Genomic DNA, 104,695 nt, shown 5'->3' with positions numbered 1-104,695 from the left:
TTTTCTCCGGTCGACACTAATACAACCGAAAAAGCAAGTGTGCATGCGTTTCGGGCCTAATAGTTGATTCTTTTTATGCAAGCATTGAAGCTGACGGATTTCAGAATAATTAGATAATGAGTTATACGCTATTAATTTTTTTTACTGAAACTCGCACAAAACCACACATTGCTTCGTCTTCTTTCTTGAATGTAATAGTGAGCGTCTTGAAATGATGCCATGCGCATTTGACGCATTTGCAGACGTGCATCATAATTCGTGTCTGAAGGGGATGAATTTATTCACAAGACATTTACAGAAGTGTCATGAACAAGGTCTCTCAATGATCTAGTAGGAAGTGAAATGTCCGCCGTTTTCTAGCACCTTATTGATGCGTGTGGGCATCGACTCGTACAAAGATCAGTAATCCTCCGGTCGACCGCGCAGGCTTTCCCATTCTTGTGCGATCGCTTGCCACAGCGTATCGGCCGTGCGGCCGCGGTGGCTCGTGTGGACAGCCGTTTCTTCACATGCCCCCACCATTTTCTATGGGATTCAAGTCGGCGCCACATGAAGGCCACTCAAGCTGGCAACAGCATGTTTCTTCTAGCAATGACTGGACGATACGTGCTTTATGGATCGGGCTGCGGTTGTGTTGAAAAAAATAGCAGCCGTCGCTGAAGGGACCGTCCAGCGCATACGGAACGAGGTGTCTAGTGATGACGTCGCAGTACCGTGACGCAGTGAAGGGCCCTTCCAGACGCACAAGGGGACCAAGGCCATCTTTGCTGATTGCTCCCCACACGCTCACGGAACACCGTCCACTGGATAGAACACTCTGTGTGTAATTAGGCAGATATCTGCAAGAAAACAGCATACAATTGGGTTCCAGCGGCGCGTCTAAAAATGTGTGATTCCTCTTGCGTATGAACTTTATAATGCTGTTATAGAGTTGCAATAGAAAACGTGCAAACATCATTAGATAGTACTGAAAGACCCACTGGCAGCTTTTAATTAGCTTCAGAGTAAGTAGTACTATGAAACAATCGTTAATGTTTTCAACATAATACCACTACAGAAAAATCTCGTAATGTCCAAAAGCTCATTTTACGTGAAACATGTTGTGATGCAGAATTAGTTTCGTGAATTAACTGCCAATACACAGTAAACACACCTGCAGTTTAGTGGACGCCAAACCCGCTTCCGTTGGTCCCAGCGCGTGGAAAAAGTTGACTCGTTCGCTAAGATGACATCGCCCCATTTCTCTGTTGTCCAATCTTTCATTGCTGTAGCGAACATGATCGTCTTGTAGCTGGCTGTCTGAGAGGCAGGGCTTCTGTGCTGCTACGAAAGACTGCAGGCCAAGCTCACTCAGCCTTCTTCTTACAGTCTCAGACGATACCGTGAGCGAGAGCGCTTCTCGGATATCCTCTGCACTTTGAAAGGATCAGCCACGATGGCGGCCGTACTCAGGCGGTCCTCTTCCTCAGTCGTGGCCCTTGGACGCCCACTGCGCTCATATCTGTGAATCTGTCATCGTCGCGGAAAGCTGAATAATCCTATTCACGGCAGTCCGGCTCCTGTTGGTTCGGCGGCAGATTTCGCGCTGAGGTATTCCCTTTGTGAATAAACGCACAATGTGCCTTCTTTCGTCAAGTGGAACACGCAGCGGCATCTTTCCAAATAGGCAATCACCACGTGGCCTGAAGCAAGTCTACTACGTTTTTCAGCGACTGATGCGAAGATGCGCCTATGTGTGAAAGAAAATTTTCTATGCATCCGCTTTTTCTTTATTTTTGATGACAGTGAAACACCTCCCTACCCTTTCTCTCAAGACGCAGAAGCAGCAACACTCATTGGACCAAGATGCTGCCAACCAAAGTGCTCCAGTAAACGTCGCGTTAAAAAATCGTCGCAGCGCTTCGTGAAACTTATCTACCCACTGGCACACCAGTCGACAAAGGTTGCAATGATTGCTCCGATACTGCTATCAAGCCAGATATGTGGCGGTCTTATCGCAGACAGCGCTCTGCGTCAACGCAACGAACTAACAATGTCATGCACGGGAACAAAAAATTAACAGGCAGGCGAGTACCAAGAGGGCTCATATCCGGGAGAGCGCCCCTGTCGCCGCTAGGTGGCGTACCGCTAGGTGGCGCGGATAGGCAGTCTGGCACGCGCTCGCGTGGTCCGCAAACTTTTGTGGTTGACTGTACCCGCGGCGGCCGCATTTCGATGGAGGCGAAATGCAAAAACGCCCGTGTGCTTGCGTTGTAGTGCACGTTAAAGAACCCCAGGTGGTCAAAATTAATCCGGAGCCCTCCACTACGGCGTGCCTCATAATCAGAACTGGTTTTGGCACGTAAAACCCCAAAAAGAAGAAGAATGCAATGTATTAGCGTTCTCCAGAGGACCACGTGACGCTAAAAGAGGGTGAGCTGTTCCACTCTTGTGAAGTTCCTTCGCCGAGAAAGACAAACGTTTGCTCTGTTCTACTGCACATTGACACTACGAGCTTCTCAAAAGTGTTTCAATAACCAGCTCTACTTTGTAATGTTGCTGGGCTGTTTAGTCCGCATCATTTTTTTTTGTGTGTGCAATGTGATAGTGTCGTTTCACATGGTTTCAATGTTCTTGGTCACACTGATGGCTCGAGTGTTAAGCTGTGATATCATCGTGCGTGTATCCACTGCAACAAAATACTCAATTTCCTGGGGAGCCTATGTATATAAGTACAGATGAGTGTGCGTATATGTGTGGGTGTATAACACTTCGTGACGATGAGACAAGCTGTAGGCGGATCCGTATCAGCGCCATCCTCTGCTTATAATTAGCACCATCTTCTACTTTCCCTCCATATGAACACATGTTTCCCTAATTCATTTGGTCTCCTTCGCTCCCGTCGACACAGCGCCCCAAAATTTATTCTAGAATTCTTCGGCACGCTGCACGCACTAAGACGCAGCAATCGACCGAGCTTTACTAATCAGCTACCCTCATGCGAGCGTCATTTAGGACGAATCGAAGAAACGAAATAAAAAAAGGTTCCACTAGCAAAAAGCTATCAGGTCGACTCGCTTCTAATGTGCCGACCCGGAGCTGAAACGGTGATGATGCCTCCTCTAGTGGCTTTGAACCCAGCCTGTAACGCAAGAACGTGCCATTGTTATCCTCCCTTCGAGAAACAAAGGGGAGCTCTTGTAGAAGGATGGTCCCGAGGAACGAATCCTTTAGAGAAAACAAACAGCTGTCGTCGGAGCCGATCCTCTAAGAAAGGTCTCGTTCTATAAGACTGGGACAACGACAACATTCCAGGCATTTACGGCTCCATTGTGAACCGCGCGGGGCACTAATGACACGCTCGAAATAAAACCGACAATGCGGGTTTAAAACTGCGACAAAAAAAAAAAAAAAAAAAAGCAAGACAATCTAAGAACTAAAGCGGGGGTGGGGAGAGGTTTTCGTCGCTCGCGGCAAGCCGCCGGATAAGTGGAAGATGATGCAAGTGGAACGAGGGGGGCACACTGCCCATTACAAGGAGATCTGGCTATAGACAAACACAATGGGGTTTTGATTGAGGCTGCGTCGCAAACGGCGGCAAGTCAAGTTGGGCAAAGCTCGTTGTCTCCGTTCGCTCTGCGAGTGAATGGCGCGTTCGGAGACGGGGGGCAAAAGGAAAGTGGTGGTCGGGGCAAAGGACTCGAAAGACTAATGATCCGCTGTGTTTGCTAAGCTATGATCAAGATGGGACGATTTAAAGAGCGGATAATTAGGCTGGTGTATGGGGAAGGAAAGGATCCTTTATGGATGTGGCATTGCCTTATTACTGCTTCTTTAGTGCGTTCTTTGTTTGTTTGTTTTTTTCAACATTTTTTTTGTGTTTGGGTTAACAAGCATAAGGAAAGAGTCACGCGAACAGATACAAAGGACATAGCTCGGGGCACTGACTTCGTAGTGTCTTTCTTTCTTCAACACCGTTGCTGAGGAGCGCAAACTGTTGGACGTACACCCGTGGGCAAAAGTATACGGACCAGGGATTGCGTGATAAAGCTGATTTTCTCCTCTGCCTGGGAATGTAACTTGAAATTTAGGACTGCAGTTCTAACTTGGTATTGCGAAATTTCTGGTACACTCGTCAATTTCAGTTCATTGATGTTAGTGAGCAAGAAATTCAGTTTTTTCGGTGACCCTGTGGTTCGTATACTTTTGATCACGGGTGTACAAACATGCATACTCGAGCGCGAAGCACGAAGACGGGGCAAAGAACGAATCTCTTGTGCGGTTCACGCAGATTCTTCGCTCCCTCTTTTGTTAAGGTGATTGCGCAGTGATGCTTCAATCATGGAATTTCTATTTGCGCCATTTCAACAAGTCGCACTCACAAGGGCGAAACCGTGTTTTGAATTCCTGGGGAGTTTAGAAAAAAAAAACTTAGCAGTTATTTCACAACACTGCAGTTGGTGAATGAGCGCGCTGCAGCTCGCAGCCTTCGCAAAATTTAACGCGAACCAATTTTTGTTCCTGCTGTACACCAGGAACATTTGCTATATGTGACTTCAGGTGCATTTCATATTTCTCATGAGAAAAGAAGTATCCAGCGCCACCTCATGGTGCAACATCTCACTTGATCACGTCACTAAAACACACACACATACGCACGCTCAAAAAAAAGAAAAAAAGAAAGCGCGCTCGCGATACGCAGGAGCACTCATTACACTGCCGCTGCACCAATATGAACGAATTATGATGCATCGATTCCAAACGACACTAACTACAACACGAGTAGAGACGTCTACACCAGCATCCCTGTATCTCTGGTATACACCGGAGGTTATATGATTCCTATCTTAGTCTCCAACAACCCACAGACAGACACACAAACGCCTTTAGAGATACTGCAGACGTTGATATAGGTGGCTAGAGACGACTGGTCCGTACAAAAGTGTTCAATGAGACTAAGCGTCCAACGGGAAAGCTACTTGTCACATTGTTTAAGGTCAACGGACTTTTGGGTTGCGTGACAAAACCTAGCTTCAGACGGTGTGGTGCAGAGCAGGCTCCATGCAACATTTAACCTTTGAAATACCAGTGCATGAGTAGCGAAAAGTGCCCAAGAGTAGATGTTTTTGACACCGAAACTGTAATCAAGCGCTGACATTAGCACTTACCGGAAATGACGCCGGACGCAGAACGCTCCGAACCAGCGCGACTTTTCGGCCTGAGAGAGAGAGAAAGAGAGAAGACAGCGAGTTTAAGAATACTCACGTTTGGTTTGCTAACCTTAACTGAGAGAGAGGGGGTTAAGGGTCGAAAAGAGAGAAGGAATAGAAGAGGCAGAGAGAGTACCAGTCGCGCGCACACTTGAAGGAGCACACCAAGTCTACAAACGGTCGCCCGCCGAGATTGGAGGGGGGGGGGGGGGGTATTCTGCAAGTGTCCACCTAGTGGACATGTCAATTTTGTCCGCTGCTGAAGTTCTCACTGGCTGGGCTGGGGTACACGTCAGAAGGAAAGATTCACTCTCAGCCAATCAGTTATTCAGCAGCAGACGAAATGGACATGTCCAAAAGGTGGACACTTACTGAATGCCTACCCCTGTCGTCTTCAAGCACTGTAGAAATGCCTTCGTTGCTTTGCGCGCAAGACCATGGTGCAAGAATCTTGACTTCTGAAAACAGTATCCAGTCTAGTCGGCCTAATGCTGTCCGGAGGGGGCGGCGCTGGACGTCATATATCGAGAATAAAAAGCACAGGAGGTTGTTCAATATTTTCTTCGATGCCGCAGGAGTTGCACGTAAGCGTGTCAGACAATCCAACGCGGAAGGAGTATGCCTGACCTCCGAGATCGGGCGGCGCCCGACGCACGGTGAAAATCCCGGAGGCGACTGGGTGGGATTCGCTTCCGGCCCACGAACCAACAGGTGCACCCGTTGTCAGCCAAGCTGCCATTGAAAGGCTGGTAATATAGGAACACTACGTAAAGACCGGCCTTGAAGCTTTGTCCTGCTTGCTGAAATAATATTTACTACTAACTTATATACAATTATGTGGTTTTACGTGCCAAAACCACCATCCGATTATGAGGTACTGTGCAGTGGAGGACTCCGAATTAATTCTGACCCCTTGCAGTTTTTTAACGCAACTCAGTGCACGGTACTCGAGCGTTTTTTGCATCCGGGCCGCAACGGCCGGGATCGAACCCGCTATACTTCGTGACGCAGCGCAACGTCACACTCATTTCTAACCAATTTAGCCAATGTAAAGAAAGCTCGCACTGGACAGTAGTTTGCGCGCTTGCCCATCTCGCCGCTTCACATTCCGCGTGCTCACTTGATATTATTAACAATCAGGGAAGCAGTTCGTGCCAAATATACATGGTGTCTCACTTACCTTGGGCCAGACTTCAAAAATATACAATGGCCAAAAAATTATGGGGCTCTACGTGCCAAAACCACCATATTGACACCTGTACGTTATCTTTCGCCGGTGACCGCTTTTTTACCGGCTAACAGATGTTTAACATTATCGCTCCGCGCAGGACGCGCCTGCATGTATCGGAAGTTTCTCGAACGTTATCGATGTTTCTATCATTGTCTGTTGTCACCGACGCTTATGTAATCTGATAGCTTAAGCGACGCGAATTGACTAGTACTTTCTAGAAGACACGCGGGCACCAGGGGTTACTCTGGAACCTTCCATGACTCACGTATAAAAGCCGACGCGTTTCGCGGCTTATCAGATTTCGCCGTTATCGTTTTGTTTCGAGTGTAACTTGGTTTCGTGGGCACAGGTTCGCCCAATAAAGAATCAGTTTCCTCATTCACGGTTTTACGACTCTCTTCTTCACCGTCACTACGTACGTGACAATATGATTACGAGGCACGCCGTAGTGGGGGACTCCGGATTAATTTGGACCACCTGGCACCTGGACCACCTAAATCTAAGTACACCGGTGTTTTCTGCACTTCGCGCCCATCGAAATGCGGCCGCCGTGGCCGGAATTCGATTCCGCGACCTGGTGCTTAGCAGCCCGACACCATAATCACTGAGCAACCACAGCGGGGGTATGCAAATGACACGTAGCTGGACAGAACCAAGGTAATGTTGTTTGCCGTCGCTTGGAGATGGATGAATGAATGGAAAAACTTTATTAAGGTCAATTGAGTCGCGGATGCTCAGATTATTTTTTGCAAGCCGTCTAATTACATAATCAATCTTAATTAATCAACTTCTCAAATATTATAATTAGAAGAAAAGTGTCAATGAGAAAACTGTAGGGCAACACAAGAGACTCCCGATACAGCTTTCTGTTGCTCAATACGTGCTACATAAAAGTGCTTTTCCGAGCGTGAAAGAAGTCCGCGAATACACGCAAAGAGGTGTCGAGCGGCCAGTCGCGTGGCAATCTTGCGTGTATTCGCGAGCTTCTTTCACGCTCGGAAAAACACTTTTATGTCACACGTATTGAGCAACAGAGAGTTGTATCGGTAGTCTCTAGTGTTGCCCTACAATTTTCTCATTGACACTTTTAATTTAATTATGATATTTGAGAAGTTTATTGATTAATTATTAAGACTAATTGTGTAATTAGGCAGAATGCAAAAAAAATAATCTGCGCATCTCCAATCGAGAGCGAACAACATTGCCTTGGTTCTGTCCAGCTACGTGGCCATTTACATATCTTTAAAGTCTGGCCCAGGTTAACTGAAACACCTAAGTGTGCGAACTGCAACGGACCCCACACTGCATCATTTTCCGGATGCCCGCAGAATAAAGCAGCAGCTCTTCAACATCAACATGACATCATCTATTGTCGTACCCAACAGCGTGGTGCACCGGAACCAAACAAGAATACGATGAAGCCAGCGCAACCACCTCGGCCACAAGTGACTAAGCATCAGGACGCCTCTATGACATACGCGAAAGTCGCAAGGGGACCACAAAACCGAGGACAAAGTTTTGGGACATCACCAAGCCAACAGCAAGCTCGACAAGAACCTCAGGAAGGACCTCGTCAAAAGAACAACCCCGTGACTAACATACGACAGAATACCAACACACCGCAACCAGTAAGTGTAACGAAACAGGGAACCCCCTCAGCGTCTATTGCTGAACTTGTCATTCCAATGTTGTTTTCTGCTTTAAAAGCCATACTTGTCGCGATTCCACAGGCAAATAACCTACCGGAGGTTAAGGCCGTACTGTCGATGGAACAAGTGATATTACAAAACGCTACGTCAGCCACTGCGCAGACGGGGCATGAATAATTGTTATCAAAATGTCGCCATATTCCAGTGGAATGCGAATAGTCTTCGCTCTAAGTGTGCGGATTTTAGAAAACTGGTGGCTCAGTTCTCCTTTCCAGTGTTATGTATTACAGAGGCCGGTGTAGACAACGCTTTTCGGCTAGCTAACTACGTTGTTTATACATCCTCTCGATCTTCAGGATTGAGCAGAGCGATGATCTGTGTTCGAAGAGACCTGCCGTCAGCGCTATTAAGTGCTACAGCGTCAGACATCCCAGAATACGTAGCATGCGAAGTTCGGTTTGGCCGAGTAAATATCACTATTGTCAGCGTTTATCTACAGCCTTCTACAAATATTTCATTTTCCACATTGACGGGCCTCTTTCAGAAATATACAAAGAATGTAATATTTTGCGGAGATTTCAATGCACACCATGTCATGTGGGGAAGCGCCTACTGCGACCGTCGTGGAAATGAGCTAGAAAAGGCAATTCAGAAGAGTGGTCTGTGTTTGTTGAATGACGGCTCAGTGACCTTCCTACGGGGTTTAAATTACTCCAGCTGCCTCGATCTCACGATCTGCTCAAACGATATTGCATGTGGAGCAACATGGAGAACAGACATTGAAACAAGGGGCAGTGATCACTTTCCTATCCTAATACAGCATCCTAGACTACGATTTTTGACTTATCGGCGCTCTGCAAAAATAACAAATTGGCAGGCATTTCGATATCACATTACAAGTGAAGCTGATGCTGTCATTGATACAGACAGTCTATTATCGCTTATAACAGACAAATTAAATCTTTGTTCAAAATTTGTTAAGATTCCTGATGGTTACGCTGGTGTAGACTCTGAATACGAGAGGCTCAGAGCTATACGCCGCAGAGCTGAGAGAAAATATCGACGCACAGGCCTTCTTGAAAATTACCGAGAATGCCAAAAGGTGCATGATCGTATGGGTCGGCAGCAGGTATAAAGCGCTGGCAGGAATTCTGCACTTCACTCACTCCCTTTACACCTGAACCAAAATTATGGAATGTTCTGCGCTCTTTAAGTGGACCAGTAATGCACCGACAGCCATTCAGAGCACTAGCTTTAGTCCAGAAAGTACCGGAAACAACTATAGCTATGACAAAGAAGTCTGGCACAGCTGTGGACGACACGAAGGACGCTGACAGGAAGACACAACTGCGTAGGCTTAGCAAGGCGCACCAGGAACAGCGTCGAGCCCGAGCCCCACTTCAGTAGCGCTGGCAATCCGGCTGCGGAGCTCTGCACGGCGTACTTCTTCTTCCTTACATCTTCCCCCCTCGCTGAAGACGGAGCCGCACAGGAGGCCTAAGGCGTCGTAAGGACGAAGGGCTCGTGATACGGCTTGAGCCGATCGACATGGACAGTTTCGCGGCTGCGGCGACGCAGGTCCGTAGGGGGCGTCAGAGGTTCGATGACGTAGTTCACCGGAGAAGTTTGCTGTAGAACCCGGTAGGGTCCATGGTATCGGGATACAAACTTGGAGGAGACACCTGGTGTCGAAGTAGGAGGCACCCACAACCAAACGAGAGCGTCAGGCGAAAACTGGCTGTGGGGGCGCCCGTCGTCATGACGAAATTTCTGTAGCGCTTGTTCTTGCGTTGTTAGAGAGCGAGCTAGTTGCCGACATTCTTCTGCATACCGGGCGGCTTCGGAAACCGGTGTACCCTCTGATAAGTCGGGACGGTAAGGAAGAATAGTGTCAATCGGAAATGACGGTTCTCGGCCGTATAGAAGAAACAAGGGAGAAAAGCCCGTCGTTGCCTGGGGTGCCGTATTGTAGGCGTACGTGACATAGGAAAGGATGAGGTCCCAGTTTGTGTGGTTGGAGGCGACATACATCGAAAGCATGTCGCCAAGAGTTCGGTTAAACCGCTCTGTCAATCCATTTGTTTGCGGGTGATATGCGGTGGTACAGCGATGAATAATGCGGCATTCAGTGAGAAGTTCTTGAATGACATCGGCGAGAAAGACGCGACCTCGGTCGCTCAGGAGTTCGCGGGGGGCGCCGTGACGGAGAACGAAGCGTTGAAGCAGGAAGGAGGCAACGTCACGAGCTGTCGCGGCTGGTAGAGCGGCCGTTTCTGCATACCTCGTGAGGTGGTCTATGGCTACAATGACCCAGCGATTGCCAGCAGCTGTGTATGGCAGAGGCCCGTATAGGTCTATTCCAACGCGGTCAAAGGGTCGCGAAGGGCACGGTAAAGGTTGCATTGGTCCAGAAGAGCGGCAAGGATCAGGCTTGCGGCGTTGACATTCGGTGCAAGAGCGAATGTACTTTTGCACAAATGTGTACATACCGCGCCAATAAAACCTATGACGTAGTCTGGTGTAGGTCTTGAAGAGACCAGCGTGTGCACACTGAGGGTCGGCGTGGAAAGCGGCGCATACATCAGTGCGGAGCTGCCGGGGTATGACAAGCAGCCATTTGCGGCCGTCGGAACTGTAGTTACGGCGATAGACGATTCTGTCGCGGATGTCGAAGTGCGAAGCTTGTCGGCGGAGCGCTCGGGATGGTGGGCGTGCAGGTGAATCGGAGATGTAATCTATCAAAGATGAAATCCAGGAGTCCTTGCGCTGCTCCAGAGCCATGTCGACAGAAGCGAATGGGGGAACTGGGTCATCTAGAACGGAGACACTGACAATTTCGGCGTGGACAGGCGAGCGCGAAAGAGCATCGGCATCGGCGTGCTTCTTGCCGGAGCGGTAGACAACACGGATGTCGTACTCTTGGAGCCTCAGTGCCCACCGGGCAAGGCGGCCGCAGGGATCCTTGAGGGACGACAACCAGCAAAGTGCATGGTGATCGGTAACGACATCGAAGGACCGGCCGTACAGGTATGGGCGAAACTTTGTAATGGCCCAGATGATCGCTAGGCATTCTTTTTCAGTGACTGAATAATTCGCCTCAGCCTTGGTGAGAGTGCGGCTCGCGTAAGCAACAACATATTCCTGGTAGCCGGGCTTTCGCTGGGCGAGCACAGCGCCAAGACCAACGCCGCTAGCATCCGTATGGATTTCCGTGGGAGCAGTGGGATCGAAATGGCTGCAGTATCGGTGGTGTTGTAAGCAGGCGCCGTAGCGTCGCGAAGGCCTCGTCGCAAGGCGGTGACCATGCGGAAAGATTGGGGTCTCCCCGAAGAAGCTCTGTCAGTGGTGCCATAATCGAAGCGAAATTTCGAATGAAGCGGCGGAAGTACGAGCAGAGGCCAATGAAACTACGCAAGTCTTTTAGAGTCGTCGGCCTTGGGAATTCTTTAACAGCACGGAGCTTTGTGGCATCGGGGAGAACGCCATCCTTCGATACGACATGTCCGAGAATTGTCAGCTTTCGTGCCCCAAAGTGACATTTTTTCAGGTTGAGTTGGAGGCCAGCGTCACTGAGACAGCGTAAAACCTGCTCCAAGCGATGAAGGTGAGTAGGAAAATCTGGTGCAAACACTACTACATCATCCAAATAACACAAGCACGTGTTCCATTTGAGGCCTCGAAGAATAGTATCCATCATCCGCTCAAAAGTGGCGGGCGCGTTGCAAAGGCCGAATGGCATCACACGAAATTCGTATAAGCCATCTGGTGTGATGAAAGCAGTTTTAGGCTTATCGTCTGCAGCCATAGGCACTTGCCAATAACCAGAGCGTAGATCGAGGGAGGAAAAGAACTCTGCGCCTTGTAAGCAGTCTAAGGCGTCATCGATCCGCGGCAATGGATAAACATCCTTTCGAGTTATTTTGTTTAGGCGACGGTAATCCACGCAAAAGCGGATCGAGCCATCCTTCTTTTTAACCAAAACAACTGGCGATGCCCATGGACTGTCGGACGGTTCAATGACACCACGCTGCAGCATTTCACCTACTTGCTCATCAATGACGCGTCGTTCTGTCGACGATACGCGGTATGGTCGCTGCCGTAGCGGTGAGTGAGCACCAGTGTCAATCCGGTGACATACAGTCGTCGTTCGACCCAAAGAAGTGCTATGGCTGTCAAAAGCAGGGCGAAATTTCTCGAGGAGACGGAGAAGGTCATGGCGTTGCTTGGAGTTTAAGGCGCTGTCGATGACGTGGCTGAAAACGTCTTCAGGCGATGTGGCAGGTGCGGGACTACCGGAGAGGGTGTTGACCTCGGACGATCCAAAAAGTTCCAACGTGGTAATGGTGTCGTAAGGCTCCACAGTGCCGAGAGATTCACCGCGAAGCAACGTAATCGGGAATGGGAAGTGGTTGTATACAGGAAGGTGAGTCGCGCCTGCTTGAAGGCCAAGCAGCGCGGTTGGCAGTGGTGAGATGTGGCGACGAACGAAAGCAGTGGAAGGTGTGAAGAGTACGGTAGAGTCGCAGGCAGCGGAACAGGACACAGGTGCCAGAACGGATGCGTGTGGAGGTATCTGGAGGTCGTCAGTGAGGGACAACTTGGTGCGGGAAAGCGAAACGTCGTCAGATATGGCATTTCCAAGCGAAGAGAAGGCGACTTCTGCACGGGAGCAATCAATAACAGCTTGGTGACGGGAGAGAAAATCCCAACCTAAAATAATATCGTGGGAACAGTGGGGAAGAACGACGAACTCGACGAAGTAGAGCACTCCTTGAATTTCAAGTCTGGCGGTGCACGCAGCCACTGGCTGGACGTGCTGTGCTGTGGCCGTGCGGAGTAATGGACCGAAGAAAGGCGTCGTGACTTTTCGTATTGAGCGGCATAGTTTTTCGGCAATCACAGATATGGCGGCACCTGTGTCAATGAGGGCAAGCACAGAGACACCTTCAACAGCGACATCAATAACGTTGGGCGGCGAAAGAAGAGGGCTTGAGCGTTGCGACGATGACGCAGTTCTTGCCTCGGGAACTGCGCCACTTAGTTTTCCGTGTCAGCGGTAGAGGGACGTCGACGCATCGGGGAGAGCGAGCGACAACGAGGAGAAGGAGAACGGCGGTCAGAAACTGGGCGATGGCTTGGGCGGGGAAGGGGTAAATCGCGGTCTGGAGCGTAAGACAATGGATGGTCGTACGCTGCTGAGCGTGGGTCGTCACGTGGATGAAGTGGACGGCGGCGGCACAGGCGTGCAACGTGTCCGGCAATACCACACGAATAGCAGATGGGCCGATTGTCCGCTGTGCGCCAAGGATTTACTCGATGCACCGGAGGTCGTGAGGGCGTGGAGGTAAAAACAGGGCTAGGCATCGGAGGCGGAGCCCGGAACGTCGGTGGGCGTGGTCGTGCGACGGCGTCGGCGTAAGTCAACGGGGTGGTGAGTTGAGGCGCCCGCTCCAGAGGAAGAACTTCGGACACTTGTTCTTCTATAACGTGTCGTAGGGTCGGACTAAGGGACGAACTTGACTCCGGCGGGTTGTTGGAGATAAGGGAGAGCTGGCGAGCAACTTCTTCCCGGACGAATGCCTTGATCTGCGAGAGGAGGGTGGAATCTGGAAAAGGGGAGGTCAAGCCGGACAACGATTCCTGATGGGGATTAGGGCGGCGGGTGAGGAGGCGTTGACGGCGTAGCTCGTCATAGCTTTGGCATAGTTCAATGACTTGGGCAACAGTAGAGGGGCTCTTTGAAATGAGCATCTGAAACGCGTCCTCGTCGATGCCCTTCAGTATTTGTTTGATTTTATTGCCCTCAGGCATGGATGCATCGACGCGTTTGCAGAGATCGATGACATCTTCAATGTAGCTGGTAAAGGTCTCACCAGGCTGCTGAGCGCGCGACTGCAGACGCTGTTCGGCACGAAGCTTTTGAACAGCAGGACGGCCGAAGACCTCGCTGAACTTCGTCTTGAACACGGTCCAGCTTGAGACTTCGCTTTCGTGGTTTCGAAACCACAAGTGGGCAATTCCGGTGAGGTAAAATGGGACGGTGGTCAATTTCGTGATGTCATCCCATTTGTTGTTGCGACTCACGCGTTCGTATGATGACAGCCAGTCATCAACGTCGTGGTCATCACTGCCGCTAAAGAAGGGAGGGTCCCGCTGACGGAGTGTGCCGGGGCATACGGAGGACTGGGGAGCAGCTGGTGGTAAGCTCGTGGTGCTTGTGGAGGTCATGGTAGCAGGGAGAATCCGGCTGCGCAATTCCAGGATGACAGAAGACCCAGCAAACCTCCACCAAATATGACAAAGAAGTCTGGCACAGCTGTGGACGACACGAAGGACGCTGACAGGAAGACACAACTGCGTAGGCTTAGCAAGGCGCACCAGGAACAGCGTCGAGCCCGAGCCCCACTTCAGTAGCGCTGGCAATCCGGCTGCGGAGCTCTGCACGGCGTACTTCTTCTTCCTTACATAGCAAATGAGTTTTGTCAGCTTATTACTCGCCCAAGTGCAGCAGTAAACACATCTGAATACAGCAATTCTGTCGAAGAAGTCAAAGCACCGATCAATTTTTCTATTAGAAGCGATCATCATGACCTAGATCAACCGTTTTCACTAGAAGAATTAAAGAACGCACTTGTATCGTGTCGCCAGAGGACAGCAGCTGGACCTGACAGGGTCACATATGCTGCCCTGAAAAACTTGGGTCCTGTAGCTACAAATACTTTATTAAAATTACTGAATGATGCATGGATATCGGAATGTCTTCCTCCTTCTTGGAAAATTGCGCGAGTAGTTCCGATACTAAAACCGGGTAAAACTACTTTATCGTTAGATTCTTTCCGCCCTGTAAGCCTGACAAGTTGCGTTTGTAAACTTATGGAAAAGATGATTGATGCTAGGCTTCAATGGTGGACAGAATGCACCAACGCACTGCCCGAAAATATGGCAGGCTTCCGCAGGCGCCGGTGTACGATGGATGCAATTTTAGATCTTGTTACATACGTAGATCACGAGAGGAGCTGTGGAAGAATCACCATTGCAGTGTTTCTAGACATAAAGCGTGTATTTGACACAGCCAGCCACACTCACGTACTGCATGGGTTAATTCAGTTGGGCATAGTTGGCCGAACACTGAGATGGATTGCGGAATTCTTAAGAGACAGGAAAATCTATATTGAAACTGCTGATGGCAAAAGCACAGAGCATAAAGTGAATCAAGGTGTTCCACAAGGTAGTGTACTCAGTCCATTTTTATTTAACTGTGTTATGGCTGAATTACCCCATATCTTGCCTGCTACCTTGAATTATTCACTATATGCAGACGACTTGTGCATATGGACTTCTGACACGAGTACTCAAGCCGTTCAGCAAACGTTACAAGCTGGCCTAACAGTGATTAATGATTTTTTGAAAAGTAGAGGTATGATTATTTCACTTGAGAAAACTGCTGTACTTCCTTTTACAAGGAAATGCCTCAAGAGATTCCAACTTGTGCTAGACTCTCAGCGTTTGCAACTTGTGCGACAACACAAGTTCTTAGGTATTATTATAGACAGACGGTTATCATGGGCTCACCAAATAAAAGCATTAGAGGAGAAAGTCAACTCCCTAATCAACATTCTTCGTCGATTTGTTGGAGTGAGATGGAGTAGTTCAACCTCTTCTTTATTACGCATTCACTCGGCGATCATTAGACAAAGAATAGCATACTCTGCTCCTGTACTACATGGAATATCCCGTAATCTAGAGGAAACCATTCAAAGATTAATGGCCAGAAGCCTTCGCATATGTCTTGGTGTTCCACGTGCATCTGCCAGTGCTTTGGTAATTGCTGAGTCCCGCCAACCAACTTTTCATGCACTAAGATTTACGGAAACTTGTCGCCACTTTTTCCTTTAGCAACACAACACGCTAATCATCCATTATGCCAAAACCTTCAAGGTAGAACCGCTGCACGCATACATGATGAAATACGGCGGTGCAAAAACTTACTACCTGCTTACGAATACTGGCCTGCATGCGCAACTCATCCCCCATGGCGACTTACAATTCCAGAAATAGTCACTTCAATTCCTGGAGTAGGTCGTAAATGTGATATGCCCGTAGTTGCGATAAAGCAATTAACTTTATCACATCTTAACACTAACTACGTAGATCGCATTCACGTATATACCGATGGATCATGCTGGAAACAAAGCTCTACATCAGCGTTTTATATACCTACATACCAAGAGAAAAGATCTTATAAGCTTTGCCAATTTACAACGTCCACAACGGCAGAACTTTACGCAATACTTTCTGCTTTACGTTACATATGTCAGCATTCAGGACCTCTTCGATGGGTAATTCTGAGTGATTCGCAACCCTCATTGCTGAGCCTAAATGAAATCAGCTTAAGTAAAAGAAACAGCACATTGGCATATGAAATACAGAAGACATATGCCATAGCGAAAGATCTGCAACATGACATAGCTTTCCAGTGGATTCCAAGTCACTGTGAAATCATAGGAAATGTAACGGCTGATCAAATGGCACGTGAGGCTCATCAAAAGAATGAATTATCACTAGTTCCTCTAACAATGAGTGACGCGCGTTGTTTATTGAACAAACTAAGCGGTAAATTGTCCAAGGAAACTTGGTTCATAAATGATGCGCAGAACTCTCGATTATATAATATTGATCCTGGAATAGAATTCAATATTCCGTTTAAAATTAACCGATCGGTTGAAACAACAGTACATAGGCTTCGACTAGGCACTGCCTATACTAAAAGCTTCCTGTATAGGATAAGAAAAACTAATAGTGCTACATGCTCATGTGGAGAGGCTGAAGAAGACATAGAACACCTTCTTCTACGGTGTAAAAAACATGACGCTTCCCGTAAGAATCTTTCAGAAAAACTACGTGGCTTGGACAGACGACCACTATCCATAGGAAAAATTTTGGGTCCATGGCCTACAGAAAAACAACAAAACATCGCTGCGCGCGCCTTGGTACAATTTTTGCAGGAATCAAAAATATCACAAGAATACTGAGTCGGATATTAGTTATTGCTGGTATTGTTATTATTAGCAGGCACTCTTGATTACATGTTTACTGTGTCTTCGTGTTCATGTGGCATTTGTGTCTGCGCACAAGACTGTTGTATTTAGAGCACGGCATTCAAGAGGGACCTAATTCGCAAGTGCCCAACATCATCTTTGTGAACTTGGTTTTGAGAACATTTATGCTTTGTGAACTCATGTGTTGTGTGTGAACACTTCAGTTTTGTGAGTATTTATGTTAGGTGAACTCTTCTGTAATGCGAACATTTATTTATATTTCAGTTAGGATTTTCTACGTGAACGTTCGTACATGTGGTTATTAGTCCAGTTTTGTGAGTTGTGACAACATTCTGAGGACAACTATCATGCAAGAGAAGAGGAGTAGCCGGTGCTACATATAGGCACCAACCTCTCCTTAAATACATTTATTAAAAAAAACTGAAACACCCTGTATATTTATTATAGATACTCATGAGCGCGAACGCGCAAGCACACATCCACCGAAGCCCGAACGCGCCCGCGCGCACGAACGCGCAAACGCAGCAAGATAAACGTGCTCAGGGCGGACACACATACGACTTGAAATGCAAGCGCACAGAACACGGTGACCGGAAGTAATGAAGCAGTGGGAAGTTATATTTCTAGAATAAACCTCGGCATTCCATCGCCTCCGTTTCCCTCTCCATAACGCGGCGGGGTGGCTACGGATTGTTTCCGGTCTGCCACTTCCGCGCAGACGCGCGCATACCTCTGTGTGTACAGGGTGAGGGTCACGACGACAACACACGGTCTTTGTCTTCGAAGTCCCTTCCGCGGACCTTGAGGGGGGGGGGGGGAGGGGGGGGGACAAGCTGCGGCGACAATCGGCGGCGCGTTTGAGGGAAGAAAAGGCGCTGAAAACTGGGCGTACAAAGCAAATAGTGATCAGAGTATACGACGGCGTCGGGGGGCGAATTCGGAAAACGAAATGAAAATACAATCCGACGCGGATGCCTGGTAACATAGTCGCGTGGAGTTTTGTTCTTAGCTGAAAGTCACGGATCGCGCGGAACGCACAGAACGTGACGGAATTCCCATCTGCGGAGACAGCTTGGAGCGGCACGTAGTGTCGAGGATGGTTTTTTTTTTTTTTTTTTTTTTTTTTTTTTGCGCAGCTGCGCGTATGTGCCCGTGCGAACGGATCACTTCCACGATGCAAGCCGCGTATTTTTTATTATGTTTATTTTTCGTCGAAATGCTTCAGACCCTTTATTCGTCTAAACCTCTGGCCTGTTCTGCGAACATAAGGAACGTGCGTTGCCCATATGAATGTAATCCCCGTACGGCGATGGCTTTCAGACCCAAATCTTTAGAAAATTCTTGGATTCTGATGCTACGGCTCACGAAAATTTTAGGACGTGCGCTTGAGAAGCGGATCTTCAACATCCGTCAAGGAAATGGCGAAAAAAAATTACAAGCCAACAGACGGAGCTGCCGCTCGGGAGATGTTGTTCAAAGTAAAATTGATTTTGAAGAACGCCTGAGGAATATGAAAGAAAGTACATGGAGTGCGAGAGGTGTTCAGGTATTATTTGTACAGGCAAAACACTGACTCGCAGTGGAAGAAAAGAAGAAGGAAGCTTGCCAGCAGGTGTGTGACCGGTATTGTCACAGCATGGCAACAAAGAATGTCAAACACAAAGTGAGAGAGGCTGAAGCAATCTCATTGGTGGCGGCAATGGAAAAGAAACTTGCCATGAGTAACTACCTCAAAGGAAAAAACGAAATCAGGAAAGAAACAATTTATGATAACTCAAAGGAAAGCCCCTTAGTTTTCGAATTATTATTATTATTTGATTTGTAAACATATACACAGGAAAGAGAAAGTGAGGAGCAAGATAGATATATGCCTTAGAACGCGCACGCATGCGCTTGCGCATGCGTGCGCGTTCGCATGCGCATACAAGCGCATACGCATGCGCTTGTTGCCATGAAGCTAGGTAAACGACGGAACATGTTTTATTAGAATGGGAAGATATCTAACCAGATGCCGGTATAGGCTCCTCTGGCCTCCTTGAAGCCCTTTAGTTCAGGGATAGTAGGGGCAAAGTAAACATGCCCGCCATAGAGCTTAGTAAGAGGCGATTAGAGGTTTGGTGGCAGAAAAGTAGGGAGACCACAAAGAACGGAGGCATAGAAAGACACAGTTCCCAGTAATGCTTCAAAAAGTTTGATGCTTGAAATTCTTTGTATCTGAGTGTTTTTTTTTCAAAAATATAGCTAGGACATTAGGCAAAATAATAACACTAGCTTGGTGACGCAACCCACCACGCCGTTCCAAAGGAGACGCTCATAGCATCCGCCCATCCATCCGGCTACAGCTTGCTGGGTTAATTAACACGACTTGTTCTACTTTATTTATAGGTACACAAAATGTGAAAAGAAGACTACAGGAATGTTTCTGCATAGGAAAAAAAATTCCATGAACGCCCTCGTAGGAATGTGGCAGAAACGGGATGGAATCAAACTGGCGACCTGGCGCACTTATTTGGCACGTACTTCAGCGCCATAGAAAGAACTTTAGCATGAGTGGGTTACATAAAATAGAAAACGTTTGGTGGAAAAGGTACATAGGGCTAAGAACCCCACAGAAGAGGTTGTAAAGTAACGTTCAAGAAACACAAGTATCGGGAAAAGAACAAATGCGATGACGAGTGTGAACCAAAATTAGGTGGTGTTACATTCTCTGCCCGAATTCACTTGAAACTTCGTCTGCTGCCGGACCAGGCTGTGGCGGCAACATTACAATGGAAGTGGAACGTAAAAAAAGCATTCATGTTTAGGAACAATACGCTAATTTATTTGAACGAGTTGGTTCATCTTGACAGTTTTCATGAAAACGTGCGAAAGACGAAGAGGAAAGGAACACATACGACAGGACGGGCGCTGTCGTATGTGTTCCTTTCCTCTTCGTCTTTAGTGCGTTTTCATGAAAACTGTTCATTTTTAGGCATTCGTTTGCGCAGCAAGAATAATCCAGTTGCGCTCGCGGCGGCTTCTTCGAGACGAGCTGCTCATTCATTCTATGCGAATGATTGAAATAACTGTGCTGTTGGACATCTACGCGGCGGTGTAGTTGAATGTGCGCTGCTGTAACTTTGGAACCACCGTCGCTTCTTAGCCGAAGGAAGCATTAAACAGAGTCCAGCCGTCAGTATTGTGTTGTAATAACAGTATTAATAATTGGTAATGTAAAGACGAAGATAGTACAAGCGTCGGTGCGGCCGCATGGCTTCTGAAGTGAGGAAGACAATTAAAGACCAAAGGATCGGTGTCGCCGCTTTCCTCGCGCAAGCACTACCTATCATTCTGTCTCTGGGGGCGTTGGCACTAGGGCACTGCAATAGGAACGTATGTGACGCCATATTTAGTTTTGTAATGGAAACAAGGAGACTGCCATGCTAATTTTACTGTTTTACTTTCCACAACAATAAAACAAAAATATCAACTTCAAATTTTAAGACACTATAGCATGAAAATTAATAATAACTATTAGAATTCATTTATTATCTCATTGTTAAGTAAGAAAATCTTATTTAAGTAGCCATCCTTTTTCTACCCACTGCCGCCCGATTCATAGCCAATCCCACGTAGTGGGTTGTGCTATACCTATAGGCACCAAACAACCAAAGCTTGGAACTGCTCGGATGCTCTCTGCGCTGGACCTGATGTGACTGGGATTCCCGCTGAACGCCAATAAACCCCGTAGCAGTAATACGAATTCTGTCTATAAGATGCCGAAGGATTGCAAGCGACAGCGACGGTGGTGATTGTAAGCAGTATTTTATGCTATCACAACGCCAATGGCGACTGAGCAATATCGTTGTGTAGTGTGTATGCGGTTTCAACTGGGACAGTCATTTCATTATATTTGTGCACTGCTTTCTATAGAGGAACTCCTCTTTCACTTTCAGATGACCATCCGCGTTCAAAAGTTGGTTGGAGGAATTTATTAGGTGAAATAAAGAAATACCATACATTTCTATCTCCATTTTTTTTCTTCTACGAACTGAAACTTGACCTTTCCGGACAAGGGAGTGTGTGTTGCGTAAACTTAGAAGTATGCGACACGTCAGATGGCAAGACGAAAATTAAAAAAAAATACACACAAAGAAAGAACGAGAATGGATATGGTAAGTTCATGCCAAATGGGCGAACGTGACACAGCCTCATCTCCCGCCTGCATCTTCTCCGTCAGTGCTGGTCGTCCAGGGAAAGCTGCGTCCTCGTAAAACCATCTTCGCGGGTCGTAAAAAAGGAAAAGGCAGGCCGGCAAGATCAACAAACACAAGAACCGAATACAAAAGCTGAAAAAATGGAGTGGAGGGCGGGGTGGGGGAGGGAGGTAAAGGCATAACGCAAGCCACGGGGCCGATGCGGCAGTCCTTTTGATTGCGGCGTAGGGAGCCCACATGAACAGCGTTGCATGTAGGCTCCCTATTGCGGCGCTGCGAGGGGGCGCCACTGTATCACACACGGTGGACCACGTGACCCGTTATGTTGATCCTGCCGGAGGCGCATTTCGTTGACCTCGTCACAGCGGGCGCAAGGAAAGGCAATCTTTGCGGGTCACGCGCTGCTTGCATATCTGGCTTTGCGAACCGCGGGGCCTTTATGGGTGATGAGACGCGAGCGGACACGTCGGAAGGAGGTTTATTTCGGGCCTGTGTGGGGGGCTCCAAGGCTGTGTAATATACTTGCGAAAGTGTTCGAGAACGCCAACGCGTCAAGATTCAGAACTCGTGCTGGAGAGCCGAAGTTTCTGAGGTCCACGGCCCCCTCACCTATGACGAAACGTATGAACTAGGAGTAAAAACTTTAAGAAACCAAATCTATAGGTACGTCGCTCAGTTCGTCATCATTCAGAAGGTCATTGCGAAGCAAGTGAACAATATACGACACGCCCACTCAGGTGGAACAGGTCTCAAGTCCGCAGCTTGCGTGCCATCCAGAGCGTATGATGCCACGCCGCTCCGCCCACGCCCTGACACAGCGCCCGGGAAATGTTTATGCTAAACGATAGCAATCACAGACTAAGCCCAGATCACTTAAGGAGTTCAGAAGGAAGTCACGACACTTCCCTCTGAAATGTTCAGTGTCCTAGTGGAATCACAATGTCATCTACACTAGCGCGTGAAGCGCCTCGACACGCTGGAATGCCTCAACCGAAGACTTTCCACTACGCTGTCTCTCACAGCCCCCGTGCTGCTGGGAGGCCTTAAATTCTACGGATCAATGAATAAACATATTCATTTCCCAGTTGGAACAATGCTTCCTTGTAAGCTATACGGGGATAATATGGCAAGCACAGCCAGGCATCCAGAAAATATAGTAAAATATTATAAATAAAACACCAGAACAAGGAGCACAGGTAGACAGTAAGCCCCTCCTTCCTCCCTCCCCTCATTTTCCCCCACCACGCCTCATCCCATGTTCACAAGAAGAAGCGGCCATTGCCACTTCAGGACAGGCATCCGAATAAAAGGAGCAGGCTAGAGTCAGCAGCAGGAGCTTGATGTGGGCGAGTTCGTGTAACATACTTGAAGAAAAAAACAGCGCGAAAGAGACGAGGACGGAAAGAAGACAGGTACAACAGACAGCGTCTGTCCGTTGTACCTGTCTTCTTTTCGTGCTCGTCTCTTTCGCGCTGTTTTTTTCTTCGAGTAGAGTCAGCAATTAGGACACCTGTTTCATGCATGTCTGAATTGTTTTTCTCGCAGCCCCACACTTTGCTTTCTGCTTTCACCCGGCACCATTGGTGGGCCGCAGACGTTGAGGAACCAAAGCCACAGACCGCGGCTAAGACCGAAGAGGCGTGGGCCCTGGTAATTAGACTCTTAGAGCGCGGCACAAGGCGAGCTTTCGGTCACGGGTCGTGCTTCTTTTGTACTTCCGGTTTCCCTGCGTTTCTCGATTTTTTTTTTATTCTCCTGGTCATTTTCTACACAAAGGACCAGCTAACAGTTAAGATTCGGGAAAGCAATCGATTGTAAAGTCACGCCTGGTCCTTTGTCTGCCGCAAGTAATGAGCGGAAAGCGTGTCGTGTAGCAATTAGACTGCCAACGAGAAGCACGTTGGAGAGGACGGAGGGTTGAAGACTTTGCTGTTGTCTCCGCATTCTTTCGTTGCCCGTTAGTGCGGTAAGCTCTCGCCAGATGTCGCCATTTGCGGCCGGCATTCGTTAAATCCTACGCCCTATGCAGTCTTCTGTCTACTGCACGGAAAAAAAGAAAAAGAAAGAAAGAAAAGGTAAAAATAAGCAGTCTTCATCCACTCTTCGGGCTCCGCGCTCATTTACTGCCACAGTAACCCATTTTATTTATTTATTTCGATACACTAAGGGACCGGGGCTGGGCATTTTATAGGGGGATTAAAGCGAATACATAAATCTTATTTCAAATATTAAAGCTGTATGAAAATACAAATAATAAAGTATCGAAACACACAGAGAGAGAGAGAGAGAGACAGACAGACAAGATATGGTGTCAGAAAATCATAGTTTAGTGCGAAGACCAAAAATCTGTTCGATCGAATGCAATACTAATGGGTACAAACCATTCTTATAACGGCATTAAAACAATGCAATATTATAAGCATTGAAAATGACACTTCAAACATTTTCCTACAAGCACTGTAAACAAGACAAAAGCATAGGTAGAGATAAGTATGTCTTTTTCATTTTGTAAATAACTGGGTACTGTCGGGTCAAATAATGCTGGGTTTAATACCACAGCAATTTTAGACATAAGAGATTTCTATGCGGCTATGCACAGTGCCAAAGGCACGTGGGCAAACGTGAATGATTGAATTTTATCGTCCTAACAAAAATCGGGGTAAATTTGCCCGCGAGATCGAGACGGGCTGAAGTACGGCGGTGCTTGAAGAGTATCCTGGCAGTTAGGTTAGGTTCTTTTTAGTTAGGTTAGGTGTGAAGACATTTAGGCTCTCCCACTGGACGCTACCAGTTGCGATGCGATGCATACGCTACCAGTACATTGCGATGCGCACACCGTCATATTTCTCTGCTCCACTATGGCGTACCGTATCCTCCGAAATGCACGCGTAGGCGCCACTACTCTCAGAGTCTGTGCGGCGCGCAATACCCGACACTGTGTACGAACTGCGAGTGCTGAGGCGAATAATTTGCCTCATCATTTATTGCTGTTAATGGTAATGGATATGCTGCGGACAAGCCGCGCATGATCAACATACCCGTTGAGCCGCATCGCTCGACAAATCTGCCCACTACCGACAAATCTGCCGACAAATCTGCACCACTACACAATACAACCAGGGTGCGCATGACACAGAGTTTGTTTCATTTTTACCTCCCCCTCAAATAAACACATTTGTTTTCTCTGAAATAACAACAGCGGAAATCATAGATACTGTCAAGATTATGCCATCAAATAAGGCCACGGGTCACGATAATCTGCCTGTAAGCTTACTCAAAAACAACATTGACATCTTGGGTCCAGTGCTTGCAAACTTGTTCAATGAATCCGTACTATCGGGTACATATCCTGACCAGCTCAAGATCGGAAGAGTGGTAACAATATACAAAGCAGATAATCCAAATGATTTAGCGAATTATCGTCCAATAACTATTTTATCATGTATTAACACGCTCTTCGAAAAACTGATCGCGAAGCGCGTCACAAGATATCTTGAAAAATACCGCATACTTTCAAACGCACAACACGGTTTTCGAACCGGTTACTCTGTTACAACTGCCGTAAGCTCACTAACAGAAATAATAAACCAAGCACTTAACAAGAACTACTTCGCACTTGGCGTGTTCTTGGATATTAGAAAAGCGTTTGACTCGGTAGATCACAGTATACTACTACGAAAATTAGAACATTATGGCTTTAGAGGACAAGTAGTTGGCTTTTTTCGCAGCTATTTAACAAATCGTAAGCAATACGTAGATGTTAGAGGAAAAGAATCTTCACTAAAGACAGTAAAAACGGGCGTTCCGCAAGGGTCGGTACTGGGTCCAATACTCTTTTCTCTCTTCATAAACGATTATCCTAGATCACTCAGATTTTCTAATTCTATCTTATACGCGGATGATACAGCTCTAATAATTCCACGACAGTCACTACAGGAAGCAGAAGAAATCGCTCAAAGTGAGCTGCAGAATACTTTAGCATGGTTTGAAACTAACAAACTTATCTTAAACTCCAAAAAGACCAAGTATGTAGTATTTGCTTCTAACCGAAAAACTATTCCTACCAAGTGCAACTTGTACCTCGGAAACACACAAATTCAACAAATTAGCAGTTATAAATATCTAGGAATAACTCCCGACTTGTCGCTGCACTGGGCTCCACATATTGAACAAGTAACTAAAAAATTGTTTTTGGCTGTTACACTATATTAAAGGCGCGGAGACGCTTCCACCCCCAAACCATTACGGTTCATTTATTTCAGCATTTTTCACTGCCATTTAACATACTGCATAGAATCTTGGGGTTTAACCTACGCCTCGTACATTGATCCTTTAATCGAAATTCAGAAACGTGCGGTAAGAATAATTGCATCGGCCACTAAGGACGCGCCCTCTGCACAACTTTTTGCACAGTTAAATATTATGCCACTCATCCAAGCTCGGGACTGTAACACAGCTATACTAATACACCGAATACTAACCACGAACAAGCCAGATCTCTCATCAATATTTATCAGGCCTACAAGGGACACAAGACAAGCTGAGCATAATAAATTCAACTTGCCGAAAGCTCATAATGTATACGGTCAACGTTCCCTATCATTTGTCGGTGCAAAAATATGGAATGAAATACCCAGCTTAATAAGAAAACTTCCAAATGCTATTCCATCATTAAAACATCACTTCAAAGCGTGTATATAGGATTACCTACTTTTGCTTTTTGCTTTGGATTGCAATTTATGCTGACGTTTATGGTATGGATCCAAAACTAGCCACATAGGCTAAGGATCCAGATGATACTGTCAACCATTTTGTAGTACATTATGCTTGAATAAAGATTTTTCTCTTCTTCTTCCGATCAGTGTTGTACACGTTCCTCTAAAACAGGAAAGGAAGCTCGTTCCTCGTTTCTTCCCAATCTTGAAACGAGTTCCCGTTATAAGTTAATTTAATGCGAAAGGAACGCGTTCCAGTTACACTTCGAACATTGCAACGTGTTGTTACATTAAGGTTACATTTGATTTTTTAAATTAAAATCTAGTGTCGGATAATCCCGAGGCGAAATAAAGTGAGTAATTTGAAACTCACATCGAACTACGTATATTATACGAATTTCAACATCACCGGCACCAGATTCATCATCACCATTATCATCACCATCATCATCATCCTATATTTACGTACACTGCATGACGAAGGCCTCTCCCTGCGATCTCCAATTACCGCTGTGTTGTACTATAGCCGATTCCAATTTCCACCTGCAAATTTCCTAACTTCATCACCCCACCTAGTTTCCTGCCATCCTCGACTACGCTTCCCATCTCTTCGTATCCATTCTGTAACTCTAATGACCACCGGTTATCCAACCTACGCGCTACATGGCCTGCCCAGCTCCATCTTTTTCTCTTAATGTCAACTAGAATATCGGCTATTCCCGTTTGCTCTCTGATCCACACCGCTTTCTTTCTGTCTCTTAACGTTAGACCTAACATTTTTCGTTCCATAGCTCTTGTGCGGTCCTTAACTTGTTCTCGAGCTTCTTTGTTAACTTCCAAGTTTCTGCCCCATATGTTAGCACCGGTAGAATGCAATGATTGTACACTTTTCTTTTCAACGACAGTGGTAAGTACCCAGTCAGGATTTGGCAATGCTGCCGTATGCACTCCAACCCAATTTTATTCTTCTGTAAATTTCCTTCTCATGATCAGAGTCCCCTGTGAGTAATTGACCTAGATAAACGTACTCCTTCACAGAATCTAGAAGCTGACTGGGGATACTGAATTCTTTTTCCATTGCCAGGCTATTGAACATTATCTTTGTCTTCTGCATATTAATCTTTCACCCCACTCTTACACTTTCTCGGTTAAGGTCCTCAATCATTTGGTGTAATTCGCCCCAATCGTTGCTGAATATTATCAGTAGATGATCTGGTGATAAACAGAATCGAAGGAAATGCTCCTAGCTGAAGTTTTTCAGGGAGCACCGGACATACTCTAGACATGTCTAACTGCAACTTTGGTGATCGTTTATTACACGTGCAACACATATGGCACTTTGGACTTCGGTCTTCAAATGGGCAGTCAGGATGCTGCGCTTCAGATGTGCAAATAGAAAGTCACTCACATACACCAATGACTACAGCTACACAACTACAGGAGGGAGCATCACGTGACAGTCTTGAAGCCAAGTAATAAAGAAATATAACAGCGAATCCTCACGAAAACAAAATGCATCATAGTCACGTAACAGGCAAGCGGTAGTTCTTTGCGCCTCACACGGTCGCCCATCCGCCCTGCATGTTGTGCTGCGTACGTGCGTGCGTCCATTCAATGCAGTGGAACGTTTACAGAAGGAACGCCGTTCTCTCTGCCGTTCCTTCGTAAACCTAACGAGTTACCGTTACAGTTCCACGGACCGTTAACGGAACGGCGGCGTTCTTCCGCTCCTCCCAAAAGGAACTAGTTCCAGCAACGCCGTTCCTTGGAACGCCGTTTCGTACAACACTGCTTCCGATATGAGCCTTCTCAAGTGCCCGCCGTAGCGTTTCCACAACCTTCGAACCCGTTCTTGGGTGGGTACCTTTGCTAGACGCTTGTGTGTATTTTCCGAAATTGTGTTGTTTAGAGAGAAGGTTCTACTACGCCATGTCTCATAAGGTCATTCATCGCGTCGCAATGACCCTGAGCCGCCGGAGCGCCAGTGTGGCAGATGTGACGTCACGCCACGTGATCCACTGCGGAGCGGCGTCGCCAGCTGCGCTCACTCGGAGCCTCGCCGCTGCGGTACCACGTGACTAGGCGAGGGTTTAACGGCTGCTTCGCCGGCGCTTGGTCGCTCAGTCTCGCCATGGATGGCGCGCCGGCTGAGCCGTCTGTGTGTGCGCTTCACGACAGGCTCATTCCAATCATCCAGTAGAAATAGCTAGACGGCAGGCTGCGAAATCTCAAGCAAAGGCAAAGTTGGCTGCTGAAACACCGGAGCAAAGGGAGGCCGAATCACCAACGTTATAGAGAAGCTTACCAAGCGCGGAAGCGTGCATTAATGAAACGCTGCGTGTATAGCCTTTGCAAAACCAAGCCAAGCAGACCTTTCGCTCGTGATAACTAGGTTTACAAGAGTTAAAACTCGGCCAATCTTTTTTTTTTTTTTAAGCTAATCATTCTTAGACAGCCTTCTCGGACTCTGCTGGCCATGGCGCTGCCGCGCCGCCGTCATGCTGTTGGTGGCGCAGTGAAAGTCCTTGAAACTTGCCAACTATTTGGTTCTTTTAAAATACAAACGATAATAGATCGCGTGAGACATGCGCGGTGAGTTTGTTGAGAAACGAGAGCATATGCGAACAACTGATGAGTCCCGCAGCGTCATCTGGCAAAATAAATCGGTTGGCCATGCCTAATGCGTTTTTTTTTATATAACGTTCTCCTACTGTGCCGAAATAAATAATGCAAGAAAATCAATGATGACTCTCAGGGCGTCATGTGACTAAATAAATTGGTTGACCATGCCTAATGCAATCTTTAAAATGTAACGTTCCAATGCTGCGCCGAAATAAAAAAAAGACATTTAGTTACCTTAACAACAATTTTCCCATTTATTTCTAGCATTTTCAGAAAAGAATATTCCTTTTCTTTTTTCTTTGTTTTCGTTTCGCAAGTCGCTATAAGCATTGGCGTTCCAGTTACTTTCTTAACAAAACGTCCTTTTATGCAAGGAAGCACAAAAGTAACTGGAACGCCAATGCATTTCTTCGCAAAGTTTGGGAATTAATATCTCGAAACTGGTGTCATCCTGAGAATTCGTTACAAGTGGATCCGCCTCGCGAACTCCACGGCTAGAATTTGTTAATTGCAATACGGACCATGAATTAATTAGTTAGAAACTTAATTAGCGAATGTTTGTCAATCATCCATTTCATTCCTTCTGTTTTTTTGTTTCTTTTGCAAGTAATCTCCGCCTCTTCGAGTAGACCAGCGCATCAACTAGAATTGTGCTATCTGCCACAAGCAAACATTAAAAATTATTGAAAGTGATTGCTGAAGCACCCTGTATAAGGAAACTAAAGCTTGTCTAACACAAGCTTGACAACTGGTTTGAATGTAAAATGCTGCAAACAGTTCCCGCGAAGATTTTACCTTCACTTCTGCCAAGGATCCGCACGTCAGAAGAACGCGGTTCATAAAGGCAACATCTGCGATGCGCAGAATGATGCGTACTCAAACCCCTCTTTAAACAGTTTGCTCGTTCCCTCATTCGGTCGTTGACGCACCGGCCACTTCGCCCGATGCAGGTTCTTTCAGAGCTTAGCGGATTCTGATACCCACTCCCGTGTAACACTGCGCCTAGCGATTGGCGTGCATCGCACACTCTGGTACATCATGTCATATAGTAAAAATATTGTCATATTGTATTCGGCCTGGTCTCATAAATACGCACCGTGCTTTGTTTTCAAGCATCCCGTATTTTTTTTTGAATTTTTATCCGCTATCATCACCATGTCTGCTTTGTCTTCTTTTTTCCCACCACCCAATTATTGGGCGATCTCCGTAGCGGGTACCTGCCACAAACGGGGCGTCGCCTAACCAACCCAACGGATACCAACCGACTGCGGCCAGCAAATTGCGAGAATCCCCCGCTTTTTCTCGAAATGGCTGCTCAAAACCGCGCAGGGAGCAGCCGGACGTCGAACTACGACCAGGAAGCCGGACATCGTTCGGCCGCCAAGAGGCTGCAGCAGGAGCTCATGACTCTGATGACGTCCGGCGACAAGGGCATCTCGGCCTTCCCAGAGGGCGACAACCTCTTCCGCTGGAAAGCCACCATCGAGGGTCCGCCGGGAACGGTGTTCGAGAATTCGGTCTACAAGCTGAGGCTGGCGTTCCCCAGCAACTATCCGTACAGGGGCCCCCGGGTGTCCTTCGAGACGCAGTGCTTCCACCCGAACGTGGACGCCCAGGTACAGTGACGCGTCCCTGCTCTCCGCCCTTAAGTTATAAAAAAAAAATCACATCATCTCACCCTACGGGCAACCATGGTGGGATGCGAAAGCATCGCGGGGGGTGCTCATCGAGTTTCCGTTTCGTTTCACTTGGCAACACAACCCAATGAAAGTTAGAGTGAGAGAATGTATTGAGAAGAGAGGAGACGTTTGTACGGGGTTGTCGCGTCTTTATTTGGAGATCGTACGTGATTCCTAGCGTCGGTGCGCGCGGTATCTTGAAGACGATGGCTTTGTGGTCGGTGAAGTGTAGCGTCAATGGGTCTTGCTGCAGAGGGTCGAGTTTGAAATTTGCGAAGACGAGGTCTATGCATGTTCCCCTGATGGTGATGGTTGTGTTTACGTTCCGCTTCCCTGGCCCGAAGTTCGGGGTCCGCTTGCCGACGCTGACGTTTACGTTCGGCTTCCCGAGCCTTCCTCTGCTCCGCGGCGGTGGCGCTGCCGCTGCAACTAGCGCCGACGTTGACGTTGTTCATGGCGTTTCGAACATCGTTGCACAGAGAGAGAATGACGGAAGCACAGGGAACGCGCGCTTTATACTGCGCCGCGACACTTGCGCCGCCTACCGGCGTACCCTTAGAGAGAGAGGGAGAGAGTGAGACAGAGAGTTATATGCAATGATTTGCTGCGCCGCACCTGTGGCGGAGAGGGGAGGAGGAGAGCGCACACCTACGTAGGAGAGGAGAATAAGGGAGAGTTGCGCATGCGCAGTATGGGTGCGGACGCCGCAGAACGGACACTGCCCCGAGCATAAGATACTCTCGCATCTAAAACACGGTGGTCACAACGTCATTGCGGCTCCCGTAACCGCTTCCGGCGCAACCCGCCAGCAAAAAACGCGTAGCATCTGAGATCGGGTTCGGTTACTCGGAGGGATCGAGCCATCGATAGTGGGATGACAAAAGTAGAGTCTCGGGGTTTCGCCGTAAGATGGCGGCACGACCAAAGTACGGCAGCGCCTTCACCCTGAGTACAGTGTACTAGAATACTTTGCTTCGAGTTCACTGTACCCTGAGTCCAGCTTAAGCCTATTTACTGTGTTCTTTTCATGCAACATACGTGGGGCGGTGATTTTTAAGCTTTTCAGAATTTCTTTTTTAATTCGCGTGTGGCAGATAGAATAACTTTTGTCCTTGAGCTGGATTATTGGAAGAGGCGGACATTACTAGAACGAAATATTCATTCACATATTGAACTAATTAACAAAGATTTACTAATTAACTCCCTAATTACTTAATATACGGCACATATCGCAATTACCGAATTGTAGTCAGTGAGATTGCAAGACGTATACACTTGGAATGAACTTTCAGGATAATACCAGTTCCGAGATATTAATTCCCAATGGGTGGGACGAAATACATGGGTGTTCCAGTTACCCTTGTGCTTCAATGCATAAAAGAGAGTCTTATTAAAAATCCGGCAGATCCCACGCCCTGTGATAATTGATGTTATGCGAAGCAGAGGGTGGATAGCTTACCAAGTTAACGAAAGGACCATGAGAGCACGAAGACGTAGGCGGCGCTTTCATGAGCTACATGACACGCATGTCATGACACTCATGTCATGAGTCCTCAGGAGTTCCTTTAGCTACACCTAAGAGACTTTAAGGCGAAAGCCTTAGTCATGCTCATGACTATGACTTCGACCATCGTCCTTTATTGTTCCCTTCATTTAGTGCCCACGTTCGAACCCATTCCAGTGGCTTTTGAGCGTTAATATTTCTTCGCTGAGTCACTGTCATTTTTGCTGAGTCATGCTCATGACTATTACTTCTACCAGCATCCTGTAGTGTTTCCTTCACTCAGTACCCACGTCCGAAACCATTTGAGTTATTTTTATGTGTTAAACTTTTTCGCTGGGTCATTATCATGACCTACATGACACGCATGTCATGATATTTATGTCATGACATGTTATTTATGTTCGTCATATACTCTTGTCATAGTATGTCAATTTTGGTACATACCAAGTTAACGAAACGACCATGAGAGCACAAAGTCGTAGGTGTCTAGATAGATAGATACGGTCAAAGTAGCAAATGTTCGCCAAGAAATTCTTCGCATTTAAAACGTAGGTGGAACAACAGTGCATTTTCACGGCGAGTTTGATGGCACATTTCTGCAAACCGGTGTCATTCTGGATACTTTCTGGATACAGGTGCTCGTCCTGGCTACTTCATCTGTGTTAGTTTGTGACCCTCGTCCAATAGCTGTGTTGTAACAGTCATTAGTTCTGAACATCAATAAGTGACACCTATATTTCGCTTTCTCAGCCGAAAAATTGCTTTGGAATCATGTGAGCAGAGTCATTTGTCATTTGTCGCAAAATATTTTTCATCATATTACTATAGTCGGGTACAACTTTAGAAGACAGCGGTATTTGCCCCTCAAAGAGGGATACACACGAGCCTCCGCCAATGGGCGCGCAGTCTCGACTGATGTCATTAGCCGGACGGCCGGTGATCCCGCCGACGGAGAACATGGCAGCCCGCGCTTCGAACTGCGCTGAGTCGCGTCAGCGGGACTATTTCTTTAGTCGCGGAGGCAATCGGCTGTCGCGCTTCGATCATCTGGGCGGGGCCTCTCCTGCCTTCTTAAGTTGTACCTGACTATAGATTTGCAAGCTATCTACAGCACTATATATCGATGCCAAAAGTTATTCAACTAGCGCATCACTATCGTTGGTACTATAGGTATTATTGATAAGCTTTAGAGGGCTGCTCTTAAGCACCCTTTCCTTCGGGGAGCTCGTCGGCGTCGTAACCGAGCGCTCGAGCACAGCGAAAGATGAAAGCCAACGCGGAGACAGCGGGTGGATGAAAGACGCGAGGAGGAAAGCGGAGAGAGCGGAGGAAAGGGCGTAGCGCAACCAGGCAAACCAGGAGGCGGAAAGCGGAGGAGGGTATGGTGAAAAGGTGCCGGCGGCGACCATGCTACGGTAACCATGCATGCGGCCAGCGCGAAAACAAAGTGCTGGCTTGGGCTTCGGACCCACTGCGCATGCGCTACTTCGCCTGCGGCGCCGCCGCCCGCTAGAGAATGCGCTCCGCGCGAGCCACGCGTTCCCGTGTTCACGCTTTCTTTCTGAACAATGAGCGACGCAACCGGTGGAAATGCTTCGTCTGCCGCTGTTGCTAAACGATCTGCCCGAGCAGAGGCTTAGCGCCGCCGCCGAGAGCACCATGTCGTGCAGGATCGAATTCTTTGCCACGTTGTATCGCGAATTCAAAAACACGTAAACAGCGGCGCTCGCAATTCGCATTAGGGAGTACCGTAATCGTCGGTTAATTTTTTTCTTCTGGGAAAGAAAAGCTACCCTATAAACCGGAATATAGGTCGAGATTTTTTTTTCCCCGGAAAAGAATAGCTAAAGGGTCGCCCCTCGTCTGCAAGCTACAGCTTCAAGACCTACGGTGTTCGGTCACCAGACCTCTGAGTTCCAAACACGGTAGGCCTCATAATTGTATCTTGCACCGTGTTTTCTTATTCGTTTTTTTTTTTTCGTTTAACTGCTTGACTAGCTTAGCTTCTTAGCTGGGACACACGGTATAGCGGTCTTTAGCCCATTGTATACGTCGCGGTCTGGCCAAGTCAAGGTCAATGGCCGACCTATATAATCCGATATACGGGGTGTATTGTACTATCGATAGGAGATTTATCGGCAATCTCGCATCACTACCACCCAGGGCAACATCTGCGTCGACATCCTGCAGAAGCACTGGTCGGCGCTTCTGGACGTCCGCACGGTGCTACTCTCGATCCAGTCCCTGCTCGGCGAGCCCAACGTGGCCAGCCCGCTGAACCCCTATGCCGCGTCCATTTGGAACGACAAGGAAGAGTACCAGAAGGCGCGACAGCTGTTCGAGATGCCACCTGACGAAGAAAACAGGCCGCAGAAGTCGACGGCCAAAAAATAGCGTGCCGGTTGGTGGTCCTTGTGTGTGGGACGGAGCGAGCCACGAGGTCGCGCGAGTTCAGCTTATGTCCCTTTTTTTCCCCGTGAGGAAATGTTTATGGAAATGTTTTTTCCATAAACATTTCGGGCTTATATCGCGTTAGTTTGACAAATAATGGTTGCCGTATTCTGTCCTGCAGTATTCTGCACTGCAGTATTCTGTACTGTACCTCCTTCTAAAGCTGGCCTGCTGAAAACCCAAAACAACATCGAAAACCATTCCCGTCAGTCTATTCTCGTTAAGTAACAGGCTGTTTCCAGTGTTTAGAGATTAGGCTTCACGATACTGCAGCGTAGGCGCTTTCATGCAGCGGCACATTTAAGTATGTTTGCCGTCCCCACAGCATCCCTTTTAACCCCGCGTGGAACTGGCGTGTCTTCTATAAACTCCCAGGTCTAGCTATTGTCGTTGTTCTCAAATTATTATTATTGGCTCCGCGAGGGTAAACTCCGTGCGCAGGCAGGACGTAAGCTGAATTCGCGGACTCATCGCCCGGCCCATCCCATACAAGTGAACACCGAGTCAAGTCCCTGTGGCATCGTTTCATCTTTAGTGAATGTGTTTGTCCTGATTGAAGGAGAGTGACTTGGGAGTGTCTTCAGCATTGAAAAGTTAAAGGAGCGTTCAGACACGAAGATGTGGACAAACTGTGTGCTTTGCGCGGTTGCCTTGGTCAGAAAAGAGTGCTTGAAAAGCAGTTTCGACTAGCGTCCGAGAACTGACGTAATTTGCCAGCGTTCTCTTCAATCCAACTGCTTTGTTGTCACTTTGCCATTTCGTCACGTTAGGAAACCTCTGAGCGGCTGCGGAAATTGAAGTGACCGAACCATCACGTGTGCAAGCCGTTAACCCACACGCTATTTCATTGGATGGGAAAGTTTTCAAACAGAGCAGTTTATTACATAGCGCATGTGTTTCCTTCAAGGAACCCTTTTTTGCGGTCACTCATTGCAAAGCCTAACGGATTTGCAGAAGCAACATGCTTCGGATCTTAGCAACTGAACCGAAGTTCTACACACGCGCTGGAACAATCACAAAACGCTCACCAGTGTAAAATGAAAGAGGTGACTGTGTCTAGGAACGTGACTAACTCGGAAGTGTTCCATCCTTGCCGTTGAAGAACTGAGGACAGAGCCACACAGCATGTACACAGTGTCTCGGCGTGCATGCTTGCTAGCAATTAACATGTTGTTCGTGCACCCCTAAGAACCATCTTTGTTCCCGCGTCAGTAAACACAACTTTTCAATAAACGCTCCCGACATTTTCTGCCTTCCGATGTGTGCTCTTGTGTTACCTTTTCATCCTGGTTCGAAAGAAGAGGGACCACTACGATCGACAGCAGGGATGACAAATATTGGGGTAACTATTAGAAGTAGCTATAATCTAGCTGTTGAGTTATACTCACAGACGATTTTTTGTGGCAGTGAAGCGAGCGCTAAAGAGGCGGATCTTCTGCAGATGTGTTACGGCGTCAAGTAGTCCGGCAGAGAAGGACAGCAAGTTTCGTTTAGTGGAGCTGATAGTGAATCAGCGTAGCTTCCAATTTCGGCGGTTTCGCAATTGGGATAACACCGAAGAGAAGAGCGAGAGCATAAGTGAAACGCAACAAGGAGCGGTGTATTTTGTCTTACATCAACATAGGCGCTGACCTAAATAAGTTGTCTATATTTGCCGCTCCCTAGCTCAAACTAACACGAATGAGAATTTGAAACCATTTTTTAGGAGCACTGTTGTCCCCTAGGCGCGCTTTGCCTCCGTTGCTTTCCTTTCATTGCCGCAAGAAAATTGTCCACGAGTTTAATGTTTACACGATCATTGTCAATTGCCGACAGCGTCGAATTCAAAAGTTTCAATCTGCAGTATCTTTCACGCCCAACACATTGATCAATTAAATTGGAAGCACTTCGCTCTAACAGAGCAGAACTTCACATTTCTATTGGAAGCCGCAAACCGCAAATTTTTGTGGCGGACTGCGCATAATAGAGAGTTCTTGTCTCTCCGTAAACGTATTTACCTTCGCGGAATGGCGGGTTCCAGGAGACGTTCATGGCAGTGGCGACGCTGGTAGTGCCAGCTCGTGGCTCATAGTTTAACTACAGGGAGAGGACACGATGTTGTTCTCGCGGTGACCAACCCTACTTCACTTGGCGAGGAATAGTGTCGTAAACGGCATCATTGGTAACGCGCAGCCGTTTCTTAAATTTCATTTCTATGGGAACATCAGTGTAACGCAAAAACATTGTTTCTAACGCGTTATGGTTGGGGGAAAGCGTCACAAGACGTCGATATACTAGCATTGCTACTGCCTTGCGCGTGTCCGGCAACGCGGTGTTTCCCAAGGGACCAATACCCGTTTACGGACAAATCTAAAGCTCTCCGATATGCTACGCGTCGTTAGGTTGGTTGTTGCTGAACGGCCTCAGAAGGGCGGTACAGCGCTCATGTCCAGGAATTTTATACATTGCCCCTGCACCCACCTGCCGAACTTCACCGCCGCGCACCAGTGTAACTCAGGGGGGAGCATAGAAAAAAGAGAGAGAGAGAAAAAAAAGATACTTCAGAAAACCCACCGAACGTCAACAACCTTCAATTAGTAAGGTCAGAGTTTTGCGTTTTACTAACACAGTATCTATTAACATGCGTATTTACGGCACTTTGTCTTAACGTCCTATAGCAGTGTTTTGGTCAGGAATTAAACACGAACTGCCATAACGCAGCAGGAAATTTACGAATAAGTTCCCCAAGTGCGCTTTTTATAAGAAGACCGTACCCTCTCGACGTTTCCAACTGAAAGTTGTTGAAATTCGGGCGGCCTTTTGAAGTATCATTTTTTTAATGCTACCCATTGGGTTAAGCTGGTGCATTGCAGTTAGTTCTACAAATAGCCCCATGGGCAATGTCTGAAATTTCTGGGTATAAGCAGGGTCTTTCAACACTGACAAGTATTGAAGGACCGTGGCATAAGTGATGCCCATGCAATGTCTGTATTCGTCCAGCCACGCCATCTCACACTTATGAAAACGTAAACGTTGAGGGACATATAGTTTTATTTTTGCAATACATTTTTGAAGGGAATGTGCTGCGTAGTTTATGCGAGCTCATCCGTATTTCTTCGCAAAGACATTCTGGACCTCTTCTGAATACATTGCGGTAATTCCTTGGGACTTCGTGCAGCACAATCCACTGTAAGAGGCGATAACTGCTCCAGCGACCATAAGCTCTCCCAAAGCCGTAAGCTTTCTCTAATCCTTGACCTGGCTTTCACGCGGGGCCTAATTTTCTAGGGGAGCGCGCGGTGGTATAAAGCCAGTCCTTGAGAGGGATTGAAGCTAAGCTCCAATTATATCCGCGTTCCGCCAAACATGTGCGAATGATTTCTAACTCGAACGAGTGTAAGCCCTCTCATTTGCCGCGTGAGTAGATCGGAAAACGTGAACTTTAAAGGAACTGACAACTGGCAAGAATTTTTGTGAGACTTTGTTGGAAATGAAATGACCATAATTTACAGTAATAGGATCCGGCACGCTGTTCATGATTCAAGTAGGAATTATAATTTAGTTGGCAAGGAAAATCTCTAAAGTCAGTAAGCGGCGCGAACTGGCGGTGAAGCCTTGGCACCTGAGACGCAGTATACGAGATTACTGCACGTAGGTCACCTGATATTTAGGGTCTCATACTTATTGCTGAAAAATGCAGTTGGTATATTTTTAGGCCTTTGACGTTTATTGTAGGCGTATTACGAAGTATAAAAAAAATCCACGCTAACGAGCGGCGTAGGCGTCCCTCAATGCGTGGGAGCGCTTCATGATCGCTGTTGTAAGCGCGCGAAATTCCGAACCTGCGTGCGAGCTGAATAAAATCTTAAGGAAAAAAGGTACTGCGCTAAGCAGACGAGGACTAAGAGAGAAAAAACGACATACACGGGCGTCATTAACAAAACTTGTTGCTGAACTAGTTGGTGCATGACTGCACCAACTAGTTATAGCAACAAGTTTGGTTAAATGAAATCCTTCGGAAATCAAAAGCGAACGCGTGGCTACGGCAACACGCTGAACCGCGTATCACGTGTAAAAGCGTCATTTCACTTTAGAGAACTTAACTTGGCTTGGCTAAAAAAAACACCCCTGGCATGGAAATGACAATATCTGTGGGACAGGAAACCTAGAAGCCATTATCGTAGAAATAACTGAAACACTTCGGAAAACATGAATCGTATGAACATCAGATTCGTAAACGAAATAATACTTTCTCAAAGCTGCGAGCGCACCTGTCGTCTGCCTCTCACGAATTCCGACGTATAATCGCTATCGCGTTCAGATATCACTGTTTCCAGCATGCTTCCACTGAATGACTACAGACTCACTTCAGATGGAAAAATTCTGATAAGGAACGTTCCACGGCGTTTTCAGCGTTACCACTTCATGATTAGTCGCTATGACCGGTAAACTTTTCATTGCACAAAAAAAAAAGATACCACAAAAAATGGCTGTCAGTTCCTTTACACAACCAATTCTGACATTAATGCGAAAGGTCTGGCTGCTTCGACGCCAACGCGAATTTCAAGCGCAGGATCTTAAAGAAACTTGTGATCAAATATGACCACAAATCGACATCTACGGCTGCGGAACTGGCGGCAATACGGCAGGCTGTCCGTTTTATAAATTTCAGACATTTCATAAATGGACGGTGTTGTACGCGATGCCAAATGAGCCTTGCAGGCGCTAAAATGCTTTTTTAAAGAAAAGACCATATTACCTGCTCGTGCTGGAAATCGCCGAACTTCATAACAGTGCCAAGCGAGGTGGCCAGTTGATCGCTCTTCAATGGGTGTCTGGTCATTGTGGTGTGATTGGCAATGAACTCGCTGACAGTGAGGCAAGATCGGCTTTTTCTTCCTCTGATGAAGTACGGATTGCATGCTCGTGACCTGACGCCAACTCAGTGATCGAGGCACTCATGCAGAACCTTACGAAGGCGTACAGAGCGCACGCTGACAACATCCACAGACGGCTATATGTGATCGATCCAGACGATAAATTCTGTTTGCCCCCGAAGGTTACGCGGAGCAAGGCGTCATTGCTACGTAGGATTCGGTTGGGCGTTGCTTTCACCCGTCGCTACGCACACCTCATCGGCCAGTCGAACAGCCCTGATTGAGAACACTGTCCGCCGCCTGAAACGCTGCAGCACATATTATGCGACTAGCCGGCATATAGGCTGGAGCGAAGGACGTTGGATGATTCCCTAGCCAGCGTTGTCAGGCAACCACTGTCCGAAGACGCTGTTCTCGGCCCATGGCCTGACACTGCAACTTCAATTCGGACAACTAAAGCGCTGTCGCAGTTTCTTCATGATATGAAACTAGACGAGTGGTCCTAGTAGGGCCACCGTCTAAAGTGCATTAGCACTCACCACTTCTGTTATCATCATCCATCCCAGTACTGTCACACCTCTTCCCCAGTACAGAGTAGCAGTACTAGCTCAGGTCGAACTGTCTTTCCTGTCAATAAAATCTATCTTTCTGATCCTTATCAAATAGAATAATAATTCAGTTATGAGCAGTGATCTCGTGATTTTTGCTTTGCACTAATTCTAGTCCACCCGCCGTGGTTGCTCAGTGGCTATGGTGTTGGGCTGCTGAGCACGAGGTCGCGGGATCGAATCCCGGCCACGGCGGCCGCATTTCGATGGGGGCGAAATGCGAAAACACCCGTGTACTTAGATTTAGGTGCACGTTAAAGAACCCCAGGTGGTCCAAATTTCCGGAGTCCTCCACTACGGCGTGCCTCATAATCAGAACTGGTTTTGGCACGTAAAATCCCATAATTAATTTTTTTTTAATTCGGTGTCATGGCTTTTGTACCACTAAAAACTAGAAGCTAGACTAAAACTAAAACTAAGAGCTAGACCACTTAAAAGGGCAACCAATAAAAATAATTATTGTATTATGTTTCGTAGGGTATTCTTTTTGTACTTTTCGGATTTATAGGTTCATCTCACGCAGACAAAACGAAGGCCAAACTTTTTTTTTTCTTTTTCCAGTGACCTGCTAACAAGATTCCTTTTTTTTATGAGATCCCCGCGCATACGTCGATTCAAGAGAATTCTGTTTGACGTCATGGATTTTCGCTTACTTGAGTTGTTCTGCGAACGAAAAATTCGTCGGCCCTTCTACTCCCTTAAGATGAATGATAAGCGAAGCTTATCAGCATCACAACAAATAAAGAGTATACGTACACGTTCACAGTGCTGAACGCAGGCAGTTTTCCCTTGATTAAAGATTCCTTACACGTACCGCAAACTCTAAATTCACCAAGGTCTTCTCCACTAATAGCGCAATGTTCATTAAACACTTCCAAGGCATTGTATCGCTGTTCGTCGGAGCGGATCACACTGATGAGCGACAAGTTGTCGAACCACAAACGCCTGCGTTCAATGTCTCGACTTTGCTCTCGGCGGCGTGTTAGCACCATCCGCCCGCCATTGCCGCTTGCGAGTCTTCAAAATTAAATTGCTTCAAAATTAACTCTGTCAGTCACGTAAGACAATGAATGACTCACACCCCCGTAAACGCGGGCTCCCCATTACAACGACAGAAGTGAAATTATACGCTGGAATGATGAGCGGCAACGGAGCCAGCTGTGGAAGAAGACGACCACGCTCAGGGGATTGCTGATGATGATAGTTTCTGCGAACAGACACGGACGTTGAGGCTAGACACAAACAAGCTTCGCTTGTAAAAAGTTCCGAGAATTTGCGATTCTGTGCATTAATTCGCTTACTTTCGGATTAAGTTCGCCTTTCGTTATTCTGAATTCACTACCCGTGCCATTGGTTAATGAATTAATTAATTTATATCCGTCCTAGCTTGCCGAAGGTGTATTACGTGAGGGTGGGAGAAAAGAAATTAAAAAAATGGAGGGAAAAGAAATTACATATTCAAGCAGGTAAAGAACGCAACGAAGGAACCAATTAAAACGCGTGCAACTTCGCCAGAGATAACTCATATGCGCAGCAATTTAATCAACGAAAGGTTCATTAGAGGATTTCTGTTAATGAAGTACCAGTTAGTTATTGGTTATCGGGCGTTTTCTAACGTCACATGCGCACAAACACTATAGTTAGATACACGAGAAAAATAACCTGGTTATCGGCGCGCTCTCATTAAATGGACGCCGAAGGAGCATATTGAATTAGGCAGCCTTGGAAAGTTACGCTGGCGCCATAGCAAAACGGCCGCTGTTACCGTGAGAGGTGGTTTCTTTAAGCCGGAAGTGACGCAATAGGTGGAGTACCAAATCCACGCCTCAGCGACGGTTGCCTTTGAGCGACGGAAATAGATCTCGAAGGCTATTTTTTCGAGGGCTGCATGCAACAGGGGCAATTGCGGAGCCGGAAACACGTCATGATTGCCATGCGTCTTGGACGGCACCTATAACGAAAGACGAAGGCCGACGCCGGCCTAAGACTACCGCGTCAGCTATATCCGTGAGGTCACTGTCTTTTGCCGCCTCTGCTGTAGTACAGTTGATTGCTTGTCGGTAACGAAGTGCTATATGTGTACTATGGAGTCTAATTAAACCAGACTCAACCTAGCAACCTTCAAGAGCCTTTCCAGCGCCAAATTGACACCAAGTACGCGAAAATACTTCGAAATCCGAGAAGTAACAAAGACGCGAAGGTGCTGAGGTTCAGGCGCTAACATAATGACAGAAAGTTTAGTTTTGATTTTCGCCAGCAATAACCAACACCATTCATTCATTCATTCATTCATTCATTCATTCATTCATTCATTCATTCATTCATTCATTCATTCATTCATTCATTCATTCATTCATTCATTCATTCATTCATTCGGGTACTCACAGCGCCTGTGTGGCCTTAGATCGTAGTAAGTAATAGACAAAAGGCAAGGAAACAAAAAGCATGTACGTACACATGTGCATGCACGCCAAACAGTGAACCAAAACTATTTAACGCGTAATAGATAAGACGCTGCACTTAGAAAATATTGCACGCCTGTAACACAAGAATAAAATTTTGAACACAAGAACACAATGTAACACAATTGCAGTTAAACATAACGATCACTTTTCCCTGTGCTTTATCTTGGCTTATTTGTCTCCCTGCTTCATACGTTTTAACATTGCCCGGTAGTACCCATATTCGACGACTCTGCAGTGAAGCTTCGTGTGGAGCTCCAAAGCACCGCGAATGCACTTTTCATCTAGTGAATTATGAATAAGTTAATTGAGCGCGGTTCACGATAATAGAGACAGTTGGCTACCGTATCAGTCTCGTTCACATTTATGGAAACTCGCAGACGACTGCAGGCCTGCGAGAAACAGACGAAAACGCCGCCGGAAAAGCGACACGAAAGGGCGCCCACGTTCAAAGTACGACAGAAAGAAATAAAGAAAAAAGAAGTAGCTGGAATTCCAGTCTACCCGAGCGCCAGTGCGCCCAGAACACAGACATCATCACTAACCGCGCACATTCTGTTCCTCCGAAGACTTACTCAGGTTTGTCCGAGATTATAGAAAAGTAGCTCGTAATAAACCGCGATTTCAATCTCCGAGGAAGCAGACGACAGTCTCGTTCGGAATCGCCGCCGTCGTCTGCAACCCCCCCAGTTACGCGAAGAACGCAGGAAATCGTCCCCTCCCCTTCTTTCACGTCCGCGTAGAATCATTTTTCAGTCCTACAAACGGTTTCTTTTCACTCTTGTTTTTTTTCGAGGAGTGGATAGGGGGGAGGCGTCATCGCTTCCTTCGTGAATTCGTGAAGACTCTCTTACACGACAGCTATACCACAACGACGACGAGATTATGCGTTCGCATACCCACGCAACCACCCTACACTGCCCCAGCGCTGCAGTCTTTGGCTATAACGGCTCTTTTTAAGGCTCCAAAGAGCGGAAACGAGTAAAAAAGGGACGCGAGCCGAGTTCAAAGGCGGCTTTAAAAGTGCGCGCGCGCCGTCTGCGGAGAGAGAGATGAAGACGCGAGATTGCCGTAATCACGGGAGGAGTGGGCGGGGTATTATGTGACGTAGGGTGAGGGAGGGAGGGAGGGAGGTTCAATTCGCTCGCCAAACGCGGTTTCCTTCCTGGGAACTTCCTCTTTCTCTATACGGTGTAATGTCTCCGACTGGCCGTTTTAGAAGGTTCTGCGGAAATGGCGACGATGTGGTAGAGTTATGCGGCCTAAGGCCTAAATGTGGCCAACGAGCTTCATGCAAGTGGTGATCAGTTGTAGATGACCAAAGAATTGCGTGGGATATAGATGTAACGTGGCTATAAAGAGACATAAAATATGTCGCTGTATAAGCGCGCGAAGTATATTAGCATTAAGAATATGACAATGACTGTAGTGAGGTGTGCTGTGACCATAAAAGGTATATTACAGAGTTGCGACAGATTGAAACGTAGCGCAGGAAACTCTAGAGTCTAACGGAGCGTCTAAGATGTAATTGGGAGACTAACGGGCGCTGTAACACTTAAACCTAGGGTCTGTCTGTACGGCGCCGTCATCGGTTTCTTAAGACGAACATAAAGGCTAAGGGCCAACCCAGATTTCGCTGTTGAAATTACGACTTGGAATGCGGAAAGTATAGGCTCCCATTCGAAATGCGCTGAACCGACTGATTTGAATACAAGCTGGGGAATTCGAAAGAAAATACTAAATTCTACCGGCTTTAGCGAGCTGTGCATGGTCAGCTGTAACCAGTTTACAAATTTCTATCGAATATGGCTTGAACGGTATAGGGGAATGCGAGTGCAGAAGGGAATGCTTTAAATCATGCGCAGTTGTACAATTCGCATACTTTTCGAACAGTATTTATTTGAACACAAATTTGGGCTGTTTTATTGCTGGCTGCTGAGTGGTCTGCGAAGTGGCGCCCGTCCAGCTGCTCAAGTGGCAATTTTTTTTTCCTTTCCTGCATATCCTAATTTCTACAAGGCGCATTTTCAGTGAAATAAATTGAAACTGAAAGTGCACGAAATCTGATTTCTTTCTTTGATGCTATTTCATTCACTGTCCCCAGTGTAACGGATATTCGAACGCAACCGAAATAATGTAATTTCACTGGGTCACTTCTGTTAACCCAAGATTCAGATCAGACAGACCGGTTTTTCGTAGTCCTCAGCTTGAGTTGGTCCTAATATGAAGTTTAAGATACGTGCTACTTTTAATACAAATATATATCAACAAAAGATGCGGCAAATGTTTCGTGAACCATTCGTACGACCATAACATCAATGAACTTGTTTAAAATAAAGGTGCGCGAAGTGTCCGATTAAATGAACATACCTTTCTCGACGAGGCGGTAATTTGGCGTTGTCTTCAAACAAACACCTTACCTCATCTTAGTGTCTATCACGCAATACCTCCTACACTCTACCCAAAAAGATGTCCGCGGTGCAATGAATACGACTCTTCGTAGCATACAGTCTGGGCATGTATTAACACTCTCAACCAACAAACCCTTGCTTATATACTATACCCTATAGACCACTAGGAAGCCACACTGTACAGCTCGAGCTTCGAAGACTAGCTACGGCTGGTAGAAGATTGGGGAGTATGCTCGTCGGAGGGTTAAGAAGAAAGACCAGCTTTCTACACCTGATTCTTACACCGTTGAGGCGGTTAATGAAGTTTATACTACCGCTACTTCTAACTACTACTACTACTACTACTACTACTACTACTACTACTACTACTACTACTACTACTACTACTACTACTACTAAAACTACTACTACTACTATTAAATTAACTAGTGCTACCTTACACGAAGAGTATAAGAAAGAGCGAAACATTGTGCTAACAGCTTGTTTCGTTCTTGGTGAAATTTCAGAGAAAGATCAAATTTTACGGTCCGGTTCACTTGTGTGAACGTCTGTGACTATTAGTGGAACAACACACGCGTCAGCGAACTCACCACTGATTTCCCTTCTTTCTTTCCCTCCTCTCTCTCCCTGTCATCTTTGTATTCCCCTTTCCCATTCCCCCAGTGTAGGGTAGCCAACCGGACGTTATTCTGTTTAACCTCCCTGCCTTCTGCCTTTCTCTTTCCTCCTCCTAGCACTGCTCCTTGCCTTGTATGACAATAAAAAATGCGACGACGACTTTACTTGGGCTCCTCACAGTGGGCGATATCCAAAACATGGCGGCTATGACGTTACCTGGTCCCTTCAACAGCTTCCAACAAAAAAGAAGGAAAGAACGTTCTGCGGTTTTGGATGCCAAAACCACAATATGATTATGAGGTACGCTGTAGACGGAGACTCCGGGTTAACTTCGGCCACCTGGGCTTTTCTTTAATGTGCGCCTAAATCTAAGCACACTGGCGTTTCTTGCATTGCGCACCCATTGAAGTTTGGCCAGAGCAGCTGGGATTGAACCCGCGACCTCGAGCTCACCAGCGCTACGCCATAGCCACTTAGCCGCTGCGGTGGGTCTTGGTTCTTTCCTGTGTCTGCAGTAAGGCAAAGCCTGACCTTCGAGATACGTTTCTTATGATCAATGGAGATGCGATGTGGACTCCAAGAGGGGCGCATACGACATCAACCTTGATTTTTTTTTTCATTGGCAGACAACGCACGTAACATTGACAAATGTTATACTCAACTATCGGGGCCATAAATTGTAAACTTTCTGCCAAATTCGCTCAATAACAAAGTATACGTGGCAAAGGTAAGCGCGAAATCATTTTCCTTTTTAACTTACAAAGAAACAAACGGAGGGTAATTAAGCAGCGGAGTTCGTGTATTTTGCTACCTGAATCCACAGTCCTGCTGAAGCAACACGCAGCTCTATCCAGGCGAAGAGGACTGGCGGGCAGGTTAAGCAGACGCAAGTCTCCAGTTGGCCACCCTGCGCGGGGGCTGGAAAAAAGGAAATACATAGATGGGTGAGTGAGAGAGAGAGAAAAAAATAAGGCCAATAACTACGAGTAGGCGCTCACTGAGTTAAAATGGCCAAGCAATCTGCAGGGATGCTTGCCTGCATGTAAACGATTACTGAATAGGGCAAACGTGAATAAAATAAAATAAAGAAAACACGCTTGAAAAAGGAAGAAACGTAGTCATTTGGACTCGCTGAACGCCTTCTCGAACGTTCGCTCTCTCTCCAGTACTATGCATTTCAACCTGCGATCATGCGATATTCAAACAATCGATCGTTGCTCTTACTTGCTTGTGGTGTAGTCATGACAACCACTTACGGAAATTCTAGGCTGAAATTACGTTTGAAAAAAAGAAAAGAAAAACTCGAATGTAGTGAGGTTTTAGGAAGGGCACGTTCATCAGGTCTACGTAAATTTTGAACACATTTCTTGTGTATTTTGGGGGAGAAGGAAAGAAAGATTCCTATACAAGGAAAATTTACAGTGATCGCTGGCCTCATAATTTACCGTGCCCTTAAGAAAATGTATCGTCATGAGGCTTCTTTACTGAATTTCACTGTAGTCACGATCTGTACGCCAGAAGAAACGCTCCTCCTGTCCTGTCGAAGAGAACTCGACCTCACAGATCAGGCTTTCGAAAGGACTTCTTCTTGGGCAAGTTGGTGCTTAGATTTCCTAGGTATACTTGATTGTGCCCCGCGAAATACATTTCGTGAAAAGGGGAAAGAAGGAAAGGAGACAGGATAGCAGTTCGCTGCCCCTTTCTTCTGTCCCCTTTTCACGAAATGTATTTCGCGTCATTCAGGCTTTATTCACGGAGCTTGCGCCTGTAACGACTGGTAAGGCCACTCATGTACCAACTGCCTAGCCCCGTTGAAAAAAGTGCTGTCGCTACGTACGTACGCACTCCTCTCTCTTACCCCCTTTCCCCTTCCTCCCGGCCCGTTCTGCGCTCAATACTTTTTCTTGCTCGTGCCATAACGCTTGCTACAGGAGCCAGTTTCTAAGGGCTCCCTGCGCCAGCACATTCCGAGAAAAGAAAGGATTCCTCTACACGGAGTCGAAAGAGCTCGTCCTTCCGTTGCAGAAGCAGTTCATCCGCCTCCCGCGCCCACGCGCCGGGCGCGCAACATCGCTCTCCTTTCATTGCGCTTGTCGCACGAGCACCCCCCATTTAACGAGGGCAACGCTGACAACGCCCGCAAGTCAAGGAACACAGCGCGCGTTCAGGAGTGTGTACACGCTCGTGCACGCCATGCTTCGCGCAGTACTATAGTAGCAAGCAGTAGTAGTAGTAGTAGACGTAGAAGCAGCTTGCGCTACTAAGCCCGAGGGCGCCGGATCCAATCCCGGCCGCGGCACGCTCGCATTTCAATCGGGGTGAAATGCAAAAATGCCCGTGTACCGCGCATTATCTGCACGTTAAGGAACCCCCATGGTGGTCACAACCAATCCGGAGTCCCTCACTTCGGCGTGCCTCGTAATTAAATCATGGTTTCGGAACGTAAGACTCCAAAATGCAATTTTTAATGTAGTGCCAGCATCAGTAGTAGTACCACCATTAGTAGTCCTAGAAATGCTACACAGCAACGGCAGTAGTAGCAGCAGTAGTAGCAGCAGCAGTAGCTGTAGTAGTCCTAGAAATGCTACACAGCAACGGCAGTAGTAGTAGTAGTAGTAGTAGTAGTAGTAGCAGTAGTAGTAGTAGTAGTAGCAGCAGCAGCAGCAGTAGCAGTAGTAGTAGTAGCAGCCGCAGCAGCAGCAGCAGCAGCAGCAGCAGCAGCGCCAGCAACCAGTTGTTAAGCTACATACGTGTACCTCTTGCGTACGCATGACACGTGCGCGCATGCTGCGTCCGGTTGCATGTGTGTTTGTGCGTGTTCGCGCGCACGCTTCCGTCTGCGCATGCGCGCGCCTCGCGTTTGTGCGATGTTCAGCGACTAGCCTTCTCCAAGCGTTAGAATCTTCGCTTGGCGCTCCTGAGAAGCTACCCCTTTCATGAAACTTTCGCGTCGAGACAAACAACATCGCGTCACGTCGAGCTTTGTGCAACTCTTGTCTAGGGCTCGCCGAAAGAAAACAACGACGAAGTAGGGTGGAAACGAAAAGACCAGAAGAGGGCGGACTTGGAGGTGGGGACGCCTGGGGATGGTGCGTGTGCGTGTGTGTGTGTTTGTGTTAGGGGGAGAGGGGGGGGTGTTGAACTAGAAGGGCGTCTTGCTGTGCATGCGCTGCTACCTCGGGCAGTGACGGATGGCCGTGGCTGCGATGTATACACGTCCAGTGAGCCCTAAAATTGTAACCTCTTCGCCGTTGAAGCTCGTTTTAACTCGTGCACTCGCTGCTCCTAAGGGGCAGGGCGCCAGGCCGTAGTGCGGGCCATCACTCTCCCACCACAGCCTCTCTCTCCCCCTCCTTCGTTTTAAGTTATATTTGCTCAGCCCTATGCTTCGTATACCGCAAATTTTCGCATATAATAAGATGTCTCCTTTTTATTTTTTTTTTCTAAAATTATTTGCTTGTCAAACTTGCTGCAGTTGCAGAGACGTCATTAGGGACTAATTTCCTTTCTGTCTCACGAGTCTCAAATGTACCGATGGTATTATAAAGCGGAGGCTAAAAAACAGCGGTCGAACAAGCAATGTTGCATGCTGCGGATGTTTCGACAATTGTCTTCGTCAGGGAGACAATAAGTGTTTGTGTCAAAACATCCCTATTCGAAAAGACCCGCATTCCCGTGCCACAATTCTACATGATTGTATGGGTTTATATAGTATCACGCCGGGAACTTTTCACGCAGGGCCCTATACGTTCATATGGGTTTCTATGGGACCATACAGATTTTCTTACAACATCCTATACGATCTCGTATATGACTATGGATGCAGGGCAGATGGGGAGTAGGGGGTGTTCAAACAGGGAGCGTCTCCAGAGTAAGGAATAGTTTGTTAGAGCCCTGTCGATAGCTTCAAGTTTCGGTCTTGCTGTGAACCTACCACTTCTTTATATTACGGGCCGACTTATACGCGGGATATTGCGGTATGTATCCGTCGCCCTAGGCGAGTGAAGACTCGTGTTTCAGACTCCTTTGAGAGAGAAGAAAGACAGCTTTGATATTAGAGAATCTTGACGGACTATAGTAACGTCAAGAGAAAAACAATCTCTTCTCCGATCTAAAATTGAAACAAAGTTGGTTCTTTCATTTTAACAAATATTTCTTCGCTTTCCGGGGGCGCCAGTTTTGTTCGAAAATTTATTCACTCTTCTCGAAACAGTGTTTATTCGTTGTAGAGGAGTCATGTGGTGAGTCTTCGTAGACGAGAGCCATCAATCCTTGCTTCTTGTTTTGCCTGTTTTGCGTACTTTCTTTCTCCGCGTTAAGCCTGGGCTTTTGACAATAACGTCGTATCCTCATGACTTTGCTGTTAGTACGCACTTGATGCGATGTAGACCCCTTCAGGAACGTTTCTTCGGGACTTACTGGCTGCAATAACTCATACACCGGCGCAACGCTTTATTCAATTTTGAAGTAGTGACGTGCCGAACGAGAGCTGCTGTTGCTGTCATGTGTGCTACCCGTAACATCTGCGTCCTTCGCGAAACCCCTGTTAGCAATATCCACGAAGGGAGAGGAGGAGAGTTTCAATTTACGAAGCGCACGTGTTGAATATCGACCTAGAAGGCATATCAAAATTTCCGTACTGTACACACGAGACAGAAATGCAGTTATGTATATTTCAGTCAGACTATCCGTGAAACGCGACGTGTGCTTTCGAAACCTCCTTCTCTTTTTATAAGAAATCGCCCTTTCCCTAAAGAAGCTGTATTATAATCTAAGTATAGTCGCACGCCCATATGTAGACCAACTCCATGATAAGAAAAACTGGAGATCTTTTTCGATAACGCCACGTGTTGGGAACTTGGCATATATGGCTTGCTTGCCTCACACTCTTCATTTATTCTTTTTTGAGGCTTACTTTGACTTCTTCTGGAGTACGGACGTTTTAATTGGATTTCGGTGCGCCATATAGAAGAGGTTGCAGTTTCGTGTCTCATATCACTGACGAGCCCCGGATAGTATTTTTAGAAAATGTATTGCAGGTAAGATAGCCGTACTGTCTCCGCACCATTGGTATCGATATTAAATATATATGTTGGTTATATCTAAACATGACATACTTTGTCCGTGTCTTGTTTCTTCTTCTCCTTAAGCCGTGCTAGATACACATTTATACACACATTGTGTGCGTGCATATTATTTATTGTGATAGCGTTTGTATTTCTTTTTCTTTCCTTTTTTTTGGCTTACATTACTACATCTTTGTAGAAATTTTGTATTTTGTGCACCACGCTGTATTGTATATGTATATACTTCGCATCATTTTCCTTCTTTATGTTTTCGTAACCTTTCGACGTTACTGCTCGTCGCCAATGGCGCCTGCTTTAGCAATTCAGGAACCGCAAACTGATTTCAACTTGTTCCCTGGTTTGCTTACACGTGTGTTTCCATCCGATAGACGCGCGCACACACACACACACGCACACACACACACACACACACACACACACACACACACACACACACACACACACACACACACACACAAACGAGAAAAAAAAACAATTAAAGCTCTCTGCGCTTGTTTGACTCGCTTGTTCCCCCAGGCTTCTCGGCTTGGCAAGTCGCTTGTTTGATTTATTTGTTTGCTACAGATTGCATACGTCGCTACCAAGCCAAACGTGTCATCGGCATCTACATAACGTCTAACTGTTAGATGAACGAAAGATGACGCTAGATGAAGCGAAACACGTTTTAGCGATATCGCGGTTCGCTGCCAAACGCAGGGCCGTCACTCGCAAATAAATAACTGACAGGCAAATAAAGAATAATGAGACACATCCCTCTTCAGATAATCTCAGAGCGTAGAAAGCATTCTCCTACCGTTCACTGGCGTTTCGCGGAAGCTCCACGGATAGCCACTTTCAACAAGAAAAAAAAATGATGTTTCACACAACATCAGCACCTTTTTCAAGCGAAACAAAACATGAGATGTCATCAGAGCCCCCAAATGCGCACACAAATACAAAAGCTCACCTCAATACCCTACAAAAACGAAGGAAACTACAAAGTAAGAAGATAGTGAGAAGCGAGAGAGAAGACTGCTGAAGTTTACCGGCATCAGCGATATGTCGGGTGTCGCGCTCGCTAACGAAGCAGCCGCCACGCGATGAAATTCCTCGCGTTTGCAACAACTTCGCATTGATCCGTTTGCCTCCCTCGGGCGTTGTGTGCGACGGCGAACACGCCAGAGGGAACGAAGCATCTTCATCAGTCGGCGGAATCGCGGAAACCGTGTTGCCGGTGGCGCACAATTACCTGGGCTTTACAAAAGCCGCTGATGAAGCAGTGTGCGGAAAATAATCAAAAGAAGATAAAAAGTACCGTATTTTCCGGACTATAGTGCACTGATTGTACAGGAAATATTAAAAATTATAGGCACGATAAAAAAGAAAGGGGAAAATGGAGAATACAGGAGACTGACCCTGAAAGTTTCTATCCTGCTAAATCACACAGTGATATCAGCCAATGAAGCTAATGATGTTTATTAAATAGCTGCAAGCTGTCTTGGCCTTTACAAATGTGACGGGCAGACTGTATTGAAAACAAATAAATAAACGTAAATCAAGAACCCAGGGTAATACTGTTTCAGACAATCTAAAAGTTTAAAAAGTGCGGGTGCGGATTGTATAACAAATACGAGTATCTTTTTTTTTTTTAACCGAAAGTTGACCGCGCGGATATACATTCTGTGCGGATTGTAATGCAGAATATGCGGCAGCTGTAAATAAAGGCGGGCGGGGGAGGAGCCGCGGCTACATGAGCGATCGACCTCGGGCGAGCTGACTTGCAGATATCGTGATTATACGGTCCCATCGTTGCTACGTAACTGCGGCTTCTCACACGAGAACGTTGTTTTATATTTGAGCTCGTTTTCGGCAGCACCGCTCGCGTCGTGTATCCTCGGGGTACGGTGCAGTCACAGGCAGGAAAGCAAGTCGTAACGAAGCACCGAGTGAGTGGAAGGGATTCGCTATTCGGTAATGTTGGTTAACCTTCACACCTCTGGTTTGCGTTATCGGAATAAAAAAAAATATGCAGACCCAATGAGTATGTTGGAAGACTATATGTGAAGTGGTGAAATGAATGCCGTGCAACTAACGGCGATGCGCACACAATCGTGTCTACTTTCATCCTATATGCAACGTTTGATCACAGACAACGGTTTACGTTTATGCGCCACAAAGGTTACAAACAGGTTAATACGTTTAAGGGTTCTATAACCCTTGTGTCACGGAGACACGCACCCATTCTGGCAAATCAGTCTTACGGAATCCCCGCAAGCTGCATGGACTAAGGTTCACGAAAGGAAAAATTGTCATCGACCCGACTGTAGCACGAAGCTATGGAGAGAGAGAGAAAAGAAGTCATAAGGGAAAGGCACAGTGGTTAACCAGGCTGGGCCCGCTAGGCTACCCTGCACTAGGGAAAAGCTACAAAGGAAACCCACGCAAGTTTCTCACTAAGAAAACTTCACAGCTGAAGAAAAATTCCTCCCGGTTCGGTGATGAAACCAGGGAGAAACGTGCGAAACTACTTTGACATCTGTGACGTGTCACCAAGGTACCGGCATTGCGGCTTGGTTGCCGATATTCGAAAAAGGGAGACGTTTTATCGTGATAGCAATTGTATGGACACTCCAGGCTAATTTGCGTCGCCGTCGGCGTCGCCGTGATGTTCCGTATAAATCCCCAGTGCGAAAACGTCGCGACCACGCCCCGTATGCTGTATGTATACGAGGGATAAGTGAACAAGTATGGTGGCTTGATACGGGGCCATGCTCTCGCACGTGCAAGAGGTAGAGAGAGGAGGCGTGCGCACGCTAGGAGGGGATTGTGGAAAGGGTGCAGACTAGTGCGCATCTCCTCTTTTACTCCGACAGCGGCGGCAGAGTGCGACAAATCGCGCGATACCCTGGACGTAATCTGCGATGGGTTCGAAGGCTACAGGCGGCCCGAGATAGGTGATGGCTTCGCGTGAGCTGTGTTCTCGCGTTCCTAGTTCACACTGAAGCGAGAGGCAGCACGAAAGGGAGTTCAATCGCCACGCCACTGCTGGCGCTGTTCACCAAGCCAGCGTTCTCACAGCGAGTGTGCGCCGTCGTCGAGTGTTCGGGTTCGCCTGTGCGCGCGTGACAACGTTTGATTTAGTTATCACCCAAGTATTATTTATTGATTTAGTTAGGACACAAATCAGGGCGGAGTACTGAGCCCGACGCTCTGCAATCTAACAATCACTGGACTCGCCGACCTCCTTCCATGCGCCGTTAGGCTCTCCTTCTATGCCGACGACATTTGTATTTGGACGTCGGGTGTGACACGACTTCAGCTTCGCGCGCGGCTTCAGAAGGCAGGCACTTCAACATCATCCTACGTTCGAGAACGAGGACTTCAAGTATCACGTGAAAAGTGTGCAGTGGTGGCATTTACCAGGGAACAAATGTCTGCATCTCGTACCGCACAAGTCACAGATATTTGGGGGTGGTTATTGACAGAAATCTCTGCTGCACCCCTCATATGTGAATTATGCGAGAAGACGTCTGACGGGAATTCGCCATATGTTTAAGTTCCTAGCAGGAAAGACCTGGGGAGTGTCAGTACAGTCTATGCTGCAATTGTACGGGGTGCTATTTATTGTATTTCTTGGGTACAGCATATACCGGTCATCTCCAACCCCTGCAGAACTAACCTGAATATGATCTAAGGCATGCAAACGCAAGCCATCGAGATATGCGTTGGTCTACCGCGGAGCGCCTCAACGACAGAAGTTATTGCAGTCGCTCAAGATTACAGTCTTAGAACGCACATTGCCATTGAAACAATGCGTGTGCACATACGACACTTCACCCGGACACCTACCCACCACCTCGCAGGCCTCCTTGTAGAAAGGCCCCACACGACATTCAGTGCAACTGTCTTACGTCAGGGTACTGTCGGGGTACTGTCAGGGTACTGTCAGGGTAAGACAGGCACTGTCTTACGTCAGGGTACGCACCTGCGGCAAGACCTTCAATTTTTCCATGGTGTGTGAGCCGCACTCAAGTGAACCTCACAATCCCAGGACTTCCGAAAAAGTCGGACTTACCGTATATCCGCACTCAAGCTACTTTGTTTATTCCTTTTGTACGAGAAATAGAGCGACTGCACACACGTTAATACTGACGCCTCAACTACACGAACCAGTTCCGGTGGTGCTGTAGTTATCCCAACAATGGGAATAACTCCACGGTTCAAGACTTCCCATATCACAATATACGTCTACAGGTGCAGTCTCGCGCCTCTTCGCGGTGCGCTTCTTGTGATAAATACAAATAGTTCTGGGAAATGGACAGTCTTCTGCGATTCAAGGCCGACCTTACAATGTGTACAGTCGTATCTCCGACATGGAAGTCACGATCAGCTGACTTGGGAAATCGTGGAACTTATTCATCACCGTGAGGGAAAAAGGCCGTGATATCTCTTTTCAGTGGTTACCAAGCCATTGCGGTATCAGTAGAAATCATGAAGCAGATAAGGCAGCTCGGACGTCAAACCAAGAAGACCGCCGCGTCCCTATTCCTCTCTCAAGGACGAAGTGGACATGTCCACTAGGCGGACTTTTACACAATACCTCCCCAGGATCGGCTTATTAGTCATGGGACAAACGCGCCCCCTATAGAGTGAAATACACTTTATTGAGTACTGTGTGTGCAGCAGATGCTTGTGTCTGCCATACATACGTGATTGGTGCAAGAGTTACAGCAAGAATCAAATAACGACTCCTGTACTTTGAGCGAAGGGTGTCGACTCGCATGTTTCGAATGGAAGCGAAACAAACTCCACACCCTTCCCTATTGCGCAACGCAGAAAGGACGTTTCCGGTTTCGAGATAAGTGTTTTCACGTTGCAAGGGGATTGGTCGTTCGCCTCCGCGCTCCCGCTAATGAGCGCGTGCAGCAAGCCGTAATTAATCCGCGCACCGTGTTTGCCGAAGTAAGCGTGTTCGTGCCGCCATTGTACTCGGTTCGGCCACCGATGCACGAACAGAATGCTGCCGAACTGTTTATCCGACCCAGTTGTCACACTTCCGCCTTTACTGTATAGTTAGAAAGGTGAAGGTTTGAGCTAGATGGCTTTTCCACGACAGTATGTGGTACGGTATGTGGTATTTAGAACGCACCTCGCGTTATATTCCGTTATATTCGGGTTCGTGACACGAATATAACTCAGTTTTTTTTTTCTGTGCTTGTTCTTGCGCTCGAAACTGCAGTGAGCTAAAGCCTATAAGCGTCCCGGGTGTAATGGTTACAGTATCGGGCTTCTTTGCTAGAGGCCGTCTGCTCCAATCCAGCCGTAGAACAAGTTTAACAGTGAAGCTGTTTAAGCCAGCTGTATTTGTGGTTTGTATGAGGAAACTACCAAGAAAGAAAATAAAATAAACTTTCTTGACGAGGCGGGATTCGAGCCCGCTTACCCCCGGTCCCAAAGCGAGCATCGTAACCACTAGGCTATACAGCCACTTTTTTTTTTTTCTTTAATGCATGGAAAACAAATCTGAAGGTATATTACAGTACGGACATAGCTACACACTTAAAACTCGAGCAAACACACATGCGTCCAACAAGAGCACCCAGTCAGGCGGAGGTTCCTGCGCAGCATACACACTTCTTACATAAGCTGCACATTCTTTGATCTTCTAGATCGCGGACTTTCGGCATGGCGATCACACATTCTAGCTCTCCATAGGCTATACAAACCCAGTACTATGAACATGTCATAGGGAAGACCGCCAGTAATCTTAAACGGTAGGAACCTAATAGCCACGCTTGCAGAACATGCATTTATGCGATACATAGGGAGAGACGCATTCACGAAGCGGGTCTCCTGGAACGCGGTGTCGGCATAGGAACGCGGTGTCGGTGTTGCAAGGTGTGCTATGCAATGCGTAGTGACGGCCGTAAGTCCTGGACACGTGAAAAGAAATTATCATCATCATGAGCACTAAGATGAAAAGTTCGCGCGCACTTCCGGAAAATGCTGGGCTACGATCGCCCAGCTTCGCTGTTTCAAGCGTTGCGCGGCCGAGTGCAAGGTTGAGCGTTTTTTTATTTATACATTTCTTTATTATACAGGGTGTCCCAGCTATCATGCAGCACGATTTAAAAAAAAAAAGAGGAACAGCGTTACGCGAAGCAAACCTAGTGCGTATTGTTTTCAGTACAGTGGAGTAGCCGCCAGTTATTTTTTCGTTACTGAGATTTAATGAGGTAATTGTAATTAATTATTTAACTCGAGAAGTACTATCCTAATTATCAAAGTGTCAATGAGAAAATTGTAGAGCAACATTCCCGATATAGCTTTCTATATATATATATATATATATATATATGTTGCGGCGAAATATATATATATATATATATATATATATATATATATATATACAGAGTGTTTCAGCGAACCTTTTAAAACTTTATTTAAGGTTGCCTGTGGCAGATAGGTCAATTCTAGTTAATGAGCTGGTCTACTCCAAGAGACGGACATTACTTGCACAAAAAATTGAAATGCATAATCGACTAATCAACAAAAGTTACTAATTAAGTTTTTCACTAATTACCTCATGGCCCATATTGCAATTTACAAATTGCAGCCGTGGAGTCCGCAAGGCGGATCCACTTGGAACTAATTCTCAGGAAGACACCAGTTTCGAGATATTAGTTACCGAACTTTGCGGAGAAATGCATTGGCGTTCCAGTTAATTTTGTGCTTCAATGCATAAAACGACGTTTTGGTAAGAAACTTCTTCGCGCGAAATGCATTGTGGGTCGGCGCAGTCGACGCGACCAACGCGCGAAGGGGTCAGGAGCCAATTCGGCGCCGGGCCCGTTGGGGCGCGCGGAAGCCGCCGGTTACGTTGGCTGCGCCAGTGCGCCCGACTATATAGAGGGGGTTCGTTTTCGCCAACGTGACGTAGCGTGCGCGCGCGCACGCGCGCGCTCACGTTACGTCGGACTATAAACGGCCCTTAAGTGGTGAGCAGCCATGTGCGAAATCTGACGAAACAACAGGACTACACAGCAAGCGACAATGGGCAAGTCAGTTGGGCAAGAGGTTGCAAGTCAGTTTACCAGACCCTGTAAAGAAAAATCAATTTTGCTCGATGTTCCTTCTGATGCAGAACGCCTCAAAGCCTGGGCTCAAGTGATTCCTAGGAAGGACCGTACGCTCAGCACAAAGGGTGTAGTTTGCAGCAAACATTTCTCAGACGATATGCTTTTGAAGAAAAGATACTTCTCAGAGCGTAGGATGAGAGCTCCTGCTTGACGTGCCAAAAAGAAGCGTTCTTTGCCGGACACCTTGCCGGACCACCTTGCGCAGCACGTTGTTCGCCCCACTGTTCTCCCCCCAGTGCTGAACTTTCCGCCATGTATTAACCATTTGAACCACAAAAATGTAATTCGTGACGACACGAAACGGTACCTAATTTATGTACGCACAGCAACTGGTCCCGGTACCGTAAGTGGTTGCTTCGCAACATAAGAGCATTGCTTCTCGTTTACGAACAGTCACACGCTCTCGTTCAAAGTTCTGGGGCGCGATCTTGTACGCGTTCCAAAATGGAACGGAACGCCTCCGTTCCATTTTGGAACGCGTACAAGATCGCGCCCCTGCTTTGCTGCCAATCAAAGCAGCCGTGTCCCCCTCGCTGTTAGTGGTGCGCTCGGAGACCCGCAGCGAGATCGCCGATGCGACAGCACCGAGTACCATCAGCGAGCGCGCGTAAACCAAACTCCTTAAGAAATGTAGCCACAAAACAAGAAACTTTGAAAAAGCTTCGGATCAAGCACGTGTCTGTTACACGCGAACAAATAGTAAGTTGGCAGGAAGCGCGAGAACCAGCTTCTAATGCCAGCACGTTTCCAAAAAATAAGGAGAGAAACCGCGCCTGCCACATGCCTCAGAGCCATGCATGCCGCATAGAGACGAGTAATCCGTAGCATTAAGAGCGCCCGTCATTGAATTCAGATTTCCCGCGAAGCGCCGGTTGCTACAGCAACATTAGATAAAACCTTTTCTGTCTTGAAGTTGCATCGTACCGCCGATAGGTATCCGCTGCCGGCACCGGGCCGATCGGTGCGCGCCGTTGCTACTTTATCTGGTCAATCTCGCCTCGCAAGCAAGCCGAGAAGTGTCCCCGCCTAAAGAGTATACGTCTTACACCGTGCCCATAACACACAGTGCCACAAATGAACACCTCCGAAAGCATGCTGTACGCATCCTTCGACAGCAACCAGAATTGGTTATTCATAATTTTCTATAGTTGAATAAACGGCCAATGGTACGCATTCAACGCTTAGCGACAGTGATGAGCTTAGAATTGCTCTACATTATGTCCGGGAGTTCGCAAACGGTAACATACAAATTTCTAGTTTATTTCTAGAAAAAACCAAATTCGTGATTGCACAATGGTTTACACGTGGCTCGATGAGCCAACAACATTTTTTTTTCTTTCAGGTATTTTTCTCAATAAATGACATCATAGAAGGTTGATGCGGAGTAGCCCACTACGGAATTCCTCATAATCCTATATATCGTGGTTTTGGCATGTAACACCTTATTATATAAATATTGAGACGGCAGCTATTCCTTCTGGTGCGGCTTCTGAAGTCGCCGAGTTTTTCCTGCACGCCACTATCTTGCGCCATGGTGCGCCTCGTGTTCTTCTAAGTGACCGTGGCAAGTCCGATTAGTCTGCCATGTTTTTGCTGAAGTCCTGCAGGCCTCAAACACCATCCATAAGACCACCTCAGCATATATATATATAAGTTGATTCTTAGGTTGGCAGTCGCTATGAATCTCAGCCGCGGTATACCTGGAAATATCGCCACTGGTACGACTTCAAAGAAAAGTCCAGAGGAAGTTTCATCTCGGGGCAAGCTCCGAATTTCCCATTCCAATATATTAAAACGCAGAATTCGCTTTTAGGAGACAACCGCCTGACCAATTTGAGTGAAATGTGTTCCACGTGATAGCGAAAGCTAAGTTCTAGCAACCTGAAATTCTAGCAATATTCTGATAAAGGACATCGTACTTTTTAACAAAAATTACCGAAAATCGTTAAAAAAACTATTTACAAAGTTTACTAATCCCTTACCCTGCACCAAAAACAGATTTTGCAGTTCTGTAAGCTGCATTATTACATTTAACGCGGACAAATGCGATATGTGAATTTACACCTCACGCAAAATTACAGCTTACGTAAAACAAACACGCATCTAAACAAACAAACAAACAAACAAACAAACAAACAAACAAACAAACAAAGACGGCTTGAAATCGGCAGGGGAGGGAGGATGGTGGACGGGAAAACGAAGTAACTGCATCGGTTGTACATCGTCTGTGAGTTCCCTCGAGGTAAGCGGATTACGACACGCCGCAGCAAGTTGGAACCTCTTCGCAGTTTCGAAAATCCTTTTCCCGGCTTTCTCCTTAAGCCCCGAAGGCGCGTTCTCGACGCTTGGGCTAGAGTGTTTATTGCATGTGTCCAGTGCGCGTACAACTTTCTGCAGTGATTAATTATTATTCCATCGGCACGCTCGTCCTCGCTCGTCGCAGTATTATTAATAATGAGGCACGTTCAGGCTTTGAAAGGGACGTGGGCGCTTCGTTTTTATGCAATATTTATTTCACGGGGCAGCAATGAAAGAAAGTTAAAGCTAAGTGAGACAAAGAGAGAGATTAGCTAACAGCCTTTTGAGTTTGGTGAAAGTAAGTTAAAGCTTAAGCAATCGTCGATGTTTCTTTCAAACTTGGTAGTGGAGCGTTGCGCCGAAAACATCGGTAATGAGCACGGAACTAAGCCAGGTAAACAGGTTCCGGCATGTTTGAAGAACAATTAGAGTATTTGCTACTGCTGCACTTGCAATTATGTTATTGACCGATGATAGTCGCGGAACCAGCTTATTCCAGAAAAAAAAATAACGTGAGTTCTGTTTTGTGTTAAGCAAGGGTGTTCGAATAGCGAAATTTCTGCACCAAGTCGAATACAACTATTCCAGTAAAACGGCCTTGAAGCATTGAATAGAATAACCCATATATTATCATTTCGAAAGGAAATGAAGGCTTATATAAAATATTTATGTGCCTCCAATGTCCATCGGCTGCGTAGCTTGTGCATGAGAAACAGCCGAAATGTTATTGTAGGGCTATTTTTTTTTTTTGCCTACACTGGCTACAGAGTGTAGTTAGTGTAAGAGGAAGTCGCCATTTTTTTTTTTTTTTTTACTTGGTGTAGAAAAGTGTAGCTGCGCCCACCTATACGAAGCCATTTTTTTATCGCTGTAGTGTAGCATGAAAACTACACTTTCTACACTGCGGTTTCGTTGAGTGTAGGCAGCAGACGACAAACAAGCAGGCTGACGTTGCAAACGCGTGGCGCCATTTTGTCTGCGACTGTGGGCGCTGATACAGCGACCATAGCGAATATTCGTTGCAAGGGCGGTAACGGAAGTGCCGACGTGACCATGTGTCACAGAGAAAGGTGAGCTAATCTTCCTAGAATATAAAAATACCTTACTCCCGGATGATGTGGGCTGTCAGACTCCGCGCTGTTTTATACGCATTGACAGGTTGGCTTCGTGCACCGCGCATTCGCGATGTTTTTCGCTGCAGTTTGTCTAGATTTGTTTACGAAAGTAAACTCGTACATTGGCGTTTAGTTTCAGGCAAGGGCATAAATGCAGCCAGTAAGTGCGGAGTCAGGCGAAGTGCGGAGTCGGGCGCTTTTCGTCTGCTGATGCAGAAGACGACGCGCCTTCTGCTCAGATTGGCTACAGCCCAGCGAGCCAAGCGCAGCACACGACGTCATAGCCTCTGCCCGGCACTACACTTGCCTAACGAGCCTGCACAAAGTGTAGGTAAAAAAAAATAGCCCTTGTATATGGCGCACAATTACAATTTTGCTAAATTGCCTAAATTGGGAAACCAAATTCGTAGACCGCCTAAGGCGGGACATTTTTTTTATCGAATGACCAAATTATTCAGCATAAGTTATCTACTCCATCCGTTGTCCCTGGAACTGGCCCTGTATACAGAAGCCGCGGCTTTACTATACGGAAGAATAATTCAGAACAGTTGCATCTGCAGACTCTAATAAGTGTCGTTATCCGTATTATATGCTAGCCCAAACGAAATTTCGATAAGCTCGAATAGTGAACTTTCTAATTCAACGCGGGTCGAAGAGAAAAAAAATATTCCATTCGTGTCGTTATTACAAATTTCAAGTTCTCCTGTACCCCAAGTTCTAAATGAGTTTCCGCAATGAAATCGAGCTATAACATACTTCAAATACCACAGTGTCACTAGTTTATGCATCGAAATAACTCATTTAACGAAAAAACACAAAAACAAACAAGCAAAAAGTGAAGCGAGCGTTCACAAGTACCCTGAACCAAGACACTCCATTACAGTGTCGACCAGACCCAGTTAACAGCTGCTAGTAAGCGGCTGTATCGAGAATACCTGCGAATAAAAAAAAAGAAATAATTTTACGCTAGCGAAGTTATGTCAATAGAAGCCTATTACGTGGCTGCTGTAATAGTATTTGGGGAGACCGCTTTTTTTTTTTTTTTTTTTTTAGTCAAAGAAGAAAAGAAAGGTATCGGTTTTCAAGGAAGGAAAAAATGACGGAATGCTGAATGCCACTCGTACCAAGTGACTCGCTTTACAGCGGGCAGCGCTTAAAACTCCCTCTAATTTTCCTACATTTTATTTTTATTTATTTATTCAATACTGTAGGCCCATTCAAGCCTATACAAGTGAAGGCATACGAGGTATAGATGACTCCATGTAAACGAAGAGGAGGAGGAACGAACGTTTATTGCTAGAAACAGCGAGAGCAGCGAAAAAAAAAAAAGCTTAATACATTGTAAGCTTGGACGACAACAACAATAAAGCAATAAATGGACTATGCATTTCAATAATTCAGTGGGCATATCAGTATTTGTAGACATGTGTAGGATAAAATAAGAATGCAGTATAGTAAAAGGCTATGCGCTGTGTGAAAGCGGTAATATCCGGCGACATCCCTGCTAAACCGGTACTATAAACACAGAATTTCACCTCACCTCTCAACCCCATCTCCCCTCCCGCAGAGATCCGGTGATTACGAAATACTGTAATGCTACAAGTCAAAATTAGCTTCACGCGGAATGCCGAAGCTGAACGCTAACTACGCGATACGAGCTTTGCGCAAGAGAAGTAGGCGCGTGACCACGCGATGCCTGAACAAAAGCGCCATTACCCAACCTCGACCAGAAATGCCATTCAACGCCGAGCACTAGCACACGTACGCTTATAACGAAGGACGGCGGGAAATCTGATTAGCCATGGTCCTTCGCACGAGTCCCTTATGCACAACTGCAGGACATCGAAGGATGCTGACATATAGTACGCGATACACTACGAGAAACAATGAGACACCGCTGCGTTTAGCTGAGAGCCATATACATATACATCAACGAAAATTTATACCCTGTCATCATGGTACTACGTCTATTGCACACCTAAGCCCATTACTTACTGAGCACGTGAATATCGCACGATTTAAAAAAATACCAAGAGCTCTAGGGAAATCGTACCAACTGCATAGTGCGGTCGTTGTGTGTACTTACAACCAGTATTTTTTTTTCATCACTAAATATTAATTGTTCTTATTTTGTCAACGTTTTTAATTATTGCTTGAATCTCTAACGTATCAATTATAAAGTTATAGAGCGCCTCAAATAACCTATTGTGCTGCGCTCAAGCGTGCAATGGGTAAACAAGCACGGTCGCAGCCCGAATGTGGCCACGGGGCAGTGACAGGGCGTTACGCCGATTGTAGGCATCTGGGCCTCCAATTCTTGTCGCATGACGGAGCGAATGCATGCTATACTGGCCGTGCACTGACGAAGCGATATAGAGTCCAAGACTGCGAAAGATAAGGAAACAGCTTTTTTTATTCTGTTTCAAGGAAGGAGAGGGTGAAACGCGCGAGAACGATGGAATAAGGCGATGACGATGCAGGCGATAAGGCGACGATAACGACGATAAGGCGATGCAGTAGTTATCCCGCTGGATAAAAATAACACGCTGATAAGTGTCTACGTCGGGTCAGCTCACCCAAACGAGGGAGTAAATTTTCGCTGCGGTGGCTCCTCATTATCAGGTGGCGCCTCTTTACTGAAACGCAGGTGTCGGTGTTACGTGAAACGCTCAAAGAAATAGCTCTCACTGCCTCTTTCTCTGGGGTTCGGCGTTCGTCGTCGTTTTCTGGCCAGATATGCTTATGGATATATATACGAAGATTATATGTTCTTCGAAGCAAAGTACCAGCAAACCAGGCTTATATAAACTCTGTGTGCTGATCACCAGGATAGTTCGAGAGAGCGTTCCACTCTCTTGCGCAATAAAAAAAAAAATCCTACATAAAACGCGGACACCATAATGTCAGTTCATAGGCATTCCTAAAGCACACCGACTTACTAATGAAATGGCGCATTACCTTTAGCGGCTTCTTCAATTTACCTAATTTCGTACAATTTAACCATTCGGAATGTACCAAAAAGTGTATGCCCATTCTCTTGCTATCATCCAGAATGTATGCCACGGTGACACAAGGGACACATAAACTGATACTTTTGTAGAGTGTAAACGCAATCATTACACGTGATAGTAAAGACAAATGTACGCGTCGGCTGTTGGTTGTACTGCATTCATTTGCCCGCTTCGCTAAAGCTCGGCTTCCCAGACTCCAACGTGTGTTGGATCTGCTCAACTTTCAGTTGTATTTTGACGCTATATTGGCGGAGCTCGTATTGAGCTATTACGTTGTCACCGAGAATATAGTTACTGGCACTGAAACTTCCGTAACTTCCGGCCATTCCTTTTCCGGGTGCACGAGGGGTTGTGTTTCGCCTCCACGAACGAGAAACACTACGCGTGCAGACCCCGGGAGCTGCACTCGCGTGAGGAACAAGAAATGGCTTTCAGCGCAATCTCTCTGTCATCGCGTGCGAGACAGCGACAGCAATGCCCCGAGGCAACACAGCCTACGCAGCAATGAATCAGTGTCGCGCTCTCCGCCGCTGGTTATTACACGACGGGAAAGACGCGATTATAATACGGAACGCGGAACGAACCAGCACCCCCCTGCTATATAGCACCGACAGCGGGTTTTCGCTTGTTCGTGCAGCCATCAGCGAGCTCAGCGACGAGCACCGCGTGCTAATTGCGTCGGCGACGACGCGACAGCCCCTAGACGGGAGAAAAAAAAAGAAGAAAGCAAGCCTGCGGCCTAGGGCAATGTCTCTTGCTGTTTGGAACAAATATGGCGGAATCCGCCGCAATCACCATCAGTGTTGTGCTCGCTAAAGTGAGCGCGTCAGCTAGTTTCGGCTTCCACGTGACCCGACGTGCTGCGTCACCTTCGAGCGAGTTGTATACCCTGGGGGCAAGCAGAACCTTTCGGCGTGTTGACACACACACACAGGCACGAGCACACAGGAGTCAACTGCGCCTTCCACATCTGCACCAGCGCCTTCCTAGCGTAAGACCGTCAACACCCACTCAGTACGCCCCCCGATAGCGACTTCCCTATCTTTCAAGTACACTGATACAACAAGACACGCACGCGCGATACTGCAGAATTACTTCCTTCACGAGCTTCACATATCGTCGTAGTCATATCACTATACCACCACTATACAATAACCTTCGTCCTTCCATCTCCCAAATATGCGCAACAGGACTCTCACTAATATGCACACACCCGCACGCATATTACTAATCTCTTCGACGCACATAACACACGAGACTGTATTCGAGCACTTGGGAAGCACCGGCGCGAGCGGCCCGTCATTACGTGCGGGTTTCCGCACGAAGTTCATATCGGTGCCCGCCGAAACGTACTTGCATACAATAGCGGCCGGAGCTAACTGCCGTTCCAGCAGAAAACTTCACGCCGTTACAACTACTCCTGCCGAGGGGCAGTGGCGAGTGCGCAAGGATAACGCGCCGACAAGTTTGCGTAGTTAGAGGCCGGTTTAGAAGCAACCACGCCGTAACTAGTTCACAGAAAGTGTGAAACGGAACGCAACGAGTCAACGTTAGCGCGCATGTATACCTTCGGTTTAATGAAAGCGCACTGTCATAACGGCATCCCGCAGAGACACGGATAACGGATGCAGCATAAACGCCATAATCATTCGGCAAGTGTCAACTGAAAATGAATCAGCATTTGTTTGAGATGAAAGCTTAGCGAGCTTTGGCCTCGCTTCTGATATGCCCGCAACAAATACTCCTATTGGACGAATGCTTAATGGATTGGAACGAAATTCGCCGCGCACGGGAGGGAAAGTTAAGCAGCTCAAACATTTTTAAAGCTTGTTAAACTAAAGAAAAAATATATTTTTGTTTCCACAAATCTGCACTAAAAGTAGATCTCGCAATGCTGTAAACTCGAAGTGTAAAGTGTCTGTTGCCCATAAATGCCGATTCAGCGGAAATCAAAAGCTTGCTTCTATGAGTGAGTATATTTGAACACCAGTACAAAAACTCCACCAAAATTAAATTAGAATTATGATAAATGTTGCATTATATATTAATATATAATACATAATTATTATTAGTAGTAAATTAAAATTAGTTCAGATTATGCAGGAACCATCGAAGTTGCTGTCGAATTACGCAAATACCGTTCGGAATCCCCCGAGTTGCCTGTGAAAATCGTTGGCGCAACGTTTCGCTCCTCCGATGTCATGGCGACCTCTTGATCTGCTAGCAGAACAGCGCATTTGCACTCGTGGGCACGCGTAACCATTTGACGAATATAACCAACAACGCTTACTTCCGGTCGTCGCATTAACAGTCGGAAACTTCGTTACAAACTACCTGATGCTTCGGCCTCAAGACAGAAACACGGAAGAAAAATGTCCAGTGGCGACTTAGCGGTAAACGCGAGAGAAGTGCGTTAGAATTACGTCGCAACTCTTTTGAGGGCCCGTATTCGCGACTTAAACCGCGTTTACCACATTGAAAAGTGTTGTGTTCAGGAGCTCACTCCTCCAGGACACTCCGGGACACACGTCCGGAGCAGACCGGCACCTGTTGCACTATATATACACACTCTTGTAAGCTCTCCCATACTCTCTCTCTATACCACGTTATATACCGGCTTCCTACACTGCACACACACACTTTTTTCCGCTTTGACACTCCTTAAAGGAATTTAACCCGCTTCCGCAGTATTTACCAAGACTGCCGTTAAACCAGAAAAGTATACGAACCTCAGGAACTGGCCAGTCGGCTCCTTCAAGACGAGCTTTCATGCAGCGCACAGTGTGGCTATGCCGTTGAGATCGCACGCACTTGTCGCATATCCCTCGCCGTGACGAGAAAGTTTTACGTTGCAAAGGACTGCAACGCGACGACCACTTGCAACAATGCCGGCGCTACATATGGCGCGCCGGTGACGCGGCTCGAAGTTCTCTCGCGGTGTCTCGGCGACGAAAAGAGCACCGTCACGTCGAAGCGGGAACGCTGTGCTATCTCTTCATCGCCGAGCTCGTCGAACGGTTGACCACAGCTAACAGGTTCTCTATGTGCACATCCTATGAGTATTCGCTGGGCTTACGGGCCTCGGGGCAATCAACCACCATGCGCAGAGCTCGAGAACGAGCGGCAGCCATTCTGTACGGAAAACTGCGAGCTTGCGCCGTTTGCATCAGGGTAGTAGGGCGAGAATTCCCTGCTGCTCACTGGATACAGGCGTGTGGTATCGTTTGTTCTCCATGCGTACGAGCAAACCAGTAACACGTGGTCGGGGTTGTAACTCGGGCGCCAACTTAGATGATCTCGTGTCGCCTTCTTTAGCGTTAGTGTGCGACCGCGTGTACAAGCGTCGCATGCGCGCACTGTAATATAATTTACACCCTTAAAACTGAAGAAAAGGGTGTAAATGCGTCTAAAACTCACACCCTAACACCAAAGAAAGGTGTCAGGGTGTGAGTTATATACACATTTGCACCCTTTTTTCGCTTTTAAGGGCTTAAATTATTTTACAGCGCAACTCGTCCAAAACAAGCCGAAATTCGTTCTCGCCGATTTGCACTCCGCCGGTGAGTGGAGAACCACACACGTCGGCAGCCCTATCACTACCTCAATCTGCCACGCACGCCTCCGAGACGACTTGCCACATGTCGAACTATATAATCCGCTGTCGCGTCAATGCGATTCGCTAATTCCTATAGCGCATTATATCGCCACTTGCATGAATGCGACACGCTATATAAGTGCGATGTGATGCGCCAATTATACCGTTAATGCACACGCCCAGCCACTGATGGGCAAATTTACACGTGGGTGAAATACTTCGTGCAAGTGCCCGACAGACTGGGACAATGCGACAGTGCAATGTGTGAAGGCGTAACTCCCTTTGTGACAGTGACACCGAGTGTGATAGCGTGGCGCATTGACAAACCGCCTGTGACTGCGCTCACACAGACCAATAGCCCTTTAGATAGTTAATTATTGGCTTCTTTCCTATTTTCCTTCCTTCATTTTTTTTTTCTTCCTGACATTTTCTACCCCTTACTCTCTATCTATTCTTTTGTACGCGTTCAAATAATTCATTATTATTTTCATATTAATCATACGCAAATTATAAGCGTTCCACATTACCTATGCGCCATTTCAACTGTCAGAACAAAGATTACACGATATTATAGAAGTGCGAAGCGTTTCAATAGGATCACAATATTTTGTATGTTTATAGCAAGCGCACCTATAATCTGGACCTCCGTGGCCAATTGTCTGTGCGGCCAATCGCGTCCTAGATAGCCGGCATGTACTACGTACGCTCTGCCTTATGACGTCATACTACTTGAACCGAAACTTCCATTGCCAAGCCCGGCGTGGCGCAAGCGGTGACGTCAAAATAGCCACTGCTTACACCAGAAGCATCCCCATTAGATTCTATGGCAGTCGGGCAACGTACCATGACGTCACGGATCGAAGTGCACCGGCCTTGTGCTATCTAGCAAGCGTTGCCCTAGCAATGACTGCGTGTTTAATGACGGGGCAGCTGACAACAAAGCCATGACGAGTGTGCGCTCTGCCAGTAAGAGTGCGATAAGAACAGGCTGAGCATTATCGAGTTCTTTCAGCTAGTTCCCACAGGCCCCGGCAAATGATGCCTGTACCTTAGAAGCGACGCAACATTCCGGTCTATGTGTTTCTGCGAAACAGCACGTCTCCTCAATATATTGCTCAGGGAATCGGGGCACGGAAAGTCGAAACTGTAGCTAAAGTACAGCGCTGCGAAGGAGTGTTCCCGACTTACTTGATCAACGATGCGTTGGCTCTCGTTTAGCCGTCGTGACCCTGAGAGGGGGCGACGTCGTACAGCATGAAACTGCCGACCACATTCGTGTGCCCGACGGCGTTGTCAATGACACACACCCGCTGGCTCCTTCCGCGACCAGCTGTACCCATGTCACACGTTCTTCTTTACGCACTCCTTGTACCACTTTGTCGTTTCTGACTACACTGTTTCACTGCAAATGAAACGCCACTAATAGCTTCCTGTGTCTGCGAAAGCTTGCCATTGTTGTGCATTCAGCTGCATCCTCAGAGCTAGTACGCCCGCGAACACCGTAAGTCGAACGTGTGGCCGACGTCTTCCTCTGTCGCGCTGTCTACTGATAACAGCGCCAATGGCATAGGTGTGTACGAACAGTGCGCTGAAAAAAGAAACGAGATAAGGAAACAGACGTGGTTTCGGTTTTCACTGGCGTCACCCCAAGAAACACGGATGACACGGATGACGCAGCTAAAAAATGCGAGCCTCAAAGCCAGCGCTGCGTGAACGAGCACTGTCGGTCGGCACCCTCCGTGTCTCTTAGATGCAGTTGCACTTCCCAATTGTGTCGAGCCCTTACTAGCGAATGTTACGGCTCGCGTATTTGAGAAAAACGACGCGCCTGGTCTCCAAGCACAGCGCGCTAACACGCCCCTTGACATCACCAGTGGTTATCAGTACACGGCGCGAACGGTACGTTGACAGCCAAGGATCACGTGTTGCTGTGGGCCAGAGTTGTGACTTTCGTGCACTATACAGCGCGATACAAGAAAAAAAAACACTCATCCTGCTTACGCGTGTTCCTCGTCCAGTTCACCGCGCTGCAGTAAAGCATGGAAGTCCTAATGACCAAGTAGCACGTATTTATGAGTTTACTGTCAGATTACTGAGTTCGTTAAAGCTGCATTCACAAGACGTACAGAACGCCTTGACACGGAGAAGACGTCTTCACACGAGGTACAAAAAAAAGGAAAAAAAAAACTACGTGGGCGAGCATCACGTTGTTCAGTCTCGCCCTGTCACGCCGCGCACACGGACGAACTAGAGAAGCTGACGGCGGCGCGATTCGTGGCGGCTCAGCTAGGTTATTTTCGGCCTCAGAATTCTGTCCGTAGTGTTTGATTGCGCTGCTCGTAGGTACCTCGTTGTCGCTGGTTTGAGGCATGCTGGTAAATGTATGGTTTTCACGTCCTGAGACTGCTCAGCGGCAGTTATGAAAGACGTCATAGTCGAAGGCTCCGGTTCAATTATGGCCACCTATGGGTTCATGAACATGCGCCCAAAACACGGTTTATACACGAGCGCTTTCCGCGTTCCGTCTCCATCGGAGCATATATCCACCGTGGTCAGTACTCGAACCCGCGACCTCGCGCTCTGCAACGGGTCGTCATGAGCCGCTGCTACGGCTTTTTAAGCAATATACCTTGTTACTATTCAAACGCACTGCGGTATTCAAATCGGCGGACTTCCGGTTAGTGTTGACCACCTGCAGGGGTTCTTTAACGTGAACCAAAATATAAATGCACGGGTGTTTTTCTGCATTTCTTCCCCATCAAAATGTGGCTACCGCGGCAGTTGCACGTCGAATCTGCGGCCTCGAGCTCGCCAGCGCAACCCCATCTGGCCGCGCGACACAAATCTTTAGCACAGCGAAATTTCCGAGGCGTTTATATATGAACTCATAAGTAACAATTTACATTTAATTAGTTACTTGTAATCAATTAGATGTTTGGGTAGCTTTGTAATTTATCGATTACTCTTTTTACTCGGTGACACTCACTGTACTTTAATTAGTTCTATTTTCAGTTACCAATTACTTGTAGCAAGTTACATTAATGATGAGACAGAGGCGATGACGCAAGTTTGAGCTATTTAGCGGGAACTGCTGTAGAACACTATAGCACTTATGCCATGCAGCCGCCTCGCCGACGTGGGTGTTCAGACAGGCAAACCTGGGCACTCAGTATTTCTCGGGTCGCGCAGCCTGTATTGTCGGCACCACCTTTTGCATCTCGAGCTAGCTTCGCGTTTGCACCGTTTTTTCATGGATATAACGCGAGCTTTTCTTTTTTTTCTTCTTTCTTTTTTATCCGAGTCTTTTGGATCTCGCAATCGTTTCGCGTTTGTGCCATATATTTGCCAGAATATCAGGCTAGACTTTTATTTTTTTTATTTTTCGCAATTTGTGACATCGAAACGCTACTATAGTGTTATATTCGGATTCGATAAACAAATATAACGCACTTTTGTATTATCATTATTTAATTATTTTCGCCAGCTCGCCGTGCTCTCCGTGCTCGCTGCCACTTCGAACATTTTGCAAAGTCTTTCTTCTCCGAATTTAGAAAGCTGTCAGCGCAGCATCAATGTGTGTGACGGCGTATATTAATTTAATCGCCATCTTGAGCAAGACCATAAGCGCTGTTTGTGCAGGCGCGTCAAGCGAGTGGTCTTCGAAGTCGCGCGGTGCATCATCGCCCAATCCGCGAAACGCTTCGGGGTGCTCGACTGCGTCGTGGGCATTTCTGGGCCGGCATTTTGTAGCGATGCCTTTCCGAGGCTAATGGCCTTTTCGCGCTCGGTCAGTGGTCAGAGTGGCGCTCCGCTCACGTTATCAACGGGATCAGCCGGCCGTGAGCGGTGGATGATAAGACTATCATAGAATAAAGCATAACGCATCGCTACAAAATACCGGCCCCGGAAGTGTCACGGTGGACGACGCCGTTCTCGCCGACCGTGACAAAGACGTCCGCATTCGCCCTTATTACCTTCTTTTGCGACGCCAGCTCACAGCAACGATGAATAAAGCCCTGAGGGCATTCGCTTTTTTATGCGCCGTGTAATGGTTCTTTGCAGCGTTACTTCGCGCTTTAATGGTAATGTACCGGGAGTTATGTTTTTACAGCGGAGCTGTTACATACGCTAAGTTCTAGTGGTTTGCGTCCGTAGGCAAAAAAGATGGCGGCCACCATAGAGCTCACGACCGGCCGTGATAAAAGCGTATCGCCGGGTATGCCCCAGCTGCGTTTATTCACGAGATGTGTCAAAACGTTTTGTGATAAAAAAATATATCGTAATTAAAAACAAGTAAAACCGGAATAGACACGGTTCAGTATGGATTGCGGTTGGACGTCACAGGCTCTATAGGCAAACCAGGTAACCTTATCTCAGCTCCCTTCCACCCGAAGGCCGCGTGCGGTGAGGACTGCGCGGAAGAACAGCGCCTTCGAAGAACACCGTCGTGAACGGAAGCGACAGCGGGCGGCACGTAATACGGACGAAGATCGCGCCGGAAACGCCAAGCGTAGGCACCTTTGGTTGGATCACCCCTACCTACTCCACGCACATCGTAATTGTGGGTGATTTCAACATAGACGTGTCTCGGCCAGACGGAAAGTGGTTCGTGGCGTTTCTCTCGGATAGGTTCGGCATTCAATGTTGCACAAACATCAGCAGTGTGCCCACGACGCGTCATCGGTCGTGTATAGACCTCACATACAGCTCCGGTCGTCATCCACCTTCACAGAGTGGAATAGGCCCTGATTTTATTTAATTATTATTATACACAAGACTTAAGCATCGCATGTGACAGATAGCATAATTCCAGTCACTGAGCTGGATTACTCAATGAGGCGGACATAACATACACGATAAATGGAAATAGATACATCGACCGACTGCAAACACAACACACACACACACACACACACACACACACACACACGGATTAAATTTTGAAATAATTATTTCACGGTACATATTGCAATTCATGATTTGTAGCCGGTGATCGCGCAAGGCGTATCCATTTGGAATGAATCTTCGGGATGATACCAGTTTCGCGATATTCGTTCCCGATAGAGAGGGCAGAATACTTTGGCGCCCCACCTACTTCTGTGCTTCAATGCGCAAAGCACGGTTTGCTTAGAAAAATTAAGCGGAACAAAGTGCATTTTTTACCGCAAGGTTGTCAACGCACATCTGGAAACTGGTGCCATCCTCAGTATTCGCTCCAAGTGGATATGCCTCGCAAATTCACCGGCTACAAATCGTAAATTGCAATATGTGCCGTAAGTTAATTAAGTAAAGCGTTCATTATAAATGTTTCGTTGATTAATCAATTATGCATTTGAATTTATCGTGCGAGTAGAATCCGCCACTTGGAATTACGCAGCGCAAGAGCTTCAATTACGCCAGCTGCCACAAGCGAGTTTTCAAAATTCGGTGTGATCTAAAAAAAAAGAAAGAAACACCCCGCATTTTCTTTCTCTTGCTCTGAGATACCAAAACTGCCAAATTTTCACGGCATTTCTTCTGTACTAGTTCATTGTTTGTTATTGTTGCTGGGCACTATAATAAACTTTTGGCTGATTGGTTGACTCACTGACTGATTGATAGATTGATTGATTCCTAAAAAAGATTATATGACCATTTAGAAGAGCCATATAATTGACCTACCCATTTGTGAAACATTTATTTTTTTTTCTTGCAGGAAAATGGCATAATAAAGGTGAGAATACGGTTAAATCGGAGACGTTGTGCTGACGTATCGGTGTTGCGATTTGGGAGACTAAATTTAAGGCAGGAAACTTACTTCTTTACCTCCCTCCTCCAGTAATTTAAGCTTGACCGCAAAACAATTACAAATAAAGTCTTGCAAGGACGCTTCGCTAGACTCAATCGATTCAATGTCGCTCAAATTGCTGTCACTTTAAAGCGCGCACATGCAATCCACGCGAACGCATAAGAAATTCATAACAAAAGAAGAAAGAAGCGATACAGAAAAAGAAAAAAAAAGAAAAAAAAACAGAAAGCCCGGGTACAGTTCCGCATCATTCTAAGACATCACTGCTTGTCTACTCCAATAAACACTCGCTATCTCACTTTCCCGCCGCTCTAGGAAAAAAGAAAACAATAAGAAAGAAAGATAACCCTCTTTCTTCCACAAACTTCGTTCCGTACCGTACTTCGGTCGCGACAAAAAAAAAAAAAAAATTAACAGCTTACAGAAAGACGTTAACACAGAGGCCCGCTCACGCCACTCGCACGCCACTTCCGCTTACGTATATCTCCCTTCTTCCGGCGCCGACGAAAACAAGGTGCCCCCCTTATCGTAACGAGGCGCTATCCCTTTCTCTCCGCTTCACACTCTCTCACCTACACTTTCTACGGTCGATCTCTCACTCACTCTCTTTCTCTCTGACTACAAGACCTCTTTTACTCCCACAGGCTCCCCGCAACTCGTCCGTCGCCACATCTGCGATCTCCGCGCAGAACCCCCGAGTCTCGGGCAACTCGCGTCTCGAGCGACAGCCGCGTCCCGTCTTCTTCTTCGCCGAGGAGGAAAGATCCTCATCCCCCTTTCCACAGGCCTCTCTCTAACCCCGCCCCAAGCCCCGCGCAACCCGTACCCTCCCGCACTGCCGCCGGTCTTACCGAGCTCGTACAAAAGAAGCCGAGGGACCGACACTCTATCTCAATGAGGGCGACTCGTTTAGCGACACCGCGCGCGGGAGGGTTGTTTTACTTTTTTTTTTCTCGAAAGGAAACTGGGGGCGCAAGTTACACGCGAAAGTGCAGCGCGGAAAGAAAGCCTGCGGTGCCGGCGCTGAATCGAGACCGGAAACCTACCGGACGCCGAGGCAGAGGAGAAGCGCGCAAAAGTTTAAAAAGAAGGAAGGCGGCGTTAAGGCGTAACAACCATTGCGAGGCCATGCGCTTGGCTGTGGGATTCGCTGATGGAAACGTTATGTAACTGCTTGAGGTGAAGGAAAACGAAGTGTTGCGCATGTGCCTGTGGTGCTCCTCAACTGTCTGCTGCGCTCCTGATGAGAATGAATCACTGTGAAGTACGAGCCGCGCGTTTTGGGATATTTATTCCTTCGTGAAGGTGTACGTACCGAAACTGTAGTACCATGGACACGATAAACTCCGCGGTCGGGTTAATTGTGACTAGCTTACCACCAGCTGTTCTTTTTTTCTCTTTTTTTTTTAACGCCTACTGGAACAAAATTTCGCTTCGGCTAAACTGGTTTTAAACGAGTAGTATTGAATATTGACGCAATCGCGGCAAAGCTGCAAAGCTAGTATTTGTCTAATGTTTTAATTAGCAGCCTTTACATAGCCTCCTAGCAGGCGGCACGTGCACGAGCAGTGGTTAGCGGACGTGACGAAAATCTCAGCACATAGCCTTCGAGATTCGCGACGCTCCGTCGGCGCCGCCTGATCTCGGAGGTCGGGACGAGAGTCCGCGCGAGATCTCAACGTTCTGGGTACTGCGTCATTTCCGGCAAATGCATGGCAACGACAGCTTTCTTGTTTGCTTGTTTCCAGTCTCCATATAAAAGAAAAAATGCGTTCATTGTTGCGATATTTTCGTGATGCATTCATTTGTATTAGAAACAATTTTTTTCTTTTTCTTTTTTTTTTTTGCACTGAGGCCACTTCTAAAGCAACGCTATACTGTTTAAGAGAATGGAACTCTTTAAGAGATCCAAAATTTCTTTCCTGTTGGCCTTGAAGGTGCGCCTCAGCTAAAGTACTCGAGAGTTCTCACATTTTGTCACGCCATCGGAATGCGGCGGCCGCGGCGTGAAATCGAAGCTGCGACCTTGTAATTCAGTAGCAGAGCGAATCAAAACAAATTGCGTGGTTTAACCTCGCAAAGCAACGCCGTAGTAGTAACCTTACTGGGAGGTGAAGGATAAATTTCGACAAGCGGGGTTCTTTAACGTGCTCACAATCATAAACACTGCTCAAACACACGAACAGTTGTGCATTCCCCACCATTCGTATTATGGCTGCCACGACAGTCAGTCGATCCGGCGACTCCAGCAGCAGAACGCCACGGCTGTATATTGAGCCGCCTCAGCGGCTATGTTTCCCTAGCAACTACGATGGAAGCAAACTTTCAATTAGGCACGTAACTCCTTGTGTCCTTTAAACTTTGTTCAGTCAACTTTTTCTGGGGTAAGAGGAAACTGGGCTTAGGGAAGCGTGGAACTTACGTTGCTGTGTGGAAGAACAAATAGTAAGGAAGCGGAATAAGATATTCGAAGTTGGTAGTCACCAAATCAGCGAGGTCACTCCGAACGGCAGTACACATAATTGCGCCACAGTAAGAATTAAGTCACGTAAAGTTTAAGGGACGTTCCGAATTATTGCCTTTATAAAGACGCTCTAGCTAAAGGCCAACTTCAATTCTTCTTTTCAGCAACACGCGAGAGCCGAAACTGCCGTCGTTGTACAACCGCTGAATCAATCCCAATCAATCTTACTGCATTTGGGAAAGCAAGCTAAATTTTACATATACATATACATATGCATTTTATACATGGGTGCGAAGAGATAATTAAAGTTTAGGTGAAATATTTGCTTCGTGATCGTGTAGCTTGGTTTGTTTCTCGAGAGAGATTATCGAAGCCAGTGAAGTGGCGCGAAATAACACAATATGCGTCATCATACCCTCGCATTATCAATTACGTGGAAGCAACAGTTTTTTAATGTTGCATGTGGTAGCCACATCATTTAGGCACTGGTATCATATGTCTCTTTTGTAGTAATATTGCTTGCCCTGCTTTGTACGAACGCTTGCGATTCTCGAAGCTGATTTGTTCTAGCATACCCTGGTTTTAGTTCATTTTTATCTTGGGTTCTTCTGAAATAATCTCGCAAAACGAAAGTACTTAGTTAAAAGTCACCGCGGAGTTTTTTTTTCTGCGTCCATATCTACTCACGCTGTAAACTGAGAAACGAGTTACTACCGCAAACTCATATTTTAATTATACATGAGACATTGAACGCACACATCAATTACTTAAATTGTTACTGACGGATTAAATATGGCTACGATGGCATCAAGAGATGATGCCGACTACTTCGTTCCACGCGAGAAACGCGTAAATACGTCACACAGCACAGCATACATTTCTTGAATCAGCGTGGAAGATGACGGCAACACAATATGGAAGGATACAGCATGGGCGCTGGTCCCGTGTCCTAGCTTATTGTCGGTTGCCGTCGCTTTCAGGGCCGATTCAAAGCATGCATCAATTCCAACTCGCTCAACTTTCTACCTTACAACAGAACATTTGTTATGGTGTATGGTAGAGTATTGGTGCTAAAAAAAGCAGGGAAGAGATTGATAGGACCTTGTGTGATCTCTTACAGTCATAGGTAGCGGTACAAGGTAAATATTGTGGAAGAAAAAAAAATATTGAAATGTGTACAGAAATGCCAGATAAAATCACGTATTGAAAACCTTATTAAATCAAGCAGGCTAGGTGACTATTTGTCACCGCCCCGTTTCAACAAATGCGGTTGGTTGCTTGAAGTCAGGGGTACAATCAGGACTCGATGGCAACCAAAGGTCAGTGGGACGCCTCGCGTTGGGCGCTCACAGGAAGACTACAAATGAAGCTGTGTAGGGTGATATGGGCTGGACAAGTTTTGAAGTGAGGGAAGCTCATAGTCAAATTGATTATGAAGAACGACTGAAGAATATGGAAGAAAGTAAATGGACCGGGAGAGTGTTCAGCTATTTGTACAGGAAAAAACGTTGATTCACAGTAGAGGAAAAGAACTACGAAGCTTACCAGCAAGTATGCGACACGTATGGTGAACAACACGTCAACAAAGAACGTCAAGCGGAAAGATAGAGAGGCTGAGATAATCTCAAGAAGAACAAACGAAACCAGGAAAGAAACAATTTAAGATAACTCGAAAGCTCTTTACTTTTCTAAGTGCGATCGGGATGCCTTAGAATGCGTACACCCACTACGAAGGTACACCCAGGACGAAGACGCATGTGCTTGCTGCGATAAAGCTAGGGAAACAATGGAACGTGTTTTAATGGAGTGTGAAGATATCTACCCAGCTGCCGGTTTGGGCTCCTCTGGCCTTCTTGAAACCCTTGAGTTCAGGGATAGCAGGGGAAAAGTAAACATGTTCGCAATACAGATTAGTAAGAGCCGATTGGATCTTTGGCGGCAGAAAAGCAGGGAAACTAGAGCACAGCACGGGCCCGGCCCGGGCCCGTTTTTACGTTGGGCGGCCCGACTCGAAACCGGCCCGAACCCGGCCCGAGACCGAAAAATAATGTTTTTCAGAGTTGAGACGCCCGAGAATAACTCGCTGCACGTTACACGCACACCACCAGAAAGCCCGAGCCCGCCCCGGGCCCGCGTCAAAAAGCACACGCCGTGCCCGAGCCCGGCCCGAGCCCGTGAAAAAACTGTTCTACCCGGCCCGACCCGGCCCACGGGCCGGGCCGGGCCCGGGCTTTCGGGTAAGCCCGAGCCCGTGCACTGCTCTAAGGGAAACCACAAACATCGGAGGCGTACAATTCCCAGCAATGGTTGAGAAAGTTTGATGCTGGTAATTCTTTGTGTTTGTGGGTTTTCCCAAAAAATATAGTTACGGCATTAGGCCAAATAAGAACAAGAGTTTGGTGGCGCAACCCACCATCCCATTTCAAAGCAGAGTCTTATAGCATCCATAGCATCCCCCGCACGGCCCTGGCCGTGCGGGGGACATACGTAAAAAGAACCAGAAAGCTCGCCTTCACGCATAGCTTTTCCCGGTAAAGAATACGGTTGCATAAGCTGCAGTTGCCGGAAGCGCCAACTGTAGCATACGAAGCGGGGGGTGACGTCATTACACTTTCATATGGACACGAAGAACCCGCCTAGCAACCGATTTCCTTTGTGCTGTGATATCGCTGTGGAAAGGCCACGCGTAGTTAGGATTCCCGAAGAGCAGCGTGAACACGATGAACGACGACGATAACAGGAACTTCAGTATGCACAGCGGCGTCGTGCTCTGGCGCGGCAGAACCCAGTTCAAGGCTGCGTCACGTGATCGATCGGATCAGGTGATACCAAAGCTTCGCTGGCCAACCACCTTCACAGCGAGGATTGGAGCCCATTATTTTTTTTTCATCCTTTGCTTCCAATTTACTGTATCTTTCTCTCACTTTCTTATTTATGACTACTGGGTGCCTATTTACCCTTTCAATTACCCTGAAAATATTTATGGCTTGATTTTCATACCTTCTTGACCTCTTTGTCCACTTATCCCAGCACCTTTGGTTCCGCCTATATGAAACTGCTGAGGAGGTTTCGTGACCGGAAGAAAAATTCACAGCATATCCACGGGGTGAATGATGATGAGTGGGCGAAGCTCCGGAGGGAATCATCGGATCTCCCGCTTAAGGGGACGCTAGCACAAACGCGTTAGAAACGTGCAGTACTCTCTAGTAAGGGGGAGCGGCCACAGCGTCTTACGCAGCCATTTACACATGCCGGAACGTGCACCGCGTTTGCCGACGCCATCACATGACTGCCGAGAGAGTACACCCCCGTATTCATAAACGCTCCTCGACTTGAACTTGACTTGCCACCGCTTTGGGCAGCGCGTTCGAAACGCGTTGAAGGTAAGGCGGAGAGGCCACAGCGTCTTACACCAGCTTCTTACACGGGCCGTAACGCGCTAGCACAAACGCGTTAGAAACGCGCTAGAAACGCGGCCTTTCGTTAATGTTGGGTATTTATTGCCATCGTGGTGCGTGTGTCCATGTCCGCTTCGTGGCGTAGTGGGCTAACGCCGCGCGCTCGGAAGCGAGGGGTCCCTGGTTCGATTCCGCGCTACGGACACAACTTCGGAATTTTTTTTCTCATTTTTCTCAGACTGGTTACACACTACTACTACTACGACGACGACGGGGACGACGGGGACGAACGGGTGCCGCTATAAGGAGCTTCGCCCCTAAACGTGTACAGGGACCTTGGTCGAACCCTCCGGGCACCGGCACCGCATGTGCCGTCGTAGTGGGGTACCACGATGACATGAATGCACCTCGAGAGTCCGCATAATTGCTGTCGCAGTTAAACTTGATCATCTCTCAGGAGGGCCCGAATAAACATGCCTACTATTGCAAAGGTGGAGAGAGAGAGAGAGAATGAAGATCTTTATTTGTGAATGTAGCTTTGGAGAGGCGTCCTCATGCCAAAATGCCTTGAGCTCTGGCTACGCGTCCTAGGCTCGTTGGCGCGATAAGGGTTCGGAGGATTTAGTGGTGCCTGTCTGCAACACCCTACTACACGTATATGCCTAAGCTGCCCGGGTGTCCCACAGAAGTGGCATTGCGGAAAGAGAGAGAGAGAAAAAAAGTCATAAGGGAAAGGCAAGGAGGTTAACCAGGTAGGCTACGTAATTGTGTAGGGGCTATGAGGTGATTTCTAGTTTGGCGGGGGAATCTATTGACTTGTAGAGCTGGGAGGACTTGTGTAGGGGAGGGTAAAGTCGCGAATGAAAAATGACAGTAATAACTAACGGTTCATTTGAAAGCGAGAGCATCGTAGATAGTGAGAGAAGTCATAAGGGAAAAGCAGGGAGGTTAATCAGGCTGAGCCCGGTAGGCTACCCTGCACTGGGGAAGGGGGAAAGGTATTGAAAGAGGAGAAGGAAGAGAGAAGTTCACCCCTGGACAGTTACACAGTCAAGTGTTTATCGCTGAGATGGTCACAGGCGCTCATACAGGCCGGTGCACCTCAAAAAACGCAGCAGCGCCTTCGTAATCCTGCACATAGCAGACGCACGAGGCCACGGGCCCAAGGTCTTCTTCTCCTCCGTAAAAGGTCTGTCGTCCAAGTGTCCCAAATCCGTCCTAAGGATACTCCTCTCATCTTCGTATCTGCCCAGCAGTCACATAAAAGATGTCTGGTGGTTTCCTCAACACCACATGTGATGAAATTGGCACTGTACGCCATTACAATTAGAAATGAACAGGCGTTTGTAAAAGATACGCCTATTCGCAGTCGGCACAGTAAGGTTTTTTTTTTCCCCGTCGGTTAAAACCCGGTAAAAGTTGCAGTTACATATGTGGGCCACTACACCGCATTCAGGCATTGCTGACGGAGCCGACAAATCGGCACACGAACGCAGGCCTCTTTTGTTTCAGCAAACACAGATGCACAAGGTTTTTCTGCAAACGTTACAAAATGGTTCACTTAAATGACCATCAGTGTTGTGTGAGCCGGCAGATAGTTGTTTCGTTTTACAAAAAGCACTAAATCTTATTTCAAACTCCTAAATACAAAAGGAAAAGTAGGTTTGATGCCTAATGTTCAGGGAAGGAATGCAGCTAACGGAATTTCGAGAAATTGGGGATGAAAACAAAATTATGGTTGATCCCTCTTTCATAGAATCGGCAGAATACGAAAGTGAAAAGTGTCCTCGCAGAAGCAGATAACAGTTACTGTTCTCCTTCCTTCAAAATCACTATATGTCACGGAATATTTCGCATGTTTGCTTCGTGAACTCATGGTCCGCAGCAGCGAAACGTGAGTTCACGAGTTGTGTTAGGTGGGGCCATCGCAAGCGAAGCAGTAGGCGATGCACGTTGAAGCCGCAATCCGTAGGCGACGAGGCGCCACAGGATAATCCGACGCTAACTGCCTACACGGAGTGCGTAGATTCGTCTGATCTTTGTGCTTGTGGAATTAGACGTTCTTGTGACTTTGTTTATTGCGCTTCACGTGCCTTCATTGTCGGTAAACTTCCGAGCAGTCCATACTGTTCGAAGTGCAGAAGACACTACGAACACGCACAATCGCTACTAATTACAACGGTTCAGCTTGGTGAGGTGGACAAATCGAAACGCGCCAAACGACTCAATGCGCGGGCTTGCCCGCGATTAATTCATAAGGGCGTTTTATATCGCTTGTCGATGTATGCGTGCAGTAAAGGAATTCATGGCGAGGGCGGAATTTGTCAATGTTCAGTGGTGCTGAAGTGTGCACCGTGTTCTTAGTTTCCCGTCTCATGTACGTGCTGCAAGTACTGCACCGCTCACGGCTTCGAATTCAGGCACTGGATCGCGTATTTGCAACATTTATTTGGAGCTCGAGTTGTGAATCGATGCGGCGCGATTATCTGTTCGTCCTCCTCGAACGAGGTAGCCTAGGATTAGTCCATGTCTTCGTCAGGCAAATTGTTTCTCGCCTGTTTTAACGCGACAGCGTTAAGGGCCCCGTGTCGCAGAAAATCCGGCGTCGGCAACCGGCGTGTGATGCGGGTGGCGGAGAAAACCGCGCAGGCCCTAGCTCCGCGTGGTACAAGATTTTGTTGAACAAAAAATTGAATTTCTCACAGTGAAATCCGTCAGGAAAATGGTAATGTACGACTTTACCATTGGGCGTCGGATTCGCCGTCGGATCGACTGTTTACCAATCGGCGTCGGATTGTAATTTGAATGTACGAGAAACCATAATTCTGCTACGAGGAAACTCAAACACAAACCGCTTTTCCAGCATTTCTACCAGACCTACAGCCGCGCGTTGCGATGCGAACGGGTCCCGATAACGCTATCGCGTTCTACTCTTAAAGGCGAAGCTTAAGCGTCCTCCACTTTTGAACTAAGCTTGGACGACTGCACTATTTCTTTCGAGACAGCGACAAACCGTTTTTGCGTGAAATGTTACAGCTCCTATTAGTTAATTATCTTCCTAATATAGTAGTGTCATATGATGCCAAAGTATTCCCTCAGGCTCCCTGGGGCTTTCTCAAGGAGGTCGTTGACACATTTCTTGAGAGTTAGATTCAGCCGGGAGTACATTTTCACTGTGAGTCGAAAAGCAATTTCTGTTGCACTGGTGGACTAAAATTTCCGAGATCCTTCGTATCGTGCACGTTATTTATATCGGCCTTATCAGGATGTATTTAGGCGGGTATGTAAAATCTGTATACCTCCTGCAGTTAAAACATTTTTCTTTAAGTTGCATTCGGAAACACTTCCTCTTAAAACCTGGTTGAACGCGAAGGGCTGCTTTGTGCCGTCGTCCACGAACTGTCGCCTCTGTCCACATGCTGAAACCATAGATCACTGTTTTATATAGACGGTTTCAGTGTTTACAAACAAACCTCCCTTGCCGATGATCCGTTGCTCCATCGGAACTCCCGGCAGGAGCTAGAAGCACTTCCGGCTATGTTGTTTGAAGGCATGCGAGACGTGAGGCCGGCGTGTCGATGTTTGCACTGCTTGGTGGAATCTGCGATGAGCTGATTCCACATCGTGAATATTGTCGAGATGACGAGCGACTACTTTAAGGCGCTTAGCACCGAAGCAAAAGATCGGTATCGCCAAAAGCTGGTGTTTAGAGGCAGAGAGCTGCCCGATCCGCTGGACGATGATGTCGTGCGATTTTCGTTTTCGCCGGGCTCCAAACACCTTCCCTCAGTTACAACCCCGGAGCAACAAGCGGAGCATCTTAGTGAGGACATGCAATGAACGCAGACTGTTGTCTTCAAGGCAGGTAATGGGACTGCCGAAAACTAGAAAAACTTTAATGGCACTTTTTTCTTCTTTCTGGGGTTTTACGTGCCAAAACCAGTTCTGATTATGAGGCTCGCCGTAGTGGAAGGTTCCGGATTAATTTTGACCACCTGTGGTTCTTTAACGCGTGCCCTATAACACAATCACACTGGCGTTCTTGCATTTCGCAATGGCACTTTTATTGCTACAAGATGGATGATGAAGTGGTAAGCTGTGCATGCGTACATGCACATGTTTTCTGCGTCATATGCCTTGTTTCTGCTTTTCAATATACATTCACAAATAACTGTACATTATCAAAAGTCATTTAGTGCAAGAAGCCTAGGTCGACTGAAATGGGACTAACTTAAATGCTCACGAATTTACCACACTTCTAACAAAATGAAACCTGTAGTGCTGGGCACGAGATTGCAATCCATAATTGGCCTCCGTTAATTCGAAAATGCTTTTAGAATGTGGCCGAAACTTCCTACATGCATGCACGGAAATCGCTAACTTTTCTGCGATTCTGATCTGCGATACCGATACGAATGCTCACATGCCGCCGAGGTGGCTCAGCGGCTACGGTGCCCGGTTGCTGACCCGAAAGACGCCGTTTGGGCCCCGGCTGTCGCATTTAGATCGAGGCAAAATGCTAGAGGTCCGCGTACTGTGCGATGTCAGTGCACGTTAAAGAACCACAGGTGGTCGAAATTATCCGGAGCCCTCCACTGCGGCGTCCGTCATAGCCCGAGTCGCTTTGGGGCGTTAAACATGATAAAAAATGCGCACATGTACCTAGGTAGTTAAGCTCCGGAAGTGCACTTGTGCCCCAGATACGAAAAACATTAAAATAAAACGGCGGCAGCATGGCACCCGCTAAACAATAATTTTAACTCATGTTCGTAGCATGACGATCCACGCCGAGGCAAGAAACTGGACGAGAGGGCAAACTCGGGGCGAGAGTCGAGCTGCTCTCGCGTGAGTTACACGACATACGGCCAGAAAAATCGTGCAGTAGCACTTTTATTATTCAGCATTATAGCAGTCCGGCTACTCCACGTAGTAACGTACCTTGAATGAAGTGAGCAGAGCAAATCTGTGAGCTCTTGGTAGGCTCCCAGGTTTGAAAAACGCCGTTGACGAGTAAACGTAATGAAAACAGTCGATGCTCCAAGAGCTACTCGCCGTCACGTAACACACTGAATGCCACAAGTCGCACTTATATCGATATACCCGAAAAATAACACAGAATATGCGCAGGACGAGCGCGCGAGCGAACAAGTACCAGAAAAAACCAGCTAAACGAACGGCTACCGGAAGTTTCCTAAGGGCGCCGGATGCCGGCGCACAGCGTTGCCAGAGCGGGGTCGGTTCGCCTCGTTTTGACGAGAACGATCTGAACTGTCCGCTCGGCGTCGACGGCGAGTTGCGGCTTGTAATGCTCTCTGCACAGCTGTTTGCTGAGCCCGATCAAGCCTTGCAACTTACATGTCGGGCGCGCCGCGTTTGCAGGCACCTTAACTAGGTGGCGCCGCCATACTGGCGGAGGCTCGGGTCGTCTGCCCCTGGGCGCTTGCATTATAGGGCATTTTCCGCCACCCGATAGCAAGCGCTTGCGTGGCTCAGTGGTAGAGTATCTTGCTCCCACTCAACGGGCGCGGGCTCGATCCCGGCGGGAAACGCGTACTTTAGCTTTTCCGGCGACAGCGGTTACGGCCCAACGGCGGCGGCCGCCGCCGGCGGCATCACCGCGGACCGAAACGGCTATTGGAATGAGCCCATAACAGCTTACGCATTCATAAACCACGTAAGTGGGTTCGACGTGGGTACCGTGGGTTCGACGAGGATGACTCAGCAAAAATAACAATCGCTCAGCAAGAAAGATTAACACTCAAAAACAACTGAAATGGGTTCGGATATAAATGACATGCCATGGAATGAATGTCATAACATGCGTGTCATGTTGGTCATGAAACAGCCGCCTATGTCTTGGTGCTCTTATGGTCGCTTCGTTAACTTTGTAGGCTCCCCGCACACTGCTTCGCAGAACATCGATTCCCACAGGGCGCGTGGGATCTGCTGGCTTTTTTTTTTCTGGGAAATTCTCCAACGGACGCTTAAAAAGGACATTGGCATCGCTTCATACGCAATTAGGTTCCTACCGTTTAAGATTACTGGCGGTCCTCCCTATGACATGATCGTAGTTCTGGCTTTATACAGCCTATGGAGAGCTAGGCTGTGTTATCACCATGCCGAAAGCCCGCGATCTACAATATCATTCTTTCATGAAAGTGCAGCTTATGTAAGAAGTGTGTGCGCTGCGCAGGAAGCTCCGCCTGACTGGATGCACTTGTTGGATGCATGTGTGTGTTTGCCCGAGTTTTAAGTGTGTAGCTATGTCCGCACTGTAATATATCTTCAGATTTGTTTTCCATGCTGTAAATAAAGAAATGCATACCCGGCGTAATGGTTTCAATATCGGGCTTCTCGGCTGGAGGTCCTGTGTTCGAATCCGGCCGTCGGACAATTTTAATGTTTTTATTGTTTAATTATTTGTTGTATAATTATTGTATGAAACTCTATTCACGAGGCTACACTTGGTTCTTTATTCTATGGCTACACCGCGTTGGAGACTCCGCTGTGCTGTGACTACCGAAGCGCTCCCTGTCGGTGGTCGTTAGTGTCACGATGCAGTACTTCGCTTCACCGCTCCTAGATGGCGGCGCTGGAGCCGACGTCACGTCCGTTGCAAGAAGTCAGTCGGAAAAACCGGCATAAAACACTTTCGTGTTAAAAAAATGTTGCAGCAGTTAAACGTTGTCTCCAATTCCTCGGACACAGTTCTACGACGTGTTGGCGTGACATAGCACGCAAGGCAACCCCTGCCGACATAGAATGAACAAGCGCACCAGCAGCTAGCAGGGGTCTCACGACGCTCACGCGATGAGCGAGGAGCGTCGCCAGTGGCGTTGCATGGCACCGCACCTCGACGGCACACGAGATTAGACTGACGGGAAAGCGTCAGCGTACGTTAGCCGGCGCCTGGCGAAATAACAGATAACGTTAAGTTGACGTTGACAACCCGTTCCGCTAACAGCACTGCGTACACACAGCGACTTAGCAGGCACTGTGTGCTTACAGTGACGTGCGCACAAGGCGCACGACAGTAGCGGTAGGCCTAACGCAACCCTGGCTCGTTACCGAGGCGATTGAGCGTAGCGTTATAACGGTGCGTCGACTTCGCTTCATCGTTGTTGCAGCCCAACGCACTCCCCCTCTGTGGAGGCCCTCTAACACCGCCTGCGCGCAGCGCGCATGCGCCGTTGAGCGGGACTGGCCGACAATGGCGACGGCGGCGACGTTCTTGCGCCTCGAGCATCCGTATCATTGTTATGGCAATAATAAATGAATGTGTATGCGACATACTCTGCAGAGTATTTTCGTTCACCCCACAAAGCGAGCGAAGCTTCTCATACAGCCCGGTTTTTACTCGAGCCTACATGCGAAGCCGGCCTCGTCTTGGCTATACCTTCATGAAACAGTGATCATGCAGGAGGTCATTCATCGATTCGTACTGAGCCGTTCGCTAGGAGCAGGTGCGTGAGATTCATCAAGTGTGATCTTGGAACTGACGTTGGAGATTTTTGGTTGTTCACGATTCAAGTTTCAATTATCCCCGACGTTTGAAGCATTATTTCAAAGCCTCAGTTATGTGCATATGTACTATTCTGAAGCACCAAACCAATAGCGTACCACTATATAAGACAAAAAAACTTACTCGGACACGGTGTACTGTCAGCCGTTCTGGAGGCGGTTCAAGAGGACGCCTTTCGTCATCAAGAAGCTTCATCACTAGGCCAACGGTGATTTCCCTGTACGAAAGCATGTAAAACGCAGAAATGAATTCATTACACGACCGTTGAACGGACTTGAATTAATTTTGTTGCATTTAAGAAAGATATGAGAATACTGCCGACTGGTTGAAGAAGAACCTTGATGTACGTCTTCATTAAAAAATGTGTTCGAAAATCGGCAATACTAAAAGCAAAAATCAATTTAAGTGCCTAAGATTAGAAACCCATAACCTCTCATGATACGTACACCTCCTCGGAAACGAAACCGAAACTTTGTTCGTAGAAAAGCTGGTACATTAAATTAGTTACGGTGCTCATGTGCTTGCCACAATATGTTTTCAAGGTTTCCGAGGTCTAATACCTTCGTTTAAGGCGTAAAATTAAAAGTATGAAGTATCAAATCCGCACTGCTGTAGAACTCTATCAGCATCCCCATTAACGCCATCACGAACATGCTTGCGCTGTGTGATGTATCCGCCTAGTCTCATTCTCGTGTTTTCTCCCGCTTACTTTGCTGTTACAATCTTGCCAGCCCGCTCAGGCTTAAATCATTTTATACGGCACTGGGCAGCAGTGTTGTTGCGTCCTTTAACTGCTTCCAGCGTATCGTTCGTGTCAGCGAACTCACCGATAATTTCCTTCTTTCCTTCCCTCCTCTCTCTCCCTGTCATCTTTGTGTTCCCCTTTCCCATTCCCCCGGTGTAGGGTAGCCAACCGGACGTTATTCTGGTTAACCTCCCTGCCTTATGCCTTTCTCTTTTCTCCTCCTCCCTCGAGCGTATCGTTACACTGCGCAGCGCATTTCTGGCTCAGCCTCCTATAGCCTGATTTCTTTACTCCTGGAGTAAATTATTCGAGTTGCAGTTAGGGACACTCCTGTACAAAGTTAGAGCATCCAAAATTAGTCTCGCACCATTCGCCACCTCCGAGCTAAATCTGCGGGATCGTTCAGAAAAAAAAAAACTGAAACTGGTGTCCAAGTACGAAACAACGCTTTCATATTCTCAGGTTTTCGCACTGTAGAAACCCTGACTCGGCATGGTGAACCTTACTGCACCTTACAGCAGCCTGCAAAACAGTGTTCCAGAGACGACTGCCATTTGTGCACCTGAATGGATGCAGTTACGTCAGTTATAGTGTTCGGCGTCGTCGAGACAACCATGTGCCTCCTAAACATGGCAACACGCTAACGTATTTTTAATGAAGGACTACACTCCCCGCGCTAAAATCAGGATTTCTCTCGCTTAAGCATCTCGTTAGGATTTATGGAGCACAGTCTAAAAATGTCGCGAAATGTTCTCACCGAACCTTGTCTAACCTTATCGGCACCCTGCGCTAAAGCTTTGCAGAGTAGACAGCAGTGCCAGAACACACAGCCTAACGAGTGGTGGAAGCAAAACTGGATGGAAGCTGCATACATTCGCCATGACAATTTCGATCGCTTATCACGGGGCAAGATAGTCCGAGATGTGAAAACGTCGAAAGTGCGCATGCGCAGGGCATAACACTCAGACGAGAGACGAAATGACCGCTATCGTTTGGAATGGCATACCATTTTCATCACGTCTCTAGCGGCCGGTGTCGGCGACGCTGGAGGGAAAAATGAAAACGTCGTAGCGCCCTCTGAACAGTGCAGGGTGCCCATAGCATGCGCGACGCGAACTGCGCAGTACACTTTCTGGAAGACACGCGGGCACCAGCGCTTACACATGGGACCTTCGACGAGTCACGTATAAAAGCCGACGCACTTGACCCACTGATCAGATTTCCGACGATAGACGACGCCGACTGTGCTCGCCGCTATCGTGCTTTGAGTTTAACCTTTTCTTCTGTGCACAGGTTCGCCCAATAAAGACTTAGTTTCGTGATAAGCAGTTTTTTTTTTTTTTTTTTGCTACCGTGTTTTTCATCGTCACTTCAACGTGACAATACTGTCACGCCACAGTGACGGACAAGAACACAGTAACAGAACTGTCAATAGCGGAACTAACTCTTTAATGGGCGAACATATGCCCCCCCCCCCCAAAAAAAAACAAAACAAAAAAAAACAAAACAAAACAAAAAACAAGGTACCCTCAAAGCACAACGATAGCGGCGAACATTGTCGGCAATAGTCGAAATATGATCTGCCGGTCATGCGCATCGGCTTTTATGCATGAGTCATCGAAGGCTCCAGAGTAATCGCTGGTGCCCGCATGTCTTCCAGAAAGTACTACGCAATTCGCGTCACGCATAGTCAGATTACACAGGCTTCGGTGACAACAGAGAACGGATGAACCATCGATAACATTCCAGTAAGTTCCAATCATGCAGGCACCTCTTGCGCTGAGTGATAACTAAGTTGTTAGTGGGTGAAATGCAGTCTCCGAGAAAAGGATAAATAAGTACATGTGTCAATACGTCTAATGGGACAACCTGCAGATATCTCGCCTTAACCATTATATTGCACATAAAGGATATATTATATTACACATAAAGACTGCCTGTGTTGCTGGCCCTTCGCGATTCGCGGCTTCCCTCTAAGATAGGAAAATTCCCTCATTCGCCAGCGTTGTATCGCCAGCGTTGCATCGCTAATCTCCAAAGAAAGGACTTCGACCTCGGAACATCGACAAGAGTGAGTACCGCTCGTTACCCACTGACAAAAGGAGTAGCGCCGCTTCCTGGCATAGTAAATTTCTCGCACGTTATCTACACACATCCACCGCAACCAACACGCAAATAACGTGCGCCCACTCGCCAACGCCAACGTACCAAGAATAAGTGAATGGGCGCGTACTTGAATAAATGCGCCGAAGCTTAGCATGGGTGAGGCGACTACACCGACAGGACACGAGTGTTCGAAGCTGAACGTGCGTGACGGTCCACAAAGTGAACGAGTGACTAGCAATAATACGTCTGTGCTACAGGCCATAACTATGTGCAGAACATCTACGTTCCAAGCCCCTGTGCGCAGCAAGACCCAATCTATCGCTACTGAACAAACGCACGAGCGATTAGGCAGAAAATAAACAATCAGATGACGAGCCGCTGCTTCAAAGTGTTTGGAAAATAAGAAACAAAGGGCAAAACACGCTGATTATGATTTAATTAATAAGCAGAAAGTTTAGATAGCTTTGAATACTTTTCTAGCCCGCTTTTAGTACAAGCACCATATACGCTGCTCGCGTGTTTTGGACAAAGCTTAATGAGCACCGAAAGCGCTTGCAAGTACTATGAAGCTGTGTCTAAAGCTTCGTGTCGTCCATCCAATCACAGTCTACGATATCCGCCAAAACAGAGGTTTGCTGAGCCGCACCGGGCGTCATGTACAGTCGTGATCAAAAGTATACGGACCAGGGGTTGAGCGAAAAAGCCAACTTTCTCCTCTGCCTATGAACGCAACTTGAAATTGAGCACTGCAGTCTAAACTTGGCGTTGCGAACTTTTCAGTGCCCTCATTAATTCCTGTTTATGCTAGTTAATTACGAAGAAATTCCATTTTTCCGGCGACCCTGTGGTCCGTATACTTTTGCTCACGACTGTACATCCATTGCAAACACGGATGCAACACAGGCAGCTGAGGCAAGCAATGGACGCGTGACCACGTGATCAAACAAGGTGGCGCCCGCAAGATCACCGTGAACCTTGATCACAATCTAAGAATTATGTACACCCGTGAGCAAAAGTATACGGACCACAGGGTCGCCTAAAAACGGAATTTCTTCGTAATTAGCAAGCATAAACTGGAATTGACGAGTACACTGAAAAGTTCGCAATGCCAAGTTTGGACTGCAGTCTTCAATTTCAAGTTGCGCTCAAAGGCCGAGAAAAGAATCAGCTCAACCCCTGGTCCGTATACTTATGCTCACGGGTGTACATTTCCCACAAGGAAAACCATAAACAAGGTACAGGGCTGCGCCCTCTGTGCCTCCACGCTCTATAAGATTGTTTCCGGGCAACGGCGACATTAAAAGGAGTTGACGTCAGGCCATGACGTCACGGAAACGAGCAAACGTAATTATAACTGGTGTACCTAAAACCATTCTCCTTGAGTTGGACAGCGATTGTATTTGCCATGGCATTTTGAGTTGTCATCGGCCATGGTATGTGAATAGCCACCAAGTCGTCACATTATAATCAAATCTTACGACCGCGCATTCAATAATAATAATAATAATAATAATAATAATAATAATAATAATAATAATAATAATAATAATAATAATAATAATAATAATAAATGTAAAAAGACCTGTAACTAGAAAACTTCGTAATAATGTTACTTGTTCTATTTTGTTTGCATTTATTATATCGTTATCCCGTATTGTTTCTTCTTTTTTTTACGAGCAGGGAACGTTTCTTTGCTATTTGCTATTAAAGAGTCTTGCATTTCGTTGTTTGATGCTATGATGTCTTTTGCCTTTTCGAATTGTCTGCTGCGTCGCCGTAACCACTGTATGATGTCATAATTTATTATGTTTGGTGCTGATGGCAGTCCCACGTGCAGTTCTTAACTTTCGGCCTCCCTGTGCGTTACCAATCTCGAGTGCACATCTGTGGGTGAGCAGCGTAAGTACTGTGCTCACATTAAAGGGAGATGGACCTGAGCAACTCGACACAACCTCACGTAGCGAGAACGGCATCATTATAGTGACGCTGAGGAACACTCTAAGGCACAGAGAAAAATTACTGCCTAATAGGCGCACTTGTGCATCCAATAAATCAATTCGTTCGTAGTTTCCTTTCTCCACTGAAGATGACACGATCGATAACACAATCGCCAGAACCAGGTGAAGTTTTTCGATTGCCTTTCTCATCCTTTCGTGTCTTTTTATGGAATTCCCCAGGGCTCTAACCTTGAGCTACTCATTTTCTTGGTGTTTGTAATCGATTGGCCTTTCTGTATCGAGAATTTTATATTCTTATTGTTCACTGATGACCTCAAACTGTATTGCAGAGTGGTAAGCTCACATGACTGCCAATTCTTACAACGTGACATAAGTTCTACTGAAAAGTGGTGCTTACTCAACATGCTTACCTCGAAATTTAAGAAAACTGTACAGTAAAGTCGTTCAGTAGGAAGCTTGAGATAGTGGAGTTGAGTTATTGGCTTTCGGAGGGGGTACAACGTGCATCGTATGTAAGGGACTTCAGACTTCATATAGACAGCAAGCTGCACTTTTCTCTACATGTGTCAAATATTGTTAACGTGGCCCTACGATCCCTTGGTATAGTTTCACGGCTTAAGAAATAATATTCGTAGATGTAAATGCATTCTCGCTCCCTGCTGTGGGCTGGTTCGTTCATGGCTAGAGTTCGCATGTGTTGTTCGGAACTCTGTGTCACTTTCTTACAGCAACTTTGCTGAAAAAGTGCAGCGTAAATTTGTGTAAATTGTCAATGACAGGTACATTGGCCGACGCCGGTTTTATAGTTACGAAATGATATTTGCAGACTTGGGTCTTGTGACTGAGTGAAATAAGGCTTGATCGTGACATGATAATTCTACGCCAAGTTGTGCGAGGTGAGCTCGATTGCGTCACAATGCTCACGTCCGTTGTGCTTTCGCTTGCCATCGCGTAGGACTACACTAAGTGTCTACGTACATTTTATGCTGACGTTCGTTTACCGTGGCAAATGTCACGACTGCAGGAGAAAGGCGATTCTACGTTTCTAAGCAATGATCTCATTCTCCGACTTATTCACATGAAAGTTTGCATGTATTCTTGTGTGATTTTGTAGTCATATTATTCATGATCAGCTTCGTCATCGCTTTTTTTTTTTTTTTTTTGCTTGTCCTGTGTACTATTACTCACTTGGCCAAATTTCTTATTTTTTTTTACGTTATTCTCCTCCCATTGTGCAATAAATGGGATGTATATGACGCAGTGAGCTGTCGCCAAGGCGACAAGGCTGAAAATGAGGTACTAAATAAATAAATAATAAATAAATAAATAAATAAATAAATAAATAAATAAATAAATAAATAAATAAATAAATAAATAAATAAATAAATAAATCTGTTAAGTAACCGAGTTCGAGTGTACTGCCGTATGCAGTGAAAGTAATTTTCAGTTTGCAAGTTTCTTTCCCGAGATCCGAATAATGTGCGAGCTCTGGAAAAGTTACAAAATCTGGATAGAGCTTCCAACAGTCCAGCACCGAGCACAGCTCTCCCTGTGATGATTACCTTGCTTCATCTTACATACTTTTTTTGGCAATGACTGTGCATTTAACTGTGCTGTTTTACTGAATAACATTTAGTCGGATGTTACAGCGCGTGTCTTTCCTGTCGCCCTGGTGTTGCATCTGCGCTTCAGCTCTACTCAGCTGGTTCCAGAACATTGGTCCCTGATAGCCTCAAAACGTAGCCTTTACAGGCATGAATAAGTCTGTCATGTTGAAATAATGTGATGGCTAGTTTATCGAACGCTACGTTCCGTCGGGTCAAGTGTGTCATACAACCGTACTTGCAGTCCAGGCTTCATACTGATGATAGTTGGCCCACTTCACTCAAATCGGCAGAAATCCATAGAAACATTTTTGTCTTTTAAATGAGTTCAAAATATCATAGCTGAGTTGCTGACGACGGAACTTAAGGTACCGCGAGGCGGTTTGGCGTGCGTTGGCACTCACGTATAGTGAAAAAACGTGCAATACAAAACGACTAACAGCGGCACCTACAGAGCCTACAGAACCGTTGAAGATGTTTGAAAAGGACTGAAGATGTTTGAGAATTTACAGGTTGATTTTAAAAAATCCAAACCACTTATAACTTCGAAGCCAAGCAGGAAACAAAAATTTTGGCACAACCGGAAGCTATCTGACAATCACTGAGGCTACGTTGTTTTATGCCCATAGGAATTGGTCGGTCAATGACTATTATGACGCAACATACAGCTGGTTGACCGGCAGCCCTGCATAACGTCAATGCAGAAAAGATGTTGGTTGAACTGCGAAGTATTGAAGTAGTTCTCAAGCATACGTAATACAGTTATTCAGAAACGACGCTCATGTGTTGCTTCAACCACTGATGAGATATAATAACGCCATGAAATTAAATTTGCATATAACTCTAAATGAAAAGCGATTCAGCGTTATCTTGATTTTTCGCGTGTCATCTTTTCGATACTCTATGAAGAAGGACATTTTGGTCCCATATTCACAAAGGTTGAAGGACGTACGTAAAAGCGTGTTGCTCAAAAGTCGGCTTTCCAAAGCACTCAAATCATGGCTGCGACCCTGCACGATAACGAGATGATTACCTAAGTGATAGTCAATCGCTTACCTAATGATAGTTTTGTCGATATGTGGGCTGTCAACAAGAAAGCAGGGATATTAGGCTTCCAAAAAGCTAAGCTCTAAAAAATCTATACGGGTCCACGTTACACACACGCACACACACACACAAAAAAAACAACAACGTCACAACGTCAACACGTAGTCTTAGCGCGTATCCTGGGGATCCGAAGCATCCCTATACTATAACTCAAGCCTCGACCCCCCCCCCCCCCCCCCCCTTCGTCGCACTCTGTATAAACACAACGACCAATGAAACCATCACACCCTCCCCTTTTCCGGCTTCTGAGTTCCTAGGCCACGCCTCAGATGAGGCGCGGACGCCCCTGGGCAAACACTCCGCCTACCGAAAGACGCGACAAAGCTGTCCCATTCACGAAACGCGTCGTCGCAGCTCCTCTCTGGCGCACTTGAAGAGCACGAGCCGTCGCGTCTTCGTCTCGGTAGCAGCCAGTAACAGTAGTCATCAAGCCTCCCCCACTCTTCCACGTGTTCTATTAATGTACAGCCGTCTCCGAGAACGGAGTCACAGCGTAGCCCGTTGTAAAAAAGCACTCGCCAGCGCACGGCCAAGAAAAACGTCTTCTTCACCGCGCAGGAAAGCAGGAGGAGAAAGAAAAGAGCGTGTGGAGTTTGGAGCTTGGGGGTTTGGGGAAAGGGGGGCTGAGAGAGGGAGGGGGGGGGGGGTAATGACAGATCGTTTCGAGGCTTTCATTTGCGACTCTACGGCTGTGGTTTGTTGTGTTTCACTAACTCTACCAGAGACTGCGGCAGGAGAAAAAGAGGGGGGGGGGGGGGGGGGGCGAGTTCTCGGTGCTCTTTAAACCATGTGTATCACCTCGCCCCCGAGAAGGCGGCGGCAAGACCAAACGATGCGCTGCACAGTAGACAGGCTGCAGTGTTTGTGGAGGCAGACGCTGGGGGCCGTTACTGCGGGGAAGGGTACATCGGGGGGTGATGAGGGAAAGGGGAGAGGGGAGACCTTTTCGTTCAAGTCGGCCCCAAAAGTTGCCGACCTGCCGCGACAGGGCGGCGATTGTCGCAAAATAACGCGCTTTCGTCAGCAGCGGGTCTAAGTTTCAGACGATGCACGACCAAGAGGGTTGGGGGAGAGGGAAGTTAACGGGTGAAGGAAGAAAGGAGGCGAAGGAAAGCAAGCCTAAAGCTAGATTGAGAGAGGGAGACGGGGGTGACGGTGAGCAGCAGAGAAGCACTAGCACCTCGAGGGTCCAACCGTGTGTCCGTTACAGTAAACGTAAAGGGCTTCGCGCGGCGCTCCGGAGTGGCAGAATTAAAGAACAGTCCAGAACGGTGCCAGTAAAAGGGCGTGCTTCAAACGGAACGCCGTCTGGGCGTGCTACCCAGGAGAGGACACGAGTCATTAGCCGGTGTCGCTGCCGGTGTCGTCGTCCCGTCGTCTGCTTGCCGGTGCGCGAAGAAGCAGACGACATCTTCCTTCGAGATTGCGGGTGATAGTGTGAGTGCGAGCCACGGTTCTTCTTCGTGCGACTCGGGAGACGACCCCCGACTCTCAGAGGACGACTTAGCGAAACCGTGGAACTGCCGGGTGAGCAGACGATGGGAGCGGATGATACGGAGTCAGGCTTAACGAGACTTCTGCTGCCGCAGCGAGAAAGTGCTGAGATAAGCTAGTGCGCGTGTCGGTTTTCGATAGCGCAGCGATATAGGAGTGGTACTAATAGGTAGCGCCACCAGCAAGCTGCCGTGACAAGCGAGCTCCTGGTACGACAGCGCAAAACCAGGACGTTAGGGGACTGTTCTTCGGCGAGTTGGTGTCAGTGAACGCGCGCGACTCGCTAACAAGATATCCTGCCGTCGCGACGTGTGTGTGATGACTAAGCGTGCTTTCGCTGTAGAAACTCTTGGAGAATCGACCAAATGACCTTTCTTAACGTCAATCTCATCAATGAAGCCTGAAAGTACGGAGAGGAGATTCTCGCAACAATCTGCCACAATATCGTTGAATAATTTACTCGCGACGAAGGAAAAGGTGAAAACAACGATGCCATAATCTCAGGTGACTTTACTGTGCCCTTTGAATTGACGTTGAGAACAGCGGACGTCGAACGGTGGGCGACCACTCCAGAAGCATACCCTCGGAACGCTTTAGTGTAAACACTGTATGCTGAAATAGTGTTCTGGAAAAAATAACTTCAGAAAACCTTGTAAAGGTCGGTAATTCAGCCATATACGGTGCAGACCAAACAGCCCAGTACCAACAATTCCGATCTCTTTACCTGCAGTTTAGCTGAGGCGATAAAACGGCGCTGCTATATATCGGCAGTGACTGCTGGTCTGAGACAAGGAGACAGACTACGACCTGCGCGAAGGACTTCGTGAGTGAAACGTCAAGTGAGTTTCACGAAAAGAAATGTGAATTCAGAAGAAGACCGCGCAACCAAGGCGGCTGATCTCCAACGGTGATTGACTACAATCCAGAAGTACGGAGGGATACAAAACTCTGCACTCCTTCCCGAGCACTCGACGCTGGATGTGCCCAAACATCAGGAAGCATCGCAGTGGCAACTGGAACCTGGCTCTACACAGCCCTGGTGAAATTGCTGAAGCAGAGACATCACACTTACACAAGGCAACCGGGGGTGAAACGCTGATCAACTGGCACCCGTACGGCACCCCCAAGCAAACAGTTAGTGAGTACCTGATTTCCTCATTTCGGTCGCTTCAATTGCTGCTTGGTCAACCCTAAAGAGAATTCGCTGCAGACCACAAGAATAGCAAGGAAGTGGGTTGAATATGTTGTTGGAAGGATGGGGGGGGGGGGGGGGGGGGGGGGGCTCACATAGGAGCACCTTGGGAATCATTGCACAGCAAACTTCCGCATCAGTAGCGATAGTTCAATGGCGTCCGCTACGCGTTCCTATTATACACGATAGAGAAATAGATTGGTTGAAATTGAGCTTGAAAGCTTGTGACCGCAGCGTAGCTGTTTAGCGCGTGGCAGACCACTGCACATCGATCAACATGCAGTGTATGGAAATGAGGAGAAGGGGACCAATGGCCACAGGAGAAGAGTGCTGTTGGCAGTTCTGGACGCTGAACCTGTTTACAAAGCTCTCGTCCACAAAGTTAGTTTTATTAACGACACAATCCAAATAGCAGAAACATGCAAACACGTTGCCAAAAGACGTTGAAATTTGGGGCAAAGGCTTGAAGGTTACGCTATGGCGCTTGTCAAAACAAACAGCATTGATATGTTCGTAGTTTACGCGTCAATGGACTCGCAGACACGCGGCTTTGTTAACTTATACGCTGCTTCATATACATCCGCTAAGACAAATATTGACTTTTTTTTTCCCCGAGCGAGATGAGGTTAACAAAAGCCTTAGAGAGTGAACAGTACACGCAGAGGAGAAACCATTTTGCACACAAGGATGACCCCTATGCGTTATACAACTTCTCTATCCGGGCGTCTAGTTCACGCTAAGGTTTTCTGCGATGTGTCCCCAACTCTCCAAAACAACCACTCTCTCGAGATGAAAGAACTTTGGGAGAAGGTTTATGACATGGCCGGGGTTACTGAATGCCAAACTTGAATAGCCCGAGACCAGAAAGACCTGCACCTCGTGTTCACAAAGTTTGTCGTCCCTAAGTGCTTTTTGCAGTTGGTCATTCGCCTTCGCAAATGATATCTGCAGCATCAGGATAGACTATATTTTTCTGTAACAAGCAATTCTAGCGTATAAGGTGCTTTTGTGAATGCGGGCCTTATTCTATCGGAAACCCGTTATTGGAAGTCCGGGGCATTAAAGCGCAGACAGCGCATCCCTACTTTTGCCTCCGCAAAAGTATAAATACCATATTGTTTATCAAGACATAAATCTCATGACGTCGAAGATTCCTGAGCCTATAGTTGGTGAAGTGCGCCTCGGAAACGACAAAAGCGGTTTCGATGACGACGCATGAACCGCCCTTTTTTCCATCAGACGCACCCGCGCATGGTACAGAACGAGGTTTGTTTTCGAAGAAGTAATTTAACGAGGCCGGCCGCATTGTGCAACAGAACACTTTTGGCGTACGTTACATTCTTGATTCGTTTCCGGTGTTTGCTTTTCCTTGGTCAAGTTGATGCCAGCTGGAATTACATACGGTGGCCCGCCGACGAGGAAATTGGATACGTCGGCACACATGTTGGCGGATTGCAGTGAGCTGGGAACTGGATCCCTCAGAGCGGAAGAGTTGGAAACTTGCAAACTTAAACTGGAAAGGCTGCCTCTTGTCTACTACGCAGACCTCACTAATTCGTTGTGCACTGGGCACACATGCGCGCGCACACACACAGACACACATATGCACACACGGTGAGAGAAAGAATTCAAAACTCACATATGGCAGCCCGTATAAAACAACCAACTCAAGCAGCAAACTTCCCTTGAGTCACTGTAAAGCCTGTCTACCCCATTGTACTGCAATTGAGTGGGCAGTGCTCAGGTTCATCTCTAAGTTACTTAGAAAGCGTCTTAGGCCAATTAAATTCAATGTGTACTCAGTGCATGTTCTTTAGAAACCTTTGTCTAGTTTCGCGTCCGAGACGCTGGCCGAACTATATACGTTCCAGCTTAGACGCAAGAAAACATACGCATGTCTTCCTCTGGAGTGCACTGGGAGCCATTTAAAATCGCATGTATACGATCGAGTCTCACGTGACCCCAATCATCGTAAAAGATGGTAATAATTTACACCGTGTCAACCATAGCTAACTCCTAAGCTCATTAGGTATCATGTAATGAATTAATGTGTTGGCTACTCAAACGGCGGCGATACACTGGGTGAAATGCGTCGTAAACGTTACTGACCGCACATCTACAGCTCGAGAAAGTCCAAACTTGAAGTCTCCTATGTCCACTCACGTGACCAGTCTCTGACATCGTTTATCGATTTGTATTTTTTCTTACTAGTAGCGATTCGGCAGTCTTCGTAAACCAGGAGCGCATTTCCATGCTAAACATTGGTTGGTATTTGCTGCATTACGATGTGTCGGAAGCGGTTTACTTTTAGGCTTCACAGTAAATATACAGCCTATTTATTTAGTCTCCTGGGGCAGAAACTTGGAGGTTAACAAAGAAGCTCGAGAACAAGTTACGGACCGCCCAAAGAGCGATGAAACGAAAAATGTTAGGCCTAACGTTAAGAGACGGGAAGAGAGCGGTATGGATCAGAGAACAAACGGGGATAGCCGATATTCTAACGGACATTAAGAGAACAAAAATGGAGCTGGGCGCAGACCATGCAATGCGTAGGATATATAACCGGTGCACCATTAGAATTGCAGAATTGGTGCCAAGAGAAGTGAAGCGCAGTCGAGGACGGCAGAAAACTAGGTGGGGTGATGAAGTTAGGAAATTTGCGGGCGCAAGTTGGAATCAGCTAGCGCAAGACAGGGATAATTGGAGATCACAGAGAGAGGCCTTCGTCGTGCAGTGGACATAAATATAGGCTGCTGCTGCTGATGATGATTTAGTCTCCATACGTCCTCAGTGAAACGCGATATCGCTTTTAAAGGTAGGAGTGCCCCAGGTCAACTGCAGCAAAATTTGTGATCGCGTAATAGTGTCTAGTTTCAGACAGCACAGACATAGAGCAGCTTGCGTGTCAAATGTTACATCTGAATGGGTGCTTTTAACACCCTAAGCTAAAAAATAATAATAACAAAGAACGCCGCCATAACCGCCCGCGGGAAGTGACGCATGACCAAGAACGCACGGCTCCTCGGCGTGGCCTTCGAGATCTGGCGAGTCCGCTCAGAAATCTCGGAGGCGAAGTGGTCGGACTTTATTCATATGATTTAGCTTGCAGGCGCGTGCATAGTCTGCCTAATTTAAAGGATGTAAACTTTGACAAGACTACTTACATTGTATAGCTTACTCATCTATATAAACAATTTAGACAAAGCGAAATTTCATTGCAGCCGACTTTCGATGGTTCGACAAAGAAACAAAAGGACAGGTAACCACTATACTTCAGCGCAGATGCGCAGATGCTTACAAAACAAACGCCGAAGCGCAGCTCTGAAGCATTTAAGTAAAGAGCACTGGGGCAGACTTTATCATTTTTAAGTCACAATTAGCTTGTATGCGCGGTTCTAATCATGACTGAAACCGAAAAATAACAGTTCAGTTATTTTTACGTTTATCAAAATTTCTGAGGATCGGGTCATGTCGCGGTAACCAGAACAATACTCCACTCAAACCGAAATAAATCGGTGTCAGGTGAACTCTGAACCACTAACCAGAACAATGATAACCCGATCTTCAAAAAGGCGAATCAAGATAAATCAATTGTCTAGTGTTGCGCACTAACAGCAACTGAAAACAAGTCGTTCTGCCGGGTTGAGTCCCTGGTTAAAATTACTACTGCGTTTTTCAATGATAAATCTACGCGCAGAGCGAAACATTAAGAAGCAGTCGATACATCGTTGCATTTAGACGGCTTGTTCAGGTCTGTTGATGTCCGCATAGCATACCTCTCGTTGACGGCAGCCAAGGACCTCTCAAAAAGCTTAAGCTCATCGTCTGACTTCAGGTAGCCATGGGAGTAGCCGTCTTCATGATGATGTAACCCTTGGAGGTACTTTTCGATCACCTTCTGTCGGTCAGGAGGATCGCTCATCGTTGCATTCCGCGCTTTCACAAGCGAAACAAAACAACGCACGCCGCGAATATGATACGCGCGCCAAGTTCTCGCTCACGTGGAATGAGCTGATCCGAACTGAGGCGTCGCAGACCGACCGCGCCGCCAAACAGAGAGAGAAAAAAAAAGAAAATGGTGATACGTCATCGAGGCGAGGCCACGTCATTGAGGCGAGGCCCCGCCCCTGCATGGATTTGTTGTGAAAACAGTCGCACCCGCCTTTTGAACGTCGCTATTGGAAATTATAAAAAAAAATTTCAGCGTACTAGAAGTTACACCTTGAGTGACATTGTGAAGAAATGTTAGGAAGAACTCGGATGCAATATTTTTTAAAACCTATTTGGGCAGTAACTAGCGTATGTAATGCGGTCCCGTAAAATGGGTTGGGGGCCAGAGGACGCATTTTCTTAACTTTTGACTGGTTGCCCGGATGATCTCATTTTTTTCTCGCAACGATGCCTAGATAACGGCTCTGGCTTTCAACTCAAGGTCACTTGAAGGTCGCCGACAACGGGAGCTAAAAGCATTTCATGCCTAAAGTTTTGACATTCCCCAACCTCTAATACATACCCATCGTCTAGGTGCTGCCTGAACCGCTATAGCTTCAGCTCTCGTAGACACGAGTGCTGGAGTTTCCCTTAAGAATTTTTGCAGGAAGCTGTACTTTCAATTTAGTCCAAGTGGCTTCTAGAATTAAAACAAGCACGGCCAGACACAGTAAACGCGTGGCTCCCGCTGTAAGCACGTTGGTCGCGAGCGAGGGCACCCAGCGTTCGCGCCAAGTCCTCCATGGTTGCGACGTGTTAGTGCCGTCGTCTGTGCTCTAGGGAGCCGGATTAGGGTTAGGCCGGACAAGCGTCGTCGTCTTCGTCTGCTTTTGTCCGCTGCTGCGTGAACTCTAGAAAAGTGATTCTATGTAGGCCATACGTCACGTGACTACTCTTTAAGCAAGCTATAGCGCACCGTATGACATTGGAGAAGTGGCACAGACCTAAGTACAGCCAGCATCGATTGCCTTCTCATGACAGATCTATATGCAACTGCAGCTGTTACATGGGCGTCCGCGAAGCGAGGAAACAATGCTGTGCCGCTTACGCCTGCAGGCGTTGCATTCACCAATGCATATACATGAACGAAGAATGTTAGGCCTAACGTTGGGACAGGAAGAGAGCGGTGTGGATCAGAGAGCAAACGGGGATAGCCGATATTCTAACTGACTTTAAGAGAAAAAAAATGGTGCTGGGCAAGCCATGTGATGGGTAGCGTGGATAACCGGTGGGCCATTACAGACACAGAATGGGTGCCAAGAGAAGGGAAGCGCAGTCGTGGACGGCAGAAAACTAGGTGGGGTGATGAAGTTAGGAAATTTGCAGGCGCAGGTTGGATCCAGCTAGCACAAGACAGGGGTAATTGGAGATCGCGGGGAGAGGCCTTCGTCCTGCAGCGGACATAAAAATAGGCTGATGGTGACGATGATACATGTTTGATTGGAATACCTGAAAGCGCCGAGCGCAATGCCTGCGGTATCGGACACTATAATTGAGGGTACTATAGAACACCTAAACTGTGCTGCTGCCCATCTTTTAAAAACGAACGACATGACCTCTGCACAGCTCTAAATCAGTTGGATAGAAAGCTATTCACCTGGAACAAGATCTTGGGATCATGGCCTCGCATATCGCAGCCACAAAAGGCCACAAATGCGCTGCTGCGGTTTTTGAAAGCTACCGGACTGAGTGACCGTCTTTGAGAACTGTTGCCACGCCGGCGATATCCACAGCGAACTTCCTCTTGCCCTCTCTCTCTCTTCCCGCGATTACCTCCCGCCAGACCAATGCAGTAAAAGGGAAGGTTTTTTTTTTTTTTTTTTTTTTTGCACACGTAACTTCTACAGACCATCGTAAAAAATAAAAGATTGCACGCACAACGTATGTTTCGCCAATCGCTGGTTGGAGTTGCTCAATGTTTGCTGAAGTAATGAGATCTCTACAGCTAGCCAAACGACACGCAAAGCAACCACCGCTGGTTCTTTGGCAGCGTTGAAACTTTTACTTAAACAGCATATTAAGTTTCTTGACAAACGGATACAGGAAGCGCCGTATGAAAGTGACTTTCGTTAGCAGCGAATACCTTTTAAGCTAATGTTCCAAACAAAAGCAAAACAAGGGGCACGGGACTAGATTTCAGGCTTCCAATAGCCATGTAATTATAGGCGGTGTGGTGAAACCAATGCCACGAAGACGGGTGGCTGGGTCTTGGAGCCTATAGCTTAAACCCAGATAGCCTAAACACGATTTCGCATTAAGAGAAATAGAACAACTTGATCACCTTTATTTCTGGCCGCGGAGAGTGCATTCGTACAAACCAAAACACGCAAACTAGGTATTTGAGTTATGCGTTATGAATCACAGTAGTTAGTTAATAGTAAATGTGTTGCTGAGCTCCGCAACTGAAACCTCACTCCAGCGTGTCAGTGTCAAAAACGCTGTTGTGTCTTTTGTGCACGGTGTACCTCTTACACCGTGCTCTTGTGTTAACATTGCAGCCTTTTAATCGGTATTTCGAGGCGTGAAACTCAGCGTATAAAATGCGATACATGCGGCTTTGTGGCGTTAAGATGTCAGCTAGGGACAATTACTGCCGACAAGCTCGTCATGGCAGAAGTCAAGAGGGGAGCGAAACTGCTAAAATAAATACAGTCGAACAACTTCTGCCATCACAAGTTGCCCCAGGGAAGTAGGCAAAAAAGAATATATATATATATATATATATATATATATATATATATATACATATATATCCTTTTGAGCAACTGGACATGTATTTCGCTAAAATGGATGAAAGAACAACTGTCCGCAGGTGGTGAACGAACCCACGTCTTGGATTCGTTCCCCACCTGCGGACAGTTCTTTTTTCATCCATTTTCATTTCCATTAATTTATCTTTCCTTTAATTCCATTAGTAAGTACAAGTAATTTCTCCGATGTTGTCCTTGGTGTCATTGTTTGTTGGCTTCTTAGGATATATGTATATATATATATATATATATATATATATATATATATATATATATATTATATATAATATATATAACCATGTATTATCGCATTTGACCACATGACGCTTCCCGTATATGCGCCCATACGTTTAGCGAACCTTCCCTTTTTTTTCCCTTTCTTTCCCAAATTTTCTTTATTTTCCTCATCTTCATATTCCTTCGTTCTCTTGTGTACGGTAGTCAACCGGAAGCTCTGCCGGTTAACCTCCCTACTTACTCTGTTCACATTATCTCTCTCTCTCAGTAAACAGCACTATTTTGTTCTTCACATTTATAAAACGGTTTTTCCAAAGCCTGCATTACACGCTCAGCTGAGCCACTAGACGAATTCGCAACGTTCCGACAGGCGTATCTCCCTCCACTCTCGAAAACCGAGCGACCCACGAGAGAAACCTGCCGGAAACACCACCGGACTCAAGACTTCGCAAGGCGAAACGGAGAAACTAAGCGCCTCGCTTTATAGGCAGTCACGGCAACAGAGCCGACACCTTATCGGCCGAAAAAACACAACCGCTGGGCCACCGCCCGCTTCTCCGAGCTCCGTAATAGGAAAGCAGCCCCCCTCAGAGCCCGACCACGTGCGGGAACTGCTCGGCCGGAATGCGAGGAACGTGCCAGTTCCTGCCCAGTGAGGGTTGGTACAGAGAACGTGCAAGAGGGGAGTAAGGCAGGTCAGCTATGCTATCGCCAAAGGTTATCGCCATTCCGAGTGTCGGCTATACTACAAGCTCGGCGTGGTATTATGAAAGAGCGCCGTACAGGGTTCAACCACGATTGCACGTCGTCATCGTCCCCCCGTCGTCTAAATAGCCCGAGTGCAACCTGCAAACCACGGTGGTGGT

The 104,695-nt window shown here is 47.0% G+C and overlaps 1 protein-coding gene and 1 long non-coding RNA gene across 2 annotated transcripts; one reads left to right on the top strand and one right to left on the bottom strand.

Moving 5' to 3' along the window:
* Positions 1 to 5,127: 5,127 nt before the first annotated feature.
* LOC125941411 (uncharacterized) lies at positions 5,128 to 68,995 on the bottom strand. Its single transcript, XR_007464249.1, has 3 exons — positions 68,663 to 68,995; positions 46,062 to 46,168; positions 5,128 to 5,197 (listed from the first exon to the last, which is right to left on the bottom strand). It is a non-coding gene; the product is annotated as an uncharacterized LOC125941411 (long non-coding RNA).
* LOC119432709 (ubiquitin-conjugating enzyme E2 C) lies at positions 29,930 to 35,546 on the top strand. The gene is made up of 2 exons (XM_037699866.2): positions 29,930 to 30,277; positions 34,008 to 35,546. Exons 1-2 carry the CDS (start codon positions 29,969 to 29,971, stop codon positions 34,236 to 34,238), a joined length of 540 nt encoding a protein of 179 aa, XP_037555794.1. The 5' UTR covers positions 29,930 to 29,968; the 3' UTR covers positions 34,239 to 35,546.
* Positions 68,996 to 104,695: the final 35,700 nt, after the last annotated feature.

This window comes from Dermacentor silvarum, chromosome 11, assembly GCF_013339745.2.
Source record: "Dermacentor silvarum isolate Dsil-2018 chromosome 11, BIME_Dsil_1.4, whole genome shotgun sequence".
Taxonomy (NCBI): domain Eukaryota; kingdom Metazoa; phylum Arthropoda; class Arachnida; order Ixodida; family Ixodidae; genus Dermacentor; species Dermacentor silvarum.
Note: the sequence above shows the minus strand (reverse complement) of the source record. Positions and strands in the feature narration are given on the sequence as shown.

Coding starts and splice junctions, on each gene's coding strand:
- LOC119432709 (XM_037699866.2), top strand. CDS start 29,969: ATGGCTGCTCAAAACCGCGCAGGGAGCAGCCGGACGTCGAACTACGAC. Junction 30,278..34,007: donor ACCCGAACGTGGACGCCCAG/GTACAGTGACGC, acceptor ACTACCACCCAG/GGCAACATCTGCGTCGACAT.